This window comes from Orcinus orca, chromosome 1, assembly GCF_937001465.1.
Source record: "Orcinus orca chromosome 1, mOrcOrc1.1, whole genome shotgun sequence".
Classification (NCBI taxonomy): domain Eukaryota; kingdom Metazoa; phylum Chordata; class Mammalia; order Artiodactyla; family Delphinidae; genus Orcinus; species Orcinus orca.
The window spans coordinates 184,916,457-185,057,766 of NC_064559.1; the positions used below are offsets into that span (position 1 = coordinate 184,916,457).

The following is a 141,310-nucleotide window of genomic DNA, read 5'->3' on the forward strand; positions in this document are numbered from 1 at the left end:
ATTATCTTTGTGAGATTTTATATAAGTGTGTGTGTGTACATGAAATCTAGTCTATATCCACACTGTTGTTAAAATGCTGTTTCTTGGGCTTCCCTGGTGGCTCAGTGGCTGAGGGTCCACCTGCCGATGCAGGGGACACGGGTTCGTGCCCCGGTCCGGGAAGATCCCACATGCCGCGGAGCGGCTGGGCCCGTGAGCCATGGCCGCTGAGCCTGAGCGTCCGGAGCCTGTGCTCCGCAGCGGGAGGGGCCGCAGCGGTGAGAGGCCCGCGTACCGCAAAACAAAAAACAAAAAACAAAAAAATGCTGTTTCTTAAAGCAGATCTGATCATGTCAGTCTTGCCTAAATTAAAACTTCGCTGACTCCACATTGCTTAGGCATCCAACTCCTCAGCTGGGCTCACCAGACCCTTTATAATCTGACTCTTGCTTTTATGACTAATCTCATCTCCTACCATTATTCCCACAGTCTCATCATCTTGAAATGGTACTTGGATTCCCACTTTCATTGACGAACTTTTATTTCAATTTTTCTACAACTGTTTGGGAAGTAATATATTCTATTTCTATTCTTTTTTTGATTACTCTAGAAAATTTAACATCTATACTTATGAAAGTCTGAAGTTAATCGATCTCTTTATCCTCCTCTCATCAAATACAGTGGTCTTAGATACTTTACATTTTTTTCTTTCTTTTCCAGAGATATATGCTATTGTTGTCATATGTTTTAATTCTATCTTTGAAAAACCCACCATCCTGTATTATTACTGTTTTATACAGTCAAGGCCTATTTATATGTATCTGCATATTTACCATTTTCTTTGTTCTTCATTACTTCTTGCATCCTAAACCTTCATCTGAGATCACTTTTTACATGAGAAGATATTTTGTCTAAAGAACTTCCTTTATAATTTTCTTATTGAGGTCTGCTAATGGCAATCTTTCAATTTTTTCTTCCCTGAAATATCTTTATTTCACCATGATCTTGAAAAGTCTTTTTATTTTAACATCTTTATTGGAGTATAATTGTTTTACAATGGTGTGTTAGTTTCTGCTTTATAACAAAGTGAATCAGCTATACATATACATATATCCCCATATCTCCTCCCTCTTGTGTCTCCCTCCCACCCCTCTAGGTGGTCACAAAGCTCCGAGCTGATCTCCCTCTGCTATGCGGCTGCTTCCCACTAGCCATGTATTTTACATTTGGTAGTGTATATATGTCCATGCCACTCTCTATTCTATTTGTTAAAATTTGGGCCTTTTAAAATGTCTTGGCAGTATGTGCATACAGAAGCTTTTTATTATCATTAAGATGATGTATTCTGGAATAAAATTGATGGTTTTGTGTATAGCAAAAAAAAAAAATGTGAAAAGTCTTTTTTAACTGGGCACAGATTTCTAAGGTGACTGTTTTGTCTCCTTAGCGTATTGAACATACTGATCCACTGTTTCCTGGGTGTCTGTTGTTGCTGTGTGAAGTCAATTGTTAGCTTATCTATTGCTTCTTTGAAGACAACCTGTCTTTGGCTGCTTTTAAATTCTTCTTTTTATCTTTGGTTTTACAGTTTTAATATAATGTTGTAGGTGTGGATTTCTTTCTATTTATTCTACTTGAAATTTGTTGGGAATCTATAGTTTGATATATTTATCAGTTCTGAAAAATCATCATTCTCTCTCCATATATTGCTTCTGCCCTATTCTCTCCCTCTTTTTTGGGGGGTAGGGCTTCTGATTAGAAGTATGTTAGGTCATTTCATGTTCCCTTCGTGTCTCTAAACCCTTCTCCCTCAGAGCTTTATTTCTCTATGATGTTTCCTGCATATATTTTTTCAGTCCTATCTTTCTGTTTCACTGGTTCTGTTAGTACCTGCTTCCACTTGGCTGTTAAACCCATTTATTGAGTTTCTAATTATAACTAGTATATTTTTCATTTCTAGAAGTTATATTTAGTTCCTTTTCTTATCTGCTTGGTCATTCTTTAAAATTCCTTGTTCTTTGCTCATGTTTCAAAATTACCTTTAATTTTTTAATGAATCTGAGACACAGAATTGGATAAATCATAACCCTTAGTTCATGGTCACTGGCGTCATTGGACATAGACCTCTTATTTGTGTATGAATGAATGTTTGTATGTATATATAAAAGAATGTAGTGAATACCTATAATCCCACCATCCAACCCCACAGCTGGAAGAGCTACCTATCTACTCCTCTTCATCCTATAACTGTGCTTCCCCCTTCCTAAATTTGTGATGATCATTCCCTTTCTTTTTTGTTTTTATAGTTTTGTAACATATCTATGTGACTTAAATATATTGTTCAGTTTTAGTTGTTTTTGAACTTTATGAAAAGTGTATTAGCGTGTATATAATCTTCTGGGACTTAGAGAAAATTTGACGTTATATTAACTAAGATTTATCCATATTTCTACATGCTCTTTATAATATTCCATTGTGTGACTACTCCATGATTATTTTATCTGTTCTTCTGGTAATAGGCATTTTGACTGGGCATTAATATCTAACAGTCTTGCTATGAATATTCTTGTACCTATCTCTTGATAAACATGAACAAGTTTCCATTGGTATGTAAATAGGGGTGGAATGCTGAGTTATACTGGAAGTAGCATTAGTAACAAACCAGTGCACACCAGTAGCACTATTGGCTAGCATCCAGTCTGGTTGGCCAGGCATCTGTTCTAATTTGTCCATATCCATGTGGTATTGGTTGTTAATACTCTGAATATTATCCTTGAGGGTCTGTGTAATGGCAAACTTTGTAAATTAATGCCAAATTATTTAAAAATCGTTGTTCAGATTTATACCTCCACAAGAAATATAGGAGATTCTGTTGATCCACATTCTCTCCAACATTTGGAATTGTCAGATATCTTAATTTTTGCCAATCAAATGGGTGTAAGTTGGGCTTCCCTGGTGGTGCAGTGGTTGAGAGTCCGCCTGTCGATGCAGGGGACACAGGTTTGTGCCCCGGTCCGGGAAGATTCCACATGCCGCGGAGCCGCTGGGCCCGTGAGCCATGGCTGCCGGGCCTGCGCATCCAGAGCCTGTGCTCCGCAACGGGAGAGGCCACAACAGTGAGAGGCCCGTGTACTGCAAAAAAAAAAAAAAAAAAAAAAAGGGTGTAAGTTGGTATCTCAATGTGATCTTGATTTGCATTTCCTGTTTACTAATAAGTTTGAGCATCTTTCTGAGTGTATATTAACCATAGGCCTTTCCTCTGAGAATTCCCTGCTCATATATCTTGCTCATGTATTTTACTCTTGTATCATATATTTTTCTATTTGATTATCTTTTTCTCATTCATTTGAAGGAACTCATATAAAGAAATTAAAAAATTCTTGATGCCAATTCTTTTTAAATTGAAGTTTAGTTGATTTACAATGTTGTGTTAATTTCAGCTGTACAGCAAAGTGAGTTATATATATATATGTATATATGTATACTCCTTTTTTTTTTTTTTTTTTTTTTTTTTTTGTGGTACGCGGGCCTCTCACTGTTGAGGCCTCTCCTGTTGCGGAGCACAGGCTCCGGACGTGCAGGCTCAACGACCATGGCTCACGGGCCCAGCTGCTTCGCGGCATGTGGGATCTTCCCGGACCGGGGCACGAACCCGTGTCCCTTGCATCGGCAGGTGGACTCTAAACCACTGCGCCACCAGGGAAGCCCATATATTCCTTTTTATATTCTTTTCCATTATGGTTTGCCCCAGGACACTGAATATAGTTCCCTGTGCTATACAGTAGGACCTTGTGGTCCATCCATTCTATATGTAATAGTTTGCTTCTACTAAACCCAAAATCCCAGTCCGTCCCTCCCCCAACCACCCACCTCTTGGCAATCACAAGTCTGTTCTCTATGTCTGTGAGTCTGTTTCTGTTTGATGGGCAGGTTCATTTGTGTCATATTTTAGATTCCACATATAAGTGATATAATACGGTATTTGTCTTTTTCTGACTTACTTCACTTAGTATGATAATCTATAGTTGCAACCATGTTGCTGCAAATGGCATGATTTTGTTCTTTTTTATGGCTGAGTAGTATTCCATCGTATAATATGTATATATGTACCACATTTCCTTTTTCTTTTTTTTGGCTGCATTGTGTGTTCATTGCTGTGCGCAGGCTTTCTCTAGTTGTGGAGCATGGGCTCTAGGCATGTGGACTTCAGGAGTTGTGGCTCACGGGCTCTAGGGTGCAGGCTCAGTAGTTGTGGCACACGGGCTTAGTTGCTCCGCGGCATGTGGGATCTTCCCAGACCAGGGCTTGAACCTGTGTCCCCTGCACTGACAGGTGGGTTCTTAACCACTGAGCCACAAGGGAAGTTCTGGAACATTTTCTTATATTAGAAAGCAAGGAAATCACCAATATTTCTGGAGTTGCAAAGTGCCCAGCAGTCAGCTTAAAGAGGCTCTCTTTGGTCAAAGATGGGAAAAAGAGAGCAAAATAGAATAATTAATTCAATGGATTAAAATACTTTAAATATATTTAAATCCATGAGTTTGTAATGAGATTTTTAAAAATTTTGTTTTAATTAATTAATTTATTTATATTTGGCTGGGTTGGGTCTTCATTTCTGCATGCAGGCTTTCTCTAGTTGCGGCAAGCGGGGGCTACTGTTTGTTGTGGTATGCGGGCTTCTTATTCCAGCGGCTTCTCTTGTTGCGGAGCATGGGCTCTAGGCACCCGTGCTTCAGTAGTTGTGGCATGCAGGCTTCAGTAGTTGTGACTTGTGGGCTCTAGAGCACAGGCTCAGTAGTTGTGGTGCATGGGCTTAGTTGCTCCATGGCATGTGGAATCTTCCCAGAGTAGAGCTTGAAACTGTGTCCCCTGCATTGGCAAGTGGATTCTTAACCACTGTGCCACCAGAGAAGCCCATGAGATATTTTTTAAAATATTTATTTATTTGTTTGGCTGTGCCGGGTCTTAGTCACGGCATGCGGGATCTTCGTTGTGGCATGCTGGATCCATAGTTGCGGCATGCGGGATCTAGTTCCATGACCAGGGATCGAGCGAGGGCCCCCTGCATTGGGAGGGCAGAGTCTTAGCCACTGGACTACTAGGGAAGTCTCTGTAATGATATTTTTAAAATCCTCATTGGTGCCCTTAAGAATGCTAGTGAACCAAATCATTACTTTTATTTGATTATCTTAATTTTGTATTGAGTTTAAAAAGACACAGTAGAGTGCATTTAAATGTATAGATCTAAATATGTACAATTGAAAGTATTATCTTAAATGTAGAGATTGATGAAAATTTACAGTTATATAACATCTATGCAACTATCACTCAGAACAAGATATAGAATAGTGTTTCTCAAATCTCAGTGTGCATTTGCGTCAACTAGTGAATTTGTTAAAATGTATATTCTGATTCAGTAAGACTGTGGATCCTGCATTTTTAACAAGCTCTCAGGTGATGCTGATACTGCTGGTTTGTGGACCACATTTTAAGAAGCAAGGTTATAAATTCTTCACTGTTGTAACATGTAGCGGTAGTTTGTTCTCTTTATTACTGCATGATTTTCCACTTTTTATTAACATTTAATCATGTTAAAAAACATGATTTTCCATGTTTTAATATTCTAATATTTATTTACTTATTTTACCATTGATGGACATTTTGTTGTTTTCAGTTGGGGGCCATTATGAATTAAGTTGCCATGAACATTCTTGTACATGTCTTTGGGTGGACATATGCGCTCACTTTGGGGGGATATATATCTAGGAGTAGAATTGCTGGGTCATAGTGTAGGTATATGTTTAGCTTTAAGAGATATTGTCAAACAGTTTTCCAAAAATGATTGTACCATTACACACTTACCAGTAATATATCAGAGTTCTAGTTGCTCCACATTTCACCAGCACTTGGTATTCTTCTTTTAAAAATATAGCCATTCTGTTGGGTGTGTGGTGGTATCCAATTGAGGTTTTCTGGCCAGTGAGAGACCTTCTTTGGAGAAGTAGTTACTCAAGTATTTTTCTCATTAAAATTTTTTGTTTGTTATTTTGTTTCATGTTGATTTGGAGGGATTCTTCTTATATTCTGGATATGAGTTCTTTATTGGATACATGTATTGCAAATATTTTTTCCCAGTCTGTCGTTTGCCTTTTCATTCTCTTAATGGTGTCTTTTAGTGAACATCTGCTTAATTTTAACAAAATCCAATTTGTTACTATTTTTCTTCAATTAAAAAAATTGTTGTAAAATACACATAACATAAAATTTACCCTCACAACCATTTTAAAGTGTACAATTTAGTGGTATTAAGTACATTCATATCCTTGTACAACCATCGCTACCATCCATATCCAGAACACTTTTCCACTTGCAAAACTGAAACTGTATACCTATTGAAACAATTACTCTCCATTCCCTTCTCCCTCCGATGAGTGGCAATCACCATTCTGTTTTCTGTCTCTGATTTTGACTACTCTAAGTACCTCATAGAAGTGGAATCATGTAGTATTTATCTTTTTATGACTGGCTTATTTCATTCAGCATAATGTCCTTCTTTGTCTCTTGTAATGCTTTTTTTTTTTTTTTGCCGTACGCGGACCTCTCACTGTTGTGGCCTCTCCCGTTGCGGAGCACAGGCTCTGGACGTGCAGGCTCAGTGGCCATGGCTCACGGGCCCAGCCACTCTGCAGCATGTGGGATCTTCCCGGACCGGGGCACGAACCCGTGTCCCCTGCATTGGCAGGTGGACTCTCAACCACTGTGCCACCAGGGAAGCCCTCTTGTAATGCTTCTTGATTTAAATTTTATTTTGTCTGACATTAGTATAGCCACTCTTATTCTTGCATTATTGTCTTCTTTTGTGTTTAGGTATTTTTTTTTTGTAATGAAACATTTAAATTCCTTTCTCATTTCCTTTGTGTATATTCTAGAGCTATTTTTCATTGTAGTTACCATGGGGATTTCATTTAAAATCCTAAAATTATAAAAATAATTTGAATTTATACCAGCTTAACTTCAATAACATACAAAAAAACTCTGTCTGCACCCCTTTCAGTCACAAAATTTTGTCTTTACATATAGTGTGTCCCATAACATAAATTAATAATTCTTTAAAATGCATTAGTTCCTAAATTATGTAGAAAACAAATTTGGAGTTACAAACCAAATTTATAGTAATACTAACTTTTACACTAATTTTTTTCTTTAAATGTATTAGTCTCTTAAATCATGTAGAAACAAACAAAAAATGCAGTTACAAATCATCATTACAATAATACTAGCTGTTATAATTGTCCACGAATTTACCTGTAGTGAGCTCTTTATTTCTCCATACAGCTTTGAGTCTAGTGTCCTTTCATTTCAATCTGCAGGACTCCCTTGAGCATTTGTTGCAGAGCAGGTTTACTGGTAACAAGCTCCCTCAGCTTTGTTTATCTGTGAATGTCTTAATTTCTCCCACATTTTGAAGAACAGTTCTGCTGAATATAGGATTTTTGGTTGATAGTTTTTTCTTTTAACACTTTGAATATATTGGCCACTTTCTTCTGGCCTCCAAAGTTTCTGATGAGAAATCTGCTTACTATTTTATTGATGATCCCTTGTTTGTGACAAATTGCTTTTCTTTTGTGCTTTCAAAATTCTCTCTTTGTCTTTTGAAGTTTGATTATAATTAGTCTCAGTGTGGGTCTCTTTAGGTTCATCCTTCTTGGAGTTCATTGAGCTTCTTGAATGTTTATATTCATGTCTTTCATCAAATTTGGGAGATTTTTAGCCAAATATTTGAAGAGTCCTTTCTCTTTCTTGTCCTTTCTCTTTTTTGTCTCCTTCTAGGATGCCTGCAATATGTACATTGGTCTCCTTCATGGTGCCCCACAGGTCCCTTAGGCTCTGTTCATTTTTCTTCCTGTTCCTCAGCCTCAGTAATTTCCATTGTCTTATCTTCAAGTTCACTTATATTTTCTTCTGCCTGCTCACATCTGCCTTTGAGACACTCTAGTAAATTTTTATTTCAGTTATTGTATTTTTTTTCAATTAATTAATTAGGCTGTGTCAGGTCTTCGTTGCAGGATGTAGGATCTTCGTTGTGGCATGTGGACCTCTTAGCTGTGGCATGCAGGATTGTTAGTTGAGGTGCGTGGGCTCTTCTTTGCAGTGCACGGGCTTCTCTCATTGTGGCTTGCGGGCTCCAGAGTCCAGGCTCAGTAGTTGTGGCACATGGGCTTAGTTGCCCTGCAGCATGTGGGATCTTAGTTCCCCAACCAGGATTGAATTTGTGTCCCCTGCATTGAAAGGAGGATTCTTAACCACTGGACCACCAGGGAATTCCCCTCAGTTATTATATTTTTCATCTCCAGAATATCTTTTCAGTTTCTTTTTATTAAGACAGTTGTTCTAAGTCTTTGGCTGGTAGAGCCACCATTAGGTCTTTTTCAAGGACAGTTTCAGTTGGCTTATTATTTTTCCCTTGAATGAGCCATACTTTTCTGTTTCTTTGTGATTTGTGGGTTTTTTTTTGTGGCTTTGTGATTTTATTGTTGTTGTTGAAATCTGGACATTTTAATCTAATAATGTGGTAACTCTGGAAATCAGATTTTTCCCTCATCCTGAGGGTTTGCTGTTGTTTTTTTAAAATACATTCTTGTAGGCTGTTTTTGTACCAAGGATCAACATGAGGTGTAAAGTTGAGGTCTTCTCAAGTGTTTTCTGAGCCTGTACCTTTTCCTGGGCATGGATGGTGACACTCTAATTTCTCTTGAATACGTAGTTGCTTTTGAATATCTTAGTCTTTAATTCCTGTGTCCCAAAAATGGAAAAGAGGAAAATGAATGGGGAAAAAATCTCCAGCCCTATAAATCTCTGGAAATCACTTTAGCCAGAGGGGTAGGGTCTTGCAATCATAGGTGGAAGTCCAACAACAATGGACACTTCCTCTTTGTCTATACCTCTATTATTAGATATGGCTTCATTGAGCAGAGCATAGATCTCTGATAGTTGGAGAACAGGGCCCTTTCTGCACCCTGGCTTATGCAAGCTGCTCCAGGAATACATGCACAGCTACCTGCTACATGGCTGAGGATGGGGAACAAGCCACTGCTACCGTACTAAAAGCTGAAATTGACCAAAATCAATAACAATTTACAGTCCAAGTTTTCCCCTGAAAGTTTCAAGCCCTCAATAGCCTCCATAGTTCCAAAATAGTTATATCAGACAAATTCTCACAATGCAGATGTATAGGTGGGAAGACAGATTCTTGGTGCTTTCTACTCCACCATATTCCCATAATCCTCTTTTCAATATTTTCTTATACTGGTAGCACATTTTGCATCCTGCTTAAGAAATATTTGCCCATTTCAAGGTTATAAAGATATTCTCCTATATTTTCTTCTGTAAGCTTTAATATTTTACCATTCACATTTAGGTCTATAATCCATTTTGAATTGCTTTTTTTATAGTCAAAGATTTTTTCTTCTACTTTTTGAGGTCAAGATTCATTTTTTTACCCAACTCATTGTTTAAAAGACTGAAAACTGAAGGGAAAAAAATCACGTGTTTTTTCTTCTTTTCCTCTACAAACTTTACATTAGGGCAGTAAAATAATTGAGGAGAGAAGTTTGTTTTGATAGAAGTATTTCTTTGTAAAAGTGCTCCAGCTAACAATTGAGGAGGGTATTATAAAACTGGTATACCACCATTTTGCAGCCTCTAATGCAGAAAAAGGAGACATCATAAAAAGAGAGATTATGATAGAAATATATAACATTACTTATGAAGAATTATTGCCCCAAAGTTGAACCTGCATCTGATCAAACTTCTAGATCTAATTAGCAATGTACAAAAAATATGAGGGATAAAGAAATATGATAAGTAACTCTGCAGGTAAAAAGATCCAAACTGTAGGAAGTTCTCAAGATTAACAATCTTGTTTTTTGCAACAAATAAATTTGCTGAGAAAAATGGAGAGAGGGAATCTAGATATTAAAAAGACTTAAATGACATCAGTCAATTACAGCTGACGCTTGAACATTGAACAATGTGGAGGTTAGGGAAGCTGACCCTCCAAGCAGTCAAAAATCCACTTATAACTTTACAGTGGGCCCTCCATATTTGCTGTTTCACATCTGTGGGTTCAACCAACCATGGATCATGTAGTACTGTAGTACACATTCACTGAAAAAAAATCTGTGAATAAGTAGACCCACACAGTTAAACCTGTGTTGTTCAAGGGTCCACTGTACAATGTATGAGAAATCAGAAATATTTGATTGGCTATTTCCCTAGATGTTTGATGATATTAAGGGATTATTGTTAAATTTATTAGATGTGATCATTATATTGCAATTAGGTTTAACAAAAAATTCTTGGGTTTTGGAGATACATACTAAAATATTTATTAACAAAATATTATGTTTATGACTTACTTTAAAATAATACAGAGAGGGAGAGTGGGAGATATATAGATTAAACTAAGTTGCCCACGAATTTATAATAATTGAATTTGGGTAATAGATACATGGGGGCGGGGGTGTTATACTAGTCTTTCTACTATATATTTGTGTGTGTGTTTGAAATTTTTCATGATAAAAAGTTTTTAAAAATGTGCCTTAGTTTTTCTTGGTTCTTTATTTTTCCATAATGATTTTAGAATCAGCTTATCAAATTACATTTTTTTTTTTTTGCGGTACGTGGGCCTCTCACTGTTGTGGCTTCTCCTGTTGCGGAGCACAGGCTCCGGACGCACAGGCTCAGTGGCCATGGCTCACGGGCCCAGCCGCTGCGCGGCACGTGGGATCTTCCCAGACCAGGGCACGAACCCGTGTCCCCTGCTTCGGCAAGCAGACTCTCAACCACTGCGCCACCAGGGAAGCCCTACACTTTTAAAAATTGAAATAGCATTGAATGTAGGGATCAATATGGAAAGAACTGACATCATTACAAAATCATGATTTTTTTTATCCATGAATGTGAAATATCTCTCCATTGATTAGGTCTTTTTTAATGAATTTGAGTAAATATTTATACTTTTATGTATCTTTTATTAGATTTATTATTAAATATTTAACACCTCTGTAGCTATTATAAATGATGTACTTTTACAAATTACATGTTTTATTATTGTGTTAATGTAAAAACATGCAAGTGACTTTTGTATATTGATCTTCTATTCAGATACCTTGCTAAATACAATTACATCTAATAGTTTGTCTTTAGATTATTTTCTATGTAGAAAATTATGTCATCTGAAAATAATGATGTTTTATTTTTCCTCTTTAATCGTACCACGCATGCACCTAAGAAAGTAACCTTAAGATAAAGAAAATTTGATAGGGCTACAATATGAAATCCACAAATCCACATTATGATGGGAGATTTCAACACATTTTCTTAAATTGCTGATAAGTCAAGCAGATAAAAATTCACTAAATATATTGAAGATATAAACAATAAAATTGAACAAACAGAAGCATGACTGTACATAATTCTCCTTTCTACAATAGAGAGTACAAAATCTTCTTCAAAACTGTCTTAGTTATCCACTGCTGCACAAACTCAATAGTGTAAAACAAAAATAAGCATTTTTAAAATCTCTAAGTGTCTGTGGGTCAGGAATTCAGGAGCAGCTTGGCTGGGTGGTTTTAGTTCAATATGTCTCATGAGATTCAGAGAGATGTTGTCAGTGGCTACAGTCTTCTTGACTGGAGCTGGAGGATCTGCTTTCAAACAGGTTCACCCACATAACAAGTAAACTGGTGCTAGTGGTTGGAAGGAAGCCTCAGTTCCTTCCCATGTAGGACTTTTCACAGGGCTACTTGAGTGTCTTCATGACATTGCAGCTGGCTTCCCTCAGTGTGAGCAACCTCAGACCAAAAGATGGACACTGCAACATGTTTCACGATGTAGCCTCAGAAATCCCGTACTGTCATTTCTGCAACGTCATATTGGTTGTACATAACAGCCCTATTATTCAATGTGGGAGGGGACTACCCAAAAGAATAAACACCTTGAGATGAGAATAATTGGGGGCCACCTTGGAGACTAACTACCATAAGCACACATATAACATTTACAAACATTGATTATATACTAGTCACAGAGCAAATTTCAAACAATAACTATCATACAGGCAAGATTCTTTGATCACAGTGCAATTAGGTTAGAAGACAATAACAAAAACATACACTGAATACTGCTATTTGGAAATGATTAACACACTTCCAAATAACTCATAGGTCAAAGAAGAAATCTCAGTGGAAACTTAAAAACACTCAGAATTGAATGATAATGAAAACATATGAAATGCAGTGAAAATACTTCTTCAAGGATAATTTTTTTTTTTTGCCACGCTGTGGCTTACAGGTTGTTAGTTCTCTGACCAGGGATCAAACCCGGGCACTTGGCAGTGAAAGCACCAAGTCCTAGTAACTGGACCACCAGGGAATTCCCAAGGATAATTTATAGCCTTACATATTTATATTTAAAAAGAGGAAAGGCCCAAAATTAAAAAAACTACATTTCCAATTTAACCAGTGAGTTAAAGAAGGAGTAGACTTAAAGAAGATAGAGGGAAGTAGATAATAAAAATAAGAGCAGAAATGAAGAAATTAGAAAAGATACAATAGAGAAGAGCAACAAAACTAAAAAAATTGCTCCTTTACAATAATTAAAATATGGACAAGTCTCTGGCAATGAGAATCAAGAAAAACAGAGAAGGCACAAATAAATATTATAAAAGGGGGGACAATTGCAGAGGAAGCAGATTCCAAAGATGATAGAATTTTATCATCAACTTTATGACAATACATTTGAAAACTTAGAAAAAATAGACATTCTTAGCAAGATATAAATTATTAGAATTGATTCAAAGAAATAGAAACCCTGAAATAGTCCTATTAGGGAATTCCCTGGTGCTCCAGTGCTTAGGACTAGGTACTTTCACTGTCAGGGAAATAAGATCCCGCAAGCCGCACAGCACGGCCAAAAAAATAAAAATAAAAATAAAATAAATGAATAGTCCTGTTAAAGAAACAGAAGCAATAGTGAAACAAAACAAAACAAAGCAAAACGGAAAACTTCCCATTAAAAAAAAAAACACACCAGTTCCAGATGGTTTTACAGATGCGTCTCACCAAAATTACAAATATCTGACCATCCCCATCTTATACAAACTTCTTCAGAGAAAAGAAGAGGGATAATATTCCCCCAACTCACTCTATGCAGCTAGGATAATTTAGAAACCAAATCCTAGACAAAAAAAAAAACAGGAAAATATCAGGCTCATTTTACTTATCAATATAGGATGCAAAAATCCAAAACAAAATTTTAGCAGATCAAATCCAACAGTATATGTAAAGTAAACCATTAAGCTCTTCAGGTAAGTTGGGTTTATCTCCGGAAAGTGAAATTTAATGTTAGGAAAATCTCTAAATGGAATGATGACAACAGATTAAAGGAGAAAAGCCATATGATCATGTCAAAAGATGCAGAAAAAGTCCTTGAAAAATTCAACATATATTTGATTAAAACTCTTAGTGAATTAGAAGTAAAGCGGAACTGCCTTTACCTGATCAAGAGAGGTGTTCAAAAATCCTACAATAAGTATCATCCTAAAGAAAAAATGTCAGAGCATTAAAGTTATGAATGAAACAAACATACCCGCCGTCACCACTTCTACCTAACGTTGTACTCTATTGTACTCTGGCCAGCACAATAAGACAAGGAAAATAAGCCAAAGGCAACAGGATTATTTTATTTCTCTAAATACATTAAACATAATTATTTTATGTTCTGTGTCTCATTAGTCTAATAACTGGGTTCTTTGCAGATGCATTTCTGCCATTTGTTGTTGTTCATTTTCTTTGGAACTTTATCTGTGGAAATTATTTGAGGCCTAAGATGAAAGTGAGTTCCTCTTACAAAGATTTACATTTGCTTCTGCCAGGCACCTGGGGCACTACCTGTCTGGGAACAATTTATACTAAATTTTTGGTTTCAGGTTTTTCAGATCACCTCGGTAGAGTGAGTTTGATTGCACATGAGGTCTAAGTTGTAGTTATGGAATCTCAGGAGGTGACTTTTCCTCCCTACACTCATTGTTATTGCCAAGGTTTAAAACAGATAATTTTCCTTGCAATTTCCTACATGTGGGGATGGGGTGAGTTTTTTCCTAGCTCACCTGTAAATTAGAGTAGAGCCCTTTAGGGTTCTAAGTTTAAACAGGGAAGTATTTGCCCAAGTTAAACCCTGTGCTTCATCTTCTCTCCCTCATGCCCTGTCCTGTCTTTCCCTCATGTCCTTCTTTCACAAAAAGTGAAGTTCAATTTCATATGTTAGCAAATACCCCTGAATCAGTTATTTATTGCCAAAAAATTGTGATATAACACATTATTCAAAAAATCAGTGGCTTAGGGCTTCCCTGGTGGCGCAGTGGTTGAGAGTCCGCCTGCCGATGCAGGGGACACGGGTTCGTGCCCCGGTCCAGGAGGATCCCACATGCCGCGGAGCGGCTGGGCCCGTGAGCCGTGGCTGCTGAGCCTGCGCGTCTGGAGCCTGTGCTCCGCAACGGGAGAGGCCACAACAGTGAAAGGCCCGCGTACCGCAAAAAAAAACAAAAACAAAAAAATCAGTGGCTTAAATTAATAAGCATCTATTATTGCTCAAGAGTCATCAAACTGACTGGGTGGTTCTTCTCATTCAGCTGGTCTCACTTAAATATCTGCAGTCAGCCACGGTTAGGTATATGTCTCTGTCGCTCTCGGCTGGACTCTCTCACATGGTTGGGGGTCAGCTGGCTATAGGCTAGTCTATGATGGTCTTGTCTTGGATAGCAAAGCTCTCTTGTATCTTGTCTCTCATCCGACAGCAGGTTACCAGGCTTGTTCTCAGAAAGGAGGCAGGAGACCAAGAGAAAGAGTAGAAGTAGGCAAGCCTCTTATAGCTTAGGCTTAGAACTGGCACACCATGACTTCTTCCACATTCTATTGGTTAAAGCAAGTCACAAGTCCACCCAGATTCAAGGGGTGGGAAAATAGAGCGCCCTCTTGATGCAGGAAGTTGCAAAGTCATATGGCAAAAGACAAGGATTCAGGAAGAGGTGAGCCCCTTTTGCAACCAATGTGTTACAGCTCCCAAGGCTAACAGGCTTCAGTGCTCTGCTCACTTCTCTGGTTCTGCCTTCACTTAGATTTTGGCTGGAGTGATTTTTATTTTTTTTTGCCAGCTCATTGATGAATTTAAGAAGATTTAAAAATTAAAAAAAAATCATTTATCATGCTTTCAGTGGGAGGGTGAACCAAGCCCCTGGTCTGCCATACTGCTTGATTGACATTTTGATGAATTTCTGTCTCTGTACATGTGTGGCTCTCTACCCTAATTCTCTCTACCAATCTTTGAAACTCTACTCATATGCTTCCGTTATGCTTCTTTACTTCTTTGACTGCCCTTCTTCACCCAGACAGAGCTCTAGACGCTAAGAGTATTTAGTGCCCATTTCTACTAAGGCCTGGCGCTCCTAATACAGCAGTCATAATTTGTGGAGTGCAGGGTCCCTTGTTAAAAAATTATTAAGAATTTCAAGACAGTGACAGCAGAGCATAAAACCTTGTAAGCATGGGGCTCTGTGTGACTGCACCGCTCACACTCCCATGAAGCTGGCTCTCATAGTAATGATTGATTTACGTCTCCATCTCCCTTATACATCACTGGATGGATGTGGGAGAACACTGTCTAAAGTCTGTCTGACTAATCTTTATGCTTCAATGGGCTAGCAAGGTGCCAGGTACAATCAGTAAGTGTTTGTGGAATAAACAAGTGAAAACTACACTGTTTCTCAATTCTAAAACACATCAGCTCTTTTATACAACTGTAAGAGAAATGTAGAAAACCATATAAAATGTCCCTATCCATTGTAAGATGCTCTTCCAATTTCAGAATAGTTAACAAAGTATACATCTTAGAACTGAGAAAACATAGTGGTGCCTTTTAGCATCCTACATGATGGCTGTTCTTATGTTTCATGGAAAGTGAGATGCTTCTTGTAGTTCTAAGGGGGGTTCCTAGGATCAACTTTAAATCTTATTTTCCCTGATATCTGCTCTTGGCCGATCCCTAGGCTGGGGAATTATCTGCAACCTTAGCTCATGTTGAAACGTCTTGACTGAACAGGTCATGTGGGCAGCAGGACAGGTGACCAGTCTGCCTATCTCCCACCAGAACTTTATGTCATGTGGCATCTTTAAACATCTTCTTGGGAAATGGAAAAAGGGCTTGACTCCCAGTTTTAATTCACTTGGGCCTGTGACTTCTACTTTCTCTGCCTCAGTCTCCCCCTTTATATGAGGAGGAGAGCCAGTGACCCCAAAGGGGTACAGGGAGAAGGAGGTTGTTGGGTGGGTATTCAATCAGAACTACTCCAAGGTCTTTTCCTAGAGAGGAGGATGGTCAGTGTCCCTAGCCTCCCAAGCCCACACCTCACCACCCCAAAGCTTTCAGGACCAGAAAGTGTGGAGGAGGGAAGAGGGCAAGAAGGCTTTAAGGTTGCCCACTACTCTCCACCCCAACTTTCGGAGCCTGGGGCAGTGCTCTCTTCACACTCACCCAGGGAAATCGGAATCCAGAATGAGCCCCTCCCCAAGCGGCTTCCCCAGTGCGCGCGCCCGCCCCCCCATTACAGCATCGCTCTGGGCGCCAAGACGGATTCAAGCCAGGGACTGCTGCAGTCAGCTCTCCTCTGCCTCTCCTGTCTCCTGCAGCCTGTGTCCTGGCTCTGCAGCCTCCGGCTGTGCTTCGGACCGTCCCCTTTCCCTCCCCCGCCCCCGCCTAGGCACGACCCCTGGCTCAGGGCCTAGCGGTGGACGGGCACAGTGGGTACAGGTGGGGTCCCCAGCAAAGTCGACAGGTCTAGCGGGGTTCTCGCTCCACACTGGGGATGCCTGGGCTGTGTGGACTGTGAATAGGGGATGCCTGTCTGTGGCTCTGAGGCCCGGCACAGCGCCCCACCCTGGGAAACAGAGGAAGGGGGCTCTTAGACCCGAGGCCAGGAGCTGAAATCGAGTAGCTCACCCGGGAAACCCGAAGAGTCTCCTAGAGGGATGTGCCCGGGGGGCTGTGTGTGACATTCAGGGTGTGACTGTGCCTCAGTGGGGCGCGAGACCGTGTCTGGGAGGCTGTGTGACTGTTTCCCTAACCGCCCGCCTCTGGGCTGGGGTCCCTGTGCCTAGGCGGCTGTGCGTGACTGTGACACTGTGTGTGCCCGTTCCTGGGTCCCCGGCGGTCCCCGGGGAGGCGGGGGCTTATTCGCCCCCCCACCTGGGTCTCCCCAGCGCTGTCGCTCAGCTAAGCGGGGTCTCCTCTGAGACCCCGGCGGCCGTTCGCGAGCTGCAACCTCGGCCCTCCTGGGTCCCGTGCGGGGGCGGGGAGCTCGGTCCCCTCCCTCTCGCCGGCTCCGGGCTAAGCGGCCGTGCGCGGGGGCGGGGGCGGAGGCGGAGCGCGCGGGCGGGATCCCCCCCGCCTCCCCTTCCTGGTCCCCGGGAAATCCAGCCTCCGTGGCTTGGCCGCCTCCCGCTCCCGCGCCCGCAGCCGCTCGGCGCTCGCTCGGGGCTCAGCAGCCAGCGTGGCCCCTCAGCCTGGGGCTCCGCAGTGCCGGGCCCCGTCCTTGCCCGCCCGCCAGCCGCCGCAGCGCCCCCGGCCCGGGCCGCCGGCACCATGTAACCCGGCCGGAGCCCAAGCCGGGCCAGGTAAGGCGCGGAGAGGGGTGGGGACGGGGCCTCGCGCGCCGCGCCCTCTGCAGCGCCCCCCAGCCTCGGCCTGGCTGCGGCCCCGGCGCCGCCCACGCCCCGGGCTCCGGCGGCCTCGGCTCCCGGCCCCGGGATGGGGGAGGACTGGGCCTCCTCCGCCGCCCCCGCCCCGCCCTGGCTGCCCGCGGGCCTGACCGGAGGGACGGGTGGCGGACCACGCGGAGCGCGGACCGGCTCTCGGGGTAGAGCCGCGTGGCCGCCCGCCCCGGCCCAGCCCTGGCCCGCTGAGGCTTGGGTCTGGGAGGGAGTAGCCAGCTGGGTTGTGGAGGGCAAGTGGCGGTGTCGGGGAGATCCAGAGAGAAGTTTCCTCTGCAGGTGTGTGAGTGCGCGTGCGTGTCACCGTGGGTCTGTGGGTGATTGTGTGTGCCAGTGAGTGTATGCAGCGAGTGTGCGTGTGTCATTGTGGGTGAGTGTGTGCGTGTCAGTGGGTGTATGCCGTGTGAGTATGGAGGGTGTTGCTGTGTATGTGTCGGTGGACATGTGTGTGAATGAGTGTGTGTTGTCGCTGTGTGTGTGTCTGTGGATGTCTCTGAGTGTGTATGCGAATGGATGTGTGTGTGCCGGTGCGACTGTTTCTGTGAGTGGGTCCAGGTATCTGTGGCCTGTGTGAATGTGTGCGTGTGTGTGTGTGTGTGTGTGTGTGTGTGTGTGTGTGTGAGAGAGAGAGAGAGAGAGAGAGAGAGAGAGAGAGAGAGAGAGAATGTATCCGAGCAGTGTTCACTCTGAATCACTCTCACCTGGGCTTTGTCCCCTCCTCTCCCAGGGGATTTCTGGTGGTATTGGGGATGGGACAGGGAGAGGGGACTTTTCAGAGGTCAGCTCAAACCCCCTCCCCAGGGACTCCTCACCCCTGACTCAGGCAAGAGCTGCTTTGCACTTTCCACGTTGGTTCCCACCTTCACCTACCCCATGGGGTACCCTCTGTGATGCTACTGGTTGTGTCCTAGCTGCATGCTGAGGCCCTTGGGCCTGTGGGTGGGGGAGCTGGAGTGTATGTGCCTGTGTGTGCTTCTCCTTCTTGGGGCCTGGAACTTGTGTCACCCCAGTACTGTTTCACCAAGGGCCCTTTAGAGCCAGGAGCTCAGGAGGCCAGGTGGAGGCTTCTGTCCTGTTCTTAGTCATCAGAGCAGGTGGCTGTTTCCAGACTTCCAATCCCTAAATTTCCAAGTTCTGGGTCATTGGTTCAGCCCACTGACTCTGGTGGGTCTGTGCAAAAGCTCTTTGAAGTAATAATAATTTAAAAAAAATGCCCTTATGTCAGTTCAGGGCTTTTAAAAAACGCTCCCTTCTCAACACTTTTCTCATCTTCCTAACAATCCCGGGAAACAGGCAGGGCAGGTTAAGCCATATGAAATTGTCAATATTCAACTGTTTTTGTTTTTTACCTACAAAACAGCAATTTCATGTGGTTCAACTTAATATAATGCCAATTTACAGATGAGGATGTTGAGGCTTGAGAGGTGAATTGCATTCCCCACAATCACACACTGCTCGTCAGTGGTTCGGAAAGACTCCAACCCAGGTCTTTTGGTGACTCAAAGAGCTGGGCTGGGCCAGGGTTAGAGAGTGGTACTCCCTGGTGTGCTCTCTCTGACCCTGGTGGCACTGCCCTCCACCTCCACCCAGCATTCCCTGAGTGCTGGGGCTACTTCTGCACCCAGCTGCCAAGGCCTAAAAGGGAGAGAGGAGGAGAGAAGAGGGAGGGGAGGGAGAGGCTTCGTGAGTTGGCAGTGAATCAGGGTCTAAAAAGGGAGCCGGGAGGGCTAGGGTGGCAGGTGTTTCTAAAAGGAACATGAACATAGGATGAACAGCCTCAGATACAACCCCCGCATCCCCCACCCCCCCGCCCCACTGATCTGGCAGGCAGTGCCCACTGCATTTTATGCCAGGGGGCTCACATCCAAGGAGTGCGCTTGTATGTAGCTCTAGAGTGATGGCCAGGGGAGGAAGCTTAGAATTGACTTGGTCCAACCTCTTAATTACAAAGTGAGGAGACTGAAGCCCAGAGAAGGGAGAGGACTTGCCCAAGGTCACACAGCAAACTTGTGGGTTCCTGGCTAGTTTTAGCCTAGGAACTTTACAACCTTCCATGTTGCTTTCCATTCCTAGAAACCCCCAGTCTCACCCCACGCTTGCTCATCAAAACTGAGCAGAGGGCATTTGGGGAGAAGAAACAAAGACTCAGTAACCTTAAGGCTGTAGACCCTTCAACCTGGGACCCCTTTCCAAAGAGAAGGAGTTACAGATGTTCCTGGGAATGGGGATTCCTAGCCATACCCACCACTGAGGTAGGCCATTGAGCATCTCTTAATTCCTGCTGAGGGGTTGAAGCTGCTGCAGGCCAGACTCCCAGACTTTCTTCTGTGGCAGCAGCTGCCTTCATCTCTCTCCAGTTGATGTTGGAACTTGGGCTGGCTGAGCTCCATTTTCCTTCATCCCATCCAGTTTCTGATGCATTTTGCCTCATTGGCCTGATGGTTCCTTACTTCATATATTCCTGTTAGGTAGAGAAACTTCTGGGGCTTGTCTGATTTTGGAGGGGTCTGTGGTTACCCTTAAACTCTTTCTAATTAAGCCTTCCAGGAGCCTGGGCTAAATGATAAAGATAAGTGTTCCCGGGCTTCCCTGGTGGCTCAGTGGTTGAGAGGCCGCCTGCCGATGCAGGGGACACGGGTTCGTGCCCCGGTCCAGGAAGATCCCACATGCCGCGGAGCGGCTGGGCCCGTGAGCCATTGCTGCTGAGCCTGCGCATCCGGAGCCTGTGCTCCGCAGCGGGAGGGGCCTCAACAGTGAGAGGCCCGCGTACCGCAAAAAAAAAAAAAAAAGAAAGATAAGTGTTCCCATTTTACAGGTGGGAAAATCAGAATTCATAGAAGTGCTTCCTATTTGTTTGGTTTTTCTATTAATCTACTGAGATCAGTAGAAGAGGTTCTTTTGAGTGAGGGGACAAAAGAGCAAGTGACGACAGGAGGTTTTGTCTAGAGGGGCTTCTACAGACCCCTTCCAGTGTCTTCCCTCTCCATGGTCAGGAAACCGTTCCAGCATCTGATTTCATTCCACTTGGTAGATTCAAAGCTTTGTCTCTCAGTGGGGGTTGGAAGAACAGCTGCATACCCTCCACTCTACAAGCAGTACGTCTTGATTCCCTCTTTACCCACCCCTTCCCCCAGGTCTGAAGGCTGCTGGCTCAGCGGGCCTCCTGCCGTCTGGGGAGTCTGGGTTTGAGCTGGGGTGAGGTGGTGGCACCATCGTTATGGCAACGCACTGCCAGCTCATCGTTGCTAATAACTTGTCAAGTCCCTGGGCTCAAATGCAGCATGCCTTCCCATCAGTCCTTCTCCCCATGTTACAGAAAGAAAAAGTGAGGCTGTGAGGGAAGGGCCTGTGAAAAGGGAATCTGGGGAGGTGGGTGGCCTTGTCCTTGGGGTTTTAGCTGGAGAGCTGCGAGGAGGTCGCTTGGGGACTGGTTGACACATACGATTATATAAGTTTGCGTATGACTGCATGGGCTGTTACATGTGGATGCACTCAGAACATACTTGTATAAACCTGTACATGCTAGCTGACATGTTCATGTGCTGTTACACAGCGGTCCACATGCAAACACTCCTCCAAGCATCAGAACGTGCTTGTGCATGAATACTGCCTCTGCCCTCTGAACATAAGGCACCCGAGAAATCTGGGTTTGTGGGGGTGTCCAGGTATGTGGGTGGGGATCTGATCTTTTTCTGATGCTGCTTCAAAGTGTCTTGTTAACAAAGGGACAGAATGGTCCCAGGGTTCCTTTTTCCTTCCAGTCAAGAGCTCAGAATGGGAATGGGCTGGGGATGGTGTGAGCTCCTAGCTCCCCAAGGCCCCTGCGTTTATGCCCTTTGAGCTCAGGTATCTCCTGCCCCCCTCACTCTCTGTTCTTTCTCATCCTTCCCTCTTCCTGTGTGTAAATATTAAAGAGCTGAGCCTGCAGGGCTGATGTAGACATGGGGAGAGAATGAAATTGAAGGATTCCCTCGCCCCCATCCCGACACCCCCCCCGCAGTCCTCCGCTCCTGCCTCCTCCCCTCTCCCTTCTCCCCTCCCCTCACTCAGTGCTTCCACATGTCTCTCCTCCCCCCAGTCCAGATGGGAGCTGGCTCCTTCGGAAAGGGGGCTCAGAACGGGGTGTGGGGAGCTACCTCTCTCTGCCTCCCCCTGCCGTATCTGCTTACAGGGCTGGGGGCCCCCACGTGAGTATTTATTTTATTTTATTTTTTGGGGGGTGGTTGAGAAGGAAAGTGGTTTTAGAACCAGCTGTGAGTGGCGTTGAGAGGCTCAGGGCTGAAAGGAGGTGGGTGGGGTCCTCTCTCTAGGCTCACTCAGGGAAGCCTGGAGTCTGGGTTTCTTTTCTTTCTTTGGACATAGAGGGAAGAGAGGAGTACCAGGTGCCTCCGGTGGATGGGAGCGAGTGTGGGAGGGGCAGGGGAGAGGGGCTTCTGTACTAAACCGGGGGTGTAGTGGGGTAAGCCTTTCGTTTCTGGCATCCTGGGTTTCTGGCAACAGGACCGCAGAGTGGCTGGGAGCTGTCCCAAGTGCTGAATTGGACTCGGTGGGATTTGCTCCTTTGGAACTGTCCCGGGTATTGAATGGGGCTGTGTTGGGGGCCCAATGATGGAAAGGCTGCTGGGCAGTGCTGAGGGCTCGCTAGAAAAATTCTCCCTGATGACCTACTTTCCAAGGACAGGATCCCTGGACGGAAAGATAGATTTTGGGGTCCTTCCTCTGACCTTAGGCCTCACGGTTCCTAACGGTATTTGGGAAAGGGACTCCTCTTTTCCTGTTTCAGTTCCCCTCCCCTTTCCAAAACCACCCGACTGTTGGTGTGGGGGTAGGGATGGAGGGTGATGTTGCGGTTGTGAGCTCTCTTCTCTTGGGTAGTTTTTAGTGCAATAAGCTTAGGGGTATTGGCACCAACCTTTCTCCTACTGGGTCCCAGAACTTCAGGCTCAAGGCAGATCTGGATTAAGAGACTTCAGGTTTTGCTGGTTAGGCCTGGGGTGCGTAGAGCTCAGGAGTTTAGGATAATTTGATTGACCATGTAGCATCCCCCTGCCCACCATACTTTCAAACTCAGGACAGGAGACAGTGACATTTTCTGCAAGCCTGTCTCATGCTTTGCCCACCCCAACCAGAGCTCAGAGCAGCATTTGGGAGAGACTTTGTTGGGGAGAAAGATTTCCAAGCAAAGGACTTAAGGAGTGGGTGGGATTGTTCAGTGCCATGCAGCAGAGAAGGAGGAGGCTACTAGAGATGGGGCAGTGGGAAAAGAGAAAAATCTGGGGGGGAGAAAAATGATTCAAATCGGGGGATGGGGGTCTGGATTTCAGTTCTTAGCTCCCTTGTAAATCTTTCCCGCACTAATCTAGGGTCAGGATCATCTTAATTTTCTGGGTTCTTATGCTCCATCTTTGTAAATCTGAAGGGAATAGAGCAAGGACTTATTTTTCCAGGTCCCTTCCCTTGTCATCCCAGGGGGATGAGAGCCAAATGTCAGGACATGCAGATGAGGCTGTGGGGGAACAACAGGCAGGAGTGGATGATAGCAGCTTCACCTCCCATCCCCAAGGAACAATCAAATATTCAAATGGGATCCTTCTTGAGGGGAGAGGAAGGAGAAAGTTTCTGGATGCTGGGCAAAAACTGGGTGTGGCAGGGAGTTCAAAAAAAAGGGGAGGTATTTAGGGACCCCAAACTGAACCCGTTCATCCCTTTCCAGATGTGACTTCTACTTACTAAGGAGCCCCTCACCCATCATGTTTTTGATGTAACTCATCAAGATGATTCCTCCCTTCTCTAGCTGCTTGGGAGGAGCTGAGTTCTCCTATGCTGTGGATGCTGGGAGGTGGTGGGTGTGGGTGTGGGTGCCTGTTTGGGGAGGGGAGGTGTTTGTGCTCCACTCAGCTCCCTTGGTTACATAACAGCTTTGATAAGACTTTACTTTGGAGCTGCTGCTACTGCCTGAAGCAGTCACCCCTCCACCCCCACATGGAACGTTGGATGTCCACCCCCTTCTCCCTGGCCCATTGGAGGGTCCTGCTATTCACGACCCAGTGTTCCAGCAGCTGCCTTCCTGTTGGGAGGTGTCTTCAGCTTGCTCCCCTGCTCCCTACCCAGCTCCTCTTTTCTAAATACTTGCTTCTTTTATTATTGTGAGCCGAGATCACCCCCTGCCCCTTTACGTTTTTAAGCCTCCAGGTCTACCCTGTCTTTGCTGGGGCCCTTGGCTGGGGTGGGAGGGGTTCACTGAACATCATGAAGCTGCCCTCTAGGGAAGAAGAGAAGCATCCCCAAGAAGTTTTAAGGCCCAGAGATAATTTTCTTCCTGTTCCTCCCTCTGCCCCAATAGCTGTTTTGGAGTCTGGGAGCCGTGGACCATACCCAGAGATACTGGGAGGAAGAACTCTGGCCTTGATATTTTCTCTTCATTTCCCCTTTCAGAATTAAAAAGTTGTATATATATGGGAGGTGGGGGCTGCCTGTTGGGTGGAAAAAGGTGCACCTATTCTGAGGTGTACCTACTCCATTGTTCCCTGCCTCCCAGGTTGTCTGTGGAAATATTGGTTATTCCAGGCATGAGACAAGGGGATGACAGAGCCCTTTTTTGGAATGACTTTTGTTTTCTTTGAGTGGGTAGGAATGGAGTATATCCAGGAGTGGGCATATCCTATTGATAATAGGAATAACTTTCCAAAATGAAGTGGGAGACTGGCAAGAGGAGAGAGCAAACGCAAACTTGTGATGTCACTTGGAGAGAATGTGGACTCCTGGCTTTGTGCACGTCTCTGCTATTCCAGTGCATGTGCATGTGTGTGTGACTGTGTATATGTCCATACGTATGTGCGAGTATGCTGTATGAATGGGTACAAACACATTTATGAGTTTGTGTATTACGTGATATGTATGTATGACTCTGTGTATGCGTCTATGTATATATGTGACCATAAAGGCAACTACTTAAACCCGTGTGTGGGAGGGTGCTCACCCAACCATACATATATGTGAGTGTAAGTATGCATGTGAGCACGTATGTGGGGGCACATGAATTAACAGCATGTGAATATGTGTACATAAGTTGAGTCATTCATGTGAACAAATGTGACAGAAAGAATGAGACGGAGAGATTCTGACTAAACATTGGGACTGTCCAAAAGTTGTTTTCACACAAGCTTGAACTTGATCCACTCTCATGCCTGTGGCTCTTTTCCAAAAACCAGGCTCCTCGAGGTGTCTCAAGTTATCTTCTCATGGGGACCCAGCTCTTCCCTGCCACCATCCGTATGAAAGGATCTTGCAGAGGAGAAAACTGTACAGGCCTTGGGGACAGCTGAGAAAGGGAGCTGAGCTCAAGGCACATCAGATGCTATGGTGCTCAGGGGTGTATGTAGGGGAAAGAGTTTGGGAGCTTGAACGTTACTGCTGAAGTTTCAAGAATGAAGCAGAACAAGCTGGGCTTAGTGGATGAAAGGGGTAGGGATTTTTAGGGAGGCCCAAGTGTGTGCATCAGCTTCACACATGGGCGTGTGTACGTGTATATGTGTGCATTACTTGTCTACGCCTTAATATGCATGTCTGAACATAAATGCACTTTCTAAAATGTATACATACACGTGAAAAATCTACAGGAATGTACATACCAACAGAGGGATTTGTCGACATGTGCATACATGCTAACACACATATGCATATAGACAGAGTAGAAGAAATATGTGGGCATGTGTTAATACTGGCCTGATTGCCACCCACGATGACATACACGTGCACCTCACTCACCCAGGTTAACAACAGCCTACAAATAGTCCCTGTTCCATCACATGTGCCTCCCCCAATTCATCCATTCATTCAGCCAGCGTTTTTCTTATGTCGGTGATGTGCCACATACCGTGCTGGACACTGGTGATGGTCCTTGACCTCAGGTAACTTACAGTCTAGAGAAGGTAAAAGACCTGGACCCAAGTAAGGAGAGTGTTCAGGAAAGTAGGAGGACGTAAGTGTTCACGGGGGCAAGTGGATGCCTATGGAGGGCTTGGTCAGTTCTGGAGCGGGGAAGGGAAGGGTTTGGTAAAGGAGCCATAGAAGAGGAGGCCTTTGAGCCAAGGCTTGAACAGGTGTTCACCAGGTGGGCAGAGGTAGGAAAAGGTGGTTTAGTGACAGGAAATGTCCCAACTGGTCTCCCTACCTCCACCCTTGCCAGCCCCTCCTCCGGAGAGTCTCCCCACAAAAGCAGCCAGCTTAAGATGAGATCATGCCTTTCCAATGGCTTTGCATCTCACCCAGAGTGAAATCCTAAGTGCTTAGTGGGGTCTGAGTGACCTAAGTGCTGTGTGTAAAATAGCCTCCAGGGACCTCCCTGATCTCAGATGCCACCCCTACAAGTGCCTCCCTTCTGTTCCACAAAGATGCTGAGCACAGCCTCACGTTGGGGGCCTCTGCTTTTCCCTCAGCCTGAAACGCTCTCCCCTCCAGATACCCACATGACTTGCTCCCTCGCTTGATTCAAGTCTTTGCTCAGAAGTCACTTTTTTGGAGAGGCCTCCTCCACAGTCTATCTTTTTTTTGTTTGTTTTTGTTTTTGCGGTATGCGGGCCTCTCACTGTTGTGGCTTCTCCCGTTGCGGAGCACAGGCTCCGGACGCGCAGCCCCAGCGGCCATGGCTCACGGGCCCAGCCGCTCCGCGGCATGTGGGATCTTCCCGGACCGGGGCACGAACCCGTGCCCCCTGCATCGGCAGGCGGACTCTCAACCACTGCGCCACCAGGGAAGCCCCACAGTCTATCTTAAATAGCCCCTTGTCATGCTGTCCTCTCACCTCCCCTTTTTAAAAAATAATTCAGCACTTACCACTTCCATTATTTCATATATTTGTTCATCATCTCTTTGTCCATTAGGAGAGAAACTTCATGAGAATGGAGCAAGAAAATGTTTTGTTCACTACTGTACCTACTGTGTCCAGAGGAGTGCCTGGCTTGGAGGCACTCAATACGTATCTGTTGAATAAACAGATTTTAGGAAGATCGCACTGGCAGCCAGTGAGGAGAGTGGATCGGGCTGGGCCAGGATACAGGCAGGGAGATCAGTTAGGAACCCATTGTAAGAGCTTTAGTGAGAACTTAGGATGAGGGCAGCCTGATGGAGAACGTTGGGAGTGGAGGTGGAGAAGGGCAGATACAGTGTCCAAACACGCGCATGTATGCACACACAGGCACACGTGTGCACATGTCATATTTTAGCCAGTGACATCTCCTATCTTAGTCGCGGAAGGCTAAGGAAGAAAGTAAAAGTGTCTTTATATGTAAATTGGTACGTATGTCATGACCACCCAGTGACAAGCGGGACAGCCTCCAGCTAACCTGGATGATGGGATCTTCTCACCACCACCCCACATATGTCTACCCCTGTCAGCCAGGCTGCGAAGGGCTGCCAGGCAGGTTCCATTTGATCAGTGATGCAGGGCCCCTGCCTGAGGGAATAGGGATAGGGCACAGGGTGCTGAGCGGTAGAAAGGGTCTTTGGAAGGCAGAGTCACAGAGCCTGAGAGACACACGGGGAGAAACACGTGGACCCTGAGAGGGGTGCTCAGAGCCCGTGAGGAGCTCAGGCCTGGCCGAGACTTCCTGAGGCCAGATGTGGTGGGAGGCAGGACAGCATCCTCAGGCAGCGTCCACTTTCTAGCCCTCACCTTTCCCTGCCCCCACTCCTCTCCCTGTTCCACTCTGGTCCCGTTTCCTAGCCGGGTGGGTGCCTTGACCAAGTATGGGCTTAGGAGTGAGTGGTTCCCCACTAGGGTGTGGGAGTTCCGGGATGTGGGGACACCCAGGGAACTGGGACCCGATTTCTAGCGGACAGGCTGGGGCTTTGGCGGTAGGGAAGGAATCTCTCTGAGAGGCTCAGCTGTGTCTGATTTCCTCTCTAAGGAAAGAGCATAGAGACTTGAGCTTGTGTTGCAGAATGAGGAACTGAGGTTAGACCTCAGGCACGACCATTCAGCTTCTAGGGTGAAGTGACTGAAACTTAGTACCTGGGGAACGCTTGGAGGCGGGCTGGTAAGAAAAGGAGGAAGAGGTGGGACCTGTGGGTCAGCCCCGCTCGTGCCGCTGCCTGACCGGCGTAGGGGGCGGGCCCTGAGGCCTAAAATCCGCGTTGAGAGATCCTCCGCAACCCCTCCAAGAGCTGGGTTGCCTCATTTCCAAGAGCTAGAGCCCCTTCCAGGTTCCGGGGTGTATGATGGGGACCTTCTGCCAATCTCTCCTCTCATCTGGACCAGGGGCGGGGGCGCTGCCGCCGCTCCCCTCCCACCTGGGCTCTGAGCGTGGGGGTTGGGCCGAAAGAGCCGCCAGAGCCGCCCACCTGCCCGCGGTGTCATGGCAACGACTCTGCCCACGTGGACGACGAGGAAAGGGAGGAGAAGAGAGGAGAGGAGGCACCACAACAGACAGGAGAATGGGAGGGGGCTCCTCAGGGTCTTGCACGCGGGAGCGCCCATCCCTCCAGCTTGGCCCAGGGCCCCCGGGGCAGGGTGGGGCTTGTGCTCCCGGCCTGGCCTCAGAGAGTGCGTGTCCTTGGGCGTCCTGAGTGATGACAACCTTGGCCTCCTGGGCTGGGCGCCCCCCCAGTGGAGTCCTGGGGGAGATGGGGCTTTGGTATGTGCAGACCTCTCCTTCTCGCCCTACCCCACAAGTCCGGGATGGTGCCTGGGGTTGAGGGGATGAGAGCACGACCTACTTCTCCATTTTCTCACTATTTTTCAAAAGGAAAATGACCCACTTTTCAGCCAATCGGACTGGGGCCTTTTCCCAGGCTCATTCCCTGAGCCCCCCTGCCCAGGCCTCTGCTCCATCCTCAGCCTGTTAGTCACGTGCTGGACCCACTTCCTGAGGGAAGCAGGTGCACCTGTGTGGAGGGTCCGTCCCTGCCATCTGCGGCAGGCAGGGGAGGGGCCTATTCCAGGGGTGGCCAGGGCCCGAGTGATTTTACGTCAGCCCCCCTTTGGGTTGACAGTCCCCATTGACGGCCATGGTCCTGGGCACTTTGAGTGTCCTGTCTGCCATCCCCTTACACTGCTAGGACGCACACCGTGGAGGGGCAGGAAGGACTCTGGGGAGGGTGGGAGAAGGACTGTACCCCTCCTCTCACTCTGTATTAGTGGGTGATGGTGGGCTGTCTTCCCAAGCTGCACCATTTCCATGTGGAAAGGGAGAGCCGGTAGCACTGGAGAACCATGTCTGTCTGTCTGCCTTCCAGAGAACCCTCCTAGAGGGTTCTGTCTATGCCTCTCTTCCCAAGCCCCTCCTCCTCTCTAGGATATTGGTCTGGGCCTCAGAGCCCCCTCCCTCCCTCAGCTATATTGGCTTGGGCTGGCTTGGGGGGGGTGATTAGGGATTTAATTATTTAGTTTCTCCAGCTCAGTAGATTAATTCCATCCATCACAGGCAGGCTGAACCATCTCCCGATCTTTGGGTTGCCTGGCCAACCCCAGAGGGAGGCAGCATCATTGCTCACCTGGGCCTAGTATTGGATCTGGGAACAATGGATAAAGTTCTTGTTGGGGGAGGATTTAGTGTATGACATTGAGCAGATGTGGGTGCTTAAGTGATGTGAAATGAACATGTATGTCGGTTGTGTGGGGATAAACATGTGAACGTGTATGTGAGGTTCTGTATCTGCACAGCTTCTGTGTGCACAGGCATCAATGTCCATTGGATGAAAATGCACGTGCGTGTGGACCCTTGTGGGAACAAGTTTGTATATATCTGTGCACATTATGTGATGATGACTAGCTATTTGAGGACAAATGCCATGTGAGTTGCGTTGGATGAGTCTGCATGGCTGTGTAAGCTGCTTCTGGAGAACACGTGTGTTAAATTGTGAATAAGCAGTCTTGGGACCGGATGCCCATGTGCAAGGGAGGGATGGCAAGGGTGGAGGTTTCCTGAGGCTGAGTGATGAATCAGGGCACACTGAGGGTCCACCTGGTGACCTCAACAGACCAGTTTGGTCAGAGAGAGATGCTCCTTTAGACCTGCCAGGGGTTGGTCTCCTAGTGGTTGAGAGTGTCATGCCAGGACTAGATCCAGATTCAAATCCTCCACCACCTGTGTGACTTTGGGCAATTTTCTTTGCATTTCTTAGCCTCAATTTCCTCATCTGTAAAATGGGAATAATAATGGAACCTACTACAAAGGATGGTTGCGAGGCCTACACAAAGAAGTACATCTAAAGCACTTAACACAATGCCTGTTCAGTTGTAGGCATTCAAAGAGCTGAGCCTTACACTTCAGAGTTGAAAGGTACCAGAGGGTGTATGATCTGAAATGTGTTCTGTGCTTGAATGCATACTATACCATCCTCCAAAGTGGTCCTCCAATCTCAGCTTATATGCCTCCCTGGACAGGACACTCCCAGCTCTTCAGGAAACCCACGTCACACTTTACCAGCTCTGCCTGCTGGAGAGTTCTGGTCCGGCTGCAGGGAGTCATTTCCCTCATGCCTTCTCCCATTTCTCTCCCTATTTCTATGCACCAGCCGAGGGGTGCTGCTTCTTGATGGCTCAATTATTGATCTTGAACTTATTGAGCATCTACTATAAGCCAGGTTTTGTTTATACAGAGATAGATCAGATGGATCCTGGTTTTCAAGGAGCTCACAGCCTGCAGACAGCTATTTATCCTACTGTGTTGAAGTATGGGACCTTAGAGAAGGTAGCAACTGCTGTGCTCTGGGATTGATGAGGAGGGCACGCTTAGGTGAGGTTTCTCGGAAGAGAGGATACTTGAACTGCATCAGAGGCAAAGTTGGGAGGACAGGCTTTCCATACGGAAGAATCTCATAGTCTGTGCTGACTCCTCTCCCCATACTCTCTCCCGTTGTGGTCCTAGCTCCTGCTAAGCCCGGAAGTCCAGCGAGGAGAGCAGGGGTTAAGAGACCCTGGCTGCTGGGGGAGGATCAGGCAGAGCAGAGGGGAGGGAGGTGGCACCCCGTCAACCTGGCAGTTAGCCAACCAACTAGCCCTCATCGGGTCCCCTGGGGGCTGGCTCTGTGCTTGACTTCCCTGTAGGAGAGGCCCAGAGAAGACAGACCCTGGTGCGGGCAATCCTGGCCCCACCTCTCACAGAGAGCTTCCAGGACAGTGTGCCAACCCAGGAGGCAGGCTTCATGGGGCAGCAAGACACCTGGGCCAGAGAGTAGCACAGGCCACAGGCCTGGCCTGGCTGAGAAGCTGCTGCCCAGGGGACCCTTGCCATGGACTTGGGATTCTACCTGTTGTTTTCTAATGGCCCTAGAAGGTTCAGGTCTGGCAGCATCCTGGAGGCCAGGGCAGCGTCAGCCCAAAGCTCATCAAACACATACAAATAAAAGAAGGCACTAGGGTGCTCACGTCAGGAGAAGCCAACGTGTGGAAACATATGTGCCAGTTGCCTTGAACAGATCAGCTTATTTTCTCATTGCCACAGCCTTAGAAGGTAGGTATCGTTATCCCTATTTTACAGATGACCAAATTGAGACTCATGGTCACGCAGGAAGACTGAGATGAAATGGTCGGAAGCAGATGATTGTCTTTTCAATACCGAGCAATAAGTTCACCGGGCTTTCCCTCCCGGATCCTTGGAGTTGGAAGAAAGACCACCAGCCCTGGCTGCGGGGCTCAGTGGGGTCTACAAATCAGGGGCGTCGAGCTCTCTCAGATGCCATCACCTTTGGCCACCAGAGCTGCTCTGCTGTCTTCAGCATGCTTAAGGGGTGGGAGGTCTTCAAAAGGAACCTAGGCAAACAAAGTCCTGGGTGAAGCATGAAACAAATGAGTATTCAGGGTTTGGGATCTCTGATGCATACCTGATTCAGGTATGGCTACAGCCTCTGACTGAGGCTGTCTGAGGAACCCTGTCAAAGGCGCTGCTCCCAGATCGCACATGTTTTAGCGTTTTCTCCCTGGTAGTCAGGAGCTAACCCCCAGCCCTGTGCTACTTGACCCGCAGTACCTTAATCCTCATGACATCATGGTGAGAAAAGAGCTAGGCTTGTCCCCATTTGGAAGGTGAGGAAACTGAACTAGAGAGAGATGCAGGGACTTCCTTAAGGCCACGTGTCTAGTAACTGGTGGACCTGGGACGTGAACCCAAACAGTTGTCACTCGGGACCCATCACCCACAGTCTCTCTCGTTAGCCGTCCCTGACCAGGGTCCTATAGGAGTCTAGTCCTGGGATCCTGCCTCTCAGCGGTTGGCTGGGATGACTTCCCCAAAGCAGACTCCTGGAGACCTTCAGGAGGGGGAGCAGGGACAGGCTGAGCAACCTGAGGATTGATGAGTTGACAGAAAGGGAAGAACGGGCCCAAAGCAGTTGGCTGTGGCCGCAGCTAGCGGGTATGAGGGGTGAGGCTGGTCAGGCGGAACTGTATCTCGTAGGGCATTTGGTAGCCCTGGAGAAGCCTGAACTTTGCTTCTGGTGCCTCTGGGCTATATGGCCCCAGCTGGGAGAGAAGCTGGGACCCAGAGAGTCTGGAGGAAGAGACCTATTTGGGGCTGGGAGATTCCCTCCTCACGGTCTCCTCCTTCTGCTCTGCAGTGTGGGGAGTGTAAATTTCCCCCTTCATTCCTCTTTCCCCTTGCTGCCTTCCTTGAACTCTGCCAAGGGGCACACCTCGAGAGCCCCAGACGTGGCTGGAAAAGAACCATCTTTACCTGCCATTTGAGAGGGCCTAGATAAACAGTGACGAACAGGGCTGGGTTTGGTGGCGGGATTTCGAATACCAAATCCTCCAGGGGCTCTCTAGAGCCCTTATGGGGAAAGGAGCGGAGGTCCTTTCTGTGGGCTGCTGGACACAGGAGTGGAGTGGAAAGTGACGACATTCATTCATGCGATAGATACTTTTTGAGCACCTGTTCGTGCTAGGCATTGCTCTAGACACTCAGAATACTGCAGCACATAAGACAGACTTAGTCCCTGCCCTCCTGGGGCTTATATTCTGCTATGGGGAAACATACTATAAACATGTAATAGATAAAGAAAATAATTTCAAAGAGCAATAGTGCTATGAAGGCAATGAAACCGGGTGATGTAGAGCGTTTCTGGGGGATGGAGTCCGACTTTAGTTAGAGAGTGGTCAGGGAGGGCCTCTCTGAGCTGAGACCTGAGAGATGAGACAGAGGAAGCCATGGGAATATCTGGGGCAGAGTGTTCCAGCAGAGAGAACATCAAGTACAAAGCCCCCTGAGGTGGGATTTTCAAAGAGATTATGGGTAGTGTGGGTTATTCATGGGCTGAGCGCTGTCCAACGGGTCAGGAGATGGATTTAGACTTGGATCTTCCTGTGTCTCAAGTGTTTTGGAGCAGAAAGCCCATTTTCTGTAAAATTCCTACCCTAAACCCCTAGGAAGAGTTGATTAAATGAAGTAATAAAGGTGAATGAAAAAGATCCCAAACCTCCCTCCTGTTCTGTTCCCCCTCCCTTCTTTCCACTTTCTGGGGTAGTGAGAGGAAGAGAAGGCTTTTCCAGGGTCCTAAGGGTGGGGGCTGGGCACGAGGCCTGCCGAGTCTTCAGTGACAGAGCTGGGTAGCGAGGTTGCAAGAGGCCAGGGGTGAGGAAACCAGCCCAGCTGTGGAGATCCTGCCGAAGGCAGCTGAGAAAAGCCAGTGCTGAAATGGTCAAGGGGGCTGGGACAGCCCTGGATGCAGGAAAAGGCTGGGGCTGAGGAGGAATTCCTATCCGTGGGCATGGGAGTGTGGGCTACAGGTCAGAGGCTCTGTGTTAGGGCCCCCCACTAGCTGGCCCCTTCACCGGGGACGGAGCCCCAGCCTCTGAGCTGCTGTCAGGATAGGGGGTGGAGGAGGACTGGAAAGGGAAACTGAGGCAGAATCCTGGCCACTCTGGTTAGGTTGACACAGGGAAAGGGGGTGGGAAGGCAATGCCTGAAACTTTGAGGTCCCAAGGGCACACGTAGCTCACCCGCAGGTGTGGAGGAGCCTGGGCCTACAGCAGCAAAATGAATTCCAGGCCTCACTTGCTGTAGGTTCTGCTATGTTGGAACTGGTGAGGGGATGACCTCAGAGGCTCCAGCGTGAGGGGACTAGAGAAGGCTGATCCACAGCAAGAGAGCAACTGTACCCTTTTGCTGCCATCTGGACCGTCATGTCCAGCTTGTAGCTCTTCCAGACAGCTTCTTGGGGGAAGGCATGAAGCAGTTAATATTTGATTTCTGAAATCTTTATCTTTGCCCAAAGCATCACTTTGTGTCAGCCTCTGAGACCCTGGCTTTTGTCGAAGGCACCTTGCTCCTTGGCTGCCCAGGTGTGGACAATCTTGAGTAAGAACTGCTTTTTTCCAGTAGAATACCTTCGGTCTTATATAGCTGTCCCAGAGATACTAAGTGACCTACTCAAGGTCACACTGTAACCCAATGGAGGAAGTCATAAAAATGAAAATGCAAATACGGATAGCTACCTTTATTGAGTATTCACCATGTGCCAGGTGCAGTATTATATGCTTTACCTGGTTAACCATGACATCCTTCATCCCTTTCTGATGGTGCTAATATTATCCCCATTGTACAGAAGAGAAAATAGGCTGAGAGAGGTGAATCACCTGCCCAAGTACACACAGCTAGTAAGTGAATGGAAAGGGACTTAATGGAGTCTGACAACAGAGGCTATACCAATAACTGCTTTGATCCAGGGAGTTTGGGAGTCACCTAGGTCTCAAGAAAGGAAAATCAGCTGGTTTGGCCACACAGGGTCCTGGGGGAGAGGACAAGAAACCACTGTGACTCTTTCCTCTGCAGCCCTTTTCCTTCCTCCATTTCCCATTGTTTTTCTGGAAGGTAATTGCTTGGGGCAGTGACAACCTCCTGGCGAATTACACAGCTGGTTTCCCAGTGAGATTTGTAACAACAACTCTGCCAGCCTGGCAGCCCCCAGCAAGTTCCAGTTTAAGACACTAATTGCTGGATTGTGTAGTTGGTGCTAAATTGGGTAATTTCTCGGTGACAGCATGTGTGCCACTTCTTCCAATCCCAGATAGATGCGAGCTGCATCAGAGAATGTGTCACTCACAGCACCCTCCTAGCCTCCTTCACTCCCCACTTCCTAGCCAGCTACAGGCAACTGCAAAAGCGGCTGCTTCCCTGGGCTCAGAGGTTCACCATCTGGGCAGCCCTCTGTGTGCTGGTGGCCTGGGATAGTAGATAGATGACTTGGTGCAATAAAATGGGGGAAAGTAGCACCAGCACCCAGAGTTGTCAGAGGGTTTCGGGGAGCTTCCTTTATTCTGTACTTATCTGACCTTGGACTTGGAACAAATTCAGTACTCACCACTCAGGGGAAAAGGCTAAACCACACTTTGGTTACCTCTGGAGTGTGTAGTATGTGTGTGGTTCTTAGTCGTTTGTTTCCTTTTTAAAAAACAAAACAAAAAAACCAAATTCATTACTGTGTTCCTTCAGAAGGGTGTTTAATCCGTTTGGCTTCCCTGAGCAGCAGCCCAGGTATGAGGAAAGCTCAGGCCTTGGAGTGGGACTACACTGGGTTTGACTTCTGGGTTTGTCACCAACTGTATGACCTTGGGACGGTCAGCCCCTCCAAGCCTCAGTTTCTTCTTCTGTAAATTGGGAGGTGGGGATCATATCTATCCCTTGGCATAGTTGTGGGAATTAAAATGTCATAAGTGAAAAGGATCTTGTTCTTTATAGGCTCACATTCACTCAACAAACACCTGCCATCTACCAAACATTGTTCTAGGAGTGGGGGGGGGGGTAATGCAGTGAATAAGATGGACGAAATTCCTGCACTTACATGGAGCTCACACGCTCCATGTAAGAGAGACAGACAATTTCTGAATCACACAAATTGACAATGGTAATGATAGAAGAGCTATAGAGGTACACAGTGCCTTGAGAGCACACAGCAGGGGGATCTGACCTAGTCAGGGAGGCCAGAGAAAGCTTCCCTGAGGAAGCAACAACCGGGCTGAGATCTGAAGGGTGTGTAGGAGTTAGCAAGGCAGAGGTGGACGGGAAAAGCTTTCTGGACGGGTGCGGGGTGGGGAATAGGCCCCGTGATGGGAGAGATCATGGGACTGCAGAAAGACTGGCCTGGCTGGAGCAGAGGAAGCAAGGGGGAGAGTGTTGTGAGCAGAGTTTGGAAGCCCAGGAAGGGCCAGAGGCTGCAGGCCTTGTTGGATGGGTTAAGGCATTTTATCCTAAGAACATCAATAAGCCAGTGAAGAGTTTTAACCACAGAAGTGACATGATCAGATTTGTGTTTCCAAATGACCATTTGGATTGGAGCCGGGTAAGAACGGAAGCAGGGAGACCATTTAGGAGGCTTTTGCAGACGTCCAGGCAGGAGATGATGTTCTGAGGTAGTTGGATTAGTTAGCAGTGTTTTCTGCTGCAAATACAGAAAATCTGGCCAACAGTGGTTTAAATAAAGAGTTTACTCCTTCCTGCATTTAGGCCTGGAGGAAGGCAACTGCTTTATGTCGGAGCCATGGCTCAGTGACTCCAGGGCCAGCATTTCTGTGGCAAGACAGCTGCCCTAGCTCCAGGCATCATGATTGTATTCAAGTTGAAAAGAAAGGGAGGAAGGATGGTACTTGCAAGCCCCTCCCTTTTATTATAAAGGCAAAAATCTTTCCCAGAATCCCTCATCACATTTTTATGTATATATCGTTAGCTACAAGTGAATCATGTGGCTTCTAGGTACAAGGGAGGCTGGGAAAGGGGAAAGGAGGTTGAGAATGAGTTTTGGCTAGTCAGCCGACAGTGATTTGGTGCATATGGAAATAAGTGGGCAGATCTATTTTTAGGAAGCGGAATCCATAGGACTTGGCGATGGATTGCATTATTAGTCCCCTCCTCGCTTGTTTTTCCTGACTGTGGATTATGTTTAGTAAGGGGGTGGCAGCAGAAGGTATGTGATCATAAGTGTGATATATAGGAGGAAGTTTATATAATGGAATCTATATCAATTAAATCTTCTCTTTAGGAAATCCATCAATTGGATATCTTCTTCTCCCAGTAATTTGGATTTGATTGTATTGTTTAATATTTGGACGTTGGGGATTTGGGAAGTCCAAAATGAAGGCTTCACATGTGGGATTATATTGTGTAACCTTTTAGAGTTTACAGAGTGGTTTTGTATCGCTTGATACTAAAATCCTTGGAGATAGGTGAGCAGGTATCATTAGGCTTAGAGAGGGTAGGTCACTTGTCTAATGTCACACACTTTCTGGTCTCAGGGCTTGAGCTTTTTCCACTAGCGAGTACTGCCCTGTAGGACATGGGTAAGGGAGTTGGGGCTGGCTTGTCTGGAGAGAAGCAAACACAGGGACCCATCTCCTTTGAGACTAGAGCTGGGAGGACATGGATTGATGCTAAAGAGACTGATAAGATCTTGATGAAGGTTTAGGGCTGGCAGCAGCACCTGTGTGGTGGTGGAGGAAGGGGGGAAACCTGGGAATGCCCACCATTGGTGTGGACATTCCCAGGTTTGATGTGGCCACAAAGAAAGCAAATGGGATGGTCTGGGTTTCTGTCAAAGTGGCCTTCTGTGCTGTGAGTCTCAGACATGGGTCCTGCCTGGGGCAGGAAGAGGAGGACCATGCCATGGATGAAAGACCAAGCTATCAAAGCTTCTTTCCAAGGTGGGGAGATGCTTCTAGGTGCTTTTCCAATAGCTGCTTGAGAGGCCATTTTGGTCTGACATCCCCTCCGCTTCCCCAGAGGGGGGCAAAGGAGGAGAATTGTCATCTAGAGCCAGGCAGTTAATATCTGTGAGGTGCCCCCCACCCAGTTCCCCTCCAGGCAAGATAACGAACATCTTCTCCAGCCCAGGCCATAGGGTGGGCCAGGGGCTGGGCATATCCTACCTTCCCCTCTATGGAAGATTCCCAGGAGACTTCACAATCTTCCTCATTGTCTCACATCCCTCAGGGTCAGGAAGTTCTTCTTGTTGTCTGACTGTGTCTCTTCCACTACTATTAATCATGTCCGCAGAGCTAGCTCCTCCTGACATCCCTGTGCCTAATAATGGCATCATTAGTCTTCCAGTCACGGCTGCTGCAAACTTCAGAGTCGTCTTCCTTTCTGACCCTCTCCCATCTCTTCCCAGTGTTTTCCAAACCCGTGTCTGCTGGAACTCTCTCACCCCACGCCTCAGAATTCCTTATTTGCCCAACTCTTCTGCCTTTATGCTTGCTGTTCCCTCCACTGGGAATTCTCTCTCCCTTACACACAGCCATCTTGTTCTCCAGCTTAAACACACTTTTCTCTGGGAAGTCTTCCTCAATTTCCCTCTATTGGATCTGCTCTTGCCCTCATCTTAACTGGCCTGACATTTTGGTACCTCTTTCCAGCACAGTCTTTTATTCATCTACTTAGCGAACATTTATTAAGTACCAGCTCTGGGCAAAGCCCCGAGTTAGGTGCTGGAGATCCAGTGATAAATAGAGGTTTGTTCCTACCCTGCAGAAGACCAGATTCTAGTTGGGAAGACAGAAACTGAAACAGACAATTTCAGTGCAGTGTGATAGCTGCTTTCATGGGAGGAACCCAGGGTGTGATAAAAACCCAATAGAGAGGCATAACCCAGAATAAGAGCACAAAAAGTCTTCGAGGGAAGGTGGGCTTAATATGAGTAAGTGTTAGTTAGCCAGGGGAGTTGGTTGGAAGGTGGATGAAAGGAGATTCTAGGAGGAAGGAGCAGCTTGTGCAAAAATACAGGGACCTAAAATAACCCTATCACGTGAGAGATTGTTCCCGTTAGACTACAAGCCTCTCGATGACAGGGGCCACACTTAAATCACCTCTATACACTTCTCATTCCGAGTATTATTATGGTAGCTGCTCAACAAATATTTGTGGAATGGAATCATATTTGAGGGCAATGAAAAAAAAAAAAATGCAGTGGCTCAGCACCATGGACAGATCACACAGACACCTGCAGTTGGAGGTAGTCCAAACTGTAAGCTCATTTGCAACATTTGCATAATGAAGCCAACTTCATTTCTCTGGGGGCCCAAAGGCTCTGCATCATGGGGGATCCAGTCAGTCCTGGTTTGGGGGGTTGGGCAGGGAAACTGTCAAGGCCTGAGACTGGTCCTCGGAGGACTCCAGGAGAATCTCTTTTCCTCTTTGCTTACCACCCTTTTCTTTTTGGTCAGGAGCCAGTGGTCCTGAGCCTTCTGAAGTTAGGATTCTGCCTGGCGGTGGGAATCCTGACACCAAGGATGGGACAACCCGGATGGTGAGTAGTAGGAGACTCTGGGAGATGGGGTTCTTTTTTTTTTTTTTGGAGATGGGCTTCTTAAATCAGAATAACCTGGGTTTGAATCTTGATTCAAAGTGACTCACCCATCTACCGGCTTTGTGACCTTACCATTTTGAGCTCAATTTTCTCATGGGTAAGTGTGGATAATGTCTACACATAGGATTTCAGTGGGATTAGAGAATATTAGGTATGCACAGTACCTGGTACGTAGCAAGTGCTCAGAGATGAGCTGTGAGCAGGATTTGGAAGAAGCCATCCCCATGGTGGGTATGGGGAGGCCGTGGAGGGGAGGAAAGGAGGAAGAGCCTTGGAGGTGCTGCTGTCTGGAGTCTTTGAGGCTGTCATCACCTCATAGTCAGCAGATGGCCCAGGAGCCTGGTCTGGGATGAGAGAGGGCGCCGTCTGCCAGCTCCTCAGTCCCTGTCCCTCCTGCTGGCACCCCCTCCTGCCGTAGCTCCTGTCCTGGCAGCTCTGGAGTCCTGATTGGAGGCAGTACTTGCTGAGAGCTGACCTCTCTGTCCTGTAGTCTTGGCAAGCCTGGGATGGGGGCCAGGAGCACTGGTTCCAATGCTTTCTCTCCATCACCCCCCTGCCCTGCCAGCCCACTGTTCCTGGGAGGAGGAACTCCTGGGTTCTAACCCCAGTTTAGGATTCAGATGCTGCTCGAAGAGCCAGCATTCCTCCTCTTTATGTTTCTCCTCCCTTCATGACTCCCCTCCATTGGAATGGGGCTGGGTGGTAAAAGGCAAAAGGGGAAATTTCATCAGGGGATATTTGGAACCCGGAAGAGGAAGGTGGAGTCATCTCAGGTTATCCCTTCCTATCTCAGTCCTGGGTAGGGGGGAGGGAGAATAAGCTTACAGCCAGATAGAAGGAGCTGGGTGTGGAAGGAAGCAGAGGGGTTTTCCTGCAGAATCGTGATAGATACGTAGATTTGGGTCCAGTGTTCTCTTTGGTTATTGCTTCTGGGAGCTGTGACCCAGAGGCCTGACTCTTCCTAGCCGTGGAATTGGGTAGGGATGAGACACAGGTGTGGTGCTGGATCGATTTGCCTCATGTCAGCTTGTTAAAAGCTAGTTCACCTAATGGCTAGTATGTTTGACTATTGTTTTTATGTCTGTATTGGTATCTTTTTATTTTGGGTTACCTAAGGATTTTAAAAAACCCATTTGGTTGAGGGCATTTCCTCTTGTGAATAAGTATTTATCATATTTGCAGCATTTGATGAATGATGACGTTATTTTTTGCCCTTGTGAGCATCTTTGTCTAGTATGACTGTTTTAAGGCTTTTAAGCCCATTTGTGGAAAGATAGTGGAATCCATTGCACTAAATTGGTATGCACTACCTAAAGGGATATAAGAATACCTAATAAAAGATAGTTTCAGGTGACGTGGCCTGTCGTTCAGTCCTAATCCTACTGCTCCCTGTTTTTCCAGGAGGTTCCTGGGGCCTGGCCCCCAGCACTATGAAGAGCCCTTGCTGAGGCCATGAGGGGTTATCATGGCGACCGAGGCAGCCATCCCCGCCCAGCCCGCTTTGCCGACCAGCAGCATATGGACGTGGGCCCCGCTGCCAGGGCTCCATACCTGCTGGGCTCCGGGGAGGCCTTCTCCACCGAGCCCCGCTTCTGTGCCCCAAGAGCTGGCCTGGGACACCTTTCTCCTGAAGGGCCCCTGAGCCTGAGTGAGGGACCAGCGACAGGCCCCGAGGGAGGGCCGGGAGGGGCTGGGGTTGGGGGGGGTAGCAGCACCTTCCCCAGGATGTACCCTGGCCAGGGCCCCTTCGACACCTGTGAAGACTGTGTGGGCCACCCACAGGGCAAGGGTGCCCCCCGCCTGCCTCCCACACTTCTGGACCAGTTTGAAAAGCAGTTGCCCGTTCAACAAGATGGCTTCCACACGCTGCCATACCAGCGAGGGCCAGCAGGGGCCGGGCCCGGGCCAGGGTCTGGCACTACCCCGGAGGCCCGCAGCGAGAGCCCCAGCCGCATCCGGCACCTGGTTCACTCTGTGCAGAAGCTGTTTGCCAAGTCCCACTCTCTGGAGGCGCCAGGGAAGCGGGACTATAATGGGCCCAAGGCTGAGGGCAGAGGTGGCTCCGGCGGAGACAGCTACCCTGGCCCGGGCTCTGGAGGCCTCCACACCTCCCACCACCACCATCACCACCACCACCACCACCACCAGTCCCGGCATGGCAAGAGGAGCAAGAGCAAGGACCGCAAGGGGGATGGACGGCAGCAGGCCAAGGCCGCGGGCTGGTGGAGCTCCGACGACAACTTGGACAGTGACAGCGGCTTCCTGGCCGGTGGGCGGCCCCCTGGAGAGCCTGGTGGTCCCTTCTGCCTGGAGGCTCCAGATGGGTCCTACCGGGACTTGAGCTTCAAGGGGCGCTCGGGCGGGTCGGAAGGCCGCTGTCTCGCCTGCACTGGCATGTCCATGTCACTGGACGGACAATCGGTCAAGCGGAGTGCCTGGCATACCATGATGGTCAGCCAGGGCCGGGATGGATACCCAGGGGCCGGGCCAGGCAAGGGGCTCCTGGGTCCGGAGGCCAAGGCCAAAGCCAGGACTTATCACTATCTGCAGGTGAGGCTTTGGTGGGGGTGGGGAACAGGGTCCCCAGCCCTCATCAATGTTGTCACCCAGGGAGCTGTGGAAAGGGTTGGGTGGGAGCCAGCTAGTCCCAGGATGGAGGGTCTGGAGGCAGGGAGGCTCTCCCTTGCCTCACTGTATTGCCTTGAGCCCCTTTGGGGACCTCAGTTTCCCTGTTTATGCAGTGAAGGGGCCCTTCTATTTTGATATTGTATGTCAGTGCCGGGAAGACTTTTCCTTTACCTGAGGTTTTGGACAAGCTGTGCTGGCCTCTGCCTCGTGAGGCTGGAGGCAGAATGAGGTTGAGAGTAGGCAGTGAACAGGACAGTGCTGTGCTCCCTGCCTGTAGCTTCCCCAAGATTGGAGATCAGCCGTTGGAAAGCAGTCCTCTTGCCCCTTAGGCCTTCTCCAGACCTCTTTTCTGCCCAAACCTGGGTGGTCCAGATATTGTTTGAATGTGAAGATCAGTTATTTCTAGAATGTGCCTCTGCTGGTGTTTGTCGTTCTGGGGAACCTGCAGCAGGACACCCGTGAGGCTGTGGAAGAGCCTGGGAGCCTGTCCCATGGGTTTCCCCAGGCTGAGCTTCACACAAGTCTGAGCTCCAGACACAGCAGCAGGCCAGGGCACACTGTCCCTGTCCTCTTCTACCAACTCTATAGTGTCTGCAGTTGAGGCTAAGAGCTCTGAACCCTTCTTCTTATGGAGCCTTCATCCATCTCTCACTGTCCCCTCTCCGTCTTCCTATTGAGATGGGGTCGGGGGCTCTTCTTGCCAGCAACCTCCCTCTTCTCTGCCTTACGCTCCCCTCTCATATCCCCTGACAGGCTTTCTTGAGCCCTGCTGTAGTTTTAGGAGGAAAAGTCTAGACAAGTCCTAGAAGTCCAGTAGACTTAGGGTTGTCCCCCAAACCCACGTTCCGCATAGTTCATCTGCGTCCATTCATTCAGTGAGCATTTCCTGGGTGCTGTGGATACAAAGATGAAGACACAGATGCTGCTTGGGAGGAGCTCACCACTTAAAGGTGGGATAGACAAGGCATCAGGTAGAATACACTGTGATGAGGCTGTGAGAGGAGAGAGCCATGGGAGCCTTGGGAGCCCAGAGGAGGCACCTCACCCACCTGGGTGATGGTGGCCAGAACAACTTCTAGGAAGAATGTCCCCTGAGCAGAATCTCAGTGGAGAATTTGGAGTTAGTTGAGTGCAGAAGTTCCAGGATTAAGGGTGTTCCAGGAAGAGACTACAGCACGTTCAAAGGTGTGGAGAGTTGAGCTTGCATGTGTCTCTGGGTGTCACTGGCCTTTTTGGTAAGTTGTTCACATGTTAGGGCTCTCCTGGGTAGGGAACTCACAAAAGCTCAAGGGAACAGATGGGGCCACAGTGGAAGCAGGAAGGGGTGGGAGACAGAAGGGGAGGTTGGAGACTTCTAGGATTCAGGACTTCTGGGTTGGCCTTGGATTGCCCCCTCCCTGGGAGAGAGGTTCTCTAAGCTGGGGATTGAAGGGTCCAGCAGAAAGGGTCGAGGACAGAACACCAACCCTTCTTCTCCCATCCCTGGAACCTTGCCACCACTCCGCTGCTCCCTGCTGCTTCTCCAGGGCTTCCCTCACCTCCCTGGGGGCTTCCTTTTTAACATGCAACTCACAGTGTCCTGCAGAGGAGCCAGCAGCTCCGCAGTGGCTATGGAGTGGGAGCCCTGCAGTGTGCAGAGCGTGCCTGGCTGTCCCATCTGCCTCCCTCTGCCTCTGTGGCTCCTCTCTGTAGAGTATGGGGAAGGGCAAGGATCGATCAGGGGCTGGGGTTCCAGGGAATCTTAGGACTGGAAAGTCTGAGCCTGTTTGGGGGAGAACAAGGGGCTGCAGGGACTCTCTAGACAGACTGGTGCCCCCCTGGCACAAAAGCAGGGGAAGCTGGCCACATCAGACCAGGTGTCTTTGTTGGATCCCCAGTCCTTTTGTTGAGACCTTGTTCCCCTACTGGATGCCAGCTCTCTCTCAGACTTCTTCCAGAATCCCTCTTTTCACTCAGAGCCCTTGTTCCTTTATGGAGCCTCGTCTCTTCCCTGCGTTCCCATCTTCTGATTGAGCCCAGCCCCACACCGAGCCCTGTCCGCCTCACCCCCTGAGGGCTCCTTCATGGGGCCCCATCCCATCCCTGTTCTTACACTGATCTCTGACCCCTCATTTAGTCCCACCCCAGAATCTCTATTCCTCTCCCGAGCCCTATGCTCTCCCTGAAGCCTGACCCCCACCCCATTTAACCTGTTCTTTTCAACAGGTGTTTTAAATCTTCGCTACCTGCCCTGGGCCCCTCCCGCATGCCTTCATTACACCTCATTCTTCACAGTGTAGGCCAACCATCCCAGACTCCCTCACCTTCCTGTCAGTGCACCTGGGGGCTCATCAAAATCTCCAGCCACCCTCATACCCTTCCTTCTTGGCTCAGAGGAGAAGCCAGGACCACCCATCCCAGCATGACGCCTCCACAGGGCTTGAGCCCATCTCTCTGGGATCCCCTCTGTCCATGAGCTGTCCCCCCTTCCTCCCCACATTTAAAGACTGTCTCTTTACTGACTCTTTCCCTCATCCTGCAAACATGCCCGAATCTCTCTCATCCTAAAAAAAAAATATTTTTCTTCAACCCCATACCCCTTTCCATCTCCCTCCTGTCTTCCCTTCATTTCCAAGTTCTTAGAGTGTAGACTCCACTACTTCACTTCCTTTCACTCTCCCCTTTACTGCAGTCTGACTTCCACACCCCTGTCCTCTAAAATGTCCTGGGAGTGGTCACCAATGGTCTCTTGAGAACTCTCCTTGAAAGGTACCTTTCAATGCTTATAACAATGGTCAACATTGGGCACTTACTCTGTGCTGGGCACTCTATATTGGCTCACTTATCTTTACCACCAATGCTGCGAAGTGGGCATAATTACCATCACCAGTTCACAGACGAGGAAACTGAGGCTTAGAGATTAATCAGTTTTGCTTAAGTTTACCCAGCTAGCAAGTGACGGGGCCAGAATTCGAACATGGTTCTAACTCCCTAGCCTGAATCACTAACCTCTGCACGCACTGTGGCATTTGACATTATCAACTCCTTCTATTCTGGAAATGTCTCCTGTTTCCATGACATGGCATTCTCCTGACTTCCCTCCCACCCTCTGCCCACTCTTTCTCAGGTGACTTCATAGGCTCCTCTCCCTTTCTTCGCAGTCCCCTTTTAAATGTCAGTGGATCCCTTCCCACCTCTCTTTCTTCTTTCCCCTGGGCTGTTTCATTCACTCCTGTGGACTCAGCTGCCACCCATGACTCCCCCATGTCTGCCTCCAGCCCAGATCTCTCCGCTGAACTCCAGAACCAAACGCCCAACCACCTGCTCCACAGTTCTCTGCCAACTCAAGATGCTCAACGCTGAACCTATCACCTTTTCCCCAAACCTGTTTCTCTGGGATTCTGTGGCTCAGTGAGCAGCAGCCCCATCCCCCCAGGTCCTCAGCCAGCAGGATCTCAGTCGTCATCGACTCCTCCCCACCCCCTCACCCCCCACGTCTAATCAGGCTCACTGATGCTCCTTAACACCTCTCATTTCCATCTCCTCTTCCCCCTCATTGTCATTGTCTTAATTTAAGCCTCATCATCTCTTGCCTGGATAACAGCATCAGCCTCTTAATTGGTCTCCCTCTCGCCACTTGAGCCCCTGCCCTGCTCCTGGCCCTCCACGATCCATCCTCTGTTTGGACTGTTGAAGTGCTCTTTCTGAAGCACAAATTGGTGTCACTCCCTCTGTGATTCTTCACAGAAGGGAGGCAGAAATTCAGAGGATTTGGGCTATAAGCAGTTAAGAGGATGAAGGAGAAGGAGGGGTGAAAGGTCACTGAGGTCAGGTGACGCTTTAGAGGGGTGAGGTTGACATAGGTCACTTTGGCCTCTGAGCTTCAGCCTCTTGGCACCTGGCATGTCAGCTCCTAGACTCTCTAGGTGGTCCTCAGTTAAGGAGCAAAAGGCACATGGGGGATGATGAGGCATCTCCTGTAGCGGAGACCTCACCTGCTCTGCCTCTGCACATTCCTGAACGCGGCCTGCTTGAGCCAGGGCTGAGTGTCTCCCACTGGCAGTGGAGAATGTGGGTCCCCACTTCCAGATTCAGCAGGGACTTGTCTGAAAGATAGAGGCCCCTTGTCCCTGCAGGTGCCGCAAGATGACTGGGGGGGTTACCCCACTGGGGGCAAGGACGGGGAGATCCCCTGCCGCAGGATGCGGAGCGGCAGCTACATCAAAGCCATGGGGGATGAGGAGAGTGGAGACTCAGATGGCAGCCCCAAGACATCTCCCAAAGCGGTCGCCCGGCGCTTCACCACCCGCCGCTCCTCCAGCGTGGACCAGGCCCGGATCAAGTAAGGACAGGGAGAGCTGGGGTGGGGGTGGGGTGTAGGATGCTGATCCTGGGTGCCTGTAGGAGACGTGCGTAGAGTGGGTACCAGTCAGGTTCCCTGCTTAGGGTTCAATTGGGCAGTCTTGCTCTGCCCCATATAAAGAGGGGGTGCCTGTGATAACCCCTATCTGAATGTCTCTTTGGCAGAATCCCTTTACCCAGGAGCCTCCTGGGGATCTCTGGGATTTCTGAGGGTTAGACCTGCTCAGGGGCCTCAGTGCTCTCATTCCCCTCCCCCACCTCCTAGCAGACCCCCATTCTGAATCTGGAATTTTGACCTTTCCCAGCTGCTGTGTCCCACCCAGGATCCACCCCCGGAGCTCCATCCCTGGCTATAGCCGTTCCCTCACCACCGGACAGGTAGGGAGAGGCCCAGCATGCTGGAAGGAAAGGGTGGGAAGGGGGATTCAGTCCCACGCTCAGCCTAGGCCTTAAAATCAGGAATCTGCCCATGGAGAGAGAACAGGTCTGGTTCTGGGGAGCTGGGAAGCCTGCCTTGGGACTCCTGGAGCTGACTCAGACTGAGGATCTCAGAGAGTCACATCCTTAAAAACCACGAAGCATCCTCAAAGTGATGAACTTGTAACGGCAGCGTCAGTTCTCTGAGGTTCCCCAGCCCTTTCGTGGCCTGATTGCTCCCAACCCACCCCATGTAAAAGGCAAGATTGAGCATATAGACTGGAGATAGGCAGAACTGCAGTCTCAGAGATGATCAGGGCTTGAGTTCTTTCCCCTCCACTCCACCCTGGGGCACACTGGCAAGATACCTCCCTCTCAACGCCTCTGTTGGCTCATCTTTTTTTTAATGTAATTTATTTATTTTTGGCTGTGCTGGGTCTTTGTTGTGGTGCGCGGGCTTCTCATCGTGGTGGCTTCTCTTGTTGCGGAGCACGGGCTCTAGATGCGCGGGCTTCAGTAGTTGCGGCACGCAGGCTCAGTAGTTGTGGCGCATGGGCTTAGTTGCTCCGCGGCATGTGGAATCTTCCCGGACCAGGGCTCGACCCTGTGTCCCCTGCATTGGTAGGCGGATTCTTAACCACTGCGCCACCAGGGAAGCCAAGCCCCTGTTGGCTCATCTTTGAAATGACAATTGTAATGATGATTATCTCACAGGGGTTTTGTGAGTTCAGTGAGAAAATATATGCAAACACAAGGTACCTGGCCCCACACTGGTATTTTACAAGTGTGAGTTCTACCTAAGTGTAGACTTTACCCTTAACTAAAGGAGGCAGTGCAGTTTAGTAATTAAATGCATGAGGTGGGTTTGAATTCCAGCTCAGCTACTTACCAGCTGAGTGACCTGGGGCAAGATACTTGACTTTTTTGAGCCCCACTCTCCCTATTTAAAAATAGGCATCATAATAGTGTTCTTGGCACACAGCCAGCACTCAATAAAGGTTAGCTATTTTTACTGTTTGCTGGGCAAAAAAAGCAATGCAAAGACCGTCCTGGTTGGCTCCCATGGTTTTGCTGCTGCAGTCTCTCAGCATTTCTTTGTTACATTTCCTGAATCAGGGAATCTGATTGGCACAGCCATCTTTTCACAGAAGACCATTCTATGTTGCTAAACCCACTAGTTAATGCTCAGACCTTGTTTTACTTGATCCATCAGCAACATCTAACGCAGCTGATGACTCTCTCCTTCCTGAAACACTTTTCTCAGTTGGCTTGAGGACACCACACCTTTTAGGTTCTTCTGCCTTCTCTCTCTGGTTGCCTATTCTTAGTCTGTGTCACTGGTGCCCGCAAACTCTTCAGGATCTGAACACTGGAGTTTTCCAGGGCTTAGTTCCTGGACTTCTTCCTACACTCACTCTTTGGGTGAGCTCATCCAGGCTCATGGCTTTGAATATTATTGAAAGCCTGATGACTCCCAAATGTCTATCACCAGCCCACATTCTCCCATAAATGCATATATATCTGTGTGTTGAAATCTCACATGGATGTTGAGTAGACATCTCAAACTTAAGATGTTCAAAACCAAACTGCTGGTACCCTTTTCTCCCTCCTCAAATTTCCTACTCCATCCAATGTCTTCTCCATTTCAGATAATGGCAATTTTATTATTCCAGGAGCTCTGATCTAAAACACTGAAGTCAGTCTGGACTCCTTTCTCTCTCACACATCCCATGTCCAACCCTTCAGCAAATCCTGTCGGTCCCACCTTCAAAGTATTTCCAGGATCCAGTCACTCCTCACCATCTCCACTGCCAGCACGTCAGTGCAAGTCACCATGTTCTTCTGTCTAGACTGTTGCACTGTTTTCTAGTTGATCTCTTGCACTTGTCCTTGCTCCACTTCATTCTCTCATAATACGGCCAGAGTGATCATTTAAGAATAAAATTGCATTCAATCAAGACCTTGCTCAGGGGAATAGTCAAACACTGTACTATGATGTATAAGGCCCTGCACGATCTGGCCCTTTGCTACCTCTGAGTTCCTGTTCTAACACTGTTCCCATCCCACACCCACTCCAGCCACACTGGTCTCCTTGCTGCACCTCCGACACCACACGTGTGCTTCAGCCTTAGGTCCTTTGCTGCTACCTCTGCCTGGATCTCTCCTTCCCAGATACTCCCATGGAGTGCTCCCTCGCTTCTTTCAGGTCTTTACCCAAACGTTCTAAATTTTAATTTTAACCCCCCTCAACATTTCCTGTTTCCCTTCTCTGTTCTTCTCCTTTTCCTCTTCCTCCCCCCCCGCCACTTCTTCTTTTCATCACTTTACACTATCTAACATCATGTATACTTTACATATTTTTCCAGGGGGGCATGGTTTATAACCCCTGATTTACAGAAGAGGAAATTTACAGGTTTAATGAACTAGCGACGTCACTCTATTATCTTTATCACTTTTTGCCCTTCTAGTATTTTCCTAGAACATCTTTTCCTATATTTTACTTTAAAGCTTTTTGTCTCTTTATGTTTTAGGTGTGTCTTTTGTAAGTAGTTTATAGCTATATTTTATTTTATATCCATTCTGACAATTGTTTGAGAGTTTAGTACATTTATATTTATTGTGATTTCTGATATGCTTGGATTCATTTCTGTCATCTTATTTTGTGCCCATCTATTTATCCTGCCTTTTGGGTGATGCTTTTCTACTCCTTTGCTGCCTTCTTTTGGATCAATTGGATTTTCTTCATTTTTCTCTTCACCAAATCCCACACTGATTTGGCAGTTATATGTACTAATTTCATTATTTTTGTGGTTATTCTTATACTTTCAGGTGCATATTTGACTTAGCAAAGTCTCAGATTGTCTTAGATTGACAATTACTTCTACCCTTCTTCTGAACAATGTAAAGACCTTAGGACGCTTTACTTTTGATCACCTCTTCCCTTCTTACATGTACCAGTTGCCCAGTATTTTAGTCCCACCTTTTTTTTTACCTCTCTCAGTTAGTCTTTATTATTGTTATTAAATTTTATACTACCAATACTTGATTAGTAGTCTTACTAATACTTCACATTTTCACCTTTCCCCCCTCACTATACCTTCTTACATTTCATTTCTTCCTCTTAAAGTTAATTCTTTAGTAACTTTTTTCAGTGAGTGTCTGTTAGTGGCAAATTCTGCCTTTAACCAAAAATGTCATTTACTCTCACTATTTTATATAATTTAGCTTATTACAGAATTTTAGGTCAACATTTATTTTCTCTCAGTGTTTTGATGATACTCCTCTGTCATCTGTTCTGTTGTTGCTGTGGGGAAGTCTACTATCAATCTAATAGTCTTTCTTGGTTATTTTCATTTCTCTCGGATTGTTGTCAAAATTTTGCCCTTGATTTTGGTGTCCTACAGTTTCACTATGATGTGTGTGTGTGTGTGTGTGTGGGGGGGGTGTTCCCTGAATCTGAGGATTCATGTCTTTCATCAAATCTGGAAAATTCTGTCATGGTTACTGTTTGCTGGTACATCTTTTTCCTTCTTTTTACTTTCTATCTACTTGCTTTTTTATCCAGTCTGAAAATCTCTGCCTTTTGAATGGCGGTGTTTTGTCTACTCACATTTAATGTGGTTATTGATATGGTTGGATTGTCTCATGTCATTTTTGTTCCTCTGTTCTTCCTTTACTACCTTCTTTTGTATTAAATACTTTGTGTACCATTTTAATTTCTTTTCGTTAATTCCTTTTTACTGTATTATTCAAGTTATTAGTGGTTGCACTAGAAATTACAATGTGTATCTTAACTATTAAAATCTAATTGATTTTGGTAAAATACAGAAGCATTGCTCTAATATATCTCCTTTCTCCCTTTTCTGTGCTATTATTGTCATATGTATTACCTATACCTGTGTTATAAACCTAAAAATTATTATAAACCAATAATAGTATTATAATAATTGCTTTGCTTACGTCTTTTAAAGAAGTTGAGAGAAAAAAATGTGAAAAATATATTTATAGACCTATTTATATTTACTCACATATTTACCATTTCTGGTGCTCCTCATTTCTTCCTGTGGATTTGAGTTACTACTGGTTGTCACTTCCTTTTAACCTGAAGAACTTCCATTAGTATTTCATGTAAGATAGTTCTGCTGGCAATAATTTCTTCAGTCTGTATTTATTTGGAAATGTCTTTATTTTTACTTCATTTTATGAAGGATAGTTTTGCTGGATATAGAATTCCTGGTTGACAGTTTTTTTCTTTTAGCACTTTCACCATACCATTCCACTGCCTTTGGTGTTCATTGTTTCTGATGAAAAGCCAGTTTTTAATCATATTTTTTTTTGTATGCAATGAATTGTTTTTCTCTTGTTGCTGTTAAGATTTTCTTTTTGTCTTTCAACATTTTGACTGTAATGTGTCTGGGTGTGGATCTCTTTATGTTTAACCTACTTTGGATTCATTGAGTTTCTTTGATCTGTAGATTAATGTTTTTCATCAAATTTGGAAAGTTTGGGGCCATTATTTTTTCAAATACTTTTTCTTCCTCTTTCTCTCTCTCTTCTTCTGGGACTCCCATTACATGCATACTGATATACTTGATGTTGTTCCATAGGTCTCTGAGGCACTGTTCATTTCTATTCAGTCATTTTCCCCATTCAGTTCTTTATACTGGATAATCTGTACTCATCTATCTTCAAGTTTACTGATCACTTTTTATGCTGAGCCCTTCTGGTGAATTTTTAATTTCAGTTATTGTACTTTTCAGCTCTAGAATTTCCATTTGATTCTTTTCTTGTTCTTTTTAAAAACTAATTAATTAATTAATTTTTGGCTGCCACTTTTGGCTGGTTGGGTCTGTGTTGCTGTGTGAGGGCTTTCTCTAGTTGCGGCGAGCGGGGGCTACTCTTCATTGAGGTGTGTGGGCTTTTCATTGTGGTGGCTTTTCTTTGTTGCGGAACAGGGGCTCTAGGCTCATGGGCTTCAATAGTTGTGGCACGCGGGCTCTAGAGTGCAGGCTTAGTAGTTGTGGTGCATGGGCTTAGTTGCTCTGCAGCATGTGGGAGCTTCCCAGACCAGGGCTTGAACCCATGTCCCCTGCATTGTCAGGCGGATTCTTAACCACTGAGCCACCAGGGAAGTTCTTTTCTTGTTCCTTTAAAAAAAATTCTCTTTGTTGTGATTTTCTATTAATGCTGTCACTGTTGTCATAGTTTCCTTTAAATATTTAAACATGCTTTCCTTTAGTTCTTTGAACATTCTTATAATAGCTGCTTTGTAGTCTTTGTCTGATAAATCAAATGTTTGGGGACATTCACATTTTCTCGTTTATTTACATGTGTCACAGATTTTTTGGTTGAATACTGAACATTTTAGATAATGTATTGTAGCGACTCTGGATTCTTATTTTACCTCTTGAAGATTGTTATTGCTTTGCTTGTTTGTTTGTTAATCCCTGGGCTAAATCTGTGAAATCTATCTATGATTCCAGATGCAGCCTCTGATTTCTCCACTAATTTTTTTTCTTTCTTGTTTTTATTTTAAAGCCTGGTTTCCTAGGGGTTGACCCTGTCTCTGCATAGCTTAATGTCCAGCCAGAGATTGATCAGAGGTTGTGCTCAAAAACTTCAAGCCCGTAAGACTTCTTCTCTCTCCTTTTATGGTTCTGTGTGTGATCTGGGGAGTACAAACACTGTGCTGTTTTCAAGCCGTCTCTGGCTTTTACTTTTCACCAGGCTCTCTTGCATTTCTTCTGCACGTATGCACAGGCTCCATTGGCAAAGGATATGTGGGTGGGCTCAAGGCCTCTCTGATCTCTGTTGTACATGCACCCAGCCTCTAGTTAATCCAGACTATGTGAAGAGCTTATCAAACTCTCTGTGGCTGTCTTAGCCCCTGGAACTCCCCATCAAATCCCTGTCTAGTCTGACAGTCCCATTGCTTGCCCCCAAACAGTGCTGAAACCTCAGCCTGGCAGTGCTGCTGGTTATTCCTATCCTTGACACTATAACAGACAATGCTCAAAATTAAGTGAGCTCCCTTTGTTAGTTGCAGTGAAGCAGCTGGTTTTCATAACCTGGCCCACCCTTTTTGAACTATTGCAACAGACAGAGCTGGGAGCTTGGGTAATGGGAGCAGCCTCAGGCAAGGACACCACAGACTCATGCTGTCCTTACCCAAAGTTCAGTAGTTTTCATGAACGTGTTTCTTTGCTGTATACCTTTGATTGATTTTCAGAGTGATAAAATGGTTGTTTTTGACAGTTTTGTGCAGCTTTATAGTTGTCTTGGGGGATAGGATTTGGTATCCTCACTCTGTTGTGTCTGAAGTCAGAAGTCTGGAAAATTCTCAGTGACTATTATTAACCCTTTGAATATCGCCTCTTCTACATTTTATCGAGTCCCCCCTCTAGAACTCTTATTTGTTGTATTTGGGGCCTTTTTATTCTCTCCTTCGTATTTTCCATCTCTTTACCTCTCTATGTTGCCTTCTAGGTAAGTTCCTCAGATATTATTCACTATTCACTGGTTCACTATTTTTCTCTTCAATTGTGTTTCATTTACTCATTAGTTGTGTTTTAAATTTCCCCCTTTGCCCCCTAGAAATCTGATTTAGTCCCTTTTCAAATCTTTCTGGTTTTTTCAAAACTTTTATTTTGGCCGCACCATGTGGCACGTGGGATCTTAGCTCCCTGACCAGGAATCAAATCTGTGCCCCCTGCAGTGGAAGCGTGGAGTCTTAACCACTGGGCCGCTAGGAAAGTCCCTCAAAGCTTTTATTCTATCCTTATGTTTTCAGTTTTATTTATCTTTTAAGTTTTAGAAAATTTAAACATTGTTTAAAAGCTATTCTGTTTTAGCTAAGGTAACACTAGCTGCAGTAACCGATAAACCTTGAATTCTCAACGGCTTCACTCAGTAGAAGTTTAGTTCTTGTTTATGTCACTGTCTGCATTAGTGATCTATTGCTGCATAATAAATTACCCCAAAACATAGAGTCTTAAACAAAAAATATTTATTATCTCACAATTTCTGTGGGTCAGGAATCCAAGCACAGCTTAGCTGGGTGCCGCATGGATCAGATGTCTCACAGGCTTCATCAAGGTGTTGGCCAAGGCTGCAGTCATCTCAAGGCTTGCTTAGAGGAAGATCCCCTTCCACACTCACATGGCTGTCAGCAGGCTTCAGATCCTTGATGTGTGGGACTCACCATATGGCTCACAACATAACACAATTCAAACATAACAACTTGCTTCCCCCAGAGCAAAGACTCCGAGAGAGAGGTGGTGAGAGAAAGTGTCCAACATGGAAGCCTCAGTGTTTTTTGTAATCTAATCTCAAAAGTGACATGCCATTGTATCTGCCATATTCTGTTCATTAGAAGTGGACCAGTAGGTCTAATCTGCACTCAAGAGGAGGGCACTATGCAAGGATGTGAATGCCAGGAGGTGAAGATGATTAGGAGCTGTGTCAGAGGTTGTCTACCACACAGTTTAATATGAGCTCATCTTCAATGTAGCTTTATCTTTGAGAACCCTCATCAGCCTGGGTTAGGAGTGGGTCCCCCAGAAAAGATTTTTAATTAATTAATTAATATATTTTAACATCTTTATTAGAGTATAACTGCTTTACAATGATGTGTTAATTTCTGCTTTATAACACAGTGAATCAGCAATACATATACATATATCCCCCTATCTCCTCCCTCTTGCATCTCCCTCTCACCCTCCTGATCCCACCCCTTTAGGGTGGTCACAAAGCACTGAGCTGATCTCCCTGTGCTATGCGGCTGCTTCCCACTAGCCATCTATTTTACATTTGGTAGTATATATAAGTCCATGCCATTCTCTCACTTCGTCCCAGCTTACCCATCCCCCTCCCCGTGTCTTTAAGTCCATTCTCTACATCTGCATCTTTATTCCTGTCCTACCCCTAGGTTCTTCAGAACCATTCAGAAAATATTTTTAAATTGCTTCTGTTCAACTATTCTCGGTCTGGGACCTTTTTATGTTAATTTTTAATTTGGGGGGCGTCTGGCCCATGCAGACACTGAAGGCTGGGTCTGTGTGAAGACTAGCTTGTGGGTATAAATTCTTAGGAGATTTATCATCTTTCCCCTCTCCCCAGTGCCTAGACTACAGACTAGCTCCCTTGTCATCAGTCTGTGTTGATAATTGATTTTTCTAGTTTGTCTTTTCATCAAAGCTTTCCCCTTTCCTACTTTTATGCAGGTTCCCATTTCCAATTCCACGCATCGTGTGGGCCCAAGTGGGTGTTAAAATCTAAGCCCTTTGGTTACTGAGACCAGCAACCCCTGCCCCCGCCTCCCACCCTCCACTGGGCTGTTTGCAGCATTGGCTCACACAGTTAATATTCTGATTTTCCAGTCTCCTCTTTGCTTTTGTCCCCTGGGGACTTACCTCGCTTTCTTGTGAGCTCAATTAATGTATATAAAACGTTTGTTATATTTTATTAAGTGTTTTAGAATGTTTTAAAATGGGAGGGTTTTCCAAGGTTATCTAAACCAAACGACATATGTAAAGTATACAGGATGTTGCCTTGTCCCCAGTTGGACCCACTAACTCTAGTACAGATAATTTTCAGTTAGACCCAAACAAAGTATTTTCTTTTAAATATCCCACATCCTTGGAAATATTTACTGATTCTGAGTCTGGTTTGCAGAAAGGTTAAGGTTCTCATTTCCCAAGAGGATTCTTTGGCTTTGACTCTCCTGAAAGTGAGAGTTGAGGGGAGCAGGGTGGAAGGCAGTGTAGGGAAAATAGGAGAATTCACAGCACAATGTCACAATTTCATACTTGTAATACAGTAAAGATCAGCTCAGATGCAGTATTCCTCTGAGAGTCTATAAAAATCTACGTTTCCCTTAGGTCCTGGTCCCTTATTGGAACGCCAGAAGCTCCTCTTGGCTAGTAGAGATGGAATATGTGTAGCCCCAGAGAGTTTCACACCCTCCTTCTGTCTGCCTTGGATAGAATTGGTCATGGGACTAGCATATGGTGGGGATTTCAAGAGCTTGAGAACCCTTGGGAAAGATGGGCCTTTGAGAGGTATTGTCACTGTGATTTAAGAACCTCTTGCTACTAATAATAGTAGTTAATGTTTATTGAGCACCTGCTATATGCCAGATATTATGCCTAGTGCTTTACACAGAGAAAAGGGCTGGAGATACAGATATAAGCCACAGAGTGAGATTCCTTCCGTCCTTGGTGTCCAGACTTGAGACTGAAATGCTCTCTGCTAGGGTTAGATAAGCTTTCTTGTGCTTCAGAGGGACCCTCTGGGCTGGATTGGTTCCAGTTGGGGAGTATCTTGAGCCCGGCCTAGAAATAGCAAGAGTTAGATCAGCTCCTGAGCTTCAGGTACCACTGGTGCTTGGTACCCCAGAGGTCAAGAGATAGGAAAATGAGAGGCAGACTCACAAGGAGTCGTGAAAGTCACAGGTGCCACAGGAGTGTGGCTTGTGCCGGACAAACATGGGAGAACTTCATGTCTACAGATCTTGGATTGATTTGTCCATGGCCTGTGATTTCTGCACACTTGTAATGAAGTTCCTTTAGAAAAAGCTGCAGACAGTCTTTCTTTTTAATTACCGGACCCATGTTGGAATCACTGAATCTCCAGCAAATTTGGCTCTGACCTTCAAAGCAGCCAAGGTGAAGAGAGGCTTATAGTTAGAGAACCCTGGGTTCAGATCCTTAGGGTGGGGACTGAGTTAATACAGGTTTAACAAGCTCTCCAGGACATTCTGATGCTCAGTTAGCCTGGCAGGAGAGACAGGAAACTGGACACTTTAATTTTCTCGCTTACATGCTGGGCATCTTTGGATAATTCATCTGCCCTCTCTGAGCCTTAGTTTGCCTATCTGTAGAATAGGATGGAAATTCCTGCTCAATTTGAGGTAGACTCTAGTGATATAATGTCATATACACTTTGGGGGCTGAGTTTGGAAACACTGAGCTGCAATTTACACATGAGTCAAGCTACTCCTTTCTCTGTTGACTGTACATAAATGTGATGCCATGAATCTTTCCTGGGAGGTCACAAGATGCAATCATGGGATACTTGCTGTCACATTCACCATGTGGATGCTACTGAGGACCTTGTCCATGACTTCCTCCAGTGGCCTCTACATAATCACCCATGGGGGAATTTCTCTTGGACTCAGTGACAAGAATAGTGTGATTGTCATGAGTGGTGGCCTGTGTCTACCAGGTAGGCCCTGAGACCATCCTGTGGCACTGATTGAGGGCTTACCTGCACCAAGTGCCTCCCTTGTTTTTCTTTGAGTCTCCTAAATTGCCCTATGAAGATGGTACCATTATCATTCCCATTTGACAGGTGATTAAACAGAGGCCCAAAACTTTAATGTTCTCAGGCCACACTGCTAGGAAGTAGCAGAGCCAGCACTTGAGTCCAGTTGAGTCTCACAACATAGCCCATGTGGGCAACCCAGAAGCTATACTCCTTGAAGCTATGGGTGCTCTGAAGCTGAGGGTCAAATGTGCAACCATCCTGTGCTCTGGGTGTTGAGCTTACCACTGAACCACCTCCTTCCCTAACTTTATATTTTCTTTGTGTCAGTTTTCTCATATAAAGCAAATGAAGCTACAGCCGCTGGTATATTTAGTCTTAGTGGAGTGTTATGTGACATGCTTCCATGAACAAAATTTTTGTTTTGCTTTTTCTTAGTTGCTTCAATTTTTTTTTAAACACCACGGGTTCTGCATCACAAAATATCAAAACCAAAACCAAGAACCTCAATCAGCAGTGGCTGAACTTTCCTCAGAGGATGAGGGCAGGGAAGGAACCGGCAGGCTGAACCAGAACCCTAGTTAGTGGGCAGAAGGTGGGGGAGGGCTTGGAACACTTGAAGGATGATAATTTTTGCTCTGTTATGTACCCATTAATTTCCTTCCTGCCACATCATTTTATCTCTATAGGTTGCTTTCCATCATTTTTGTAATGCAGTTGGTCATAAATAATAAAATAAAAGTTGTCCTTCCCTACAGTACCCCATCCCCATACTTGGCAGGAGGGTGGCTGTCAGCTCTCTGGTCCTCTCCCCCCAGGGTCAAGTGAGAGAAACGTGAAGGGCTGGGACAGGTGGAGAGGAAGATGGGGTGGTCTGGAGGCACCCGAGCTAGGCATCTGGGAGAGGCATGGGGGGGGGGGTCGAGGGAGGAGTATTTAGAGGAAAGATTAGACCCCAAGGCTGGTCCCAAAGCAGGCCTGGCGAGCAGCACAGGGCAGAGGTGCCTCCGTCTTTCTTTGCAGGGGGTGAGGGTTTCTTTTAGTCCAAAGGCGTTAAGAGTCATACAGAGACACAGCTTCTGCAGAACTAGATATATTCCTAAGGCAAAGTGCCTCAGAGACGCCCCCATCCCATCTCAGCACCACGGTAACTGTCCTTCTGGCTCCTGTACCCAGCTCAGCGAGGAGCTGAACCAGCAGCTGGAGGCCGTGTGCGGGTCCGTGTTTGGGGAGCTGGAGTCCCAGGCCGTGGACGCCCTGGACCTGCCCGGCTGTTTCCGCATGCGGAGCCACAGCTACCTCCGGGCCATCCAGGCCGGCTGCTCTCAAGACGATGACTGCCTGCCCCTCCTTTCTACCCCTGCCTCTGTCTCAGGGAGGCCCGGCTCCTGTGAGTACGCCCCCTCTGTCCCTGGCCCGGCCCTAGGTTGGAGAGCGATCTGGGTCCGGTTCTGGCCCTGGTCACGGCTCTGCTGTGTGACCTTGGGCAGATCGCTTGCCTCTCTGGGTCGGATGACGGGGAGAAGGATCCGTGGTTCTGTAGGTAGCAGCACGTGGAGTACACGTGGCTGCTGGGTCCCGTGGTACCGCGTGGGTGTGGGGAGTGGCAGACACCTGTCGGACGTGTTTCTCACCCTATGTGTCTTTGCTTTCCCTGGCCACAGCCTTCAACTTCAGAAAGGCCCCGCCCCCCATCCCACCGGGAAGCCAGGCCCCGCCCCGCATCTCCATCACCGCCCAGAGCAGCACCGACTCCGCCCATGAGAGCTTCACCGCGGCGGAGGGCCCAGCCCGGCGCTGCAGCTCCGCCGACGGGCTGGACGGCCCGGCCATGGGCGCGCGCACCCTGGAGTTGGCGCCGGTGTCACCCCGGGCCAGCCCCAAGCCCCCCACACTCATCATCAAGACCATTCCAGGCAGGGAGGAGCTGCGGAGCCTGGCGCGGCAGCGGAAGTGGCGGCCGTCCATCGGGGTGCAGGTATGGAAGGAGGAGGCGCCGAGGAAGTTCAGGCCCCGTCCGGTTGAGGATGGATTGAGGGGGTCAGTGGGCCCTTCTGGATATAGACCTTTTCCTCGCTTACTCTTAGCTTGATCATCGACGGGGCTGCTCCAGACAGTCCCAGCCCACATCCTTGTCCCTCATCCTGGCACCATCACCCCTGGCGAGCGGAGAGCGGTGCCCAGAGGTTGGCACCTTGATGCATCTAACCTCCTGGGTCTCTCGTCTTGTTCAGGCAGATTGTCTTTTCAGGATTTGCCAGCTGGCTTGGGGCTCAGGCATCGCTTGCCCTTCTCCCTGGGAAGGACTTGCATCCCTCGGTCTAGCCCTGGCCACTGACTTCCCAATCCTGCCACCAGGTGGAGACTATCTCAGACTCGGACACGGAGAACAGGAGTCGAAGAGAGTTCCACTCCATCGGTGTACAGGTGGAAGAAGACAAGAGGTGGGTCCGAGTGGGGATATCTCAGGCTTTGCTGGGGGTGGTGTGGAGAAGAGGAGAGAGGGATGCATAACGACCTCACTGGCCTGGGCTCCCTGCACACCCTCTCTTCCTGGTCCTGAGAACAAGCCCTTTGAATGGGGAGGTGTCAGAGCAGCCACAGAGGCTCTCCACGGAGGTGTCACCAGGGCAGTCTAAAGTGAATTCTCCTTGTACCCATACCTGTCCCAGGTGCTGTGAGGTGGACAGGAGAATACAGTGGTCCCGGGAACGGGGTAGTAGGGAGAAGTAGCAGGTAGGTGCAAAGCAGGCCTCTAGCAATTGTCCTTTAGAGGGGATAACAGGATTTTTCCAATCCCTCGTTACTTCCTGTGGTGTACAAGTATGTGAACCCCAAAAGAAACAAATAAACATGAAGATTGCCTCTCCGGGGCCCCGGGCAGATATAATACTCCTCCCCACTCGGCTCATACAAACATTTAACCAGTTGGGTGTATGCCACTATTCTGGCATTAGGTGGCCTCAGAAACAGTGTCTCCTTAATTTCAAACTGAAAAATTAGCACTGAGAGCTCTGGAGGGAATACTGGGAGGAATCTCTGTGTTGTTGGCTTCCTATGGGAAGATGCTTTCTCTAATGACCATGTGGCAGTGTCATAGTGGCCCATCTGCCCTCTGGGCTGCAGTGCTCCCAGGCCAGTGGCCCTAAGTGTGGTGTCTGGGAACCTGCCTGGGGCTGGCTGTAAGAGTTTCGTGGTAATCTGTGTTGCCCAGGCCATACCCCTTGAAGGACTAAAAGTAGAGTGCCAGTAGCAGTCCCTCACAGCTCTGTTCCCGGTTGCCATTGTTGGGTTTTAGACCTTCCCTAAATTCCCCCAACTATTTTTGGGAACCCCTGGGAGCATCTTGTGTGTGTGTGTGTGTGTGTGTGTGTGTGTGCCTGATCAAGACTTCTTGGGGTTCCTGTGGGGATTCATCACTTTTCTCTACTCTCACACTAGCTCCCTGCAGCTCCATATGCTCCTGAAGCTGTAAATGCCTCCATCGAGTGCGGCAAAAAGGCGCCCTTGTTGCCCCCATTATTACTGAAAGCTACCGTCTTCCAAATTCTTAATATTCCACAAAGATCACAGAAAAGTAGCACTTTACGGTAAAGCCAATTCTGCAAGTCTATGACTTGAGTTCTTGAGAGGTGGGGTAGGCGTCATGGCTGGGTGGAGCTCTGTGTTCAGACCACTGCCCCCAGCTCTAATGCTGCCCCATGGACCAGAAACCAAGCCCATGTGCCCCCATTTGCTCCCTCATGGGGCTTCTTGGTCCCTCATCCATATAGACCCCTGGGGGTCCCCCCATTCCTCCTAACAAGCCTGAATCCTGGGAAGAGTGCAGCAGGCATTCTACTGAGACTCAGACTATGTCAGTAACCTCTGTCATTCATTTGTGGACTGATTCATTCAGAAAATACTTATTAAGCATCTGTTAATAAGTATTATTAACACTTATTATGTCATAAGCATATGACAGTGCCTGTTAAATGCTCAGGGAAATGTGGAAGACATGACTCTTACCTTCGTAGAGGTTATGGCCTAGAAGGGAGTCAAGGCAATGAATAAACAAACCATGAGTAAAAATATGATTACACACTGTGGTATAATAGGTAATGTGATATTATTACAATTATGGTGGGAATATGAAAGAAAAAAGCAGGCACTAAGAGAGAAGAAACTTTATTTAGGTTAAGCAGGTGACATTTAAGCTGAGACTTGAGGGTTGACTAGGAACACTCAGGTGATTGTCGGGGGAGGAAGCATTCCAGGAGGAGGGAATAGCATCTGTGAAGGCACTGGGAGAGGAAAGAGTTTGACATGCATTGGGAACTGAAAGAAAATTCATGTGGCTGGTGTGGAACAGGACAGGACAATGGTGAGGGAGTAGATTGGAGAATAGGTGGGGGCCAGGTCGTGTACAGCATGGGCTTGATAAAGAACTGGAATCTAATTCTAATTAATGAGTAGCCCTTAAAAGGTTGAAGAAGGAGTGTGGTATGATCTAATTTATGTTTACAAAAGATCACTAGCTGCTGAGTGGAGAATGAATTTCAGGGAAGTAATGGTGGGTATGGAGAGGCTAGGAAGCAGGATTTTTTCATGATCCAGAAAAAAGGCATTATGGACAATCTTATGTTGGGGATCTTTTTTTTTTTTTCCTGTTGGGCAGTACCAGTGTCTGGGAACACTATTAAGTTTTATATGTTGATTTTGTATTCAGCAGCCTTGCTGCTCTCTCTTATTAGGACCCAAAGTTTGTCTGAAAATCACGATGGGTTTTCTATATAGTCAGTTATATTTTCTGCAGATGAGGATATTTCTTTTAAATCTGTATTTTTATAATTTCTTTCCCTTGTAATAGTGCATTGAAGAGGACTTCTAGTTTACTGTTGAGTGTAGCACTCTTATGTCCTTCCTGACATTAGTGAATATCTTCTAAGGCCCAGTTATAAGTGTGATGATGTTTGCAACAGATTTTTTTTTTTTTTTTTTTTTTTTGCGGTACATGGGCCTCTCACTGTTGTGGCCTCTCCCATTGTGGAGCACAGGCTCCAGACGCGCAGGCTCAGCGGCCATGGCTTACGGGCCCAGCCGCTCCGCGGCATGTGGGATCTTCCCAGACCAGGGCACGAACCCGTGTCCCCTGCATCGGCAGGCGGACTCTGAACCACTGTGCCACCAGGGAAGCCCTGCAACAGATTTTGATGGATACTATTGATCAGGTCAAGGAAATTCCCTTCTAGTCCTAGTTGGCTAAGAGCTTTTAATTTTTATTTTTTAATAAAAAATGAGAGTGGAATTTTATTGAGTGCTTTTCCAGAATCTACCTAGATGATCATAGATTTAATACTTTCATCTGTAATGTGGTGAATTATATTAATAGATTTTCCATGTTGACCCATTCTTTCATTCCTGGGATAAATCCCACTTGATCCCATTATCAGTTTGGATTAAGTTTGGCTGTAACAGGGTCTCAATAGTGACTTCAGCATATTTCTCTCTCACCAAGAAAAAAGAAAAAGGCTGGATGTAAAGTTCAGTGTCAGGACCCCAGGCTCCTCCTGTCTTGCTGATCTTCTACCCTTTGTATATCACTCATAACCAAGGAGCTGGTGCTCAAGCCCCAGCCATCCTGTCTGCATTCTGAGCAGCACCAAGGAGAAAGAGGAGAAGGATGCAGTCCTTCCTTTTAGAAAGACTTCCGGCGGGAATTCCCTGGCAGTCCAATGGTCTAGGGCTCGGCACTTTCGCTGCCATGGCCCAGGTTCAATCCCTGGTCGGGGAAGTAAGATCCCGCAAGCTACTCGGTGAGGCCAAAAAAAAAAAAAAGAAAAAAAAAGATTTCCTGAAAGTTACACACAACACTTTCCCACATCATACTGGCTAAATACTCATCCCATGGTGGCATCTAGCTGCAAGGGAGGTGCTGTGGAATAGTCTCTTATTGGGAAGCAATGTGCAATGAGCAGAGCTGAAAATCAGGGTTCTTATGGCTAAACACAAAGAGAAGAATGAGAAATGGAACTCTAACAGTTTTTGTCACAGTCTTGCTGTATTATTTTCATATAGGTTCCTGGATTTTTGAATAGCTGTTATTTTATTTAAGATTTTTATATTTATGTTCATAAGTGATATCGGCCTACAATTTTGTTTTTATTGTTATTCAGTTCAGGCATTAAGGTTATGCTAAACTCCTAAAATGAGTTTGGTGACATTCTCTCTGTTCTGTTCTTTGAAACGATTTGTGTAAAGTAGGAATTATCTATTCCTTAAAGGTTTGGTAAAGGTTGCCTATAAAACTATCTGGGCCTTTTCGGGATAAGAGAAACTTTTTGAACTACAGCTTCAGTTTATTTCATGGTTATTGATCTATTATGGTTTTATTTTTCTTCTTCAGTCAATTTTGATGATTTATATTTTTCTAAAAAATGGACCATTTAACAAAAATTGACAGTTTTCAAAATTTTTGGTACAAATATTCTTTCTCATGGTATTATAATTTTACACATTTTTATTATATTTATAGGTTATGCCCCCCTTTTTATTCCTAATACCACATGCTTATACCCTACCTCTCTTTTTTGATTCATTTTGCTCAAGGTTTGTATATTTTATCATTTTAATATATTTTTAAAATTATATTTTATTAGTCTTAAAAAAACTAGCTTTTGGTTTGGGTGAGCATCTCTATTGCTTCTCTTTTAGCTTTAATATTTCCTTTCTTCTACTACTTTTCTGTTATTTTCTTTCTTCTACCATGTTTGATTTTATTCAGCTTCTTGAACACTATTTCTTATTTTCTAACATGTTTTTAAGGCTATAAATTCCCTTCTAACTACACTGCTGTATCTGTATCTCATACGTTTTGGGGTGCAGTGTTTCATCGTTCAGTTATAAATAGTTTGTAACTAACTTCCTTTAGGAAGTTTATCGCAACTTCCTTTTTAACTTGTAAATTATTTAGAAGAATTTTTTATTTTTTAATTTTTTTTAGTTTCGAAATGTATTTTTTTGTTTGAGGGGCTCCTTTTCACTTCTGATTTCTAGATTTGCTGTATTGCGGTCATAGAATCCATTCTGTATGATATTTATTCCTTGGAATTTGTCAAGGCTTCCTTCATCATATACACATAGCATATATATGGTCAGACTTATAAATTGCATTTTTCAAATGTTTATCTTTGATATTTTTTGGATGTCTGATCTAAGAGTTCTGAGTGAGGTGTTTTAAAAATGTCTCACCATGATTGTGAATGTGTCATTTTCCCTGGGAATTTTATCAATTTTTTCTTAATTTGAGAGAATGCTATTTAGCATTCAGGCTTATGATTGTTGTGTCTTCTTGGTGGGTTGGCCCTTTTATCATTAAATAGGATGCTTTTCATCCTTACTATTGGTTTTTGCCTTGAAGTTGATTTTGCCTGATTTTATTGCTACGTCTGCTTTCTTTTGATTAATTTTCCATTATATCTTCTTCCATCCTTTGTCTTTCAGCCTTCCATAGCCTTATGTTTTACATATGTTGCTTGTAAGCAGTATGGAGCTAGAGTTAAGTAGACCTATTTAATCCATTTATATATTTTTTGATTACTGATTTATTTGGCCTTATTTCTATCATCTCTTTAAAAATTTTCTACTGGACATGCTTTTTTATTGTTTTACTGTTTTCAGTTCAGGCATTAAGGTTATGCTAAACTCCTAAAATTAAGTAAAGTAGACCTATTTAATCCATTTATATATTTTAATCCTATTAAATCCATTTAATCCATTAAGTAGACCTGTTTAATAGAGTTAAGTAGACCTATTTAATCCATTTATATATTTTTTGATTACTGATTTATTTGGCCTTATTTCTATCATCTCTTTAAAAATTTTCTACTGGACATGCTTTTTCTTTGCTTTCCTCCTCCCCTACTTTTCTGCCCTCTATTGAACCAATCAAGGTGACTTTATTTCTCTTGTTCCCTCCATCCCTCCACTGCTTTGGAAGTTTACGTTTTAGTAGTGATTTCCCTCAAATTTTAAACAAATATACTTAATTTCATATGTCTCTGATAAAGTCTAAAATTAATTAGTACTTCTATCCTGAAATAGGCACAAAACAAGAACCTTGGTATACTTTAATTTCCTTCTTAACTCCCTCCTCCCATTTTCCATGTTTTTTATATATATATATGTTTTAAATTCTTCCTTTATTGGTAAAAAAAAAGAGTGATTCTACAAAGCAATCTCAAGGGCCATCAAAGTGTGAAAGCCATCAGGTGTGTCTGGCAACAGGCAGCTTCCTCTTCCTTCAGGGCAGAGCCAGTGGTTCCCATGCCTTCCAGCCCTGAGTCAGCACTTTTTTTTTTTTTAACATCTTTATTGGAGTATAATTGCTTTACAATGTTGTGTTAGTTTCTGCTGTGTAACAAAGTGAATCAGCTATATGTATACATACATCCCCATATCCCCTTCCTCTTGTGTCTCACTCCTACCCTCCCTATCCCACCCTTTTAGGTGGTCACAAAGCACCGAGCTGATCTCCCTGTGCTATGTGGCTGCTTCCCCCTAGCTATCTGTTTTACATTTGGTAGTGTATATGTGTCCATGCCACTCTCTCACTTCATCCCAGCTTACCCTTCCCACTCCCCGTTCTCTATGTCCATTCTCTATGTCTGCGTCTTTATTCCTATCCTGCCCCTAGGTTCTTCAGAACCATTTTTTTTTTTTAGATTCCATATATATGTGTTAGCATACGGTATTTGTTTTTCTCTTTCTGACTTACTTCACTCTGTATGACAGACTCTAGGTCCATCCACCTCACTACAAATAACTCAATTTCGTTTCTTTTTATGGCTGAGCAATATTCCATTGTATATATGTGCCACATCTTCTTCATCCATTCGTCCGATGATGGACACTTAGGTTGCTTCCATGTCCTGGCTATTGTAAATAGAGCTGCAATGAACATAGTAGTACATGTCTCATTTTGAATTATGGTTTTCTCAGGGTATATGCCCAGTAGTGGGATTGCTGGGTTATATGGTAGTTCTATTTTTAGGTTTTTTTTTTTTTTTTTGCGGTATCTGGGCCTCTCACTGCTGTGGCCTCTCCCGTTGCGGAGCACAGGCTCCGGATGCGCAGGCTCAGCGGCCATGGCTCACGGGCCCAGCCGCTCCGCGGCATGTGGGATCTTCCCGGACCAGGGCACGAACCCGTGTCCCCTGCATCGGCAGGCGGACTCTCAACCACTGCGCCACCAGGGAAGCCCCTATTTTTAGTTTTTTAAGGAACCTCCACACTGTTCTCCATAGTGGCTGTATCAATTTACATTCCCACCAGCAGTGCCAGAGGCTTCCACACCCTCTTCAGCATTTATCGTTTGTAGATTTTTTGATGGTGGCCATTCTGACCTGTCTGAGGTGATACCTCATTGTCGTTTTGATTTGCATTTCTCTAATGATTAGTGATGTTGAGCATCCTTTCATGTATTTGTTGGCAATCTGTATATCTTCTTTGGAGAAATGTCTTTTAGGTCTTCTACCCATTTTTGGATTGCGTTGTTTGTTTTTTTGCTACTGAGCTGCATGAGCTGCTTGTATATTTTGGAGATTAATCCTTTGTCAGTTGCTTCTTTTGCAAATATTTTCTCCCATTCCATGTTATATGTATCTAGTATTTTGATTATACCTCTTTAAAAAACCCTGCCTTTAAAACCCTTTAAAGAATCTGTTGTTGTTATATCTTTTATGGCTTAATAGTTTGGATTTACAAACATGTTTTAACAATTTATGTGTTCACTATTGCTTGTTACTGCCCACTGCTTCCTCCTGGGTTCAATTTCCTTTATGCTCAAGCATTGCTTGAGCTTGGGACCAGTTTTAGAGTTAATATCTCAGCTTGAGGTTTCTGTATTTCACTGGTATTACTCATTCAAACCCCATACCCACAACCAGAGCAGCCTTAATATTCTGATTTCTCAGCATCCTACTTCCAGGCCACATACCTGAATCATGACATGAATTTTCTAGTCCGCATTTGCAAATGAAACAACCTTTTTTTTGGCTGCTGGCTTTATGCATGGGGTCTCCTTCCAGGTCCGCAGGATGCACAGGCTTGGGGTCTCTCCTTTAATCCTCCCTGGGCGTTACCATCTAGCCTCTAGGATATATCTGGCCCATGTTCCTGTGGCTCACTTGGCGTAGGTTCCCTTTCACCACTAAGGTTTTGAATTTCCTTTTTGTTTCTGATACCTGAAGATGTCTCTTTCCTGCTTTCAAGCTTGGCATTGTAGCAAAACCATCTTTGGGGCTTTATTTGATCCAGCATTTCTATATGTATGGGGGTGGGGTGGGTGGGAACTTCCTAAGTTAGTCCAGTCCACTACATGGATCCGTCGTCAGCAGCAGTTACAGAGAGAAGTGGGACCAATTTTGGAAGCGTTTGGAGTGAAGTCAGGGAAGGGTGGGGACAGGCAGAGAATGAGGTCTTCCTTGCTCTTGTGTAGGTGCTTGGGGAGGTTTGGAGGGGTGGGCAGGGGAGAGGAGAAGGTTTATGGATAAATGTCTAAAGAACTGAATTGCTTGGGACAGGTGATCACACTGGGAATCCAGAGGGGGTGACAGGTGGGGAGAGAAGAAATCTGGCGCATCTTTCTGGCCAGGCTCCCTTGCTTGTCTGCTGAAGGCATCCTTAGTTATACACCTGCACCGTCCTTTCTCTCCCTTATGTCCCTGGCACTTTAAGTCTGACTTACCGCACACCATGCCCCAGCTGGTACATAAAAGTGAGCCACGAATACCAGCAGCCCTTCTAGGCACACATCCAGGCCTAGCCCCCCACCCACTGCCACCCCATTTTCTTGGACTCTCTTGTCCTTGCTTCTGTCTCACTGGTCCCAGTATTTCTCTCTCTTTCTGTACTTTGGTTTAAAAAAATTGCTGGGGAGGAAAAGTTTCTCCTTTTCTGCCTTTCAGGTGTTCCCTGCTAACCTACAGGGTGCGGAGTGCAGATTTATAGCACTTTATACATGGGAGTTGTCTGTGGGTCCGTTCTGTTGCTCATCATCAGTGGTGACTTGGCTTAGAAATAGACAGGGGTTGGGGTTGGTGCCCCTTCAGTTCCATGTCCACCGCACCTCCACCTAAGATTCATCTGTCCACAGACATTTATTATAACCCTATTATCTGTCAAGTACTGTACTGGGCACCAGAGATACAAAGGTGAGCAGAGCCAGACACAGCCCCTGCCCTGTGAAGCTTGCTGCCACGTTAATCTAAGAACCTCCTAAGTGATGCAGAAGTACAGCTGAGAAGGAGCCACAAAGGAGAGGTGTGTACACTATGAGAGTGTGTAATAGGGGCCTTTGACCCAGGCAGAGGGCTCAGGCATGGATTTCCTGAGAATGTGACATTTGAGTGGAGATCTGAGGGAGGAACAAAAATTAACAAAGTGAAAGTGGGAGCTGAGTGTTCCAGGCAGAAGGCCCAGCAGGTGCTAAGGCCCTGTGGTGGGAGGGAGCGTCATTAAGAAACAGTTACCACCACCATCTCAGGGCATCCTACAGCACCTGTCTTCCCGGACCCAGCACACTGTGGGCCATGATAAAAGAATGCATCAAATGTCATTGATGGACATGAGAAGTCTGTCCCTAGGGCCTTTTGAGAACATCAAAACCATGTGATTTTTGCCTCTCTCACTAATCATGGGATCCCCTTGTAGCTTCCACTTCTAGATCCCTGCCACTAAGATCTTATCTTAAATTCCAGATTTAGCAGAAACAAAACAAACAAGTAAAAACACCATACCACCCAATTAAATTTGATTGTCAGATAAGCAATGAATTATTTTTAGTATAAGTACTTCCCAAACAGTACTTGAGACATACTTATACTAAAAAAATTATCTGTTATTTATTTGAAATTAAAATTTAACTGGGAGTCCTGTATTTTATCTGACAGCCCTACTTAGATCCCCTTGTGCCCAACCAGGGCTCCCTGGAGAACTCTGTGTTGGAAGTCCACCCCTCCCTCAGCTTCATGATCATTTCCGGCTTTGGGACCTTGGGAAGGGAATGTGCAGAAAGAACAGGAAGCTTCCATCCTCATGAAGTTATATCCCAAGAGCAGTCCTGCAAAAGCAACGAGTCGCTGACTGACCACAAGCCTGGGGTGTGGACACTGCCTCTATTCCTCAGCGTCAACTCCAGGATGGTCACGACTCTTCCTCAACTCCCACCCTAGCCCCACCTCGGCATCACTGTCACAGCCCCCAGCCTGCGGTGGTGGGCTTGGGGATTCCTGATTGATTATATGTTTAAGCTCTTAGATGCTTTCTCAGAGAGGGAGCTGCTATAATGGCTGAGCCTTGCTGAAATGTCCACGCCCATTCTCCCTCCCACCCCCCGCCAGCCTGCTGCCAAATACTCCTGGCAAAACTTCTTGACAACTCCTGGATGTTGATCGTTCCTTGGACAGTATGTCTCTTGGGATAAGCCAGTTTCTTCCCAGAGCCTTTTGTGTTATCCCTTAGAGAATCACAGGAGAAACATCTCCCAGAAGTAACCATGATAACTTCCAGAATCATCAGGAATGTGAGCATTGTCACCCTAAAGGACTTGAGGGGAGGAGGCCTCCTCAACCTTGTTAAAAGGCTTGGGGAGAAAATATTGTAAAAGGCATTGTTATGAATTAGTGATGATTCATAACTGAAGCCAGTTTCTCTCCTGTGTTTGCAGCGATTGGTGAAGACTGCAGCAAATACTGCCAAATCCAAAACTAAATAGGGACATAAGCCTTGGACTTCACTACCCTGAAAATGGATCAGTTAGAGTTAGGATTAGGTTTGGCTGTGAGTTACAGAATACCCCCAAATGACAGTGACTCAAACATGATAGAAGTTTATTTCTCTCTTGCTTAGAAGTCCAGAGAGTCAGTTGAGGGCTGGTAGGTGCTCCGCAGTGTCAGACCCAGCCTCCTTCTATCTTATTGCTCCTCCATCCTCAGCACGTGGCTTCCATCTCATGTTCCAAAATGGCTGCTTGAGGTCCAGCCATCATATCTACATTATGATCAGCAGGGAGGAGAAGGGAACAAAGAAGGGCATGCCCTCTCCTTTTAAGGACATTTTCTGAAAGTTGCACATACTACTTCTGCTTATAACCTATGAGCTAGAACTTAGCCACATAGCTACACCTAGCTACAAGGGAGATGGGTAAAAGGATCTTTATTTGAAGGGGCCATGTGTCTAGCTTAAAATCGTGGGATTCTTTTACTAAGGAAGAAAGGAGAATGGGTGTTGGGGGATGATTCGTAATCTCTACTATCCTCCCTTCCAACCAACCTACCAAATAACCAACGTTTATTTGAGGAAGTGCCCAATTTAGTAAGGGAGACAGATATGTAAATAACTAACTACAATACAATGTGATATGGAGTATAAAAAAGGTTTTATTCAGAGTGCTGTGGGAGAACAGATGGGAATGATCAACAGCAATCGTAATAATCAATGACTACAATGGTCTGGCTGGGTTCTCAGTGCTACACTCCCATTGTTTTATTTGTCCACCTCCCTTTTTTATTCAGTGTGAGCTACAAACCTTCCTGCCTCACCATGTCACAGCTAACACTTGCAGTGGGCAGGCCACGTGCTGTTCTAAGTTTCCTAGATACATTATCTCATAACAATCCTGTGAGTAGGTACTATTATCATTCTCATTTATAGATGAAGAAACTGAGGCACGAGCCATAGAGCTGGGTTTTGGACCCGGACGTTCTGGCTCCAGCGCATACATGCTTAACCACTCTGCTAGCCTACCTTCCTTAAAACTATTCATTCTCATTCCCTCCCCCAGCCTTCTCACCCCCAAATCTCCAGCAGACGACCTCCCTGCTTACTTCTTTGTAACGACGGAGGTCACTGGTGGGACCTCTCTCCACTGCCGGCCCAGCCTCCAACTGCATCTCTTTCCTTGCCTCCCCCAGCAGTCCTGCCTCAGGGGTTGAGGCATCTGCCTTTCTGGTTAAAGCTGCTCCTGTCCCTCTGTCCTAGGAAGGCAGTGGAGTGTAATGGATTAAGAGCTGGCCTCTGCAGACAGACTGCACTAAATTAATAAGTGTCTGGTCTTAGGAAGTCACTTAGGTTCTCTAAGCCTTAGTTTTCTCGTCTGTGAGTAGGGGTGATACTAATGTGAGGGCCGAGCATATTGATTCATGTAAAGTGGTTATTATTTGTTCCCCTCCTATCTGGTCCTTGGATTACTGCCTCTCTCTCCTCTAGCTTGAATTGACTTCTCTTTACAGGTTGTATTAGTTACCTACGGCTGCTGTATGATTACAGCACAGTATTATAGCCACTAATTTAGGGGCATCCAATAATCCATATTTATTATCCTACATTTCTAGAGGTTGGAAGTCTGAACTGGGTTTCACTAGGCTAAAATCAAGGTGTTGGCAGGACTGACCCCTTTTGGAGTCTCTGGAAAGCATCCATTTTTTCACCTTTCCCAGTTTATAGAGGCTGTCCGCATTCCTTGGCTTGTAGCCCATTTCTGTCTTCAAAGCCAGCAGCGGCGGGTTGAGTCCTCACAGGCAATCCCTCCAACCTTGATCCCATTGTCCCATCTGCTTCTCTGATTCTGACTTTCCTACCTCCCTCTTTCACTTATAAGGACCCTTTTGATTAAAATGGACACAACTGGAGACTGCAGGATCTCGTCTCAAGATCCTTGACGTAATCATTTTTGCAAAGTCCTTTTTGCTGTGGAAGGTAACATATTCATAGGTTCTGGGAATTAGGACATGGACTTTTTTGGGTGGCCATTATTCTACCTACCCCTTGGGGATATGGCATGTGAGAAGCATCCAGATGTCCCTCCTTTTTCTCCCCCTCAAGCTCTATGGAGATACAATTGACAAATAACCAGATCATGCCTTCCTTAAAGGTACATTGTCTTCTTTCTTCCTTCCTTCTCAACCAAGCCCTTTGGAAGAGTTGTCTTGCCTAGTTTTCTCCACCTCGTGACAACCCCCTCCCATCTGCGTCTGCCCCCATACTCCACCAAACTGACTCTTGCCCTGATCACCAGTGGCTTCCATATTGCCAAGTCAATGGACACCTTTCATTCTCGACTGGCTGCATTTTCCAGTTGGCTGCTCATTCCTGCTTGAGACCCTTTTTTGAGGATTTCATCCTTTTGTGGTCCCCTGTCTGCCTTTAGGTGACTTTCTCTTGATTTTCCTCCTCTTCCTCTCTGGCTTAGACATGCCTGGGGCTCCGCCGTCTCCACTGGCCCCCGAAATGTCTGTGTTCCCCAGGGCTTTGCATCTTTGTTCCATTTCTCTTTTCTTGGGTGATCTTGTCTCACACTGCTGGTTTTAAATGCCACTTGCACAAAGATGACCAATTCCTGCTTGTGCTGTGCAGATCTCTGGCTCCTGGCTGGAAGTGTTGGTGAAGATTGTGTTTCCAGTAATCCCATAAGCTCCTCAATTTCTTTGGTCTTCCTTCAAGTAGACACAGTGAGAGAGCTACTTGAGGTACTGACTTGAGAACCATGAAGCCTGGGGCATTCATGCTTCTGTTCCAGACTGCGTGGCCTACTTCCATCAAGACACAGTGTGGGGCTTCCCTGGTGGCACAGTGGTTAAGAATCTGCCTGCCAATGCAGGGGACACAGGTTCGAGCCCTGGTCCGGGAAGATCCCACATGCCACGGAGAAACTAAGCCTGTGCGCCACAACTACTGAGCCTGTGCTCTAGAGCCCATGAGCCACAACTACTGTGCCCACATGCCACAACTACTGAAGCCTGTGCACCTAGAGCCCGTGCTCCGCAACAAGAGAAGCCACTGCAATGAGAAGCCCGCGCACTGCAACGAAGAGTAGCCCCTGCTCGCTGCAACTAGAGAAAGCCCACGCGCAGCAACGAAGACCCAACGCAGCCAAAAAAAAAAAAAAAAAAAAAGATACAGTGTGATCTTCTCAGGACCCCTCAGAGGACAGTGAAAGGCACAGACCCAGTGATGACAAAGGACAGCTCCATGTTTCATGGGGGTAACAGAAAAGCAAATAGGGAAGGCAGATCTTCACTAATGTATTTATTGGGGCAAGCCCCACCTTTACCTGTGTGGTTTGCAATTGCTGGAGCGCCGAAGGAGCCAGAGGCTAACTGGAGCTCAAAGCACAAAAATATTTAAAGGGAGCCAAAGGGCACCCTGACAGTTCAGTTAGACATACAAAACTCTCACCAATGTAACCAAACCGTGGGACCGCCTCCAAATGCAAGAAGACGGCTGAGGGAGGGATGGTACGAGGATGGCCTCGGGGCAGTCAGGGGGCTCACAGAAGAGGAGGGGGCTTGAGCAGGGAGCCAACAGGCAGTGAGGGGGAGGAAGGCCATTTCAGGCAGGGGAATAGCACGTGCAGAGGCTGAAGTCAGGGCCAGTATAATCTACTTGGGGAGCAAGGAGGGTTCAAGGGAGATGAGGTCAGAGAGGACTGCATCCAGAGTAAATGCTAGCACAGGAAGCCTGGGCTTTATCTTGTTGGCAATGGGGAGCAATGCAAGGGTTTTGCGCGGGGGAATGGGTTGGGCAGAGGTCAGCTTTAGAAAGACTACTCCAGTGCTGGGTGGATTGGTAAGAGAATGTTGGGCCCCAGATCTTAAAATATGCATAGGTAGAATTTTACAAGGTATAATTTCATTTTATTTTATTCAAAAAATTATTTTATTATTATTTCTTATTGAAGTGTAATTGACCTACAACACTGTGTAGTGTCAGGTGCACAAATTCAATATTTCTATACGTCATTCAGTGACCACCACGATCAGTCTAGTTACCATCTGTCACTGTATAAAGTTGCTACGATATTCCTGACTGTATTACTCATGCTGTACATTTCATCCCTGTGACTTATTTATTTTGTAGCTGGAAATTTGTCCTTCTTAATCTCCCTCACCTATTTCACTCATCCCCCACCTGCAAAGTATAATTTTAGAGAGGAGGTACCTTGGCATTGGCACTGGTTCATTCCTGTCATTTTATAGCATATATGTGTGTGTGTGTTTATATATAATACATATTCATATATATCATATAGTGTATTTTATATACACACATACATATATACGTACTAGATGGCCCAGGTGGAGGCCCAGGTGGAGGCCCAGGTGGAGGGTGAGTGACCTCCCAAAGGCACATAGCAACAAGGCCAGCATTAGAACTCCGGTCTGCCTCGCAATCCACTGCTCTTCTTCTGTGCTATTCTGAGTGGAGGCAGCAGTGTCCGAAAGGAGGTTGATCCAATAGTCAAGGAAAGAGAGATGCAAGCCCCGACCAGGGCAGGTGCCAAGGTGAAGACCACATGGGAGGCAATGCGGATATGTTCCTGCTTTCTCTTTCTCTGGGTGGGGGTTGGGACATAGGGCTGGCTGGGGACTGCACATGAGTGCATCTCTCTTTCCTGGGTCCTGCAGCATCCTTCTGGGTCTGGTTTCTATGGCAACAGGCTCCCAGCAGGCAGCCCGCCAGCTGGAGGGAAGCAGGCAGGCAGTGAGAGAAGGCCCAGGCAGCATGAGGAAGGCTAAAGTTGTGGGGGGTGGGGGAGTCTTCTGGGAAGCAGGAGGAGCCCCTAAATCTGGCCCCCCAAATCCCTCTCTCTTCTGACCATATGAGGGTGGAGGTAGCTTAGGACACATGGGCTTTTCTTTCATGGTCCTTGAATTTCCAGACCTCAAACGTTTGTTCACCTCTCCCTGCCACCCTCAGATCTCCTGACTCTCTCTTCTTTAAGTATTATGTATTATCTGACCCCAACCTCATGCGCCTCAGGGAGCACTTACTTCTTCATAGAAAAGAGCCCTCACTCTGATTGAACTCAGTGGGGAGGGGGAGAACAAGGTCAACTGACGTTCTGTTTTGCATAAGATTTGCATATTATTAACTCAAAGACAAGAAATTTCCAGGCCCTGTGTCAGTCCTGCCAACAACTTAATTCAGCTCCACTGGCACCCGCTGACTGTGTCTGGCCAGGCTCCGTGCTGAGCCATGGGGTCCCTAGAGGAGAAGTCCTCCCAGCTGCAGCCCACCCCTTCTCGCCAGCTGCTCTAAGGCAGTTCTTCCTGATGTTCTAGCAGCTGGTGTGGTGGGAAGTTCTTGGGCTGTGGAGCGTGGCAGCCCTGGGTCCAGATCTTGGCTCCGCTGTTTTCCAGCCGGCTGACTGTGGGCCTCTCTGTGCTATAGTTTATTCATCTCTCCATAGGACTGAGGATATACCCGTACAGCTGGTATGAACTAGCGAAGACACGTTGTTTGTTAAAATGCTGAAATAATGCTGTGTTCATTGGTAAAGAGCCACCACCCTGGACCCTCCCCAGGCCCTTTTGGCCCACAATCCAGCTTCTGCGGGGTGATGCCCTAGCACTTTGGCTTTGTCCGTCTGATTGGTGTCTGCCAGCATCTGTTCTGCCCATGAAGTACAGGTGGTTAAATATTTTGAATATCACCCCTGTCCAGAACCGGTGCAACAGGTAGGTATGTTATGTACCGACCCATGGCAAGGACTGATACATTTAAAGGTCGTGAATTAATGTCCATCACTTTGTAGGTTTCCTTTTGGCCTGGGGTGCGGGTGAGGGCTGGGATGAGACTGGGCAGGGGCAGAGATAACCGCCAGCTCTCTCACCAGGCGGGCGAGGTTCAAGCGCTCCAACAGTGTGACAGCCGGCGTGCAGGCCGACCTGGAGCTGGAGGGCCTGGCCGGCCTGGCCACCGTGGCCACAGAAGACAAGGCCCTGCAGTTCGGACGCTCCTTCCAGAGGCACGCCTCTGAGCCCCAGCCCGGGCCCCGGGCCCCCACCTACTCAGTCTTCCGCACGGTCCACACGCAGGGCCAGTGGGCCTACCGCGAGGGCTACCCACTGCCGTATGAGCCGCCGGCCACCGATGGGTCGCCCGGCCCCGCCCCTGCCCCTATCCCCGGCCCCGGGTCCGGGCGCCGTGACTCCTGGATGGAGCGCGGCTCACGTAGCCTCCCCGACTCAGGCCGCACGTCCCCCAGCCCACGGGATGGCGAGTGGTTCATCAAGATGCTGAGGGCGGAGGTGGAGAAGCTGGAGCACTGGTGCCAGCAGATGGAGCGCGAGGCGGAGGACTATGAACTGCCGGAGGAGAGTGAGTGAGGGGACCCCGGGCACGGAGGCATCGTGGCGGCGGTGGCCACTACCGCGATGTGATAGGAGAGGCCTTTGGCTGGGCCTGACTGTGCCTTTCTCACAGTTTGGTCGTATGGCCCCAGACCTTGGTGGCTCCCATTGGCAGTAGGGCATGTTGGGAGCTCTCGGAAGGAAGCAGGGAGCAGCTTCAGAGGTCAGAGCTAGGACTGGGAAAGTGACCGGGTGAAAGGGCTGGGCCTTCTAGGAGATGGCTGCCAGCCCAAGTCCATGGGGATTGAGGGGACCCTATTCCCATCGGGGCTGGTGTGGGAATCCAGGTCTGATACAGGTGTGAGACCAGGACTTCAGGCAGAGGGGGAGGCAGTGCACAGTGTCAGCTCATGTCTGAGGCCTAGGAGAAGGAGATTCAGCCAGGGAGACAGGGCCCTGCACGAGGGAGGACATGCCCTTCCCTGCAAGTCCAGTCTGAGGGGAGACACAGTCTTAACCGCAGAATCCCCAATTTGATGGGATAGTGACTAGAAGACAAGAGTCATGCACATGACATTATTTGGTTTGACATAATTCTCAGTGAGCCAAGGAGTCATATACTGAGGAGTGACAAAGTTCTGCCAGTGAGTGGCCACGGAGCTAGTGCCTGGCTAAGGCTATTGGGCTAGGCTGGCACTGCTTTCCATCTGTTCTCTGACATGGGAGGGAAGCGGACACAGGAGGATAAGCGGTCAAGACGTGTAGATCGTGTGAAAGAAGAAACCTCAGTGTCTGAGGAGACAGTCTTCTTGGTGAAGTGGGATAGGAGCTGCTTGTTATGACCTTGAGGATGGGATGGGGAGGGGGCCGGAGGAGACAGACGGATAGACGGTGCCAGATAACAGAGGGGTCAGTCATTCAGGGCAGACTTCCTGGAGGCTGGGTAAGGAGAGGCATCTTTCCTCTCCCCGCATCTCCTTCTGCTCTCCAGTCCTGGAGAAGATCCGCAGTGCCGTGGGCAGCACACAACTTCTCCTGTCCCAGAAGGTTCAGCAGTTCTTCCGGCTGTGTCAGCAAAGCATGGTGAGTGCCCATGGCACGGAGCCTATCAGGTGTGTGTACCTGGTAGGGGACTGGAGTGTGTGTATGCCTGGAAGTGAGACCAGGTGTTTGTCTTGTCTTGTCTCCCTACCTCCCAGTCCCCTCCCCACTCTCCCAGGTTGAGCTTCCTGACAATGAGGGTGGGTTGGGCTTTCTCTGGTCCAAGCTGGGGCTCAGACCCGGCCGACTGACTGCCTCCCCTCTGTCTCCCTCCACTGCAGGACCCCACTGCGTTCCCCGTGCCCACCTTCCAGGACCTGGCGGGTTTCTGGGACCTCTTGCAGCTCTCTATCGAGGATGTTACCCTCAAGTTCCTGGAGCTACAGCAACTCAAGGCCAACAGCTGGAAACTCCTGGAGCCTAAGGTGGGGGGAGGTCCCTTCAAACCAAGAGTCCAGACCCTGGAAAATGCCCTTCCCCAGAGAGTGTGGGTGGGGGCGGGGGGAGGAAGGCAGGAGAAGAGACCCTGGGCAGCAGAGGTAGTCCTGGACAGGTGATGGTGACCCTCTTCGACCCTGCTCTTGGTCACTGCCCTCTGCTTGGTCCCACTGCTCATCACTACCTGAGCTGCAAGAACCCTTTGGTGGCTGCAGCCACCTCGGACCAGCTGTCGTTTGAGGGAGCCAAACTAGAGCTTCCAGAAGGGCAGACTGCCCTCAGCTTGGACCTCGGCACAGAGGGGACCTTCAAGGTCCCCTCAGCCCTCATCTCACTAGACCTTGTCAGTGATGGGTCCCAGCAGCCTGGAACGTGAGCCCTCATTGCCTTGCCTGCGTCGTCGGGGGAACTGCACTCCTCTGGACCAGGAGGGAGCGAACGCTCTGATGCGAGTTGTGGAAAACGGCTCCACCAGGGGGCGCTCGAGTCCATCTCTTTAAAAAATGAAAAATGTGGGTTTCACCTTGGCAGAACAAGCACCCCTGGGGCTTCGGGGGCCGTCACACGCTCTCAAGAACCGCTCTCACGAGTCAGAGGCGCGCGCTGTTAACCGTTCCGGGCCGCGGGGGCGCCGGTTGGGAAGTCGGGTGGGACCCGCCCCCAAACTAAGTGCCGCCCCCTCTGCCGGCAGGAGGAGAAGAAGGTCCCTCCGCCGATACCAAAGAAGCCCTTGCGGGGCCGGGGCGTGCCGGTGAAGGAGCGCTCCCTGGACTCGGTGGACCGGCAGCGGCAGGAAGCGCGCAAGCGGCTCCTGGCGGCCAAGCGCGCCGCCTCCTTCCGCCACAGCTCGGCCACCGAGAGCGCCGACAGCATCGAGATCTACATCCCCGAGGCCCAGACCAGGCTGTGACCGGCCCGGCCCGCCCAGCCCGGGCCCGGGCCCGCGGTTTTCTACCCGTACTGTACACCCAGCGTCGAGGTCACTGTGAACGCGGGCTGCCCCGTGCGCCCGCCCCGCCGGCACCGCACGCCCCGGCCCCTCCTGCCCGTCACGGTCTCGTGGGTTTTTTACCTTCCCGACCCCACGCGAAGGCGCCCGGCCTGGGCTGGGGGCCGTGCCTCTCCGCCCTGCGCTCCCACCGGGACCCCCCACCTTCCAGGTCCGACGCTTCGTCCCCACCTCCTCCCCACGGGCACCATCTCTGCCATTACCCCACGGGCCAGGCCGGGCCGGGTCCCCCATCTGGGCTCTGCGTCCCCCCCACCCCGCGGGGCTGGGCTTCGTGGGGAATCAAGCTTCGTGGCTTTTTATGAAGACTCCCGAACCCCGCCTAGGAGCCCGCCCCACCCTCCCAGGGGCTCTACCCTCAGCCCTCAGCCCACCGGGCCCAGGGACCACAGTGGCTGGACCAACCCAGGACCAGGGCGCCTGGGCCTCTCCCCTTTCCCAGCTGCTGGGGAGGGGAGATGGGGGCTTCCCCTCACCACACCTGTGGCTGTTCCCACATCCCCTTGAGTATCCCAGGAAAAATAAAACGGCAGAACTGCACTCGAGCCAGCTGCTCTCTCCAGAAGGAGCCACCTCTGCCCGAGCCTGGGACAGGGGGTGGAGGGAGGAGAGGCCGGAGCCCAGGCTTTTGGTCTGGGGAGAGCGGGGTTGTCTGGGCCAGCTGGGGGAATGGGGATTCGGCCCCGCCGGGTGGCGACAGAGGACCTGAGCCCTCCTGGAGGGGCCCGGGTGGGTTGAAGGGGCCCGGGTGGGGTGAAGACGCCTGTCTTCCAATTCCTCCTAGTTTAGTCCGGTTCCCTTTCTGCCTTCCAGTTCCCCAGGGTTCCCCCAGAGAGGGAAGCCCAGAGCCCAATGCCTGACACACAGCGTGTGCTCCATAAACAGGAGGGCTGCTGTTCTTCGATATGGGCAAATATTGGTTTCCTTTTCCCTAAGGGGCCACTGTTCTTTCCGCTCCAGAAAACTGTTCAATTCTGTGCTGTCATGTTTTCTGATGCCTCCTGTGCATGGGTATACATTGATGGGGAACAAAAGAGAGAACAGAACTTTCCTGGGAAGCTCAGTGGCATCCCAAACCTAGTAGTGATGGCTAATGTTTATTGGATGCTTGCTGAGCGTCAGGCAAGATGAGAGTGCTTTACATGAACGTAGCTCATCCTTACAACAGATGAGAAAGCTAAAGCCCAGGAGAGGTCAAGTGCCCTGGCCAAAGTCACAGGCAGGCCTAAGAGTGGTGGACCCAAGTCTGTCTAATGTAAATCCTGAGCATTTAGCTCTAAAGCCTTTTGAGCCCAGAAGGAGTTGAATGACAGCTCCTACCCACAAAGCCCTCTCTCTAGTCTTTGCGTTGACGTGGACTCTGAGGCAGGACGAAGAACCTTCCAAAAGGGTTGGCTGCTCTTCTGGGCCACACTGGACTAGCCAGTTCTTCTCATTCATGTATTCAGCAAATATTTATCAAGAACCACTGTTGGCCCTGTCCAGCACCTGAAGATAGCTCTGAACAAGTTAGTTTCTGCTCTGTGGTGCTAACAGCCATATGGGAAAGACAAGTAAGTAAGCAGTTACATTATAAGGGTGAGTGCTGGAAAGATGACTAGGTATTAGCCACTGAAGGAGGGCGAGGGCTGGGAAGAATGTTCAAGATCAGAGAACAGCTGTGCAGAGGCTTGGAGGAGAAAGAGGTATTGGGAGTGCAGAGGCTTGATCATGCTGGGCTTTTGGGTCAATCTGAGGAAGGTGGGCCTGGGTCCTGAGGGCCACGGGGAGCCACAGAAGGGTTTTGAACAAGAGAGTGGCATGAACATATTTTACAGGCTGGTCTGGAAGACCACCTGAAAAGCAAGAGGTCATATTCCCACACACACTCATTTGAGACCACTGGGAGGTGAAGAGGGCTCCCGTGCGACCCGAATTCCCAAAAGTGAATCAGCCTGGAGCTCATCCCAAACAGATTCCTGGGCCCTGTGCAAGACTTAGTGAAGAGTCTTTGCTCTCAGATGAGTTTTTTTGGCTTATTTATTTTGGCTGCGTTGGGTTTTCGTTGCTGTGTGCGGGCTTTCTCTAGTTGTGGTGAGCGGGGGCTACTCTTCCCTGTGGTGCACCGGCTTCTCATTGCGGTGGCTTCTCTTGTTGCAGAACACGGGCTCTAGGCACATGGGCTCAGTAGTTGTGGCTCGCGGGCTCTAGAGCGCAGGCTTAGTAGTTGTGGCACATGGGCTTAGTTGCTCCACGGCATGTGGGATCTTCCCGGACCAGGGCTCGAACCCGTGTCCCCTGCATTGGCATCAGATTCTTAACCACTGCATCATTTTGATGGCAGCCAGGTTTGGGAATACTGAAATTGGATGACTCAAAGTTTCAACTAGAAATGTTCATATGTCTATTTCCCCCAGATTTGCCAAGTGGGGCACTGGCTGAGTGACTATCATCCTGAGGTTCAGTTTTCTCGAAAATGGGGAGCTGGGAGAGGTTTGAACTAGACAATACTCAGAGCAATCCTATGAAGCAGGTATTGTTATCACCCCCATTTTACAGATGAGAAAACCGAGGCTTGGAGAGGTTCAACAACTTAGCCCAAACCACGAAGCCAGGAAGTAGCTGAGTCCAAGTTTAACCTCTACATTATATAGATTTTTATGGGTCTCTGTGTTTTCCCAGAAACTGGGCCAGGCTTGCAGGGACCATGAGGTATATGGGAATGGACACGGAGAGCCGGGTAGCATCCAAGACTGTGTGGGCATCCTGCTACAGATGTGATGTCTAAAATCTCCCCTTGTGGGGCTAATGTAGGGGGCATGTGGGGAGTCTCCTTAGGGTATTGTGGCCTAGGTAGTTGTGCTGGGCTCCATGGACATGTGAAGGATTAGATCCAGTCCCTGTGCCTGAGTTGCTCCCATCTGGCCATAGCAAGGCGCATAAACACAAAGTTATGGTACAAAGGGAGGCCTGCTCTCCCAGAGGGGCTGAAGAGACCAGAGGAGGGAGCCTCTAGCAGCCGGCGAGTCTAGGAAACCTTTCTGCAAGAGGAGCCTTTTGAACTGGGTCTTGCAGGATGAATTAGAGTTTTGTAGTCAGGGATGAGGAGGGAAGACATTCATTTCAGGCAAAAGGACCGACCAGCTTAGGCAAAGGCATGGAATGCTATGTGTGTGTGGGATAATGGGAAGAGCAGAGACTGGAGAGAGGTGACAGGCTAGAACGGGTAGAGGGGAAATAAAGGAGATGTGGCTGGAAGGGAGCCATGGGTTTAAGTTGGAGAGTCCATGCTTTTATTTAAGTGTTTGAAAGACTCTTTGGCCAACAGAATAGAAATGGACTGGAGGAGGCAATGGAAGGCAGAGAGACCATTGAAGGGAGTTGCCAAGGTGGTCCAGGTAAGAGATGATGATGAATTTGAGAGACATTCAGGAAGCATTGGTGCTATAAACTGGATCTGGGGAATAATGCAGAGATGAAGAGGCCTTGAGGGTGTCACTCAGGTTTTTGGCTTGGTGAGTAAGTAATGCCATAAATGGACATAGGACATTACAGAAGGAGGAGTAAATTTGAGGAATACTAAACATGCTGGTGATCAATTACCAAGCACTTAGAAGGTGCCATATACTGTAAATGCTAAGCATTTTATACACATTAGGTGATTTAGTACAGAACAACCAAAGGGGGGTGGGTACTATTACTGTCTTTTTTAAAACAATGAGTGTAAACAGCTTTTCTGAGATTAGCAGGCAGCAGGGTTAGGATTTGAACCCACAACTCTCTGATTCCTAAATCTGTGCCCTGCAGCCCCACTCAGTTCTGCCTGACAGAACTGCTAGCCACTACTCGAGACTTAGCTCAAGGGCAGGTTCCTCTGGGGAGCCTCCCCTGATTCTTCCTGGGGCTCCTTCTCTGTGCTACTTGTGCATGCTCCCGTCATCACATTTCTCACACTCTCTCGACATTTTGTAGACCCCTCTGCTTCCCTGTTAGTCAGACAACTCTTGGGGGAAAACACGGTCCCAGTCATCTTTGCATCCCCAATGCCTAGCACATGTTAATTGGCTGACTGAATGCTAGTTATTCTGGGCAATTCTGTTCCCTTGTCCTCCCTCAGTGAACACGTTCTGCTAATAATGGTTTCGTACACATTTCTTTATTCTTTATCTGTTCCTTTTTCTCCACCTCCATTGTCAGAGCTTAGCATTGAGATCTTTGAGATCATAAAGGAAGGGAATCTACCCTGATAATGCAATCTAGGAGGCTTCCTACCAAGGTGTCCCTTGAGCTTGAAAAACAAGACAGAGCTACTTTGGTAAAGAAAGGTGGGAAGGGCACTCCAGGTAGATGAAAAAGCATAAATAAAGGCACAGAGGTGTGAAACAGTTTGGTCTGCGTGGGGGAGGGGAATAGGAGGGGTTTAGTATGTGTTACCAAAGGTAAATAAGTACGCCTGCCTGAGACTAGTGGAATGAAGGTGGAAAGACAGGGCTAGGTGGGGGTGTTATGGAGCTTAAGCTTTGGTGTTTTTTTTTTCTATATGTGTTAAAGTAGACATCTGTACAGGGCGCAGTGGGGACACAGAGGAGGCAGTGAATACTTGCACCTAAGGGGTCAAGTAAGACAGGTTTTACTATATTTCAATTATTTGTATACTAACAATAGTACCATTTATTTCCCTGCTTGTTATGTGCCAGCACAGCACTTTGCATACATTGTTTCATCAACTCTCACAACATCCTGTGAAATAGGTGTTATTACCTCTATGCATAAGAAGGAAAGGAGGCTCAGGCAGATTGACAATGTTCCCAAGGTCACGCTGCTGGAAAGCTAGCCCAGACCGGAAGAGTTCTTCAGAGTTCTAGATTTTACTCTGCTGAGACCTTCTTGAGGTCAAGGATCATGTTTTTTATTTTTCTGTGCCCAGACCAAGGTCTTAGAAGAAGCCTAATAAACATCAGTTGAATACATGAATGCGTGACCTTCCACTTTCTCCACGCGAAAGCCCGTGGTGATGTCACTGGGAAACCTCCTGTCCGGGAGGGGGCGCTGTGTCCCTCAGCGCAGCGCGGCCCGTTGCGGAGCCCTAGCTTCCTCAGGCCTTTGGCTCTGGAGCTCAGCCAATCCCTGCGCTCCGAGGGAGCCGGCGCCGGTGGGCGGGGTCCGGGGCGAGGTCTCGCGGGCCGCTGGGAGTGGCGGCTTCGGAGCTCCCCCATCGCGGGCGGATCGCGGGCGGAGGGCTGGGGCCGGACGGCGGGGTGTGAGCTGCGGCGCGGGTGAGCACTCGTCCCGGCAGGCAGTTCCTACCCCCGAGCGGCTGCTGGGCCGCCCGTAGCTGTGGCGACGGCTGGTGGCCTTGACCTCTGAGTTAGGGGAAGGGAGATGGCGAGCGTCCGCTGCGGCCCTGGCCAGGCTAGACTGCTCCCTCTCTTCCCCGGGCTCGGCGTGGCAGTCTGAGCGCCCTGCAGACATTCTGCAGCCCGGGCTTCTCGGCCTTAGGCACGTGGGTGAGGACAGACCAGACGAGGCCGTGAGCGTGGTGGGATAGGGGCAGGGGACCGGGAACCTAGAGGAGGGAGAAGGGTAGACCCTTGGACCTGACCTCCTTGCGCTCTCATACCCGGACCGGGCTCAGTACCGGTCAGAATGAATTCTTCCACCCAGTCAGGTCTCCTCTGCCCTTGTTAGCAGTTCTCAAATCTCGGACTGCGGCTTCGCGTCTCCTAGGGCCTCCGAGGTCCCCGGCACAAGGGCAGGTTTCCCGGCAACCTTTACCGTTTGACCTTCACCGGACGCTCAGGCTCCTTCATTGCGGGGCTGGAAATATTTGCCACTTTTGCCTGTTTCGTTTTGACACCCTGGAGATGACTTGTTAGAGTATCTAGCTTCTTGTAATCAGCAAAGGCACCTGCTGTGTTCCTGCCGCCTTTCGAGGGCGGGTGGTTAGATGACTGCGGTGGTTTTACACAAATGAGTTGCTTGGGCTCTCATTCATTCACCAGACTTTTTAAGCACTTAATGCCGGGCGTGGTGGGAGGGGTGGGGGATGAATAGGGCACAGTGGGGACGCACAAACATGGGCCTTTCCCTCTTGGAGGGTTAAGTGCTTTGAGAAATGCAGACAAATGGGGTAGGCCAGCCCAATGTGTGACACAGAGAAAGTGGTTATAAATGTTGAATAAATGAAAGGATTACGTTATTTGGGAATGATTAGAATGTGAACCCGACCAGAGAGGGAGACCTCGGGCTGCATGTGAGAAGCAATATTAGTTGTGGACTCATGCTTCATATATTTGAAGACAGATTGGAAATCTGAGTGGAGAGTTGCTGTTTAGGAAAAGTGTTTACTTATAGAGAACTTGCTTACAGGTAGGAAAGAAAATGAAATATTAGGTTTGAGATTCTTCAAGGGTGCCTCTTTTAACAACTCCTAAATCTTGTAATGTCACAAATCTCTGAGTGTAATCTTAGAGTTTGCAAAAAGGGAAGCTCTTCTAGGTAGTGAAATGCCAAGCTGATGGGAAAAAATTGCAGTAAGTTCTTCTCAAGTCCAGGATTTGGACAGAAACCATACACCTATTTGCAGTGTGTTCTTTCCAGTAGAAGGAGCATAGGTGTTGAAGTTGGAGAGGCCTGGGTTCCAGTCAGTGTCTCTCTCACTTCTGGTGATCTTGGGCAAGTTAAGCTTATGTCCCTGAGCCTTTGTGGCCTTCAACAAAAATCTGGGCTAATAATTCCTACCTCATAGAGGTGTTGTGAAGATCAGATGATGACTAGTGTGTTAATTGTCCAGCATAGTGCCTGGTGCTAAGACAGGGACTGAGAGGGCAGTCTTGGAGCTGCTGCAGTTTTTTCCTTGGTGATGGTCCATTATAGTCTTGGGTCCACAAAATGCTGGGGTTCTTCCAGAGAGAATTGGAACCAAAGGGAGGGGGAGAGAGTCATCTTAACTTTGGTGAGGTTCAGACCAGAAATAGCTAGATTGGAGAAATACCTGCAGGGGCACAAAAGGAATGATCTTTCAGTTGAGACTTCTGGGCACGTTACTTAACCCTCTGGTCATGCCAGCTACATCAAGAGAGTGGACATGCGGATTAAAGGAGAGAGTATATATAAAGAGCTTAGCCCAAGGTCTGGCATGTAATAAGTGCTCAATAAATGGAGCTATCACTATTATGATAGTTGTGAATAGTCTTTGATAATTGTTAATAATGATAATAATCATTTGAGACTAAATGGCTGAGAGTGACCCAATTTTTGTGTTTTTACATTATCCTGGTGTTGCCTTACTTAATTTCTGGAAGCCCGGGGTCATTCCACTTCTTTGTTTTTCCACTTCTTGTACAGTAGTTTTTTAACATAGAATTTTCAAGTTCTAGTGTGTCCAGAGTATGTATAATGGGCTGGTGATATTTTTAGGAGTTTATGCAAATACGAGGATATGGCTTTGGTTGAAGAGAGTGTATTTTGAAAGGGGTTTGGCAAGCAGATTTGTAAGGAAGAGGTTTGTCTTGTTAGAAAAGTCAGGTTCAGAATAGGAAAAAACCATTATCTTTATCTAAAATCCAGAGTGGTTGGGTAATGGTTTGGGGTTTTGGCTGCCTAAATACGTTGCTTATTCTTTATGTGGGGCAGAGGAACTACTTCTCATTAACCTGGAGACAGGAGACTCACAGCGGTGAGCGTGGTGGGGAAAGGATGGCTGGCTCTGCTGATGGAGGAATATTGTAGAGCAGAGAAAGGCTCTTACCCACTCTTAGAATGTTGGCAAGTTGTGCAGGGAGGGCCTGGGGTCAACAGTAGGATTGAAGCTTTATTAGGTAAGGCTCAGAGGTCCTCTCGTGGGGAACGCTGCCATACGTGGTTGCATAATTGTCAAAGAGTGTAGTACGTAAATGAGATTCTTTCCCCCTTCCCTAACAATTGACTCTTCTGAAATTTCCTGGATTGTTTCGGAGACCCAACTGTTGCATAAAGCAGGGTGCCCTCTTGCATTGCTCTGCATGGGGTGGATGCTCAGTAAATTGTGCCAGGCTGCCTGGTGAGTGGAGAGCCCTGGTGGGTTGTCCGTGTTTGGTGGGAAGGGGTGCTGCTTCTCCCTAATGCGGCCTCCTACTCTTCTGCAGATGTCATGTGGCCTGTGCTTTGGACCGTGGTGCGTACCTATGCTCCCTATGTCACCTTTCCCGTGGCCTTCGTGGTTGGGGCTGTGGGCTACCACCTGGAATGGTTCATCCGGGGGAAGGATCTCCAGCCTGTGGAGGAGGAGAAGAGCATCTCGGAGCGCCGGGAGGACCGCAAGCTGGATGAGCTGCTAGGCAAGGACCACACCCAGGTCGTGAGCCTTAAGGACAAGCTGGAATTTGCCCCTAAAGCTGTCCTGAACAGAAACCGCCCGGAGAAGAATTAATGGAGGACACAGGGCCCTATGGGTCCTTCTGGGGGCCAGGACTGGTCCTGCCACCATGTCGACCCAGCAACCAGAACCCACATCTGATTTACTTTATTGCTTCTTCTGGCCCCTCCCGCCCCACACAGCCACACACATACTGGCTGCTCTGCTATGGCCAGGCAGACACACTAGTAGCTGAGGGGCCAGTGAAGAGGAAGGCCCGTGAGGGTTCTGGCCTGAAGGCTGCCTCTGCTGGATGGTGACCACAGCTGCTCAGGCTTCTGCGTTGCTAGGTGCACCACAGGGAGGAGAGTGATGAAGTGAACATTGGCTGTCAGTCCCTGTGGGGAGGCAGTTTGGCCTCAGGTGGGAGTGGCTGGGATTGGGGTGATGCCTTTAGGAGGGGTACCTACATGCCTAGTTCTAGTTTGCACTGGGAAGAGTTCAGAAATCTCCCTGGCTCCCTTAGCTAGCTTGCTCTGTCCTTTGTGCGCATTCTCCCTGAAATCCTGTCAGCTCAGGAAGGGGTTTCCCCTGGGAAGGAAAGCAGTTTTCTGTTCTTGGGAGCCCAGGCTGTTCACCTTGGGGCAGGTGAATTTGCTTGAAAACAGTCATTGTCTTTCACCCCCCACCCCGTCACTGTGTAGTGCAAAACTTGATTAAAGTGGCGTCTGAGAACCATTTTGATCTAATCCTGTCTTCCAGGTGGTGCTGGGGTCTCCTAGGAGCTATGCAAAGCAGGCATCTCCGGGTAGGATAAAATTGGCCTTTAACTAAGGACTTTGGGGCCCCGGAAGCAAGCTTTGTTTTACTAGCGTGGCTGCATTGGATCCTGGAGGCGGTGAGTCCTGGAGGCGCAGGTTCCCAAGGGCCTTTTTATCATGATGACATGACGCTTATATACTTTCAAAGTCTACATTAAGAGTAGACCAAGGAGCTTAACAATTGCTATCAAATTTTCCAACTTCACACACACATGCACACATACTTTTCCCTATAAAAGTAGTATATGTACATTAAATTTGGTAGGGGTTTAAAAAAGGTTACCCACATTCTGAGGGCTCTGGTACAGATAAAATATTAACATTTTGGTATCTTTCACTAATTCTTGGACTAGTTTTTTTAGATACCACTGTACATTTAATTTTATATTCTTTTTTTACATAGTGTTTTCATATCATAATCACTTTCCTGTCTTATCACATGGTCCTCATAATCCTAATTGTTTTCATTAGCTGTATAATTGCCCATCAAGTGGGAATACAGCATAGTTTGTTTTTAGCAGTTTCCCTATTGCTGGACATTTGGGTTGTTTCTGGTCGTTCACTAGGAGAAATACTGCAAAGAGTATCTTATATAAGGATTTTCCTGCTTTTTTGGAGTAAATGGTAGGAACAGTAAATGGCATTTTGGAGCTTAATCCTTTGTCAGTTGCTTCATTTGCAAATATTTTCTCCCATTCTGAGGGTTGTCTTTTCGTCTTGTTCATGGTTTCCTTTGCTGTGCAAAAGCTTTTAAGTTTCATTAGGTCCCATTTGTTTATTTTTGTTTTTATTTCCATTTCTCTAGGAGGTGGGTCAAAAAGGATCTTGCTGTGATTTATGTCATAGAGTGTTCTGCCTGTGTTTTCCTCTAAGAGTAAATGGCATTTTGGATGAAATGGGACGAACAGTTTTAAGGGCCTCAATGCATAATACTAAATGTCTTTCCTGAAGGGCAGTAGGAGCTTATACTAAATGCTGCCACTAAAGATGTTGTCGGTGAGGTTGGAAGGGGTGAGAGCAGAGAGCCAACCTATTGCCTCATGAAGTCAACTGACCTTTAACCTGAGTGAGCAAAGACAAGTAATGAGCATTTGATGAAGAATGAACCTGCCTTAAAAGGAGGAGGGTGTTTGCCCTGCCTCTTACCTCAGGATCTGAGGCCCAGTGGCGTTAACAGGTGGGTGAAGGTAGAATTCCTGAACAGGTAGAGATGCTGGCTGTGGGGTGGGAGGAGCGGGGGGACGTGGAAAGTGGTAGCCAGAAGCCAGAGGAGGAGGGGCAAGTCGATTCGGTGGCTTCCCCTCAGTCGCCGAGGCCTGCTGGGAATGTTGAGATGAGCTGCTGTTGCTTCTCAGGGCATAAATCCGATGGGGAGCGTGGGGAAGCAGGGTCTGCTGCTGAAGTGAGGATGAGCTTTCTGGTTCTGGAAGGATGTGCTAGTAAGCTCAGCTTGGTTACAGGCTCAGGCTGTCCAGGCCTCATGGGCAGACCAGTGCTGCCCCCCTGTGGCAGTCCTGAGGACGACCAAGCCTGGGATCCCTTCACTGGGCTAAACCACCAGTAGCAAACTCTCTTGCCTACAGGGGTCAGTCAGGTGGCTTAAATGAGCGGCCAGGCCAGGTGCTAGAAAAGCACAGGCCTGCCTAAAGGGGGCAGTGGCTGTGCAGCTTCGTGCAATTTGTGCTGCTTGCCCAGAGATACCAGATTGTTGTTTTCCTCTCGAAAAGATGCCAGAAGTTCAGATTTTTTGGGGGGACGGGGGAGGTGTGTAGTATGGAAACTTCTGATTTTTAAATGTTGAAAATTTATTTTTTTAAAAATTCTAAGCATGTTAACATACCCATAGGGTTAATTTGATCCAGTGGCTGCCAATATGCCACCTGTCAAGCTGCCCCTTGCCTTCTAATGAAATCTTAGAGGTGTGCTTTGTTTTTAAGCAGTCTAACAACTGTGGCAAACATTAGATCCCAGGATTGGTTCCCTCAAAACACTTTTGGGCATCCTGCACATATGTAGTTTAATATCGGCCTAAGCAAAACATAACAGGACAGAAAACCTACAGAAATAACACAAAAAAAGTTTTCCCACAGACTAAGACATTTTTGGATTTTCAGATATTTTAGAATAACCCTGCCACCACTGATGTACGTCCTCCCAGTGCCTGATGGAAGAAGCACTATCTTTGGAAGTCCAAGTTGCTCCCTTTTTCTAGTCTCACTTTGTGCTCCTTTTAAATAATTTTATTTCCTCGGGCTTGCCCTCGCTGAATTTTTGCCTCCAGCAAGTCTGTTAGTATTCTCAGCTGGCTCGCTCTTTTCCCACGGGCTGGCTGAGCTCCGCTGCTACCGCGGGGCTGTGAGATCATGCGTGCTTTCTTGCCTCTGCTCAGGTATCATCAGGCAGCAGGGTTTCTGTGGATGGGGCAAAGGTGGGCCAGGCTTGCTGGGACCAACCAGGGCATGGACTGGTTTTCTTCCACACTTGCTGATTCACCTTGGAGGCACATGACCCTCTTTTGGGTTGGCCCAGCAGTCACGATTCACTGAAACACATTAGTAAGTAGATGTACTTGGGGCTTTTACGCACCCCTCCCGGCCCCGCCCCGTCTCTTCCCAGCCTGGTGATAGTGGTGGCTTTAGAGCTGCGTTATCCCGTCTGAGCATGGCCGGGATCACTTCTCTGCCCTCAATGGCCCAGGGTCTGGTGCTTTTCCACTCTCTCTCGAGCCTTTCCTGTGCCTGTTGCTGTGTTAGCTCAAGTCAGCTGGGCAGCTGCCAGGACAAGCCTGCCAGGGGGCCCTTTGACTCCTGTCAGCTTCCCAGGGCCCCAGGCTGGTGAGGCCGTCGGCTGAGTGAAACACCATGGGATTAGCGTCCCCAGAGTCACTTGGGAGCCAGGCAGTGAAAATGAAAAGGCTCGTGCCTTGCCTCACTTTTCCTTTTCCACTCTGGTGTGGGTCTCTAGGCACTTGTAGAGTGGTGAGCCAGGGCGGTGTGGTACAGTGAAAATAAAGTGGATTCTCGAGTCTGACAGACTTATGAGTACTGCCTCAACCACTAGCTGAGTGACCTTGAGCAAGTCACGTAGCCTTTCTGAGCCTCAGGTATCGGTTATCCTCATCTGTAAAACAGGGATAAGAGTACCTATTTTTGCTGGGTTGTTACAAAGTTAAGGTAACATATGTAAAGTTCTTAGCAGAGTCCGTGGCAACAAGTAGGTGCTCAATAAATGTTGGCTGCTGGAGTTTTATTGCAGAAAAACAGTTCCACGTAGCCTTGTGATCCTAGTGAGTTCACGTAGCCTTGTGATCCTACTGAGCTAGGGATCCGGAGGGGAGAGCAGCCGTGGTTGGGAGGGTGATCACAGGGACCCACCCTCACAGGAACCCTCTCAGGCCTGGTGGTTGAGGGCTTCTTAGGAGTATTTTACAGGAAAGGCTGCCTTGTCCAAGAACCAGGCTGGCCACGGGGGTGCAGGCTTCAACCTGTGTCGCTAAGTAGTAGCCGCATCGGTGCCGTCTCAAGGTCAGAGACAAGACGGGCGGAGCGAGGTTTGGGGGAACACCGGGGAGTAGCATGCGTCAGGATGGGTGGAGGTGAGAGCCTTGGACTTGGAGGCAAGAGACTGGGGTGGCCTGGGACATGCCCCTTCACCTCTTCTGGCCTTGGAAGAATAGGGGTACTGATATCCTTCCTGCTGTAGTGTAAAAAGAGCGAGAAGCCAGCTTAGAGCTTCGAAAATGTGCAAGTGCTGTTCTATCCCAGTAAAATCTCCCTTTTATCGAATCAGGATGGCAGCCAGTCTGAATAATGGAATAGACATAAATGCTCCTTTATTCTTTTTCTGAACAGTCTCTTCAAAGTATTTGCTAAGTAGAAGTCTTTGGGGAATCAGCTTGAAGAGTAAAGAGGAGTAATTAGTAATTAGTGTGTATCATTTTGCATCCTGTTCCAGTGGTGCCTTGATGTACTTAAAAAGTTTATTCTTTTTAAATTAAATTTGTTAACATTAGTTATCTGTTTATCAAATCCCTTTTACACAATGCAGAGATGAACCTTGGCTTTGGTTTTTTGTTTAAAAATTCCAAATGGGTCCTCCAAATATTTTTGAGATTTTTAAACATCTTTACTGGTGTCCCAGAAAGGGCAGCTCTTCTGTCTAGAAGAGTCCGAAGTCCCTTGTACTCTTATGCCCCTCTCCACTGGCCCTGTTCCTTCACTTCCAACCCCAGCTCCACTGTCCATTTCTGTTTGCTTCTGGGCCTGAACTGCCCAGTGCAGCTAGAGAATTTTGCATAACCGTGTGGCCTGACACTCTGCATGTATGGGTTCAGATGCAGCCTTCAAGGTGATTTCTTATTTATTTGTCTTCTTTGGCTGTGCTGCGCGGCATGTGGGATCTAGTTCCCTGACCAGGGATCGAACCTGTGCCTCCTTCATTGGGAGCATGGAGTCTCAACCACTGGACCACCAGGGAAGTTCCTGATTTCTTTTTTAAACAAGCTTGGTTTAAAAAAAGAAAACAAGCTGTGAGGCCAGCTTGCCCTCAGCCCCATCCCTGCATTCCTCTTAGCCCTTGCTGCTTGCTCTCCACTTCTACCACTAAAGTGGTGAAACCAGTTTGGCTAAAAGCTTTTGTGATTGCACATGTGGTATCCACTCCCAGTCATACTAATTAATCTTTTGCAGTGTCCGGCACTCTTCACTGAATTCTGTCTTGACATCACCACCACCTGTGTTTCCTTTTCCAGCTGTCTCCTCTGCCACTGGCTCCTCCTGTTCTACCTGTGAGTGTTCTTCCAGTTTCATCCTTGGCTTTTTTCTTGCTGCACTGTTTTAGCCTCACCTGTGGCTTCAACCACCTGCTGATCTACCTTGAGGACTCCCAGATGTCTTATCTGTAGTCGTGAATTTCCCCCCAAGCTCTAGATCATTCTCTGAAACAGCTCACTGCATCTCTGTCTAGATTTGTATGACAGTTAAAGGTGTTGACCTGGGTTTGAAGCTTAACTCTGTAATCTAGTTGCGTGACCAGAAAAGTCACTTAACTTCTCTAAGCATCATCTGTACAATGGGGACGATTCTTGTGAAGATGGAGAGTGTTTGTAAAACACCTGGCCTGGTGTTTGGCATGGATTCCGTCTCCTCTCTCCTGTTGCTCAACTTGGTTCTGACTCCCCCTTCCCCCAACCTGTGGTGACCCACTTCTTCTTCATCTGGAATTCATCCTCTGTTCTCCATCTTACTTCCCTGCCCTTATAATCTCTTGCCTAAACTTTTGGTCTCTTCCTGAAAATTCTTCCCATTTCTGGCAGCTTTTTCTCTCTAAAACACGTCTTTAATGAGGTCACTCCTTAAAGACCTCCATGGCTTCTCTCACCAAAGCCCCTTGTGTGCCATGCAGATTCTTTCATCATCTTGCCCTAGCCTCCCTCCCGTCATCCCCAGGACAGAACATGCTTTGTATTGATACCGTTTCCTGACGTGCTATGCTCGTTCCGATCCTGATGCTTCCGGGTGCACTACGCATCGGGCCTCCTTGGCTGCCTGGTGAACTCCATTACACCACAAGACAGCCTAGGTAGCTAAGCAGGGACTGCCATTCCCTCTGCCTCTCTAACCCTGTGTCCGCTCTCCTACTGCAGCATTTACACAAGGCACTGTGATGGTCGTGTGTCTGTTTCCCTAGACTGTGAGTTCCTTGAGGGCAGGGACCAAGCCTTGCACAGATTCATTTCCAATAAATGTTGAATGAATTAAGAGGCCCCTGAGTGTGATTCTGGGACAGAAACTGGGGCTGGGTTTGGAGACAAGCCTCTTTGGAAGATGGAGCAGGGCTCCCAGGTGTGTGCTTTGAGCTGCCTGGCAGCCTTGAGCTAATGGCAGCCGTGTTTTGCTACAGCTTTGCCTTCCCCAAAGCTGGTAATGAGCTAAACCAAGAGCAACCACTGGCTTAATTTTCCCAGGGGAAGTGGGGCTTGGACAGAGGGCGGGCTTTCCCCACTGGGTAGGACCTGGACCAGCATAGCCCATGATGAATTTGACCCTGATGACTCTGTAGTGGGGAACAATGTCCTCAGGAAAGCATTCAGGAAACCCTTCGTGTAGTAGTGATCAAAGCTGTGTAGCAGCTCAGCAGGGTGGATGGGAACCCTCCAAGGAGCCCGGCAGGGCTCTGGGTCAGAGCCCAAGGAACCACTTAATGCCTTTACCAGGTAGGGCTCTCCCTCAGCCTCAGCAGACCTCTGGGTTGACCCTGCGGAACACGGAAATCTGGGAAGGCATGGGAATGCCTGGGAGCCCAAGGGAACCGCTGCTTCTGGAGTGTCTTCTCTGTCTCCTTTTTCCCCTTCGTGCCTTCCCTCTGGCTGTGGCCTGGGAGGGGGTGGGCTGGAAGGTGAGGCAGAAGCCTTGAAAACAGGGATGGGGCAGGCTTCGGTGTCCTCATTTTTTTTTTTTCTAATTAACCATTTTATTTTATTTATTTTTTGGCCATGCTGCGCAGCATGCGGGATCTTAGTTCCCTGACCACGTATTGAACCTGGGCCCCAGGGTGAAAGCACCGAGTCCTGACCACTGGACCAGCAGGGAATTCCCTAGGTATCCTCATTTCATCAAGAAGCTGGCCTAGAACATCTTGTGTTTATATGAAGCCCTCTTCGTTTGTCCCTTCTCCCCAAGGAGCTCAAACAGAAAGGAGAGGAGTCCTGGTTCCCCTTATGCTAACAGGATCGAGGCGCAGGGCGGGAAATGGCTCACCCAAGATAACACAGGGAATTCTTGGCAGAGCTTGGCTTGCAGCCATCCCACGGCCCCGCCCCTTCCCAGTCTGCTTCTTGTCATCACACCAAACTGAGGTCAGCTGGCCTGCCAACCAGTTGACTCTACCAATGGAAACACCCTTGAGTGTGTGAGGGCTAGTGGGCACAGAGCTGGCACTGCCACAGCCCCTCTGCTGGTGGCTGGCGTGACTTGTCTCTGCCCGAGGCTGCAGCCCGCTTCTCCTGCCCCTTCCCAGTTTCATTTTCCCAGCACACAGACCAAAGATAAAGCTTTGGGGCAGCTGTGCCCCTTTGATGCTCTCCAAGCTGTTTTCCCCACGTGCGGGAGGGTAGGAGGTCACAGTCTTTCCCACAGATGGAGGCCTTTGTGTTTATAATTTGGTCAGTTGATGACAAGGTGGATTGCTCCGTCTGCTGTTGTCCCTAAAGCCCTGTCCTTGGCTGGCCCTCGCGTCACCAATGGGCTCAGATCCCAGCCTTCCCCTTCTGCCTCCAACAAACTTGGCTCTGGAGTTAGACTGCTTGGGTTCAAAGCCCAGCACTGGCACTTACAGCTCTGTGGCCTTTGCCAAGCTACTTAACTTCTCAGAGTTTAATCTCAAGTGTCAGGTGGAACTAATATATTGCTTACCTCAGGGTTATTGTGAAGATGGAAAGAAAACACGCAAGGCGTTTGGCACAGAGACTCACGTGTAGTTAGCCCTTAGGAAAAGTTGGTTATTTTGATTAGTGGTATTTTTCCATCCCATGCATTTACCCGCACTTCAGGACTCAGGTCTGTGGTCTCTAAGAAGGGGTGCCTGACTGTAGAGGGGAACCGAGGCCTAGGGCAATGCCGTGGCAGAGGGCTGGGGGATGGTGAGGGGTCCTGGTCCTCAACTCTGAGGCCGCTTGGCTCTGCCATTCGATGCTGCTCTCCTCCCACTTGCCTCCCCCACTCCCAGTCCCTCTGTACCCCCTTGGTATTTTACAGCATCCCCAGCTCCAGGGGGGGGTCCCTGATGCCCACATAGCCCTGCCTTGGTTGGCTCACTGCATGGTCTGCAGGCAGATGGGGGTTTCTGGAAGAGGATGTAGAAGCTGGGCAGCGGAGGGGTGGGGCTGAGTGGGAGGGGCCCTGCCTGGGTTGTTGTGGCTCTTGGAGCGCCAACCCATTGTGAGGCTCAGCTGGGAGTAAATGGGGGGGAGTCCCCCCAGACCCCTCCTCATGATCCCCGGACGAGGCGGGGGGCTGTCTTAGTTTGCTAGGGCTGCTGCAACGAAGTACCACAGACCAGGCGGTGTAAACAACAGAAATTTGTTCTGTTGTCCTCCCACAGTTCTGGAGGCCAGAAGTCCAAGATCAAGGTGCCAGCAGGGTTGGTTTCCTCTGAGGCCTCTCTCCTTGACTTGCAGAGACCATGCTCTTGCTGCCTCTTCACAAGCTTGTCCTTCTGGGCACCTGAGCCCCTGGTGTCTGTGTCCAGATCTCCTCCTTTTATAAAGACACTGATCAGATCGGATTAGGGCCCACTAATGGCCTCATTTTCGCTTAATCACTTTGCTTAAGGCCTGGTCTCTGGAACAGTCACATTCTGAGGTGCTGGGGTGAGGAGTCAGGTCTTCAATGTATGAATCTGGGGGGGGACACAGCTCAGCCCATAATAGGAGGATAGACAGGGTGGCATCATGGAAGGGGCTGCCTCTGGGGGAATCTCCAAGGAGAGGGCGGCAGTGGCCAGAGCCTTGGATACGGGTGCCCAGCCTCCTGAGGCAGGAGCTCACTGGTCCCTGGTTGCTGGCCTGGTCCTGGAGTGAGGCTGGTGCCGGCGCCTCTCACCAGAAGCCTCGGGGTGGGAACCCTCGGCCGGAAGGTTCTCTGAGCTGGTTATCCCTGTGGTCTCTGGGGTGAAGGAACAGTCAGTGGCGGGGTGCAGGCACTGGTCCTCTCTTCCCCTTCTTATCAGAGACTGGACGCCCTTCCGCCTCTAGGCAACCATTAGAGTCCGGCCGTGGCCCCAGGCCCTCCCAGAGGGGCCACACTGACTTTGAAGGGGACACAACTCCAGCTGCCTGGGCTTTAGCTGAGCTCTGCAACTTGGGACCCTTCTGTGTAGGGAGGAGTAGAAGCGGCACTGAGCATCCAAGCATCACTTCTGTTGTCTGTTTTCTAGAAGATTTACCTGTCTGATTGTTTTGGTTCAGGCTGATATTCTGGAAAAGACTCTTTCCCTTGAGCTATGTGTTTTTTGATAAAAGCTGAGCAGGTGGGAAAGTGGCTCAGAAGTTTGCTGGGATTCAGAATTGGCCACAGATAACAAATCCAGGAGCCCACCTCCCTGTCACTTTTATGCAGCCCCACTAGGTGGGCTAGAGGTCACTTCAGGGGCCTCTGATGGTGCCTTGCCCCTCCCCAGCCCTCGGTGCCTCCCTCTGGGGTCAGCAGCCCGGGGTCTCATGTGGCCGCGGGTCCCCCAGGGTCCAGGAGCCAGCATTGGAGGCAGGGATGACGGTGCTTTAGGCCAGGCTGCCGGCCGCCTCCTGCCCAGACCACTCCACGAGTCCCACGATTGCGGGTTTCCTGCTTCTTGGAAAAGGGCTGGAAGAGGGCAGCCACCCTCTTTCTGCTGTGGACCTTGTTAGTCACGGAAACCCGAGGCAGAGAAAGCCCAGAAAACTTGAGAAGGAAAACCTACTTGCTCACTGAGCTCCAGTGAACGTGGGGCTGAGTGTTTCATGATACCTCATTTAATCCCTGCAAAGCCTAGTTAGTTACAGGTGAGGACACAGACTCAGAGGCTAAGTCACCCTCTAAGTCACTGGTGGAGAAGGCTGTGGAATTCAGCCCTGGGCTGCTGGCTTTGGGTTCTTTTCTACCCCCAGGGAAGCTGGCTGCCACTCCCTTTTACTTTCTTCCCCTGTGACGGTGGAGGGTGGAGGGTGGGAAAGTTGGTGAGGGCTTCCTGCCCTCCTTCCTTCCATCTCCAGAGACCTCTTTGTTCTCCCCGATTCCTGGACACACGGAACCTGGGGGCTCCTACTGGCTGAGCTGCAGCTCTCAGGTCTCCAATGGCTAAGGGCAATGAATAGGTTGTCACTTCTTGACCTCTCCCTGCCTCCCACACCAGCCCCCCTCCCACCCAGCGACCACAATGGCCTGAGGCTGATTCAGTGCCCCGGCATTGAAAGTGGAGAACAATACTCACAGCAGCAGGCCACTTATGGGGTGGGTGCAACCCCCTGCCCTTCTCCAGGGTTGCCTGCCGGGAAGGCAGGGGAGGACTTTCCATGTCTGGAATGTGGGTGGGTGTCCTAGAGAGGGTATGAGAGGAGGGGGCGAATGGTATCCTCCCCTTTCCCCTCTACCTAAACCTATCTCCCAGTGCCAAGCAAGGCTGGGGGTAGTATGGCTCTGCCTCTCATTAGCTGGGTGACCCTGGGCTAGTGACTTAACTTCTCTGTGTGCTTGTCTTTATTAAAAAAAATTTTTTTTTGAGGTATAGTTGATGTACAATATTATATGTTTCAGGTGTACAACAGAGTGATTCATACTTTTAAAAGTTTACATTCCATTTATAGTTATTATAAAATATTGGCTATCTTCCCTGTGTTGTGCAACGTATCTTTGTAGCTTATTTATTTTATACATAGTAGTTTGTACCTCTTAATCCCCTACCTCTATCTCGCCCCTCCCCGCTTCCCTCTCCCCACTGGTAACCACTAGTTTGTGAGTCTCTATGTCTGTGAGTCTGTTTTGTTATATTCATAGTTTTATTTTTTAGATTCCATATATAAGTGATAACATGTAGTATTTGTCTTTGTCTGGCTTATTTCAGTGCTTATCTTTAATATGAGGATTTCCTACCTCCGTCACCAGGTAATCGAGGGGAAAGCTCTAAGCATAGTGCTTGACTCCACGGAAGACACTCAGGACAGTAGCCCTGCTCTTACCCCACCTTCCTGCTAGTTGGGAGGCGGTCTTGATCTCTTTGACCAGCTCCTTCTGGGAGGAAAGGTGCTTGGGAAGGTGAAACCTGGGAAAGCCTTTTGCTGAGTCCATCTGGAGCCCAGTGAGGGCAGAGGCCTCCCTGGCTCTTGCTGTGCTTTGCCTTTTTTGACAAGGAGGAAGCTGAAGGAATTGTGATTGTCCGCTCTGGGAAGATAAGGTTGAAGCCAGTGACTTAATAAGCATTTGTAAGCCTATTGAAGGTTATCATTCAGAGTCGAGTGACCTGCGGACACAGGGAAGTGTGTTTATAGTGTACACCCGAGGTATGCAAGTAGCCATGGGAAAGCCTTTCCCAGCAGAAGGCTTGGGATCCTGCAACTGGGCAGGGATGGGCGGTGGGGGACTGAGAAAGGCTGCAGACCCTTTAAAAATAGGTCCTCTGTTGTGCCTGGGCTGGGGTGGGGTTTGGCCAGGAGTCAGGTGAGACTGTTGGCATCGTTGGGGGAGAGGGTTGAATAGTACCTGGCCTGGGGGTGGACAGGGAAGGCCTGCCTCTGCCCCTGCCCCCAGCTCTGTCTTGCTGTATTTTCGGAGACAGCACAGGAAGTGGGCCTTCACAATGTCAGGATACAGGAAGCTATCGGACTATTGAAGGCCACTTCCTGTGAGCTGGTCATTCACATACATTTGTCACTGGTTATCAGGCCTTTGGGCCCTGCCATTGTCTGGAGGGGCTGCAAAGGCGTGGGGACCGCCAGCAGAGGCTCTTGGACACAGAATGCACTATTGTGCTGAACTGGCAGCTCCCCATGGGGTGGGGAGGAAAGTGGTCGGTGAGAAGGGGACGCCTGCCTCTCATTGTCATCGACTGCACAGTGGGATTGGGGGCTGGGGTCCTCTCCCGCTCCTGGGAGCCTGAACTTGGGAGAAGGGATGGTTGTAGCAGGAACCTGGCTTTAGGTGTGGTGCCAGACAGAGCTGGAAAGGAGTTCAGGCACTTCGCTAGCAGTGGGGAGTTTTCCAGGTCTCTGCCAGGAGCCAGTGTGATTTAAAATGGCCTTGGAATCAGGCAGACCTGGATTTTGAAGTCATACTCTGCCACCATCAACGGTGTGACTTTGGGCAAGTTGCTTCACCGCTCTGAGCTTCAGTCCTGCTCCTGTAAAACACGAATAGTCATAGCTACCTCATCGGATGATTATTAGTTGAGTAATTTGTTGAAGTTCTTAGCTTGGTACCTGGCAAGTCTTAGATGTCTAAGAAATGTTATTTCCCTCTCCACCCTCATCTCCTTCCCTTCCAGCTCACTTCTGACCCTGCTGTCTGGTTCTCCAGTGAGTGAGCAAATCCGCGTGCAGAGGGGATAAATAGTTATTTTAGTATCAGCCCAAACAAAACAAGAGCTCTGTCTTCCTTTATGCCAAGAATATCAAGCCAGCTGTTAATTATCTGCACTAATGGAAGCACAGAACAGATAATTTTTCTTTGGCCATGTGCCTTTGGCCTTATGTGTGGATCTGGGTGTGTCCGAGTTCTTGAAATGCACTGCAAGACAAATAATGAAGTTGTTAACAGGGCAGACCTAGCTCAGGAAGAGGCGCGTTAGAGCACTGTCCAGCAGCCCACGGCTTTGCCCTCCCAACCCTGACCCGTCAGTGCCAGGAAGGGACACTTTCTTCCTCAGACACATGATGAAGTGGAAAACCGTGGACATTGGAGTCTGACACTTGGGTTCAAACCCTGACTGTGGCCCTAACTAACTGTGTGACCCTAGGCAAGTTATTAGACCTGTTCGAGTCTCAGTCTCTTCATTCGTAAGGTGGAGATAATCATATGGCTTTTGCAGGGTTTCCGTGAGGATGAGATAAGGTAGATACGTCTTCCTTTCTTTTCTTTCTCCTCTTATCTCTGTCACTCCAGCCCTACCTTAACAGAGAACCCTTTTGATCGTTCCTGGCACAACGACATGGTTAAGTGTTTGGACCTCAGAAGGGTTGACTGCCCCACCGTATGGACAGAGTGCTCTGTCCAGTATGGTAGGTGCTAGCCACATGTAACTATTAAAAGTAAAATGGGGAATTCCCCGGTGGTCCAGTGGTTAGCATTCCGCGTTTTCACTGCGAGGGCCCGGGTTCAGTCCCTGGTCTGGGAACTAAGATCCAATAAGCCGCGCAGTGTAGCCAAAAAAAAAAAAAAAAGTGAAATGAACTAAAATAAAAAAATTCGGTTCCTCGCCAGCCACATCTCAAATGTCCAATAGCCACAGGTGACTGGTAGCTACTGTACTGGGCAGAGGAGGCAGAACATGTCCGTCATCGCAGAGTGTTCCACTGGACAGCGCTGTGCTGGGGGATGTGCTGTAACCCTGGAATCTGATAAGCAGATAAGGAGGGAAATAAATGAATGGGGAGTGGGAGTGTGGGTAACCCAGAGCTGAGTAGTGGCCCTCTACTACTTGGAGTGTCTGTGGTCTTGGACGCTGTGTGTGGCACTCTTCTGCTGTCAGTGGAGTTAATCCACAGCACATTTGGGCCAACGCTCAAATGCCAGGGACCTCTGAGACGGGGCTGAGAAAGCTGCCCAGGGTCAGCCCTGCACTCTAGGCTTGGGCCACCTCCAGGCCTGACAGTGTTCCGTGGCCCCCGTGCATGTACGAATCATGACTGCTTAGGCCTGGGGGAGCCACAGCTGCCTGGAGACTCTTTACCCCAAAGCCTGCTGCTCTGGACTCTCTTCCCCCTTTGTCTCCTGTCCTTGGTGTAGATACCAGAGCCATTCACGTGGCTGATCTGGGCTCTGGAGTTAGCTTTGGGCACCCGTGGATCTTAGCCATCTAACCCCAGCTGCACCTTCCCAGTCGATATCATTGATAAGCCCTGCTTTGCTTCCGGATACCCTGTCTAGTCTTGTTGGTGTCCCTCTCCTCTCGCCCTCTATCCCCAGAGGGGCTGGGATGGGTTTCTGTGCCCCCAAGCTGCAGGACTCAGGTCCTGCTCTGAATATACTCATCTCCTGAAGCTCCAGTTCTAAAAGCTGTCTGCTCTGAATACCAAACTGGCCTAAAGACATTGATGTTGGGCTGAATCTTGCCTTTGGAGGAACTCACCCTCCCTGCCCAAGTCCCAGCTTCCCGTCCTTTCCCATCAGCTTGCACCAGCAGTGAAGTCCAGCATGCCTGGCACCTGAGGCCACTGGTGTTGGCCCCCTATGCTTGCCCCCACCTTGGGCAGCTACACAGAGAGTCATAGTAGTCAGAGTTCAGGGGAGCTTGGCAGGTGCTAAGGTTAGGAGTGGGTCTGGGATCACACGTGATGCCAAGTTATCCCCAAACTTGGGAGAGATCATGGTTCTCTAGTTCAGAGTATATTCTGCTCCCATTGCATGTTTCACAGTTGGGGACCCTGAAGGAAAGACAAGAGAAAGGGCTGGCTCCAGCTGCGTTGCAGGTCCCAGTCGGGCCATCTTGTTTCTATTGGTCAGAGGTCTCCCAGCCCCTTCTCCACCTAAGACCAGGGTCATCGCCTTCCTCCCCAGCATAGAACAAGTTATTCTCTCGTCCCCCATCTGACCTCTCCTCTTTCCCTCCCTGCTTACGCAAAGTTGGGGTCAGGGAGGTGGTCCCCAGGCATCAGAAGGTTTCCAAAGATACTGGCAGCTGCCCCTACCGTCTGTTTCTGCCTCTGCCTCACTCACTGCCAGCTGAGGGGTGGGGGTATCCGGGGAGGTGTCTTGACCCAGAACAAACAGTGTGCTGCCCATGCCATTGTTGGGAGGAGCCCCAAGGGACAGCCTGACTGGTGCCCCCCCGCCAGCTTTTCTTTTCCCTGGCGCTGCTCGTTGTCCGGCCCGTCCTGGGATGGAGGGGAAAGGGCGTGTGGGGGCTGCGCAGGGCTTTAGGCAAGTGACCAAATTCCAACGTGTACTGTGCAGGCAAAGAAGACCTTCAAGTTCCGCAGAGTTGCTTCAGTGGCAGACACGGGGCTCACCAGTGCTCTCTCAGCCTCTCACTGCACACCTTTTTCTTCCATGTGGAGGAAAACAGGGCTGCTGAGAGCTCCCAAGTCTGGTATATTACAGGAACAACTTTGATCCTTGGTTTCTGAATCCAAAAGAATCCCAGAGAAGAGACACACTGGCCCTTGACTAGCAGGTAGCACCTGGGGGAAAGGTGAGTGTTAGGTGAGACACGGCAGCTTCTGCAGAGGCTGGTGGATGGGGACCCAGTTCTCAGAGAAGGCAGACATTACAGGGGAAACGGGTATGATAATGCCTCTTGGGCAGGGCAGGGGTTTGCCACGTAGGCTCAGCCCTCTCTGCTATGGTGATTTCTTAGTAGAAATGCACTGGCCTTAGAAATGGGGCCTTGGCATTGAGGTGGACATTAGTGGTGACCCAGGTCAGCTGCTGTCCTGGAAGGAGTGGAAGGCTGTGGAGCCTGTGACTTGGCCTCTTTGAGCCTGACCCCCATCTCTAAAGTGTGTGAGATGTGGCTTTCCCTGGCCTCACCAACCTGTGCCTGCAAATGAAATCACATTGGCCTTAACGCCCCACTTTTTCTGCCTCATAGCTCCCCATCTATAGGACCCAGACTTCTGCCTACTCGGAGGGTTCCCAGGACATCTCACATGTGTTCATAGTCTGTTACTTCATGACTGGTCCTGGCCTGCAAGCCACAGAAGGGCTATGGGACCCCTGAAAAAGCCCTTATTCCCTGCTCGGTGCTGTCCCCGTGCCCTCAAACCCGCGAGCAGACTGGGTGCCAGGTGGCATCCTGTTTCCTTCAGTCCTCCGTGAACTGGAGCCACTTGGAGTTCCACAAAGTGGGGAGAAGATTCCTCTCACCAAATTCAGATCATACTTTGTCTCTGGTATGTCCCCAAAGCTGTGTGCTTGTGAGCCTTCTCTCATGTGATCCTCCGGGAGAGAAATTCCCCTTGCCAGCAGCTCATCCCTCTCCCTGACGTTCTGTCCCAGTCCCAGGAGCTGGGCCGGGGGAAGGTCATCTGCTCTGGCCCCTTTCTCTGGGAGCCTGCGTCCTGTATATACCCCGATGTCGGGCCCTCCCCTTGTGAAGGGTTGCTGGGGGGAGGGGGTGCTGTCCTTTAAATGTATCAGACACAACCTGACTTGGAATCCTGATTTAGCCTCCTCTGGAAACCCCTTCTTCACCAGAATAGCAATTCCCTTTTAGAAGGGTTGGTGTCAGTTAAAGGAGATACGTGATAGGTGCTCCACAATATTACTTCCTGTTCCTTAGTCCAGGAGTTCATTGGTCTCCTTTTGGGAGGCCGAGGACGACAGCACCTCTTATTTTTGCAGCTGCTTGGGAGCCAGGGCTGTAGGCCTTTGGAGGGCCAGGAAGGCCTGGCTGGCCCGGCCAGGTGAAGCCAGTGTATCTCCAGCCTTGAAGTTCTTCTGTGGTCTTTTGGGGTGAGCTCCATGGGCCCCAGTGTGGTGGAAACAAAGATCCTGGCTGGTTGTTAGGTGTGTCAGAGTTTGAGGTGATGCTGGCTGAGACCTCAGGCTTAGAAGGAGAGCAAGGGAACATACATTTTGAGTGTCCCGAAAGCCCTTGTTCCACCTGGACCCCCTCCTGCAGTGTGCGTTTCTACCCAGCCGAAAATGAAAGCCCAGCCTCCCTCCTGCACAGGAATCCACTCTGCAGCGGTCCCTCTGTGGCCACCCAGCAGCTGGCCATTCAGTCTCTGCAGGTCCATCAAATAGGAAAAATGTGTGCTCTAGATTCAAAGATATCACGTGTGTTGGAATGATAAAAACCTAGCGGGGGTAGAAGGCAAAATAATAAACTGCATAAAGATAGGGTAGGGGGAGCTTGTTTAACGACATCTCAAAAACAACCTTGGGGAATGTGGTGACAGGGACTCAGTGAGGTGGATGAGGGAAGGGGCTAGGCTGGAGGCACGGAGAAGTCACTTGGAGTTGTTTGGGATCTTCCTGAGAGGAGGATATCTTCCCTGATTAGATGTTCTGGGCTCTGGAGGCCAGGCCTGACTGTCCCCAGATCCTCCCCATGTTCTCTGGGAAAGGTCCTCGGAGAAGGTTCTGGCTGGATCACTCAGTCCCCAGCAAAAGTTGGAACTAGGTCAGTGACCCGAGAAGGGAGCATGCAGAGGTGGCGTCCCTGGGGACCAGGCAGGATAAGGAGTCCACTGGAAGCTGCTTCAGGAGCACTGATGCTGGTGGCTTCCCAGAGGAGATGGCTTGTGTACTCAAGAAGGCTTCTAGGGCTGCCCTTTGCCGCGGGACCTAAGACAGGGAGGTGGCCGCCATGACCTGCTGTGTGTCCACCCAGCCTTCATTTTCCATGAAGAGACACATGAACCCCAGGGTCAGCCATGTGCACACACGGAGGCGCATCACGCACACCCGGGGCACCCTCCCGCACATGCACCCCTGTGCGCATACATGGACCCTGACATAGGCACATGCTTCCTTCCCATCTTCAGCCACTCTCGTCCTGGAGACTTCATCCCCTCCCCCACTACCCTCACTGCCCCACCCCCCGCCAGCCCCACCCCTGAGAAAGTACAGCTCGGGGGTCCCCAGGGCTGCACAGGAAATGCTTTGCACACAACGGGTCAGCCAGGCTATTTTCTGTCCCAGAACTGGAGGGAGGTTGGGCCGGGAACAGCCAGATGCGACACAGTCAGCTGTTTTCTGCCTCTTTTTTTCTGCCTCTATAGTCTGCAGTCAGTGTTTCTCTGTCTCTCAATGGCTCTGTCCTGTCTCTGTATTTCTCTTTCAGGCCTCAGGGTCTTTTTGACCCAATGCCCTTTGACACCTTTCACTTGACTATTGCCTACACACCCTTAAAAATTCAGCTCAATGCCACCTCTTCCAGAAAGCTTTCCCTGACTCCTATCTGGACTCTCCCCTTTGCTCCCAGAGCGCTGCACAGATGCTCTCAGAGCATTGGACTGATGAATTGGCCTCCTGTCTCCCGCTGGACCATGAGAAACGTGAGCACAGGACCTCTGTCTTCATGACCTGGTTTCTCAGCATCTGCACACAGAGACATCCACATGCACATCCATGTGCACTTTGCACGCATGCCTCATTTATTCGTTTGCTCACGTATGGGGGGACAGGATGTGCAGTGATTAAGAGCCCAGACTGGAGTCAGACCTCCTGAATTAAAATCTCAGCTGTGTGACCTTGGGCAAGTTACTTATACTCTGTGTGTCTCAATTCCCTGGACTGTAAGATGGGGCTGAGACCAGCACCTGCTTCAGTGAGTTGTTGGGAGAATGAAATGAGTTAATACATATAGCACTAAGAATAGTGCCTGGCTTATAGCAAGTGCTCCCAAATGTTAACTATATTATTATTTTCACCTGTGGTAAGAGGGAGAAAATCAATTCGCCAGACTTCCCTCAGGGAGAATATCTCAGGGAGAATATCGTATCTATTTGGAAGCAGTATTTTGATTAGTTGCGAGGGTGTGAGCCCGCTTGTCGAGGGATATACTTTATACAACAACAGATGGTTGCTAAACTGCCTTTTAAGGAGGGTGCATTTGGGCAAACTGCAGGGCTTTTGTTCAGCTGGGTGTGCTGTGCAAGTTTGGGGCTAGAGCGGAATTGCTGGAGGCAGGAGAGTCTGGGCATGGTAAGGGGCAAGGGCAAGAGGATGCATTAGTGTCCTATTGCTGCTGAAACAAATGACCACAAACGTAGTGGCCTAAAACAACACAAGTGTATTGTTTCTTAAACAAATTAATTAATTTATTTTTGGCTGCTTTGGGTCTTCATTGCTGTGTGCAGGCTTTCTGTAGTGGTGGCGAGTGGGGGCTACTCTTCATTGTGGTACGCAGGCTTCTCCTTGCGGTGGCTTCTCTTGTTGCGGAGCACGGGCTCTAGGCGTCCAGGCTTCAGTAGCTGTGGCGCACGGGCTTAGTTGCTCCGCGGCATGTGGGATCTTCCCGGACCAGGGCTCGAATCTGTGTCCCCTGCATTTGCAGGAGGATTCTTAACCACTGTGCCACCAGGGAAGCCCCACAAGTGTACTCCTATGGTCCTGGGGGTCAGAAGTCTAAAATGGGTCTCACTGGGCCAAAATCAAGGTGTTGTCAGGCTGCATTCTTCTCTGGAGGCTCCAGGGGGAAATCTGTTTCCCTGCCTTTTCCAGCTTCCAGAGGCCACCTCCATTCCTTGTCACATGACTCCCTTTCTCCTTTTCCCATCTTCAAAGCTGGCTCAAGGTCTTCTCACATTACATCACTCTGACTCACCTCTGCCATCCTCTTCCACTTTTTACGACACCCTTGATAATCCCAGGATAATCCCCCATTTGAATGTCAACTGACTAGTAACCTTAATTCCATCTGCAACTTTAATTTCCCTTTGCCATGTAACCTGACATAATCACAGGTTTGGGGATTATTAGGACCTGGACATCTTGGGAGGGGGCATCATACTGGCTACCATCAAGGACTACTGGTGTCATAGGAAGGAGATTAGAAATAAACATGTCTGATGGGTATTTGGAGGATCTTGCTGTGGGGTGTGCATGTCCTCTGTCTTTACAAAATCAACAGCAGTCAGATGCTGTGTGGCATGTATTTTCTTTGGGGTAGATGGGAAGACATATGGACTCTTGCTTCAAGGGTTGACATGAGGAGAAACCCCAAGCTTCCCACAACAGAAAGAGCTGAAGGTTGGGTTATACATTAATTCACTCAACCTGTATGTGCCAGGCTAGGCTCCTAGCCCTCAAGTCATTCATAGTCTATTTGGGGAGACCAGTGTACAGACAGGTAAGGTCACTCTAGGGTAGGAAGATCAGCGATGAGGGTCTGCGCAGAGAGAGCACAGAGGAGACATCCACTTAGGTTGGAGAGAGGAGAGGCTAGGAGGATTTCCCCGGGGAGACCCCTCATCTGAGGTTGGAAAGATAAATAGAAATTTACCAGGTGAAGAGGGGAAAGCCTACTAGGCAGCCTGGACTGTTAGGGCAAGGGCATGGAGAAAAAAGATGTGAGGCACCATGAGGTGTGTGTGTGTGTGTGTGTGTGTGTGTGTGTAATATGTAACCCTGAGCACAATTCCTGTGTGTGTGTGTGTGTGTAATATGTAACCCTGAGCACAATTCCTGTGTGTGTGTGTGTGTGTGTGTGTGTGTGTGTAATATGTAACCCTGAGCACAATTCCTGGCACTCTGGAAATATTTCTGGAATGAATACTTCAATGTTAATGCTGTCCTGCCTCTGTTTCTAGGTAGGCTATGGCCCTGCCAAACATAACCAAATAGGAGACACCTCCTTTTAGGGAAGCCTCGCAAGGAGTGGCCATGACCTACCTGTGAAGTCTTTTTCAGTGTCTCTCATTAAGAAAAGGAAGCAAGTTTGTTTCAACAATACTTCATATCTGAAGAATACTTCACACTTTACTGAGTCATTTGTAGTTCAGTGGATCATTTTCCTTCAGCTGAAGAAACCGAGGCTCAGAGAATTAACTAACCTTCCCAAGGTCACACAGCCATATGGCAGAGCCGGGGCTGGGCTCCAGCACACCTGCTGCACAGCCATGTCCCGAGTACCTGCTAATTGCTGCGTGTCCTGCATCCTTCCCTCTGGTGCTGAGGCAGCTGGGACCTGGTTCTGGGTGGCCTTGTGCTGCCCATGACCGCCCCCCCCTTCCCCGGAAGGGGTTTCCTGAGGGTGGAAGTGGGCCCCAAAGGCCTAGAGGGTGGGCATTGTTCATCTGCACCTGGAGAGTGAGCTCATGTCAGCGACTCCAGTCAGGGGGAGGGCCTGAGCAGTTGCCTTGGCCCAGGTCTCTGCCTCCATCTTTGCCTCCTTTTCCTGGGAACAGGTCCTTTCCCTAAGTCCTCGGTGGACAGTCAGGAGGCCAGGGACCCAGTGACGCCAGGGAAGTCTCTCAGTTCCCCTGTCTATAAGTGAGGATTGAGTTAGAGTTCCCTAAGTGTGGTCTGCTGAACAGAATACTAGTTCTATAGAATACTTTCCAAGAAAAGGGCTGCATGGTGAAATAAGGGAAAAGCGGATGATCTCTCCCTCCCTTGGACATTCACAGCGTATGCTGGCACATCAAAGGCTCCAAGAGGCCTGAAATGAGGGAACTGGGTTAGCCAGTGTCTCTCACTTAGCCTTCCTCATACTCCTGTCCTCATGGTGTTCCACTGACAACATGTGGAAGATGTTGGAATAGATGATCTCCAAGGTCCCGCCTCACCTCTCCTTCCAAAATGTAAACTCCTTGAGGCAAAGTTCTGAGGTTGATATTTGTCGTATAGTTTTGGCTGCCCAGCACCCCAACTCCCCTCTTTGTTTTGAGGGAATCTCACATGTGTCTTAGAAGGAAGCTGAGCCCCATCTCGCACTACAGACGTTTCCCTTTATGAGATCATCCTCCCTCCCCCTTTCTGGCAGCTTGGGTGGGGGTGTATGATCTAGGCTCAGGACTCTGAGTCCAGAGAGAACGAGCCAGAGATCAAGGGCAGCCGCGGGTTTGTTCAGAGAGGCCGAGCCTGCCGCCAGCAGGGACAGGCACCTGTCCTGCAGAATGCAGCAGCATTCTGCCCGGATCTTCTGCCCATGGTGTCACCTCAGCTGGAGCCCCTGCTGCTGAGCCTCCTTGGATTCCTGGGGGGTCTCTGAGCCTCATTTTTTTTTTTTTTTGTGGTATGTGGGTCTCTCACTGTTGTGGCCTCTCCCGTTGCGGAGCACAGGCTCCGGACGCGCAGGCTCAGTGGCCATGGCTCACGAGCCCAGCCGCTCCGCGGCATGTGGGATCTTCCTGGACCGGGGCACGAACCCGTGTCCCCTGCATCGGCAGGCGGACTCTCAACCACTGCGCCACCGGGGAAGCCCTGTGGAACACTTCTTGAACAGGGCCTGGGCCAGGGATCTTAGGTGCTAGGGATCAGTTTGATGCCAGCTCAGAGCAGGTTTGCTTACAGTAACGTGTGGAGGAGAGGTTTTGAAGCAGCATCTCACTTCAGTGGAAAAGAGAGACCTGACTGCTTTATAATGTCTGTCACAGACACAGAGTGGGAGAGGAGTGGCACCAAGCAGTGGTGCCTTAGGGGTGGTGGTGGGAGCAGTCCCCCTTGGCGGGGGGTGGTGGGGACTGTTTTATCACTAACATTCTCTAGAATTGCCACTGTATGGCGAAAACAAAGAGCTGGCTGAGTTTTATTTCCTTTATTTTTATTTTTAAAAATAAATTTATTTTGTTTTTGAGTGCCTTGGGTCTTTCTTGCTGCGGGAGGGTTTTCTCTGGTTGCGGTGAGTGGGGGCTACTCTCCCTTGCGGTGCACGGGCTTCTCATTGCGGTGGCTTCTCTTTTTGCGGAGCACGGGCTCTAGGTGCGTGGGCTTCAGTAGTTGTGGCGCACGGACTTAGTTAGTGCAGGCTCAGTAGTTGTGGCGCACGGGCTTAGTTGCTCCGCGGCATGTGGGATCTCCCCAAACCAGGGGTCGAACCCGTGTCCCCTGCGTTGGCAGGTGGATTCTTAACCACTACACCACCAGGGAAGCCCTAAAAGCTGGCTGAGTTTTAGTCAGTTTCATTATTCTTTTAAAATTTGCTACAGACAATGCACCCCTTTATTGACCACATGTGGGGTAGACCACTCCCCCCTCCACCTTGGTGTACCCTTGCATAGGGACAAATTGGACCAAAGCAGACAGAGCACTGCTTTCTAGCATCTGTTACAAACGTCAAGTGACAGGATGTACACTCCCTCTCTTCCAAAGACTTGGGATCAGGAGGTAGCGTGCTGAATTAAAGTTTGTCCATTTAAAAAAAATATAAAAGTTGAGAGTTATGCTTTATTCGGTGGAAATTTTTAGGACTTCAAGCCCAGGAGGCAGCATCTCAAGTAACCCTGAGAGAACTGCTCCGAGGAGGCAAAGCGGGGAGCCAGGATATATAAGAGTTTTGCAACAAAGGGCAGGTAGTCTGAACGTCACTTAGAGATGAAGAGGGGCCTTTGGGACCAGAGTTCTAGTATGCATAAGTATGGGGATGGTGTGGCCTAAGAACACAAGGGGTTACATCTACCAAATGGGAGTGGTGCTCCCTGTTTTACTAACTGTCGCAGGGCCTGTCAGTGCCCCACTCAGGTCCTCTGGGCCCTGACTATTCCCGCACATACTGTTATGTCAACTTGCATTTCTCTGCCTGAGGACTTTCTCTGGTTGTGGGATCATGCTCAGCCCCCCTCACAGGGCAGTCTGAAGGCTTGGAGAGCTAAGGGGCCAGGAGTAGCACCTTAGCTCTCAACCAAAGCCGGGCAGGAGTGGTGGGTAAATATTGCAGCTTCCTTGTGTCTCTGGGGGTCGATTCTGTTCCATGTTGTGTCCCAGAGGTCTCCAGCAGGACTGAGTCCCAGTTGCCCACAGCAGTCCCAGCCTCCTGATGCATCCTGTATTTGTTTCTTCCCTTCCCTCCCTTCTAGGAGCTTCCTGGGATCAACTCCAGAATAAACGGCTTTGCATTCAAACCCTTACCTCAGGGTCTGCTTTGGGGGGAATGCAAACTAAGACACTAAGGGCTTCCTGATAAAAATGGCAGGTTGATAATGGCTCCACTGCAGCCCTTAGAAGGTAATACGGTGAGCTCATAAGTGCTTCGTAAGCTAAAGACCCCTGCAAATACAAAGGGCTGTGGGGCTGGCTGGGGCGTGATCAGAAGGACAGGGGCTTTGGGATCCAGCAGGTGTGGATTCATATCCCAACTGTGCACCAGTCGCCGTGTGGCCTTGGGTGAGTCGCTTTGCCTCCCTGAACCTCCGTCTCCTCATCTGAGAAACGTGACGGGCAGCAGGCCTTACATTTCACATTCTCTGAGGGCTGAAAATGGTAATGGCATAGAGGCTGGCCGAGAAGCAGGCACCAGTGGATGGGGCACTTCTGCCCTCAAAGGTTAGTGCACTGTGCTTCTGAGGTCAGTGGTGGTGCTCATAGCCTGGCAGCCCCTGGGGTCTCCCCTTTTCAGTAAAGGCAGATTTGGGGTTGAGTGCTTTATCCCCAGAGTGGCCAGGACCTTGCTCTTCCCCCTCTGACTCTGAACCTGGCATTCTGGCCTGAATGGCCTCCTGGGTGGGCCTGGCTCTGCCCCTGCCTCCATGGCCCCGGCTGGCACCCTGGCAGCCAGGCCTGTCCGTGCTTATCAGCTCCCGTGTTTACTCAGGATGGGTACGGGCCTCCTCCTCCCCTTAGAAAACAAGAAAGCATGTTTTGCCAGTGGCGAGGTGGAATGGGGGGCCTCTCTGGCTCCAGGCCGGCCCCCCAGCAAGGCCGCCAGTGGGCAGGCAGCCTGTTGTTGTTGGAGTGGAGAGCGGGCTCCCCAGCGCCTGTTTCCTCCAGCTGTCCAAGCGCGGCGGGCTGGCGGGCTGGGGAGGAAGCCCCCGGTCTGTGGGCCCCAGCTGAACCCCCTGTCACAACAAGGGAACAATGGCCTGGAGGGGCTGGTGGGTGGGTACAAGGGCAGCCCTCTATGTTCCATGCTCCCACCAGCAACAGGGACAGGTTGCTGGGAGGTCTGCTCCCTTTCCCCTGCCTTGTTTTCCACCTTGTTGGGCACGCTGTCTCCCACCATGGGGCCAAGGAAAACAGTGGCCTCAGGAAATGTCTCTGGGCTGTTGCTGGGGTTCTGCAGCTCTGGAAGGTAGCAGAATGGGGGGAGGGGACCAGAGAGGGACCAGCATTGCACAGGCTCCATTCTACCTGGGACTGTAGCTAATGAGTCATGGGTCTGTTTCCCACGTGCACCTTGAGGACTTGGTCTCCTTGCATCTTTGTGTCTCGAGGCCCAGCATAGGGCCTGGCACAGAGCAGATAGCAGAAATGATTTGTTGACTAAATCAGTGGACAATTGAACATATGAATAGGTCAATTTCTAGCTTTGCTACCTGGTGGCTATGTGGCTTTCAGTAGGTTACTTATCCTCTTTGAACCTTACTTTCTTCATCGGTAGAATAAGTACCTCGTAGGCTTGTTGTGAAAGTGAAGTGTGCTTCTAGCATCTTATTTTCTTCTGGGGACTGTGCAACACAATAAACCCAATAGGTTGTAACTAGCATTAGTACATGATTGGTGCTGTTGGTGTTATTGTCAATGTGTGATTTAAAGGAGGTTGCCACAATATTTGCAGTAAGAGGTCTATGGTTTTGTCTCTATGGGTACAGGAAGGGGGCTGAGCAGATGCTATCCCTCCTGGGGCCAGGAGTACCTCCCCATGCATTCACAGCCCTCTGAAATGTAGAGTGGCTTCTGGGAGCCTGGCCAGCCTTGGTAGCCCTTGGGGATGAGGCACGTAGTTTTGGGTCCACTGCAGGACTTACATATATCAGGCTGTGTAAGCCCTGCCATCTCTTACCTAGTTTAACCTTCACAACAGTCATTTGAAGAAGATGTTGCTATCCCCATCTTACAGATGGGGACACTGAGTCTCAGAGACAGTCACACAGCTAAGGTCACATGCTGGTAATTTAATGGAGAGATTTGGATCTAGGTCTTAGAAATGCCAAGTTATGTTCGTTCTATTGTGCCTCACTGCCTAGAGATAAAGATGTGCTACTTAGAACCTTGAATTGTTGGTGGGATTCGGTCTATCAATGACTTTGGACTAAGGACTATAAGAGGAAGTAAAGATGGAGGTTGAGCATAGAGCCAGGGACGGAAACTGGAGTGGGAAGCGGAGCCTAGCACTAACTAAGGCTTTGGGGAGTTGTGTTCAGAGTACAACGGATAAGGATGGGTACACATATATATTAGTCAGGCGGGCTAATGCTGTAACAATAACACCAACAATAAAAGCTCACCTAACTCTCCATGGCTCAGTGCAGGAAAAGTTTATTTTTTGCTTACTTCACAGTCCAGTGCGGGAAGGAGGGAGCTCTGTTTTATGCAGTTATTCAGGGACCCAGGCTTCTTCCATATTGTGGTTCCATCGTCTTCTAGGGTCTGAGTCCTCCACTGGATCCTCTCCATCCTCCAGCAAACAGAGAGATCATGGAGAAAGCAACCCACTCCTAACTGCCTTGCCCAGAAGTAACTCATATCGCTTTCATCCACATTTTATGGGTGAGAACTAGTTGTGTGGTCCTACCTAAATGCAGGGAGGCTAGAAACGGGGTCGTGCAGCATGTCCGGGAAGAAGAGGACAACATGATATGGGTGAATCCTAGCAGGCTCTGCCACAAAAATATAAATGATTTAAAAAATATAGCTAACAATCTCTGAATTCTTTCCGTGGGCAAGGTCTGTGCTAAGTTCCCTATAGAGGTTACCTCATTTAACTCTCACTTAATCCTTGCAACAACCCTATGAGGTAGGTACAAATAGGGAGGGCGCCCCACTTACAGCCCAGGAAACTGGCAACCATCAATCTGCTTTCTCGCATTGAAGTTTTGTCTTTTCTAGAATTTCATAAATGGAATTATATAACACATTGTCTTTTATGTTTGGATTTTTTACTTAGCATGTTTTTGAAATTCATCCATGTTGTTGGTATGCTTAGTCTTTTATCCTTTCTAGTGGGTTTTGTTGTGGTATTTCATTGTGGTTTTAATTTGTGTTTCCTTAATTACTTATATTATTGAGCATCTTTTCATGTATTTCAGTTTACTTTTGATGAAGTCCCGTTTATTAATTTTTTCTTGCATGGTTTGTGCTTTTTGTGTTCTATCTAAGAAATCTTTACCTAATCCAAGTTCACAAATCTTTATCCAACCCAAGAATTTATTCTTTTTACTTCTAGAAGTTTTTTTATTATTAGCTCTCATGTTTAGGTTTTTGACCTACTTAGGGTTAATTTTTATGTATGGTGTGAGGAAAGGGCTCAGGTTCCTTTTTCCGCTCCATATCCAATTGTTCCAGGACCATTTAATGAAAAAAAAACATCCTTTACCCATTTATTTACCCTACATCTTTGTCAAAAATCAACTGACACCATATGTGTGGGTTTATTTCTGGATTTTCTATCCTGTTCTGTTGATCTATTGTCTATTCCTATGCCAATACCACATCTTTTGGATTATAGTAGTTTATAGTAAGTCCTTAAAACAGGTAGTGTGTGTCCTCCAACCTACTTCTTTTTTGAGGAATATTGCATTTTTAACTAAGTTTCAGTCAGCTGGATAATTTCTACCCAAAAAGCCTGCTGGGATTTTAAAATTGTGATTGTAATTTAAATCTATATATATTTAACTTATGCTGTATTTAATCTATAAATCAGAAGAATCAACATCTTAAAAACAATGAGTCTTAATATCCATGAATCTGGTATATCTTTTATTTGTTTAGATCTTCTTTAATTTCTCTCCACAATGTGTTGTACTTTTCAGGGTACAGATCTTACACATGTTGTTCAATTGATCCCTAGTTTTTCATAGTTTTGATGCTATTACAAATGGTACTTTAGAAATTCCAATACCAATTATCCTTTGTGGTATATAAAAATAAAGTTGATTTTTATACATTGACTTTGTAAGTTGAGATCTCATGAAATTCACTTATTAGTTCTAGTATCTCTTTATTTTGTAGATTCCTTAGAATTTTCTAAATGATCATGTAATCTGAGAATAAAGACCATTTGACTTCTTTCTTTACAAAGATGTATACCTTTTTTTTCTTGCCTCATTGCATTGTCCAGTAAAATGCTGAATAGAAGACATCCTTGCCTAATTCACCTTAAGTATAATGTTAGCGGTAGGATTTTTGTAGACATGCTTTATCAGATTGAAGAAGTTCTCATCTATTCTTAGATTACTGAGAATTTTTAATCATGACTACATGTTGAATTTTATTAAATGCTTTTCTTGTATCTATTGAAATAATCATGTGGTTTTGATTTTCTAGTTACACCAAACTTGCACTTCTGGAATTATGCCCACTTAGTCATAATGTTCACTTCTGATAGAGGGGTATTGAAGTTTCCTACTGTAATAGTGGATACATCTTTCTCTCCTTGTAGTTTTATCAGTTTTTGCCTTACATATTTTGATGTTCTGTTAGATGCTTACACATTGATGATTGTTATATCTTCTTGGAGAATTGTTCCTTTAATTGTTATGTAATGCCCCTCTTTATCACCAGTAACTTTCCTTGCCCTGAAGTCTGCCCTGTCTGAAATTAATACAGCTGGTCCTACTTTCTTTTGATTAGTGTTAGCATGATACCTTTTTCTCCATCAACTTACTCTTAATCTATATTTAAAGTGGATTTCTTATAGACAACATATAGTTGGGTCTTATTTTGTGATCCATTCAGACAATAACTGTCTGTCTTTTTTCTTTTTGTCTGTGCCACATGGCTTGCAGGATATTAGTTCCCTGACTAGGGATTGAACCTGGGCCCTGGCAGTGAAGAAACTGAGTCCTAATCACTGGATCTCCAGGGAATTCCCAATAACTGTCTTCTAATTGGTGTACTTACACCATTGATGTTTAAAGAGATTATTGATATAGTTAGGTTATTATCTTCCATATTTGTTACTCTTTTCTGTTTGTTGCCCTTGTTCATTGTTATTTTTGTCTTCCACTCTTTTTCTGACTTTTGTGGTTTTAACTGAACATTTTTTTGATTTTAATTACATTTTATTTAATCCCAAATATTACCATTCCAATATGTAAAGATTATGAAAAAAGTAACAAGATATTTTACATTCCTTTTTTATACTGTCTTTGAAATCCTAACTGAACATTTTTTTTTTTTTTTTTCGGTACACGGGCCTCTCACTGTTGTGGCCTCTCCCGTTGCAGAGCACAGGCTCCGGACACGCAGGCTCAGCGACCATGGCTCATGGACCCAGCTGCTCCGCGGCATGTGGGATCTTCCTGGACTGGGGCACAAACCCATGTTCCCTGCATCGGCAGGTGGACTCTCAACCACTGCGCCACCAGGGAAGCCCCTAACTGAATATTTTTATATGATTCCATCTTCTTTGTTTTCTTAGCATATCAGTTATATTTCTTTTAACTTTTTTTAGTAGTTGCTCTAGAGCTTGCAATATATATTTACAACTAATCCAAATCTTTCAGATAATACTATACAACTTCATGAGTAGTATGAATACCTTATAATAACAAAATAATCCTAATTCCTCCCTACTGTTCACTTTCATTTATTTCTCTTATGCATAAATGCACATACACTCAAATACATATTTGCTATTATTTTTGAACAAACTGTTATCTGCTAGAGCAGCAAGCGTAAAAATAAGTTTTTATTTTAGCTTCACTTACTCTTTCTCTGATGCTGTTCCTTTCTTTATGTAGGTCTGAGTTTCTGGTCTATAGAATTTCCCTTCTCTCTAAAGAACTTCTTTTAACATTTCTTGAAAGGCAGATCTACAGGCAACAAGTTTCCTCAATTTTTGTTTGTCTGGGAAGTCTTTATTTCTCCTTCATTTTGAAGAATAATTTTGCTAGGTACAGAATTCTAGGTTGGTGACTTTTTTCTCTCAATACTTTATTTCACTTTACTTTCTTCTTGCTTGCATATTTTCTGAGGAGAGGTAGATGTAATTCTTATCTTTACTCCTCTACAGGTACTCCTCTACAGAATTCCCTCTGAATTCTTTCAGGATTTTTTCTTTGTTTTTGGTTTTCTGCAGTTTGAATATGATATGCCTGGGTTTAGTATTTCTGGCATTTATCCTGCTTGTTGTTTCCTGAGCTTCTTAGGTCTGTGATTTGGTATCAGACATTAATTTTGGGGAAATTCTGAGTCATTATTGCTTCAAATATTTCTTCTGTTCCTTTCTCTTTTTCTTCTTCTTGTATTCCCATTTTGTGTATATTATACTTTTTGTAGTTATCCCATAGCTCTTGGATATTCTGTTCCATTTTCTTCTGTTTTTTCTTTGTTTTGTTTTTTTAGTTTAGGTTTTTTGTTCTTTTTTTCATTTTTGGAATTTTCTATTGAGATATCTTCAAGCTCAGAGATTCTTTCCTCAGCTGTGTCCACTCTACTTATAAGCCCCTCAAAGGCATTCTTCAATTCTACACTTTTCTTTTAATCTCTAGTATTTCTTTTTGATTCTTTCTTAGAATTTCTGTCTCTCTGCTTACATTGACCATCTGTTCTTGCATCTTGTCTCTTTTATCCATTACAGCCCTTATCATATTAATCATAGTTGTTTTAAATTCCCTGGCTGATAAATCCGACATCCCTTTCATATCTGTGTCTGGTTCTGATGTTTGCTCTGTCTCTTCAAACTGTATTTTTGCCTTTTAGTATGCCTTGTAATTTTTTTTTGCTAGCTGGTCATAATGTACTGGGTGAAAGGAACTGCTATAAATAGGACCTTAGTAATGTGGTGGTAAGGTGTGGGGACGGGGAAGTGTTCTCTACTCCTATGATTAGTCTCAGTCTTTTAATAAGCCTGTGCTTCTGGACTGTGAGCTTCATAAGTTCTTCTTAGATATTTCCTCCCTCCCTCCCTTTGGTGAGACAAGTTGGCAATAGGGGGCCAGAGTTGAGTATTTCCCTTCCCCCCAGGTCAGTTAGGCTCTGATAAATCTCCAGCAGGTTAGCCTCTGGTTAAATCGTTTCTCCTGAGGACAGTCCTTGATAAGAATAGAATGCTCTGATGTATTTCGAAATGGCTACTTTCCCCCTCCCTCTGCCAGAAGGGGGACTTTTTCTTCTGATATTTATTGTGAGAACCTAGGTGAGATCCTGAATGTAAAACTCACAGAAGTGTGAGGACCCTCCTTCCCCATGATGGGTTCCCCTGGTTTTTGACTCTCAGACCTGTCTACACGGAGACTCCAGGATTCATCAATTACAGTTTAGGTTTCCTACCCCAGCACTGGTTCCCTCAGAGGTTTCAGCTCATGGGTCTGGAATGTTGTGAGTTTTCTATACTTGCCTGCTGGTCTCTCCTTGTGTGGGGACAGTGGTTTACTTCTCTTACAGATCCAGGAAGAGTTGTTGATTTTTCAGTTTGTTCAGCTTTTTACTTGTTGTTAGGAAGGAGTGGAGCTCTAAGCTCCTTACATACTGAGTAAGAAACCGGATGAGTGGGATCCAGAAGTCTCACTTATTTTTGAAATATATTTTCCCTGGGATTAGAGTTCTAGATTGATCTTTTTAAAAAAACTTAAAAAAACTATTGCTCCATCTTGTTTTGGCTTGCTCAGTTTTTTTTTTAACTTATTTATTTTATTTTTTATTTATTTTTGGCTGCATTGGGTCTTTGTTGCTGGTGCAAGCTTTTCTCTAGTTGCGGCGAGTGGGGGCTACTCTTTATTGCGGTGCGCGGGCTTCTCATTGCAGTGGCTTCTCTTGTTGTGGAGCACAGGCTCTAGGCACACGGGCTTCAGTAGTTGTGGCACGCAGGCTCAGTAGTTGTGGCTCACGGGCTCTAGAGCACAGGCTCAGTATTTGTGGTGCATGGGGCTTAGTTGCTCCAGGGCATGTGGGATCTTCTCAGACCAGGGGTCGAACCCGTGTCCTCTGCGTTGGCAGGTAGATGCTTAACCACTGCGCCACCAGGGAAGTCCAAATGTCTTCCATTGTTGTCTTCAGTATGTTCATGTTTTTCTTTATATCCTAGAGCATAATTTTTATATATATATATATATATATATATAATAACTCTTTTAACTTGCTTTTTGCTAATTTCATCATCTCTGTCATTCTTGGGTCTGTTTCCTTTGGTTAAATTTCCTCCTGGTTCTGAGTTACATTCTCCTGCTTCTTTGCATTTCTGGTAATGTTTATTGACTGCTGGACATTGTGAGTTGTACATTTTGGATGCTGGATTTTATTGTATTTATTTTTAAAATGTTAAAATGCCCTAGCATGCAACTAACTTACTTGGGATTAGTTAGAACCTCTTGAGGCTTGTTTTTAAGTTTTGTTAGGGGAAGTCCAGAGGATCCTTTAGTTTGTGGCTAATTTAGCCCCGCTACTACATGATATTCATGTCAGGACTATTCAACACCCCATATATTATGTGGTCTCTCACTCTGGCAGATGGGAACACAAACTATTCCCAGACCTTTGGAGCTCCAGGATTTGTTCAGCTCATAGTTTTCCAGTGATTCTTGCTCTGTCTTCATGGAGTTTCACCATGGACTCAAGGGGAATTTTCTAAACATCTCTGGAGCTCTCTGTGAAGTTCCATCTTCTGTGGCACTGTACCCCAGAAAGTCTAATTGTCTTGGCTTTCTTGAACTCTGATCTCTTTCTCTTCAATTCAGCAAGACTGTTGGTCTCTGTTTGGGTTCCCCTTCCCTGCTTTGCAGCCAGGAAACTGTTCCCACGTAGTAAACTGGGGTAATTGCAGTGCTCACCTTGTTTATTTCCCTTCAGAGATCATAGCCCTTCACTGCCTATTGCCCAGTGTCCAAAGGAGTTATTTCATATATTTTGTCTGTATTTTCTAATTGTTTATGATGGGAGGAAAATTTTCATAGCAGTTAATCCTTTGTGAGTAGAAGCACAGTTCTCCATTAGTTTTAAACTTCAATAACTTCTAAAAATTTTCTGTAAGTTTGATTTAGTTCTTTTTCTAAAATGCATGGACCTTTATTTCTTAAAAATCTTTCTTTTCACTTTTTTATTCCTTCTTTTTTTCTTAGTCATTTAAAACATACTTGTTTGTATAACTTAGCTATTTCCATAATAATATTGGATAACACATCATCCAAAAAAACTCAGTAGCCTACAACAAAAATCACTTATTATTATGCATCTGTTTATTGGCGTGGGCAGCTCTGCAGAACTAGGCTAGGTTCAGTTGGGAGCCTCTGGCAGCTGGCATGGCTCTACTTCTCACTGCAGATCTGTGGTCAGCTCTGCTTCTAGAGTGTTAGTTCAGGGGCAACCGCCACTCAGGGGAAAATCTTCTCATAATGATCGCAGAGGCACAAAAGAACAAACAGAAACACTTGAGGCTTCTTAAGGCTTAGTCTGGGGACTGATCTATGGTCACTTCCTCCCCATGCCTCTGGTCAAAACAAGGCATCTAGGCAAGCTCTAAGTTAAGGGGTGTATAAACACACTGCCTACAATGAAACCATAGCAAGGGTATGGATGTAAGGAAGGATAAGTACTGGGTCAGTAATTCAATCTATCACAATTCGATCTACTGAATCTATCCCATGGTTCAATGATTCGAAGTTTTTGGAGGTCAAATTCTTCTGTATGTTGTTTTGCTCACCCTTATTCATAGTGCATTACTTTCTTGTGTGTTTTGTAATTTTGTGTTGTGTGTTCGTATATGGTGGTGCTATTTTTATGGGACTTCCATGTGGCTTTGCTTGAGGAAACATTCCTCAAGCATGACTTTCTTTCAATTTCTACCAGGTGCCCTAAGTTTCATTAGCTAAGGACTACTTATTATGTTAATTTCTGAGCTTAGGGGTACCTGGATATTGCAAGGAGAACTCCATACTCATGAGAACAGGTTTGTGGTTACTAAATCTCAAGGGAGGCATTTTTTTTTCTACTAGCACTAGGGCTGAGAGAAAGAAAGTACTGGCTTTATGCAGGAGTCTCAATTCCAGCTCTGCCACAGGTGGGCCCAAAGCCTTGTCTCCTATTCCCACATCGTTGTTAAGAGCCAATCCCCTGTTACCAAAAGCAGGACAACAAAAGCATTGGTACCCACATACTCACTTTGATTTTAAGTTTTCCTCCTTACTTTTGATGTCTCTTTTCAGCTCAGCTCTCCACTTGAAAAGTTGTTTGTAAAATTTTATCCAGCATTTCTGTTTTATATTGTATCACATCAGCTATATTGTCATTTTGTACAAGCTTTTCTCTTCCCCTGGATTTCTCCTTTCCTGTTCCCCAATCCTTTGGCTGATACCCTCTTATCCTTCAGGCCTCATTTCCTCTGAAACCTCCAGTAAATAAGATATCCCTGTTATTCCCCCTTATAGGGAAGTTATTTTCCTTTATAGCATTTATTCACAATTTGTAATCTTATATTTATATGCTTTATTTAACTTCTGTCTCCCCCATTAGACTATTAAGTTCCTTGTAGACAGAGACTAGATCTATTTCATTTTCTACTGATCCCCAGAGCTTAGTTCAATGTTTGGAATATGGCAGGCTATTTATTGAGGATAAATATTTGTTGAATGAACAGTCATGGTATTTGCAAATACCATATTAAAGTCGTGTATGTGATATTATGTTAGTCAAAATAACTTCCAAAGTGTTCATCAAGTGTGGTTTCCCAAAGCTTGGGAAATATGAATGAGGGAGGGGCTCTAGTGGCCTGCTGTAGAGCTGAATCCTAGACTCTGTTCTGGTCAACATTTTAACCAATGATGGGATGATGACGTCTATGGAGTACGTCAGAGAATTATATAGGCTTTGTCAAGCTCTTGGTTGAAATCAGTATTTGATTAATTATTAATTATTAAATCATTTATGATTAATCTAAACAGAAAAGGAATTTAATTGGGAAGGTATTAAGTAGCTCATAGAATTGACCCAGAAGGCTGAGAACTGCGCTTGAACAAGCTCTAGGGAAGACAAAGCCCAGCTAAGATCCAAGCATGGAAATGGTTTGCTTAGGACTCCTCAGCTAGGGCTGATGTGTCACTGGACACATCCTACCGTTGTTCTTGGATTCAGTAGTCCCTGGGCACTTACCATCTGCTATGGACTGAAAGTTTGTGTCCCCCCCCAAAATTTATATGTTGAAACCTTACTCCTGAAGATGATAGCATTTGGAGATTGGGCCTTTGAGAGGTGATTAGGTCATGAGTGTGGAACCCTTGTGCTGGGATTAGTGAACTTATAAGAAGAGACAGGAGGAGCTTGCTCCACACCCACTCCCTACTCCCTGCTACCCTCTCTCTGCCATGTGAAGAAACCAGGAGGAGGGTTCCCACCAGAAACCGACTGTGCTGGCACTCTGACCTCTGACTTCCAGTCTCTAGAACTGTGAGAAACAAATTGTTGTTTAAGCTACCCAGTTTTTTAGTACTTTCATTATAATATAGCAGCCTGAACTAAGACATCATCACACCAGTGGGCTCATCTCTAAGTGCCCTGTGTCTTGGCAGCCCTTCCTGAAGAGTCTTGGGTAGAAACATCTGATTGGCTGAACTTAAGTCACGGGCTCAAGCTCTGCTTGCTAGGTTCCAGGAGTGAGGTCCTATCTCTTCACTTCAGCTTCCATGTTGGGAGGTAGACCCTGCCCTCAATTTATCTTAGGACTCCTTCCCCATTGGGAAGAGGTTCAGATGCTTGTTCAGACCCAGCTGCTGACCCCCAGAGAAGATACTTCCCTTATCTGCCTAGGTCTCTGTTTGCCACATTTCCTCAACCCCTGCTCCAGGCTCCAGGGATATAGCTTCCTTTCCTTTTGTGACACTTACCTGCCTTCCAGGCAGCATTTTGGAGCTTTCTTCTCCTAAATTGTCTGTGGATTGGGTAGGTCTCCCCTGCTCTCTACTTCTTCATATCCTATAAATAAGCTCATGGACTTTACTCTTTTGAAAGTGTTCTCTGCTGAGCCCTACCAGAATCTCTGAGTTCGGTTCAATTAAATTCTGTAAACCTGAATGAACCCATTCTCCTGGTTCAAAACGTGGTTACTCTGTGTGAGAGTTTCCTGATTCTGGGGTATTGAGGATGCATACTCCAGACCCTTAGGGAACTCATGGGCCAGTGGAGGAGGCCTAGAAAACCAGACTATCAAAATATTTAGTCCAGGTTTCTCTTTTCAAAGCCTTTCAGGTGTTGAAATGCTTGGGCCACTTTCATTTTTTGAGGCTCTCACTATATTAGATAGCTAAGAATTGTATAGAGAGAGTTAGAAAAATTGTGGTATGTTTCAAATATGTCAATATTGAATGCTTTTTAACATACACACTGAAACGCAATTGTGTGTGTAACCTCATTCAGAAGTAATGTCAAAACTCCTATTGATGTCGCTGCTGGGTTGGTAGAGTTCTCCGTCTTGGTTGTCCCTCGTTATCTCTACTCCAGGCATGTCTGGCTCTGACACAGCTTGCTGTCATCGCCTCAGTCCTGGAGGCCTCTCTAGAGCCAATCTTGGGAAGCCATCCTGGGCTCCCTACCTTACTGAGTTCTGTTCTCTGCAGGGACCAACCACTGTAAGGCTGAGAATGGGGCTTCCAGTGGCTAACACTTGGCTTGTGCACCTGTGGTCCTAACCTAACACCTGCACGTCTCGTCTTGGGAAGCTTTTGGGCCCTGTGCTGGACTTGGCTTCCTGTGTCTGCCCCTCATTCCCCCTTGTAGAATCCACCCTCTGTCCACCCTCGAGTTTCTGTTTCTGGTTTTAGAGCTCCTCTGGTTCACAGCCAAGCTGGACTGACTGCCGTTCTTTGAGCTCAGGGCATGACCTGGGTAATCAGGTCCCCCCACACACTCAGGTTCTCTGTGATACTTTGCTCTGCTGCCTCCCCACCTGTGGAGTGGGGTGGGGCAAGGAATATGCGTTTTAGAAATAGCATTTTGCACTTAACAAAGACCCCAAACATACAGATGCAGGAATAAACATAGTCTTCACCAGGAAGGGCCACTTAATTGCATTAAACTCTCAGATTTTCCAGATGAAAAATAAATCCAATTTATGGAAGCTAGAAGTGGCTAATATTCCGGATGACAAGAGTCCAGATTTAAGAGGATGGTTCTTGTCAGTTGGAGCAATGGGCTGAAGTGGACATGACGGAATTTCACTGGTACAGATATAAGTCAGATGTGTTATTTTTAATTCCCAAATTCCCAGTTACATAAGCTCATGCTTAGTAATAGCTGAGTGGCAGGCCACATGTAAATGGCTTGGGGGTTTTATCTGGAAAGCTTTCCAGTTATATTTTACCAAACTAGCATGACCCTGATTATGAAACGTCTCCACATGGCACACAAAGAAGCCAAGGAACAATTTTACTAAGGCTTTTAGTTGAAGTGTAAGCAAAGTGAGAATATATGGTCTGATGACAAACGTCTGCTCAAACAATCAAATAGGCAAAAATTTTTTTGTGGGAAAATATAAATTACTAAGATTCATGGAGAAGAAAATCTGAGTAGACAAATAGTCACTGAGTGACAGTGAAGAAATTTTTAAAGAATGACATAGAGAAGGCATTGAGTCCAACTGGCTTTACAGGCAAGTTTGTTCAAACCTTCAGGGAATCATGCTGTTAAAACAATTGCAGAGCATATAGTCTGCTTTAGTTGATCATTGTCCTGGATATAGAATTTCTGTTGCAAATCACTTTACTCAGAATTTTGAAGGCTTTGATCCATTTTCTTGTAGCCTCGAGGATTGCTGCAAAGTGTGATGCCATTCTGATTCTTGAGACTGTGTTCTCTCTGGAAACTTGTAGGCTCATCTCTTTGTCTCAGGTATTTTGAAAAATTTCAGAGGTGTGGACCTATATTGTCCATTGATCTGGGCACTTAGTAGCCCTCTCAATCTAAGATTTTCTCTGATTACTTCCACTCCTTTTTTTTTTTTTCTTCCTGTTCCCCTTTCTAGAACTCCTGTTAATTGGACCTCCTGTACTGATCCTCTAACTTAAAAAATTTTTTTTTGTAATGTCTATATCTTTGTCTTTTACTCTATTTTCTGGGGTGATTGCCTAGCTATCTTCCAAAATGTTTATTGAAGTTTTCAATTCTGCTCTCATGTTTTTCATTTTCCAATAACTTGATTTTGTTGTTATTCTCTGCATATTTCTTCTTCTTTTTTTTTTAAAAGACTCATTTTTTAAAAAATTTATTTATTTTTTGGCTGCGTTGGGTCTTTGTTGCTGCACGCGGACTTTCTCTAGTTGCGGGGAGCGGGGGCTACTCTTCGTTGCGGTGTGCCGGCTTCTCATTGCGGTGGCTTCTCTTGTTGTGGAGCACAGGCTCTAGGGTGCGCAGGCTTCAGTAGTTGTTTGCACACGGGCCCAGTAGTTTTGGTTCGCGGGCTCTAGAGTGCAGGCTCAGTAGTTGTGGCGCACGGGCTTAGTTGCTCTGCGGCATGTGGGATCCTCCCGGACCAGGGCTCGAACCCGTGTCCCCTGCATTGGCAGGCGGATTCTTAACCACTGTGCCACCAGGGAAGTCCCTTATTTCTTCTTTAGAGCATCATCTTCTTTTTTCATGGATGCAATACACTCTTTTATCTTTCTGAAGAAAGCACTGATAGTTAAAAAAAGTTTTATTCTCCATACATAATCTCTATTTCCTCTATAAAACTTTATTCTGTTTGTTTCAGACTCTTTCACATAAGGCGCTTCCCTTGAATACCTGACATCCTTGGCTGCGCACTCATATTTGAGAGTGGGTCACTAAAAAGCTGCTCTGAGTGAATGGGTGGGGCTTCGCCATCTAGCTGTCTGTTTTCTTGGGGAACATCTAGTGCCACATCTTTAGCTCTTTTCTTTTGGGTCTGTCAGATTCCACTTAGAAGAGTCTTTCAAACACCTGCCTCGAGAATATATACCTGGCTTCCAAGATGCTCAAGAAAAGTAAAAACAATAAAGGGAAAATGTATTCTAGCAGACATTAAAATGTGTTACACAGGCACACTCATGAAAAGGGTGGTAGTATCATATAATTTGATAGGTTGATGGAATATAATTTTAGGTAGTCCAGAAATAGACTGTTTTATGTATAAAAAGGTAGTATACAGTCAAGCTGATATCACAAATTAGTGTAGGAAGGATTATTCAATAAGTGCTGATGGAATCATTAATTATTGGGGGAAAAATTAGCACCTCAGCTTACATTGTATGCTAAAATTAATTTATTTGTTCATACTTTATTTCATTCAATAATTATTTATTTGTCTCATTATTTTCAAGACAGGTTACAGTATTAAATATCAAAGAGGAAAAATAGTCTTAGAAAGTGGGAAACAGTATAAATATAAAAATATTGTAAAGGAAAAAATTGACAAATTTGACTACATAGAAATTTAAAAGGACAAAATCACACACTGTGAAATTTTAAAGATAACAAATATGCCAGATAAAGAGTTGAAATCTCTCTGTAAAGAGGTTGCCCAAGTTAATCAGAAAGCACCAGAACATGAGCGAAAAATGGGCAAAAACATTCACAGAAGAAACGTATTAAAGACACACGTGTTAAAATGTTTAGGCTCACTAGTAATCAAGGCTTATGCATTGAAAGGTGATATATATATTTTTCTGATTAATAATTAATAAACATGGGAATTGAAATTTTTAATAGTGCTAGCATGGGTGCTTTGAAACGGGCACTTTCATATGATGCTATTGAATATACAAGACATTTTTACTGGAAAGAAGCTTGTTTCATATCTAAAAGAATCCTGAACAATGAATATGTCAATCTCCTTTGTTCGTCAGCTCCTTTCTTCTTCAGCTGTTCCCTCTACCTAGGATGCTCTTCCCCATTCCCCATCTCTTCCCTGGAGCCTTCCTCCTCACCTTTCAGGTGCTGAAGCTCACCTCCTCAAGGAGCCTTCCCTGCCTGCAGTCTTATAGTCTTATCTATCATCCAGCGCTCTGGGAGCCAGCTCGGGGGAGATGGCTGAGCGTCTCGCCATTCAGTATGTAAATTTCCACTTCATTCCTCCACGATCTTCACGGCGCTGCCACCCTCTACTCGGCGTGGTGTTTCCCCGTCCATCGCTGTTCTATCCTCTCCAGAGAACGAGCTCCCATCGCTCCACAGGGTAGGGGAAGGGTGGTCACCTAGCTGCTCAGAATGGAGGAGGGGACCCATGAGCCCACCGCCTTCAGTCAGCTCTCCTGTTTTCAGCTCCACCTTCTCTCCACCCTCAGAGGTAGCTGATGCCTTCACTTATGATTTGCTTGTGCTTTTCTGCATTTCTGAATCATTCACAATGGACTACTTTCATAATCAGTAATCCATTAGAAACATTTTTTTAATTAAAAAAATTAAATTAAAAAAATTTTGGGCTTCCCTGGTGGCACAGTGGTTGAGAATCTGCCTGCTAATTCAGGGGACACGGGTGCGAGCCCTGGTCTGGGAGGATCCCACGTGCCGCGGAGCAACTAGGCCCGTGAGTCACAACTACTGAGCCTGCGCGTCTGGAGCCTGTGCTCTGCAACAAGAGGGGCCGCGATAGTGAGAGGCCCACGAACCACGATGAAGAGTGGCCCCCGCTTGCCACAACTAGAGAAAGCCCTCGCACAGAAATGAAGACCCAACACTGCAAAAATAAATAAATTAATTAATAAACTCCTACCCCCAACATCTTCTTTAAAAAAAAAAAATTTTTTTTTAAATTTAAAAAATTTTTAAAATTTTAAATTTCATACCTTTTGACCCAGTAATTTCACTTCTTGGAATGTCTTTCTTTTAAGGAAATAGGCAATTTGGAAAACTTTTATGTACATTCACATCACAGTACAATTTTTTTTTTTTTTTTTTTCGGTACGCGGGCCTCTCAGTGCTGCGGCCCCTCCCGTTGCGGAGCACAGGCTCCGGACGCGCAGGCTCAGCGGCCATGGCTCACGGGCCCAGCCGCTTCGCGGCATGTGGGATCTTCCTGGACCGGGGCACGAACCTGTGTCCCATGCATCGGCAGGCGGACTCTCAACCACTGTGCCACCAGGGAAGCCCCACAGGACAATTTATAATAGAGGATAATTAGTTGCAAACACTCTAAAAATCCAATATCAGGGTCATGGTTAAGTAGATAATGATAAAGCCATATGATAAAGCCATTAAATGGTGTTTCCTAGGATACTTGATAACATGGTGAAAAGCCTTATGATTTAATGTAAAATTTAAAAAGCAGAATACAAAATTATAGGTACACCTTTACTCCGATTTTATTTAAATATATGCATGGAAGAGTCTGGAATGAATTACTTCTGAATATTAACAGTTGTTACCCCAAGATGGTGGGATCTCATTGTCTATAATGATCATGCATTACCTTTGTTATCTCCCCCAAATTCTATATATGAAAAAGAGAAGAAAAGAGAAAAGCTAATGTAACCCTAGGTTGCATTAATAGAGGTAGAAGTTTTGAGACAAGAGAGGTGATAATCTGGATTCTGACCACCTGGAGTATCATGTCTAGCACCCAGGGGAGTGTGGCACATGTTGAGAGGAAAGTAGACAAACTGCAGGTTGGCCAGAGACTTCTGGAATCAGAGTCAGCTGGAGGAATAGGAGAAGAGCAGGCTCAGGACCAGCCTGGTGGCTATATCTGTGTGTGGCTTGGATGAGAAGGGCAGAACTGTTGAGCCTCATGTGACCCTTGAAGTCTGAGCCAGGACTGGTGGGAGAAGCTGTAAGGTAGAAAAAGAAGTTCCAACAATCCTGAGATGAATTCCTCTTCCTGCAAACATCAGTAGTCATGCTGACGTTAGTGTGAAAAGGAAATGAAGGACCTCCAGTCAAGGCACTGGAGGTCAGTGGTAAATTCATGAGGTCAGCAACCCAGTGGTCAGTGAGCCAGCATGTTAGATGGGGAAGAAGTTTTGACATCACCCAGCCCACGAGCTCTCTGTCTTGTTTATGTGTGGCCCATGACGTTCACTGCTCCCATGGGCTGCAGATAAGATGACCTTGGGTTATGAAAAATTCCCAGTGCCCTCCACATAACCCCATCCCTTTCTTTTCTACTCAGGAAGGCAATGTGGATTCAAGTGACTGGAATTGACCTTATAGAAATAACCTTGAATCTGTTCTGATTCTTGAAAAATAGCACATCGCTTGTGAGCTGCAGATCAATGATCAGTGGCAAGTTATTCCTTGCGATGCTCCTCATGCCTAGTTGCCACATGCCTGTTTCTCATCCAATCCTTTCATTTCACAGTGGTGACACTGAGGCCCAGAGAGGGGAAAGGACCACAGTCAAGTGAGGGGGTGGGGGCGGGGAGGCAGGAGTCAAGCCTCCTACGGCTTTTTCTGTGACCAAGAGTTGCCTGTTACCAACTTGAATTTTGGTGGTGACGAGGGATAGGCTGGTGGGAGGAAGAAGAAAGCGATGGAAGACGTGAGATGTGAATCTGCTGTGTTCCATCCAGGCCACATCAGAAAGGAGATGCCTGAGTACAATATATATTAGCCTTCTCCTTGACCCCCCTCCACCAGTGCTTGGAGGTGAAGTGGGGCCCATGGGGTGGTGGTATGGGTTGAATTGTGTGCCCCCAAAAGGTATTGCTAACCTCCAGCCACTCAGAATGTGACCTCATATGGAAACAGGATCTTTACAGAGGTGAGCAAGTTAAAACGAAGCCATTAGGGTGACACTAATCCAATAGGAATGGTATCTTTATAAAAAGAAGAAATTTGGACCTAGAGACAGACAGGCACACAGGGAGAATGCCATATGAAGATAAAGGCAGAGATGGGGGTGATGCTTCTGGAAGCTGAGGAATGCCAGGTATTGCCAGCAACCCATCATAAGTCAGGAGAGAGGCATGTAACAGATTCTCCCTCACAGCCCTCAGAAGGAAATAACCCTGTGGACACCTTGATCTTGGACTTCTGGCCTCCAGAACTGTGAGACAATACATTTCTGTCATTGGAGCCACCCAGTCTGTGGTACTTTGTTATGACAGCTTTAGGAAGTGAATAGGGGTGGGCTGGGGCTTAGAGCCACTCTTCATTTCATAAGTCTTCACCGCACTGCCCCTGCCCTAATCTGTGTGGTCCTGTCCCCACTACACTATCCTCATCCTTAAACCCCCAGCCCATTTGCCCTTGTGTTTGAGTGGCCACCAGTCTAGGACCCAACCCCAGCCTTACCAAAGGCCCAAGTCCCAGCACCAAGCTCAGAGTGGGTAAGCTTTGAGGGACGGGATGGATGCCCTCCTCACTCACCTAAACCTGTCTTCTCCCACCTTTCCAAGCCAGGACAGGTAGGGGATACCAGAAACACAGGCTCCCAGGGCCCCCAGGTTGGGTTGGCTCTAAGAGACCAACCTCTGACCCCACAGATCTGGCCTCTCAGCCTGGCTTGGGGAGAATCCCTTGGAAGGGGACCTCAGCCTCCTGGAGTTATGCCCTTCCAACGTATGAACAGTCTACTTTCTGCCCAGTCTAACTTAATCCCTCACTTTATAGTCAAAGTGAATGCAGGGGCCTTCCCTGGTGGTGCAGTGGGTTGAGAGTCCGCCTGCCGATGCAGGGGACACGGGTTTGTGCCCCGGTCCGGGAGGATCCCACATGCCGCGGAGCGGCTGGGCCCGTGAGCCATGGCCGCTGAGCCTGCGTGTCCGGAGCCTGTGCTCCACAACGGGAGAGGCCACAACGGTAAGAGGCCTGCGTACCGCAAAAAAAAAAAAAAAAAAAACTGACTGCAGGGCTAGGCCCATGGTAAATGAAGAACGTCACCCCGGCGGTCCTTAGAGACTCACTGGGGAGATGAAATAGGCTCGTACCAAGCAGTGATCCAGATTGCTGAAAGGTAGAGATCATCACTGGAGACTGGCTGGAGAAGTGGGGGAGGGCTTCCTAGAGGAGGAGGAACCTATGATAGCCTTGCTGGAGAGGGTGAGCTGAATTTTATTGCATGGCATTGGGAGCCAGGTGCACTCATATACTTTCTCTTGTTTTTATTTCTTGCACCTGTGAGGCAGGCAATATTATCTGCATTTTATAGCTGAGAAAACTCAGACTTGGAGAAGTGTAATGATTGACTTAAGACCACATGGCTTTATACGTATTACAGGCAGCATTTAATTTGAGGACCCTCTAACATCAAAACTCATCTTACTCTTTCTTCTGCTTCAGGCTCTGCCTTTTCCAGGGTACGGAAGTGTATAAAGGACTGGTGGGGTTTGGAAGTGTGGGGAAGAGGCACTCCAGGCTGGCAAAGGAGCAGGGTGAGAACATACCCAGTGAGTCTGGGGAGCTGTGAGGAGGCTGGTCTGGTTGGATCTCAGGGATTCAGAGGGAACAATGGGAACCAAAGCTGGAAGAGTGAGGGCTGTAACTTATCAGGCCGAGCATTCAGACTTGATGGGTAAGCAGTGAGTGAGTGAATTCTGGGGTGAAGGATACAGAGCTGGTGTCTTGAAGACCTATCTTGATGGGACAGGGGAAGGTTGTTCACCCGCTATAATGGTTCTCAAGGAGAAGCATGTGGCCACGTGAGATGGACCCCATCCCCTCCTCCAGCCCCACCCCCAGATCTCCCTGGGTAGGGGAGGACAACCAGCAGGCAACAGCTTGCCTCCGAGGGCCACTGAGTGTTGCCTCCATCCGGGTCACCTTCCACGTCAACTCTGCCAACACTGGGCTTATCCTCAGCTGTACTTCCCACATCCTAGATGGCTCATCAGGCCCTAAGCACCCCCTCAGTCCCCAACGGTTCCCCTTCTCCATGCCTTTGCACAGTTTTCTGTCCAAACAAGGTGTCCTCTTCCCTCCCCAGCAGACTCCTATTTGTCTGTCAAGATCTAGTTCAATTGCTTATTTTTTTTTTCCTGCAACCTTTGTGACTCAGAGGCAGGATTCGATTCCTCCACTGGACCCTGGCCGTCCCTTCCACCTCTCTACACTGCCATTGTCTGTTCTCACTGTGTGAGTTTTAGGTGCATGGGGAGGATTTACGATGCAGGTCCTTGAGTTGCTCCTTCTGGTGGGCAGACTAGACAGGGCCAAGGTAGGAGGGGGCAAGTGATCTAAACCTGCCTCCCCAAATACCGAGGGGTGCAGGCCCATTTGAGCTGGACTCTGAAGGGCTTGGCTGGCATGCAGGCAGGGTGGGGAGCAGTGTCCAGTAAGGAAGCACACTGCAGTTGGGAGCGTGGCCGGGGCACTGGATGGCCATGGGGCAGGATGGGGACAGACTCTGCTTTGGCCACTGATTAAGGGGCAGGTTGAGGGGGCTGGTGCTGGGGCATTTCAAAAGGCAGTGTTTAGGACTCAGAGCTGCTGAGAGGCAGTATGTAGGAGTTTGAGGGTTGAAGGTGCTGCCTGGTGTTGGGATTGCTAAGGCCAAAGACAGATTATGCAGGACCAAAAAGGAAGCCTGGGTAAAGCAGCTGTCCCCCCACCCCAGGCACATCATGACAGTATCAATACACACCTCGCTTGTGGTCAAGTCCTGTTTATTTTAGAAGGATAAACAGCAGAACTAGGAAGGAGTGATGAGAACAAGACCCCAGTCCCCTTGACAGGGCCAGATCCAGCACAGGCTCTGTCTGTGTGTGGGATCAAGGCTGACCCAGCAGCCTCGACCAGCCTTTTTCTGTGAGGACAGGGTGTGTGGACAACCTGGGCAGAGGTGAATCTTCCAGGGGGTGGGGGTGGAGGAAGTTGTCTCCGAGGCCCTTTGAACACGGTGAAAAAGACCACAGGGCCCAAACACCCTTGGCCAAGAGCACCCCAAGCTGCCTCTGTCTGTGCCTGGGACAAAGCCACATTCTGGAGGGGAAACTATGGTGCCCTCTGGTCACCAGGAAGGCCCCAGGTGTTCAAGAACAACATGCAGTGAGGCCTTCTGGCCAGCAAGCACCTGCTTCCCCAGCCCCAGTCATCTCTGCAGAGTCTTGCACTGAAGGCAGCAAGACTTCCCAGGCTCTTATACATACTGTTTCTTGGAAGCAGAGCTGCTGGGGCGACTGGGGGATTTCCGGCCACTCTGGGGGGGCGGGTCCAGGAAGAGGGGGGGTCTGGAAGAAGCCAGCCTCTCCTCCGTAGTCAGGTTGGCCCAGTTCTGCTCACTGGACGAGAGCCCATTGTACGTGGGGCATGGCGGGGATGAGGGCCCCTCACCCATGGGGAGGTAGAAGAAGACCTGGTCAGCATAAGGCTCCGAGGAGGTGCCCTGGGCTGGGGGCGTGTCCTGGCTCTGCCGGGCCCTCATCCCCCGGTTGAGGCAGCGGCACAGCAGGTACGCCAGCTCCAGCAGGTTGAGCACCAGGGAGATGAGTCCAACCACCAGCATGAAGATGATGAAGATAGTCTTCTCCGTGGGGCGTGAGACAAAGCAGTCTACGAGGTAGGGGCAGGGTGAGCGCTGGCACACGAACACAGGCTCCATGGTCCAGCCATAGAGACGCCACTGGCCGTACAGGAAGCCTGCCTCCAGCACACTCTTGCAGAGCACGCTGGCCACATAGGTGCCCATCAGCGCCCCACGGATCCGCAGGTGACCGTCCTCCGCCACCGAGATCTTGGCCATCTGTCGCTCTATGGCTGCCAGTGCACGCTCCACGCGTGGGTCCTTGGCCGGCAGTGCCCGCAGCTCCCCTTCTTTCTGCCGCAGCCGCTCCTCGCGCCGAGACAGGTAAATGACATGGCCCAGGTAGACCAGGGTGGGCGTGCTGACGAAGAGGAACTGCAGCACCCAGTAGCGGATGTGGGAAATGGGGAAGGCCTGGTCGTAGCAGACGTTGGTGCAGCCTGGCTGGGCCGTGTTACACTCGAAATCCGACTGCTCGTCGCCCCACACTGACTCGCCAGCCAGGCCCAGGATGAGGATGCGGAAGATGAAAAGGACCGTCAGCCAGATCTTGCCCACCACGGTCGAGTGCTCCTGGACCTGGTCCAGCAGCTTCTCAAGGAAGCCCCAGTCACCCATGGCTCCTGGGCCTCCGCCTGCAGGGAGACAGAGGACACTGTCAGCATCCTTCTCAGCTGTCCTAGCAACAAGCCTGCAGGGAGGCCGGCCACACCCATTTTACCTACAGGGAAACTGAGCTCCAGGAGGGGAAGGGACTGGCCTGGGGACTCACACCCAGATCTCTGGCTGATGACTGCTAAGCTCTGGCAAGGGTACAGCTTGGGTCCCTGTCTAGTCACATCTGTGTCCCTCTTGTTCCCAGCTGCAGTCCCAGGGTGACCACAGCCGAAGGAGGTCTGGATCAAGGTGAGGCTCCTGAGCCTAAGGGAATAGAGAATTTGAGGAACTTATCCAAGGTCACAAGGCTGTGCCATGCCCCTCCTCCCTTTGCCCAGGACAGGCTGTCCCCGCCCCCCAGTGGGGGAGTGGGTGGTGGTGGTGATATCTTCAGCTTCTCAGGGGGCCGAAAGCCTCAGGTCCCCACTCCCCACCCCACCAGCTCTCACCCAGCTGGCCTCACTCTAACCTCTGAGTTTATGGTGGGGTGGGTGAAGGCATGCTAGACACTCAAGGCAGCATCCTGCATTAGCTCCACCTGTCAGCGATACTGACCACCTGCCGCTCAAGTACCGACACTTGATCCTGTCCCCTTTCTCCATCCCCTCCCCCTGCCAAAGCTGTTGCTGCCAAATTCTAGACTCTTGAAAGGAACTGTCATGGCAGGGTGGAGGCACAGGCCACAAAGTTCCCAGAACACCACGGGGAGAGTGGGGGGAGGAAGGTAGGGGAAAGGGGCCGGGGTGGTGCTTCTCCCCAGCAGCAAAGCTGTTTAGAGCCAGGCTCTGGAACCAGACCTGGATTCAAATCCTGACTCTTCTACAAACTGGGACCTTGGATAAGTGACGACCTCTGAGCACTCCTCTCCTGTAAAATGGAAATGATACTATTCCTACTAACAAGGGTTCTAAGGATGCGACCGAAGGAGGCAGGAGCCTGGCTTAGCGCAGACGCTGGCCCAGCAGGCTGGGTGAGCGCGACCGCGGTGGGTCCCCCAGCAGCCACCCTCAGCCCCTGGCACGTGGCAACCTGTCCCTGCCCGCTCGTCAGCTGGCAGGTGGCGCCCCAGCCCAACTCACCGCCTGCCTGCCGGCGGCCCAGGTGGCAGTGGGGACGCGCGTCGGCCGGAGCGGCGCCCGTGGGAGCCCTGCCTGCTGGACGGCGCCTGGCGGCGGGGGCGCCTTAAATAGCACGCGGGGCGGGGTGGGGTCAGGAAGCGGCGGGAGGGCGGCGGGCGCTGTTCCGAGCCGAGCGGGGGCGGGACGGGAGGTGCAGGCTCCCTGAAACCACACTCAAGGAAGGGGCCCGGGAGGTGGCGCTGGGGGTCGAAAGGGAAGAGGGTGAGAAACCGCTGCTTTCCATGTCTGCCCTCCGAGGTCTTCAGGCCGACAGACTCTCCCAGCCTCAGCTTCCTTGGCTGTGGAACAGGTTCTCGCGGAGGGGGTTTCGGGGTTGTGAGTTTCCCAGGGTGGCTACATTTGAAAGGATTGCAGCCAGAACTTTCTGATCTCAGGCAACTGGCCTGAGAGGCTGTGAGAGATGGGCGGGTGGGGATGAGGGTGAGGGGGCCTCTAGGGAAGGACATCTCCTTGACCCCTTGGTGAGAAGGGAGAAGACCCCTCATTTGTGGGGTGGCCACGGGGTGCCCCCCGCAGTGCCCCCCCCCCAGGACAAAGCCACATTCTGGAGGGGAAACTATGGTGCCCTGCGGTCACCAGGAAAGCCACACTGGGTAATCAAGACTCGTTAGGGCATGGGGAACCACACTGGGAGAGGGGTTATAATCTGCCCTCCCTGGCGTCTGTGGTGGAGCTGGGGTCTCTACCCAGCCCCTGTTCTTGCAGAATTCTCAAACATCCCCACTCCTGGGCAGGCTACACAATCAGAGGGCACTAAGAAGTGCCCGTGGACCACGTGAGAGTGGGGAGGGGATGGCTGGCGGGGACTCTCCCGACCTTTAGCTTGGATCCCGTTCTCATGCCTCTAAATACGGGGTGGGGGGAGACATCCCAAGGAATTAGGGGTGGGCAGAGCCTGCCATTGCTCATTCAGGCATCATCCTGTGTGTGAACACTCGTGTGCTGCAGGCACTGTATGTGGAGCTGGGGACTTCACCACAAACCAGCCAGATGTGGTCTCTGGCCTGGGGCTCCCACTGGCTGGAGCAGAAGGCAGGAGCTGAGCGTATCAGCCCTGGGGTTAGAGTAGATGCACAAAGTTCTCCTGAGAACTACCAGACTCGGAGGGACTTGGTTAGGAGCGTTTCCTGGAGGAGCCTGCGCTAGCCACGTCGATGGACACAATCAACAATCTATAGCAGGAATAGAAAAGAGTTTTATTTGAGCCAAACCGAGGATTCTTGTCCAGGAGATAGCCTCTCAGATAACTCTGAGGAACTGCTCTGGAGAAGCATGGTTCAGCACAGTTTATATCTCGTCAGAACAAAGAACATCAAACAAGTCAGGGATACATTCCTTCAAGGTCTCAAGAAAAACAAAACCCAGAAAACCCCAAACCCCCAAAAAGCACAGCTCAGCAGCGCACAGTGAGTCAGTACGGCCTTGGCACCTGGGAAGGGAGTCATCATCGGAGGAGTAGCGGCACGGGCATCCCAGGAAGGGAGGCATGTTGTGATCTTTATTTTTAACATGAACGTTCTTTACTTCTGGCCAATGCACCCTTTTCTTTAATAATTAAAGCAGATGAACAATGTAGGTTTGATAGGTCACAAACAGGCTGTTTTAGTTAGCATAAAATTCGAATTAACTCATGTACAAGCCAGAATGACTTTCCCATACTGCAATATGTGAAACTTGCTTTCGTCAGCCAGATGGGGGCTGGGGGGAGAGCATTCTAGGCAGAAGAACAGCGTGAGCAAAGGCCCAAGGACTGGGGGCTGCGACGTCCCGAGGCTTCACTGGCCTTGGTGGGAGAGGCAGTAGGGCCTAGAAGTTGAGACTTTTCTGTTTATCTCTGTGCCCTTAGGCACGTTGCTTAAACCCCTGTGCCTCAGTTTTTTCCTCTATAGATTGGGGAGGTAATAGTTCCTACTGTATCGGGCTGATGGGAGATCCAATCAAAGCACATAGCATGATATTAGTACACAGGAAGTTTTCCAATGGATGGGGGCTAAAAACGTAACAAAACATTTTTGTGACAAAAAGGGTCAGTGGGTTGGTCTTGGTGGGAGCAGAAAGGGCTGAAAGGGAGGGAGCTGGGGTCAGAATGTTGGTGAAGGATAGGGCAGCTAAGGAAAGGGAATGTGGCAGGTGGGGTCCAAGGCCTGGGGCCGGTGACAGAAAGGTCCTGTGTTCCTCCACAACAGGATTCAATCTTTGGATTCCTGGTGCCCCAGGGTGGGTGCCCCAGGCTCCTGCCTTCAGCCCTCGCAGGAGGACCTCTGGGGCAGCGAGTGTGGTGGGCTCAGCCCAGACCTCAACTTCAGGAGGCTGAGCTAGCTTCCCCTTCCAGGACTGTCCCTCAGGGCCATGATGAGCTGAGCCTCCTGGATTTCCAAAGCTGACAAGGAGCCCACGAAATTCTGACCCCTGAGGGCATGAGAACTGAGGTCCCTGGAGGCGGGTTCTCACCACGCCCCCACTACAGCCTCTGCTCCCAGAGTTCCTCTCCTGTGGCTGGGCCCAGGCCCTCCCAAAGCCTTTGTGATCCCAGCTACTGGGAAGGAGGGAGGAGCTGCCCTCACCCTCACCCCTTCCTTAGGGGCTCTGGAGGTTAGAGTTTGAATGATCCCTCCCCTTCCTGGAAAGGATGAGCCAGGGTCGGCCAAGACAATCCCACAGCCTGGCCATTCCACCTGGGAAACATCCTTAGACCCCCACACCTCCCTCTGTTCCCACTGCCCTGACCCTGTTTAGGCCACCATCTCAGTGGCCTCCCAACTGGTCTCCTGGCTTCCAGCCCAGCCCCACCCTTCCCCAGAAGTCAGACCACACGCTGCCCTGCTTAGAACCCTTCTGTGGCTCTCCTTTGCCTCCTGGCCTCAAGCACCTCTCCAGCCTCCTCCCTCTTCCCCTTTCACTCAGTGATCCAGCCATACTTGACTCTGGCCTTTGTCCGTGCTGTCCCCTCTGGCTGGGGCACCCTCACATGCTCAGCCCTACAGTCATTCAGGACTTTGCTCCACGTCCCTTCCCCCAGAAGTCCCCTTGCTGGCCTCCTCTGGATTAGATGAGCCTTTACGTTCTCAGCGGCTCACCTACTGCCCCTGGGTGCGCTGTTTAGTCGTGTTACATACATTCACATTGTTGTGCAACGGATCTCCAGAGCATTTTCATCTTGCAAAACTGAAACTCTATACACAGGAAACCATCCCCATTTCCCTTCTCCCCATCCAGGGTGCACTGTTTACTTGTCTTTACCCCCTCCCCTATTAGTCTGTGAGCCCCTTGAGGGCAGGCAGCTGAGTCCTGTTTACATGCCCAGCACCTAGCAGGGCCCCAGGCTCATATACGAATTTATGAACTCAACAAATTATTTACTGAGCGCTGAGCACTGCCTGGTGCTGCTGTCCTAGACACTGGAGATCAACCAGGAACCAGCGATAACAAAACTCCCTGTCTTGTGGGCTTTACATTCTAGCCGGAGGGAGACAGACAAAATATAGAATGTGTTAGCTGGTGATACCTGTTAGGTGGAGAGTAAAGCAGGAAAGGAGGATGAGGGCGCAGGAGGTGGGCTTTCATTTTCGAAGAGAAGAAGGGAGAAATTCTCATGAAGCAGCTGACCTTTGATGCAGGCCCTGAAGGAAGGGAGGGACCCCTGTGGCTCTCAGGAGGAAAGCACATTCCAGGCAGAGGGAAAGACAGTGCAAAGGCCCTGAGGCAGAAATATGCCTGGTGTTTCCTGCCTGAGGGAGAGCAAGGAGGTCAGCGTGACTGAGTGAGGTCAGCAAGGAGAAGAGATGAGGGTTCAGAAAGGCAACAGGTGGGGCAGGTCTTGGAGGCCCCTAAAGGCCAGTGTGAGATGCCTTTGGAGGTTTGGGGCAGAGGAGTGACATGGCCTGATTTAGGTTTTATGGCATCACCCTGGCTGCTGTGCTGGGAATAGACTGTGGGAGTGGGTGGTGGATGCAGATCTCCCCCTTCAACGGAGGACTCGCTGCCCAGCTGTGCGGAGTCTGGCCAGCTGACAGCCTCCAGGTCTGCTTCAGCTGTGCAGGTGGCCAGGCTCTGCTTGGGGTGGCCCCAGGCAATGGCTGAGCCAAGCGTGGTCAAGGGCCCAGCCATTTCCATCCAATGTGACCATCTTTGTGTAACGGACACAGAGCTCCCACGAACGGGTCTTGTCACTCGGTCCTGCTTCCTCCCCTTTCCATTCACAGGTGTTCCTCCCCAGCAGGCCCTTTGCACCCCTCTCTTTTGCAGCATCTGCTTCCCAGAGTTGGAGCAGGAAGCAGGGAGATTATTGCAGTGAGCCAGGTGATAGATGATGCAGGTGTCTCAGCTCGGACTGCTGTAAAAATACTACAGACTGGGTGGCTTAAACAACAGAACTTTATTTCTCATAGTCCTGGAGGCTGGAAGTCCAAGATCAGGGTGCCAGCCTGGTTGGGTTCTTGGTGAAGGCCCTTTTCCTGGTTTATATCGGGCTGTCTTCTGAGTATGTTTTCACATGGCAGAGAGAGAAAGACCATCCCCCTCGTGTCTCTTCTCATAAGAGCACAAATCCATCCTCATGAGCCCACTTCCCAAAGGCCCCACCTTTTAATAACATCACACTGGAAGTTAGCGTTTCAACATATGAATTTTGGGGGAGACACAAACATTTAGTCCCTACCAAGGGGCTTGGATCAGGGTGATGAATACAAAATAATCTATTTGCCTTGGGCTGCAGGGTGGCTGTCACATCATGAAGTAGATGTGGACTCGAAAGTGTGTATATGAAATCTAAATCGTAATCATAAGCACTATCGAAGGAAGCTTGCAGTGACTCCTCACGTGGTTGGGGGAAGAGGAGGTAGAGGTGTGTACCCTCATAAGAGAAGACCAGGGGACATGAGACGTGTGCTGGGGACTCTCCATGGTGAACAGTAGCTCAATACATGCTGGATGGAAAGCGTGAGCGGCACTGCTGGGGACAGCTCTCAGGCCAAATGTGGGATGCTTAGAGCTGGAATATTCCCTCATCTGTGGTCCTGGCCCGCAGCTTGGAGAAGCGGGACCAGGACTGGAGGCTCAGTCCCTGCTGGGATAGCTGATGTTGTTCTCTGGTTGCTCTGACCTCAAAGCCATCCTTATCCAGGCAGTGGGAACCATCCTGGAAGGTGCTGGAATGCAAGACAGCAAATAGGTAGCGATCAGCCCTCCCTGGGACCTTGGCAACCATCCACTCCAAGCTGGGACTGACACACCAGATGGCCTGGGCAGCAGGCAGAGACTTTCCTAAGCATGGTTGTGCATGGATATTTACTGGATATGTTAGCACTGAACTAACATGTTATGACACTGTCTCCTTTTATCTCTGCAACAATCCTAGGAGTGGATACTGTCCTGAGTGCTGGGCTGAATATGTTCCTTTTGCCCCTCAGATCTGCTCTGTGCGCTGGGAGGCTGACCCGTACTGACCGTCTCAATAGGCTTCTGTGCCCTCTGGTTTCTGGTTGTGTTGGGTCAGTGGGAGCCACTGGCAGGTGAGTAGGAGGTGGTAGAGTGAAGTCATGGTACTTATTTGATTGCTGCGGTTGGATGCCTCCTTGCAGCCTTTGTGTGGCAACCCGTCCATTGCTACCCTGGTACTAGCCCCAGGGCACCTTTTATGGGTTTCCTTCAGCACGCCTATACCTTCAAAAACAGTCCCTCAAGGAGACTCTTTGAAGTTCCTTGGTTTGAATGTGCCATCTGTTTCCTGTTGAGACCCTGACCGATAAAATTCCCATTGTATTGATGACAAGACTGAGGTTCTGAAAGCCTGTCCAAGGTGCAGCATGGTGAAGCTGTGGTCATGAAGTGGTTAAGCTATGATTTAACCTGGGAGGTGAGTGTCAGCCCGGCCCGGGCCCTTTAAACTTGGCTGGCTTATCCACCACAGTAACGACCACACGTGAGAGCAAAGGTGAACCCCAGCCTGTCCTGTTGACACAATGACCCGTCCTTTCCCTGCCTGCACTGGCTCTTGGCTCACTGCCTCCTGGATTTCTGGCTCCTGGCCTTGGCTTTGATAGTTACTAAATGTTCCTCTGCGTGAGTATAGTCTTGCACCCCCTTTTGCTTTCCATCCTGTCCTGGCTTGGATGTTGGTGTTCCTGAAATTTCAGGTCATCACATAGTGCTGGGAGTGGGGCTGGGATCCACCTGGGGTTGGTTAGTGCAGGAGATGAGTGTGTCTCTGTCTCCCCCAGGCTCTGAGCTCCTTGGGCTCAGGTCCTGTTCCCCTGTGCAGTCCTCATGTCTGCCAGGGGCCTGGGGTGGAGAAAATGCTCAGGGAAAATGGAAGGAGCTGGATAGCGCTTGGGTGAGGCTGGGGCTTCATGCCTTTAGAGGAGCCTGTTGTGAGCATACAGGAGTGAGAGTATGAATAACAGGGATTTTGTGTACACAGGGTGGGGTGCACGTTGTGGATGGCAGTGACTGGGTTACAGAGGAGGA

General features: G+C 48.0%; 3 protein-coding genes across 10 annotated transcripts; 2 read left to right on the top strand and 1 right to left on the bottom strand.

Moving 5' to 3' along the window:
- Positions 1–16,702: 16,702 nt before the first annotated feature.
- DLGAP3 (DLG associated protein 3) lies at positions 16,703–83,293 on the top strand. 4 transcript variants are annotated; one of them, XM_004266485.4, is made up of 12 exons: positions 17,471–17,708; positions 38,953–39,035; positions 40,497–41,645; positions 45,839–46,044; positions 46,370–46,442; positions 57,921–58,134; positions 58,409–58,722; positions 59,103–59,188; positions 75,400–75,884; positions 76,848–76,939; positions 77,179–77,322; positions 78,027–83,293. In XM_004266485.4, the coding sequence occupies exons 3-12, from the start codon at positions 40,548–40,550 to the stop codon at positions 78,243–78,245; spliced, it is 2,931 nt and encodes a 976-aa protein (XP_004266533.1). In that variant the 5' UTR covers positions 17,471–17,708; positions 38,953–39,035; positions 40,497–40,547; the 3' UTR covers positions 78,246–83,293. The 4 variants fall into 4 exon arrangements, with proteins under 4 accessions (XP_049551386.1, XP_004266533.1, XP_049551347.1 ...); XM_049695390.1 differs by lacking the exon at positions 17,471–17,708 and adding an exon at positions 17,944–18,083; XM_033422208.2 differs by lacking the exon at positions 17,471–17,708 and adding an exon at positions 21,828–21,991.
- A 93-nt stretch (positions 83,294–83,386) lies between these two features.
- SMIM12 (small integral membrane protein 12) lies at positions 83,387–87,396 on the top strand. Of its 4 annotated transcripts, none has more exons than XM_004266486.2 (2): positions 83,387–83,599; positions 86,450–87,396. In XM_004266486.2, exon 2 carries the CDS (start codon positions 86,455–86,457, stop codon positions 86,731–86,733), a length of 279 nt encoding a protein of 92 aa, XP_004266534.1. In that variant the 5' UTR covers positions 83,387–83,599; positions 86,450–86,454; the 3' UTR covers positions 86,734–87,396. The 4 variants fall into 4 exon arrangements, with proteins under 4 accessions (XP_004266534.1, XP_033278107.1, XP_033278108.1 ...); XM_033422216.2 differs by lacking the exon at positions 83,387–83,599 and adding an exon at positions 83,626–83,830; XM_033422217.2 differs by lacking the exon at positions 83,387–83,599 and adding an exon at positions 84,402–84,692.
- A 44,778-nt stretch (positions 87,397–132,174) lies between these two features.
- GJA4 (gap junction protein alpha 4) lies at positions 132,175–134,885 on the bottom strand. 2 transcript variants are annotated; one of them, XM_033422209.2, is made up of 3 exons: positions 134,786–134,870; positions 133,824–133,970; positions 132,175–133,684 (listed from the first exon to the last, which is right to left on the bottom strand). In XM_033422209.2, exon 3 carries the CDS (start codon positions 133,665–133,667, stop codon positions 132,666–132,668), a length of 1,002 nt encoding a protein of 333 aa, XP_033278100.1. In that variant the 5' UTR covers positions 133,668–133,684; positions 133,824–133,970; positions 134,786–134,870; the 3' UTR covers positions 132,175–132,665. The 2 variants fall into 2 exon arrangements, with proteins under 2 accessions (XP_033278100.1, XP_004266535.1); XM_004266487.4 differs by lacking the exon at positions 133,824–133,970 and having other exon boundaries at positions 134,786–134,885.
- Between the last annotated feature and the right edge of the window lie 6,425 nt (positions 134,886–141,310).

Excerpts from the sequence above, each read along its gene's own strand:
- GJA4 (XM_004266487.4), bottom strand. The coding sequence starts at position 133,667 with ATGGGTGACTGGGGCTTCCTTGAGAAGCTGCTGGACCAGGTCCAGGAG.
- SMIM12 (XM_004266486.2), top strand. The coding sequence starts at position 86,455 with ATGTGGCCTGTGCTTTGGACCGTGGTGCGTACCTATGCTCCCTATGTC.
- DLGAP3 (XM_004266485.4), top strand. The coding sequence starts at position 40,548 with ATGAGGGGTTATCATGGCGACCGAGGCAGCCATCCCCGCCCAGCCCGC. Across the intron at positions 46,443-57,920 it reads GTTCCCTCACCACCGGACAG|CTCAGCGAGGAGCTGAACCA; the intron begins GTAGGGAGAGGC and ends TCCTGTACCCAG. Across the intron at positions 77,323-78,026 it reads GGAAACTCCTGGAGCCTAAG|GAGGAGAAGAAGGTCCCTCC; the intron begins GTGGGGGGAGGT and ends CTCTGCCGGCAG.